Below are 144,179 nucleotides of genomic sequence, written 5' to 3' on the forward strand. Positions count from 1 at the left end.
ACTGGAAATTAGGCACAATTGTCCAGTCTGAGAGACAACCCTCAGTCATTGTCCTTTTCCCCTACCACTGAGCAATAATGAATCCGATCCATGGTCTTGTCCAGGAGCCCATGCAGTCAGACTTTCTGGAACTGCCTGTCATGAGGGACCTTGTTGAAGGCCATCTACTAAAGACCATCTACTCAATATCCACTGCCTTCCTCTCAGCTATGCACTTAGTAATATAAAAACAATGCTAAAGATTTGTAAGATACTACATTCTATGCATTAAGCTGTACTGAATCTCCTAATTCAGACCCCAGCGCTCCAAATGTTGATAGATCCTGTTCATCGGAACTTGCTTCAGCAATTTCCCTGCCATCAAAGTCAGGATCACTGGCCTGTAGTTTCCGGGCTCAATCTGCCTCTACTTTTAAACAATGGTATCACATTATCCATTCTCCAGTCCCCTGGGACCTCACTCATGGCCAAGGATGAAACAAAAATCTCTGCAAGGGCCCTCACAATTTATTTCCTAGCTTTCAACAAGTCTTGAGAATCCATCTGACCAGCTCTTGGAGATTTATCCACCATAAAGCACTTTATTGTCTCCAATAGCTCCTCTCCCTGCTGATCCAAAACAACACCATTAATTTTCACATTTCCTTCACTTCCATCATTTTCTCCATGCTAAGCGATGAAGAGAAACATCCATTATATGTATGTGTGATGTTGATGAAGGGCCTCAGCCCATAAGATCAATTGTTTTTTTCCATTAATTACTGTATTAAAAGCAACAAAAAAGTAACTTTTATTATCTGGGCGTACTCTCGCAGTCGAGTGACTCCTGCATCCCAAATGCAGATTTATCTCTAAGCATATATGCTCTTAATGCGGTCTAATGATTTTGAAATTGGTTCCCCAGAATTCAGAAACTTATTCTCCAGATTGTTCTTATCCATGTCTGTGACTTCCTTGAAATCAAACAATATATATTTACTATCCACAAAGTACTCACCCAGTCCCTCTTCTTCATTCCATATGATTATTCATCCCCAGCAGGATTACCTACTGGCAGAATCAGATGTACTGGAAGCATTAACAAAAAAAAAAAATCACCCAGAGTAAGCGGTTCACATTAAGGCAATTCTCACTGTCCTGGGGTAAGCTGAAATTCCTGATTACCACTATGGTATTATTTATCTGCCTCTGAGATTTGCCTACACATCTATTTGGAGGTGAAATGAGCATATTCACATCAAAGGGATATATTTCTTTTATAATTACAAAGGTCTGCCCATGTAGTTTTTTTTTGAATAGACTTGTATGTTATCGTCCCTCATTGCTGCAGTGATGATCTCTGGTCAATAACGTAACGCTCTTTTACCACCCCCGCCCCCACCAACACATCTGAAACTTCTGTACCCTACTACAAAATGCCAACTTTTTTCATATTACCTGACTTAAATTTGCCTTACCAGTCAGGCATCTTGTATTGCAATGGAGCCCAGTGAACTTTCTAAATGCCTTATTATGCATATGTCTGCTCTGGTTTTCCTCCATATTTGACTAAACTTCACGGCCAACATTCCACTCCCCTCCACCCCCGCAGTATTTCTACTGCGTCCATCAAACTGCAGGCTTGATTTAGACAGTGGAAGGGAGGAATGGGATGAATTTCAGCAATTATGTCACACATAGAGATGTGATCTGCATTTTGGACTTGCAGCCAAAGCTGTGGTATCAATGCTGAGATGTTTGCTTGAAGAAGGACACAGACATTGGTTCCCTTATTCTGCCCATGGATTTGTTTGATCCTGCAGAGATAGCACCACTGCTCAGTCATCCATGTGGTCTGTGCAAAATTTGAGTTCCTGATTTTTTTCTTTTTTCAAACAATCTTTCGAGGTCTCAAACTTTCAAACATATAGAATATTTTGTCCAGCTGTAGCACTCAGCTATAGGAAGAACGTCATTAAGCTTGAAAGATTGCAGAAAAGATTGACAAGGTTGTTACCAAGAACAAAGGGATTGCATTTTGTAAATAAAATGGCTGAATATGCTGGAACTTTTCCATCTAGAGCTTTGGAGAGGCTTTTCACAGGTACATTAATTCACTGGAGGATAGGCGAGATACATAGTCAGTGATTTTCCCAAATGTAGGGGAGTGTGAATATGGCAGACATTGATGGAGAAGGATTTAAAAGGGACATGAGAGGCGAACTTTTCACAGAGTGTAGTGGGTAGATGTATCAAGCTAATCAAGAAACTGTACTGGTGGCTAAAATTCCAATGGTTAGAAGTCTTTTGGACAGGTACATGGAAAGGAAACTTTTGAAGGGATATGGCTCAAAGGCAGCTAATTGGGACTAGCTCAGAAAGACATCTTGCTCAACATGGACAAATTGGTCTGAAGGGCCTGTTTCCATGCTATATATAGCTCTATGACTCCTCAGGAAGGCAACAACTATAATAATACACTGAAGATCATGAATTTTATTTTGTATATCTGCAGTTAATCAAAGCTATCTAACTTGAGGTATTGGAAGTATTCCCAGTTTAAAATGTTTCAGCATTGGCTTTTAATATTGGAATTTAAAGTTCACAGTTGTGTACATACATCTATGGATGCTTCTGGACCCATCTTCAGTGATGTTCCTGGAATCATCGGGGGTTTTGGGTCTTTCAACATCATACAACCTCCTCCAGGTGACCCAGCCGGGGCTGAACAGACCCCAGCTTGTGTCCAGATGGCTAGCTACTTATGATTCCATGGCTCCCCTCTTTTGAGCCACAGCCATCTAGAGGCCCTCTCTGCCGCATCGGTGGTACTGCGGATGGCTCTCCTCTTCCTCTCTCCCTCGATGCCTAAAATGCTAAACGCTCTAACTAAGGAACGGGCTACTATTCCCCTACAACCAACCTCCACTGGGAGATACCGCACTCTCCATCCAGCCTGCTGACAGTTGCTGACCAGTCCTGCGTACTTGGAGAGCTTCCTTTCAAAGGCCTCTTCCAAGCTATCTTCCCATGGGACTGTCAGCTCCAGCCGCACCACTTGCTTAGTCGACTCAGACAGAAGGACAATATCTGGTTGCAGGGTGGTGGCTGCGATATGGTTGGGGAACTTCAGCTGCCCTTCGAGGTCCACCAACAGCTGCCAGTCCCTTGCAGAGGGAACTTATTAGCAAAGCAAGAATTTGTCACTTTGAGATTCATTTTCTTTCAGGCATTGACAGGAAAATAAAGACATACAATAGAATTTATGAAACACTGTACGTGACGAAGACTGACAACCATCCAATATGCAAAGAGGACAACCATGCAAATAATAAATGCAAAAAAGATAAACGTGAAAAGAGAACATGAGTTGTAGAGTACCTGAAAATGAGTCTAAGTTGTGGGGTTCATCCAGCACTGAGGTGAGTGAAGTTATCTGCACTGGTTCAGCCGCCTGATGCTTGTAGGTAATAACTGTTCCTGAAGTGGGACTGAAGTCTCCGTACCTCCTGCCAGTGGTAGTTACGAGAAGATAGCATAACCTACATGATGAGGATCCTTGATGGTGGATGCTGCTTTGTTGTGAAACACCCCAGTTTCCTTGGCTGTGTAAGACTGGGGAAGATGACACTGGCCCTGCCAAACCCGTGAGATTGGGGTAGGCGTGCTTGATCCTACCCCAAACCTCGGTTTGTGTGTATGCTGTGTCATTTGCTACCCTGTTACAAATTAATGCCACGAAATAGCAGACTGTACATTGCATACGATTAAAGGAATTATATTTATGAATCTTGACTGAAGGGTTAGTAAAGAATAACAAAAAAAAAAGGCTCATTCCAATTAAACTGTCAAATGTGCACAGGTTGGAACTCATCTTGAACTTCTCTGTCACTCATGCACTGGGCCCTTGGTCCACATGAAAGGACACACCACCTTCCAAGCATCGCTCACAGTCCATCTCGAACAAACGGGTCTCCCACTGATCATATGCTAGACCGGTTCTCCCCAGCGTTTTCTCTCTTCATCTCCTCTCATACAAAAAAAAACCTCAAGCCCAAACTTACTGTCTCTCACCAAAAAAAAACTCCTGCTAGTTGTATGGCACACATTCCACATCATCCCTTATCTTGAAAAAATAACCCAAACAGGTTGAAGGCAGAACAGTAGCTCTTGCAGAACTGCTAAATGAAATACCTACAGCATAATAGTGAAAATGTGAACCATGGCGTTACACTTGTGGCAGTTCTTCTTGTAAATGGTGGCCAGGGCTTTGCCTCTGATCAATAGGCGTGTATCAATGACTTTCTGTACACCTTTCCATTTAAAGGCACTGATGTTTCTATATCAGGCCATGATATAACCAGTTAGGGTACTCTTCACTGCGCATCTATAGAAGTTTATCAAAGTTTTAGATGACATATGGATTTGACACAAACTTCGAAGAAATTAGAGGCAATGTCATGCTTTCTTTGTGGTCCTCCACACTGCCAAGTCTTGCCATTTAACAATTACAATTACAGCACGGAAACAGGTCATCTCAGCCTTCTAGTCCGTGCCGAACTTCTACTCTCACTTAGTCCCACTGACCTGCACTCAGTCCATAAACCTCATTCCCTTCCTGTCCATATATCTATCCAATTTAACTTTAAGCGGCAACATCGAACCTGCCTCAACCACTTCTGCTGGAAGCTCGTTCCACACAGCTACCACTCTCTGAGTAAAGAAGTTCCCCCTCATGTTACCTCTAAACTTTTGCCCTTTAACTCTCAACTCATGTCCTCTTGTTTGAATCTCCCCCACTCTCAACAGAAAAAGCCTATCCACGTCAACTCTATCAATCCCTGTCATAATTTTAAACACCTGTATCAAGACCCCCCTCAACCTTCTATGCTCCAAAGAATAAAGATCTTAGGAGATGAAACATAGGTAACATTTTAGTAAACATCCTCTGTACTCTCTCAATTTCATTGACATCTTTCCTATAATTCGGTGTCCAGAACTGTACACAATACTCCAAATTTAGCGTTACCAATGCCTTATACAATTTCAACATTCATCCCAACTTGTATACTCAATGCTCTGATTATTAAAAGCCAGCATACCAAAAGCTTTCTTCACCACCCTATCCACGTAAGATTCCTCCTTCAGGGAATTATGCACTATTATTCCTAGATCCCTCTGTTCTCCAGCATTCTTCAATGCCCTACCATTTACCATGTATGTCCTATTTTGATTAGTCCTACCAAAATGTAGCACCTCACATTTTTCAGCATTGAACTCCGTTTGTCATCTTTCAGCTCACTCTTCTAACTGGCCTAAATCTCTCTGCAAGCTTTGAAAACCTGCTTCAATATCCACAACGCCACCTATCTTAGTATCATCTGCATACTTACTAATCCAATTCACCACCCCATCATCCAGATCATTAATATATATGACAAACAACATTGGACCAGTACAGATCCCTGAGACACACCGCTACACACCGTCCTCCAATTTGACCCACAGTTATCCACCACTACCGTCTGGTGTCTCCCATCCAGCCACTGCTGAATCCATTTTACTACTTTGATATTAATGCCTAATGATTGAACCTTCCTTACTAACCTTCCATGTGGAACCTTGTCAAAGGCCTTACTGAAGTCCATATAGACGACATTCACTGCTTTACCCTCGTCAATTTTCCTAGTAACCTCATCAAAAAGATCAATAAGATTTGTCAAACATGACCTTCCACGCACAAATCCATGTTGACTGTTCCTAATCAGACCCTGTCTATCCAGATAATTATATATACTATCTCTAGGTATACTTTCCATCAATTTACCCACCACTGACATCAAACTGCCATTAATGCCAGTCTGAGGACAGATCCTCTGATATGGTAGCGCCGATAAATTTAATGTTACTGGCCCTTGCTACTTCAGATCACCTAATGAGCACTGGCTCATGGATCTCTGGCTTTTTGCTCCTGTAATTGATAATCAGCCCTTTGTTTTTTTTTTGATGTTGCGAACCACTGAAGTAAGACTCACTGGCCTATAATTTCCTGGGCTATTCCTACCCTCTTTCTTGAATAAGAGAATAACATCCGCAACCCTCCCATCCTCGGAGCCTCTCCCGTCCTCATTGATGATGCAAAGATCATTGCCAGAGGCTCATCAATCTCCTCCCTCACTTCCCACAGTAGCCTGGGGTACATTCCATCTGGCTCCGGTGATTTATCCAACTTGATGCTTTCCAAAAGCTCCAGCACATCCCCTTTCTTAATATCTACATTCTCAAGCTTTTCAGTCCACTGCAGGTTATCCCTATAATCGCCAAGATCCTTTTCTGTAGTGAATACTGAAGTAATGTATTCATTAAGTACCTCCACTATTTCTTCCAGTTCCGTACACACTTTTCCACTGTCCCACTTGATTGGTCCTATTCTCTCACGTCTTATCCTCTTATTCTTCACGTGTTTGTCGAATGCCTTGGGGTTTTCCTTAATCCTGTTCGCCAAGGCCTTCTCCAGGTCCTTTTCTGGGTCTCCTAATTTCATTCTTAAGCTCCTTCTTCCTAGCCTTATAATCCTCTAGATTCATAAAATTGTCTAGTTTCTTGAACCTTTTGGAAGCTCTTTTTATCTACTTGACTAGATTTACAAAAGCCTTTGTACACCATGAATCTTATACCCTACCGTTCTTTACATGTCTCATTGGAACGTACCTACTCAGAACCCCACACAAATATCCCCCGAACATTTTCCACTTTCTTCCGTACATTTCCCTGAGAACATGCGTTTCCAATTTATGCTTCCAATTTACGGCCTGTTAGCCTTGTATTTCCCTTTACTCCAATTTAAACGGTTTCCTAACTTGTCTGTTCCTATCCCTCTCCAATGCTATGGCAAAGTAGATAAAATTGTAATCACTATCTCCAAAATGCTCTCCCACTCAGAGACCTGACACCTGACCAGGTCCATTTCCCAACACCAGGTCAAGTACAGCCTCTCCTCTTGTAGGCTTATCTACATATTGTGTCAAGAAACCTTCCTGAACACACATAACAAACCCTACCCCATCTAAACCCCTCACTCTAGGGAGATGCCAATTAATATTTGGGAAATGAAAATCTCCCACCACAACAACGCTGTTATTGTTACACCTTTCCAGAATCTGCCTCCCTATCTGCTCCTCGATGTCCCTGTTACTATTGGGTGGTGTAGATATATAAAAAAACACCCAGTAGAGTTATTGACCCCTCCCTATTCCTAACTTCCACCCACAGAGACTCTGTAGACAACCCCTTCATGACTTCTTCCGATTATGCAGCTGTGACATGATCGCTGATCAACAGTGCCACGCCCCCACCTCTTTTGCCTCGCTCCCTTTCCTTTCTGAAACCTCTAAAGCCTGGCACTTGAAGTATCCATTCCTGCCCCTGCATCATCCGTCTCTCTAATGGGCACAACATCATAGCTCTAAGTGATGATCCATGCTCTAAGCTCATCCGCTTTATTCATGATACTCCTCGCATTAAAATAGACCCTGAAACAAGACTCTTTCATTTAAAGAGAACGATCAAGAGCAAATTAACTGCAAGAACATTGGGTTCTGAAATTAGAAATCCCACTGCAGCTGAAGGAAGTATAGAAGCTCCACAAGGAACAAGGTGGGGGTTCAACAAATAATCTAAATTGAAAGAAAAGGGGCCAATTGGACAACAAGCAGGACAGCGGGTTAATAACCTCAAGTTATACTGAATAATGAGAGGCCTAGACAGAGTTCATGTGGAGAGGATGTTTCCAGTATTAGGGGAATCTCCGACCAGAGGGCACTGATCAGAAATAAGGGCATTTCTCGAGAGCAAGGATGAGGAGGAATTTCTTTTGCCAATGAGTGGTGAATCTGCGGAATTCATTGCCGCATGTAATTGTGGAGGCTCAATTATTATTTATGGTTGAAGTGAGGGTGAATAGGTCCTTGATTATTCAAGATGTTGAAGGTAATAGAGAGAAGGCAGAGGGATGAGGTTGACTGGGATAATAAATCCACCATGATGGAATGGCAGAGGGGTCTCATTCAAGCAAGTGGCCTAATTCTGCATCTATGTCTTATGGTCTCACGGTATGGATTCCTCAACACTGTCAAGACATTGATAGTCCAAAAACAGAAGGATCCATGCCATTGAGAGCCAAAACACACTGAATAGCATGGAATGAATGGCAGTCATTACACACGGGAAGGTGAATTTTGAATAGTTCATCAGCAGAATTCTATCTTTGACATAAGCGTCCCTGGTTCCACTGCATCGCAAACTATCTTTTCTAAACCAACTGTAACTTAAGCCTATTGTCCTCACAATATGGTGTAACCTTTCATTTGTGTGAGGTTGCGGTATGATGGCAATGTGAATTCAAGCAAACTGGGCTCATGATAACCAACAATAGACTGAACTGGTCCGCAAGGCTGCATTATCATCACAACACTCTCCTTGATCCTTCTTGCATTAATACTCCACCTGGCTGCCAGCAGTTGTCCAAATGCATTAGAACTAATTACACAGGAAATAGAAAACTGTTCGGTCACATTGCCTCCACAAAGATGAGGAAGGAGTTGGGAAAACTAACTGCATTGGTGTTCTGTGGGCTTTGGTAGCCAACACCAGAACAAAAATCACTGTATCCATGCTGCACCATCCAGATGAAACTTGAATATACACATGTTAAGAGGACAAGCTCCAAGCTGTAACCAACTTCTTCAATGATGCATGTATCAGAACAAATAGGCCTTATACTTACAATCCATAAAACAGACACCTTCTGCTAATGTACATCCACTGCTTAACAACAGGCCCCTGACAATAAACTTCCATGAAAAATCATTGTAAAATGTGATCTTCACATTTCTTTGGAGGGGCATTGAAGAGAAAGACAGGCATTAACAATCATCACTTTCAGAATTAACAGTCATTGGCCATTGAAACAAATGGGAGAGAAAAAGCAAGACTTGAATCTTCACTGAAGCTCATGGCCCACAGGAGAGCAGCGGACCCTGTTTTTCCATACTTTTTATACTTTATTGTCGCCAAACAATTGATACTAGAATGTACAATCATCACAGTGATATTTGATTCTGCGCTTCCTGCTCCCTGAACTACAAATCGATAGTAAATATTAAAAATTTAAGGTATAAATCATAAATAGAAAATAGAACATGGAAAGTAAGGTAGTGCAAAAAATAAAATTGAGAGGTTGGTCCGGATATTTGGAGGGTACGGCCCAGATCCGGGTCAAGATCAGTTCAGCGGTCTTATCACAGTTGGAAAGAAGCTGTTCCCAAGTCTGGCCATACGAGTCTTTAAGCTCCTGAGCCATCTCCCGGAGGGAAGAGGGACGAAAAGTGTGTTGGCTGGGTGGATCCTGGCCTTGATTATCCTGCTAGCACAGCTCCGACAGCGTGTGGTGCTAACTGAGTCCAAGGACGGACGATGGGTTTGTGTGATGTGCTGCTCTGTGTTCTCGATCTTCTGCAGCTTCTTTCGTCTTGGACAGGACAAATTCCATACCAGGTTGTGATGCACCCTAGAAGAATGCTTTCCACGGTTCATCTATAAAAATTAGTGAGGGTTTTAGGAACAGGCCAAATTTCTTTAGCTTTCTCAGGAAGTAAAGTCACTGGTGGGCCTTCTTGGCAGTGGACTCTGCTTGGTTGGACCAAGTCAGGTCATTTGTGATATTGGCCCCGAGGAACTTAAATCTTTTGACCTGTTCCACTTGCGCACCACCGATGTAAAATGGGTCGTGCTGTCCACTCCTCCTTCTGAAGTCAACAACCAATTCCTTCATCTTGCCGACGTTGAGGGATAGGTTATTGTCTTCGCACCATGCCACCAGGTTCCTAATTTCCTCTCTGTACTCAAACTCATCATTACCAGAGATACGGCCTACAATTGTTGTGTCATCGGCAAACTTATATATTGTGTTCGTTGGAAACTTGGCTACACAATCGTGGGTGTACAGTGAGTACAGCGGGGGCTGAATACACAGCCTTCTGGGGCACCGGTGCTCAGAGTGATTGTAGAGGAGAGCTTGTCCGCTATTTTCACAGCCTGTGTCCTGTTTGTGAGGAAGTTGAAGTTCCAGCTGCAGGTCTGAGTGCTAAGGCCCAGGTCCCGGAGATTAGGAATCAGTTTATTTGGAATGATGGTATTAAAGACAGAGCTGTAGTCAATGAAAATGAGCCTAAAGAATGTGTCTTTATTCTCCAGGTGTTCTAAGGAGGAATGCAGGGCCAGAGAGATGGCATCTGCTGTTGACCTGTTGCTCCGGTAGGCGAATTGCAAAGTATCGAGGTTGACCGGTAGGCTGTGGTTGATGTGTGCCATGACCAATCACTCAAAGCACTTCATAGCAATTGATGTCAGAGCCACAGGTCGATAGACATTCAGGCATGCCACCCTGCTCTTCCTCGGCACTGAGATTATCGTTGCCTTCCTAAAAGACGAGGGGATCTTAGACTGAAGCAAGGAGCAGTTGAAGATGTCAGTGAACACTCCAGCTAGCTCGCTTGCACAGGCCCGGAGAACCCGTCCTGGGACACCATCGGGGCCTGTCGCCTTCCTTGGATTTATCTTCAGGAAGGCCCTTCTGACGTCCTCCTCGGTGACGATGAATCTCGATGCCACCATGTCCGGTTCATCCAGAAGGAGCGGTTTGAATCTTGCGCAGAATAATTTAAGTTTGTCAGGAAGAGAAGCGCCACGGTTATTGATATTCCCAGCTTTTTCTTTGCGCCCAGTGATCTCATTTAGACCCTGTCATAGTCTACCGGCATCCTTCTGGTTATCCCCGGACCAAAAAGCTGCAGCTCTAGCCTTCAAAAGGAACTTGTCCTCATAATTCATCTAAGGTTTCCTGTTATGGAATACCCAGATCGTCTTGCGAGACACACAGTCCTCTGTACATTTCCAAATAAATTCCTTGACAGCTGAAGCATACTCAGTGAGGTTAGCTGCCGAGTCCTTGAATACTAACCAGTCCACCGATTCAGAGCAGTCACGGAGGACCTCATCTGTTTTCTCCACCCACCGCGACACTACTTTAGACACCATGACCTCCCGCTTCAGTTTCTGTTTGTAAGCTGGGAGGAGTATGGCCTGAGGTCGTGGGGTGGAACGGTAGGCATCCTTGACTGCTGTGTAGCAGTGTTCAAGTATATTCGGGCCTCTAGTGGGGGAGGAGAGATTTTGGTATAACTTTGGCAGTGCTTTTCTGAGGTTGGCCTAGTTAAATTCCCTGGCTGTAATGAGTAAAGCCTCCGGATACCTGGTCTCAAGTTCACTGTTGTTGGCATACAGTATGTTCAGAGCACATTCCACGTCCGCCTTTGGGGGTGGGGGGGTGTGGTGATGGAATACAGACAGCTATCAGTATATACCGAGGTGACTTCCTGTGGCAGATAGTAGGGACGACTCTTCACCAACAGGTGTTCCAGGTCCAGGCTGCAGGAGCTTGTCAGTGCCAATGTGTCCGAGCACCACGCAGCGTTGATGAGTAGGCAGACTCCACCTCCCCTCGTCTTGCCCGAAGACGCCTTGCGGTCTATCCGATGGATCGAAAATCTCTCCAGTCGGATGGCACAGTCGGGGGTGGCAGGGGAGAGCCAGGTCTCGGTGAAACAGAATACACAGCAGTTCTGCATCTCCCTGCAGTAGGTGAGTATCCCTTTAAGATCATCCACCTTGTTCTCTATGGCTTGCACATTAGCTAGTAGGATGGTGGGCATAGGGACCCTAAAGCCCCTCAGATTCAATCTGTCCAGCTGCCCAGCTCTTTTCCCACGCTTCCTTGGTAAATAGTGCATCTTTCCAGGTTTCCATTGATGCAGTGTGTTGGCAGCTCTTTGAGGTTGCTGGACGTGTCCTGCGGCTATCGATCGGCGGGTCGTGTCGGCGGGCGCTCCAGATCGGGCCGAGTGACAGGGAGCTCCGCTGCCACTTCCAGCTGTTGGGGGCCCGGGCTGTCGATTGGGTCAGGCCCCGAAGCCGACATATAATCCTGGAGGGCTGGGCTCCTGGCTGAAACGAGTCCATGTGTTGAGTCATGGTTGCGGAGGCCTCTGCTCCAGCCGAGCCTCGGACTCGATTTCCGAGGTCGGTGGCGGAGGCCTCACTTCCGGCAGCTGTGGATGGCCTCCAACGGGGCTTTACGGTGGTTGCTCCGGGGAAGCGTCTGGGGAACCTTGAGGTCCCTGACGTCACTTCTGTGTGGTCGTCTGCTCCAGAGAGGTGCTGGTCGGAATGGGCCGTGTCTCCTAGCACTACGGCACAGTAGCAGGCCGCAGGTCTCCGGGAACGTGGTGGGCCTCGAACCAGGCCTCGCTGGTCAGGCCCAGGTGCGGTCTGGAGTTTAAGAAGCAATTCTAGTGTGGTAATCTCCAGCTGGGTCAGTAGTTTCACCAGGGTGCTGTTCATCTTGTTAGGTGTAGCAGAGTGGAGGTTTAGAAGGATTTCTCGGGTATAGGATAGTGTAGATGGCAGTTTGCTCGGAAGAGGACGCGGAGAGTCACCAGTTACCGGCGCCATCTTGATATTGCTGTGAGACTGTGAGACTGAATCTGCTGAGAGCTGGCACCTCATGCACTTAAGGCATCGCCAATGCTGCCTCAAGAATAGCACCCAACTTCACCTGCAGAGTAACGGAATCAATGATGGCATCCTCTTCCAGGCTAAATCCAGCCCCAAGCCTCTACTTTCAATAATCCGGCTTCAATGAATGGACCCTAATGATCGCCAAGCTGCTTGTGTACAAACACACACACACACACACACACACACACACACACACACACACACACACACACACTCTCTATTGCTACAAGAGATTAGCAGGAAAACAGGAGATAGTTCAAGGATATGTGACGAGAGTGCTGATCAAGAATGGTTTGGACCCAAATGCTGGAGTATCTAAAGCAAGGTTCGAGACACAGTATCAAACTGGATTGAGAACTGAGTGCAAAGCAATATCACTAGTAGGGCTTATGTTTGAGCACTGAAGCTCAGTAGAGATGCTGTTTAATTACTCAATTACTGGCACCCAAAACATGATCAGCAATTAGCGGGATGGTCCTGAACCCTTAAAGGGCTGCGGCAGCTATCCATATTCGGGAGAGTTAGAGCGACTGAAGCCTGCAAGCTGGCATGGTTGTGTACGGCTCATGACAGGATATTCTCAAAGAGTGCGGTGGGAAGAGCTGGGTCTGTGAGGGGGCTGCTGTGTGTGGGATAAGAGGAATGAATTGAAACAGGAGTGATAAGAGGTTTCATAATCATGAGGAGAGTCAAATATTAATTTCTCAACAACTGGGGAAAGGGGATGGGGAGGTTTGCAATATGTCAGGAGAAAATTATTTGCAGCATAAAATCCAAGTTAGAACGTCTAAGCTGGAGGGAGACAATTTTCTCTGCTGTAATGAACTATTTTAAGTAAACAATCTGTTAAAATCAACAATCTGCACCAGTTATTGTGATTCTGTTTTTGGGACAGATAATGTTGGTTTTGTTATGATGGGGTATTAGCACCAATGAAGCTCCTTTCAGTAGATGGAAAATGGGTGCAATTCCACTACTAGTTACGGAGCCTGGAACATTATCCAGGGTTGTGACATGTTTTGTTGATCCAAGTGGAGAAATCTGCTTTGATTTGGAGCTGATTCTTTTAAGTAAATTCTGCCTTTCTCTGTTTATCAGGCAAGAAAATTTAAAATTCTGCAGAACAGAAAGATTTCAGTCAAACTCGAAAAAAGAAAAAAACTGAATCTCAACTTTAATCTGTTCAGTAACTGAAGCTCATTGACAGGGGATGGAAATAGAAGTGACAGGTAACCAACACAGATCCAGAAAATGTGATTTAATATGGCTGTGCACCTCGGTCCCTTTCTTTGGTTCTAGAACCATTCAGCCACCTTGACACAGTCACTGCTTTGTTGGTGAACAAACCATGAAGAAAAGTCTTGCCTGTGATCGTTTGCAAGAGAGTCTGGAGGTGCTGGAAATCCTGAGCAAAACACGTACAATTGAGGAATTCAGCATGTGAGGCAGCATGTATAAAGGGGAATAAACAGTGGATATTTCGGGCTGAGGTCCTTCATCAGGTACTGGATGTTTACTCACCTGCTGCAAACAACACCCTTGGCTTAAAGATCATTGTCAACATACACCACATGGTCCTCTGCCACAAGAGCAGAAAAAGCACTTAGAACATAGACCAGTACAACACAGGCCCTACAGCACATCATGCCAATTTTAACTAATCAAATCTGTGTGTGCATGGACTTTATCTTTTTAATTTTTGTCTGTTCATGCTCCTGTTTAAATGTTGTTCAGATATTAATAATTGTAGCTGCTTCCACTACTTCCCCGGCAGTGCATTCCAGGCAACTATCATCAATGGAAAATGATCTAAAAAGATAAAGATCTTTTCAAACTAGCTTTATTTGTCACACGTACATCAAAACATTGAAACATGCAGTGTAATGTGTTGTTTGCATCAATAACATACTCCAAGCAAGTGCTGGAGATGAAAGTGTCACCGTGCTTCTGGTGTCAAAATCACATACAAAAACCTATTAACCCCAACCCATATGTCCTTTAAATGTGAGAAGAAAATGAACCACCAGAGGAAACCCACAGGGTATATGGAGAATGTACAGACTCCTTACATGCAGTGATGGAATTGAATCCCAGTTGCTAGTACTGTAATAAAATTAAAATCTCTTTTAAACTTTGCACATCTGAACTTAAAGCTATGCTCTCTTGTAGTTGACATTTCAACCATGGGAAAAACTCTGATTACCTGCCCCATCTATGTCTTTAATAATTTTATATTTCCATCAAATCACCCCTCTACCTCTGATGCTCCAGAGAAAATATCCCAAGTTGTCCAAGTTCTCTCTAATCCAGACAATATCTTGGTGAACCTTTTCTGTGTTCTCTTCAAAGCCTCCACATTCTTTTTATAATGTGGCAACCCAACTGTTTGCAATATTCTAAATGTGACCGAGCAAAAGTTTTATATAGCTTCAACATGACTTCCCTACTTTAATAATCAGCACCCCAAACGCAAGTATGCCATTTGACATTTTTTATTAACCATCTATTCTGCATCCGTTGCCACTTTCATGGAACTAGAGACTTGCAGACCAATATTCCTCAGACCATCAATTCTCCTGAGGATCCTGCCATTTGCTATATATTTTCCTCTCACTTGTGAAATGACAACAACTCACATTTTTCTAGGTAAACACTTGCCATTTATCTGACCACATTTGTAGTTGGTCTATAACCTGCTGAATACTTTGACAACCTCTTCACTATATGAAACTGCACCACCCTTTAAGCTATCTGCAAACTTACCTGTCAGATCTCCAGTCGGAAAAACACCCCCTCCACTACTACCTTTGTCTTTTCCAGTTAAGGCAATTGTGTGACCTCAATAGGAGGCTCACAGCAAACAAGTATACCATTAGAACTGCTCTCCCTAGCAGAACCCAGAACATGAGGCTGTCATGACGGCAAAGACCACATACTAGTCGTTCCATATACGGCTATACCAATTGGGGAAAGGATACACTTGAAGGGAAACGTTATCAATATCAAGCATCAAGTTTTCTCTTTAACCTCATAGGAAGGTGCATAATCCAGTACTTCCTGGTGCCAATCTGCATTTTGAAATAAGAGGATGGAATAAGAATAAGAATAACAAGAATAAGAATAATGGAGGGTTATGGGCTGAGTGCAGGTCAGCGGGACTAGGTGAGAGTAACAGTTCGGCATGGACTAGAAGGGCCGAGATGGCTTGATTCTGTGCTGTAATTGTTATATGTGGTTGTTATAATAAGGGAAATCAGATGAATAAAAGTTGAAAAATGGAGTCAGAATTCTGCGAAGCGACTTCTACAATCTGGTACTTCAATCTGAAGGCTCTCAGATACTTCTTCATACTTCCTTCTGTATAGTGACTCCACTATCAAACATCCGGCTATGATCACCCATTCAAAGACCTCATATCCTCAGGAAATCTTGCTTTCTTAGCTTCCACACTTGGAGTGTCTTCTACTTCCAACCCAAAGTCCTCAAGGAGAATTGATGCAACAGATTCATTGTTTCATTATATTCTTGCCACAGCTAACATATTTTTTCCCATCTTTACTCTATCCATTCACCTATGATCTGGTTCTTGCCCAATGATATCAAATACGCATTAGCACTTTGACCTTTCTTTTAATTGTAGGCTTATCTTTAACATAGAATTCCTGTACATTTCCAACCCATAGCTGGGTTTTCCTGAGGCCTGTCTGTTTACTACTACAGCAGAGGCCCACCCAGTTCTTTTCTACCTGTGCAATCATTCACTTGAACAAGCTCATTCTCACATTGTACAATTTCCCGTGCATTAGCAGAGGATCAATCGATTCGCCGAGGGAGAGAGCTTCACACAGGTTGGGGAGAAGAGTTTAAAAAGGAGCATTTTGTGGTGCTCAGTGCATTAGCAGTGGACCAATCAATTTGTGATTCATTAGCAGGAGCAAACAAAAGTAAAGCAGTGGATCAGTTTAGGAGCGGAAACTTGAGGCTTTGGCTCAAGAGGTTTTGGCAAGGAGGCACAGGGAAGTAGTAGGTAAGGTTTTTGTAGTGGTTAAATAAAAATCACTAAATTACAGCTAATTAACTAAAGTAGGGATGATGCAGGATCAGGTGATGTGCTGTAGCTGCATGTGCTGGAGCTGGTAGACCCCAGAGTTGTTCCCGGAGATTACATCTGCAGCAAGTGTTGGCTGCTCGAGGAACTCGTGCTCAAAGTTGTTGACCTGGAATTTCAGCTTCAAACATTGCAGCACATCTGGGATGGGGAGAGTTATCTGGATTCTGTGTTTTAGGGGGAAGTCACACCCATTAGATTAGCTGCCTCAAATTCGGTCTGTGGTCAGGAACAAGAGGGTGTGACTGCGAGTGAGGTGGGTAGTCGGATCCAAGAAACGGTGCTGGAGGAGCCTCAGCCCTTCAGCTTGTCCAACAGGTCTGAGATTCTTCCCCCTGTGTGGATGAGGGTGGGGGCTGTAGGAAGGATGAGCAACCTAACTGTGGCACCTGCCGAAAATCATAGCATCGAGTGTTCATTAAATAACACCGCCTTCGGTCACCATACCAACTTACGAGCTGCTCGGTGCTGTCTCCAACTCCAACTCAGTAGAAATCCAAAGTTACTTCCAGTGCCTTAAAGTCCAACAGTTAGTCTTTGTCTCTCGTTCTCTTTTACAAAGAACATGTCGGTGTTAAATAACTCTTTCTCTCTCTCTTTTCAAAAGTACAGTTCATAGGGGTAATTCAAGATCCCGTCACACTCCCTTCCCTCAGAGAGAAAAAAAAATGACGAGGACGATATTTTTGTCTAAATGTAAATTACAAAGTTTAAAACAATACAAGTAAAATCATCAAATGACAGTGAAAAAATGTGTACAATTTTCAACTTAATATCTGGATAACTAATCAGCTGTAATATTGTCAGTACCTTTCACATGTTTCCTTTTTAAGTCACATTCTTGCAATATCAGACTCCAATTTAACACGTTCTATTCTTATCCTTCATTTTAGTCGAAAAAATTTTCTGGTGTACATTAAAGTTTATTTTGAGAAATAAGCTACTGGATGTTTAATGTTATTCACTTCTTCCTGTAACAGTTCTGCCTCAGCAGTTTCATCACTAGCCTCTGTTGCTATAGAAAATGGCTTTGAAAAATCAGGTGCTTTCAACACAGGATGATAACACAGGATGGTTTTCAGATGTTCAAATGCCTCCCGACAAAGTTCATTCCATTCAAATCTTTCACTCTTCCCTAGGAGTTTTATTAGGAGGAGAGCGATGTCAGCAAAGTTCTTACCAAGCTTACAATAATACCCAACCATTCCTAAAACTTTCTCAAAGCTTCTTTGCTAGTCATACAGGAACTTCAGCAATAGCTTGAACCTTGGCCTGTACAGGAGCCAGTTGGCCTTGGCCCACCACAAAACCCAAATATGTAACTGTGGCATGGCCAAACTCACTTTTAGTGAGGTTCACAGTAAGACTGGCCTTAGAAAGTCTGTCAAACAGTTTTTGTACTGCTGCAATAAGCTCTTCCCACGTGTTATTCCAGACCACTAAGTCATTGATATAAACCCCTGTGCTTTCTTACCCTCCAATCACAGAACTGATCATTCTTTGAAATGTCCCTGGTGCATTCTTCACTCTGAAGTGTAAAACATTGTATTCATATAGTCTAGACGGTGTCACAAATGCTGATATCCCTTTAGCCCTCTCTGTTAAAGGAACAACCCAGTATCCTTTTACCAAGTCAAACTTTATAAGGTACTTAGCCTTCCCCACTCTACCAATACAGTCATCCATTCTCTTTCCTTGTTCTTTCCTGTTTCCAATTTCTTCTTCAACCATTTTGCTTTTCTCAAAGTTCTCCCTATGAAGATGCCGTTTCATAGGCTGGGCTGAATTTATAATGACGTGATGCACTGCACCTGCGCACCATTTCAAAATGCCAATTAGTCCTTTTACTTGTTTTTGCGGTTTTGTGTCCAACTGATGGACCTTATCAGTTATATTTTCCAAAACAGTGGAATCCTGACAATTTAGTGAGACTAGATTTACTGGGTAAACATGTTTTTGCACTCTATTATCAGATTCTGTTAATCCTTTTTGTTGCATAACAATTCTCCCAACTGCAATGCTAGCAATCAAGGGTCTTATTTTGACTCGACCATCTTGTAAACTTTCCTTTGCAAGGACACAGAGCTTACTAAATCTCTTCCAGAGTTTGAAAACATAATTAAGCATACTGACGCATCTTTCTAAATCAGACCATATTTCTCTGAGTAGGGTCAAAGTTCCTTTTGGCCTTTAACTGAATACACGTTCAAACAATCTAACCTTCAATGCCATCTGAATCAAATCCCCAACAATAAATAAGAAGAGGGGAACCCTCTCATCCCAATTTTTCTCTTTCCTCACACATTGTGCATTAATCATGGTCTTAAGAGTTGAGTTGAGCCGTTCCAAGGCTCCCTTGGACTCTGTGTGATATGTAGTTGACACTATCTGCTTAGCTTCCACTTCTCTAACTATTCCCAGAATGCTCTTGAAGTAAAGTTACAACCCTGGTCAAACTGAATTTCATTGAGCAGAACTACCAGTGTGAAAAACTTACTGAATGTTGTTACCACAGTCTTTACCTCGATGTTTTCAAAAGACACTGCTTCAGGGGACCAAGACACAGCAAACACAATTGTTAACACATACTGATAACCAACTTCAATCTTTTGCAATGGGCCTACACAATCCACTATGACCCTCGGGAAAAGTTCACTAAAAGCAGATATCGGTTTGAGTAGCGTTACCTGAACAAACTGATAAGATCTCCCCTCAACTTGACAGGTATGGAAAATCCTGTAGCATCCTTCCTTAAACTAGGCCAGTAAAATTCCTTCATTATCCTGTTCACTGTCTTTCTCACTCCATGATGTCCACCTACAGACATACTGGGAGCCATGTTTAAAATCTCAGCCATATAAACTTTCAGAACCACCACGTGACTTTCAAGCACATTGACTGGTCTCCACCTCCTCATCAACACCCCATCTCTAAGGTAGTATCCTACTGACTCAGTCTGAACCTCCTTTCCTGTGAGAGCCATCTCTTTTAAAGCCACCATTTCAGACTCTCGTTTCTGTTCCTCTATATATTCCTTCCTCAATAAGGACAAACCTTTGCAGGGTCAAAGGTCATGCAATCAGTTCAACCTTTTCCAGCACTTAATCCAAAAGTCCAGGAACAAAACTTTTCCCATTATTTTCAGCAACGCTGACCTCACTAATTTCCACCTCTTCACCAACTTTTAAAATACTGCCTAATACAAGTGACTGAGAATCCTCACATACCACTGGTACCAAGGTTCACCCCTTATTCACATAACCAAGATCATCTGACACACAGAAACTGCATTCCTTTACAACCTAGTCAGACACTTCAGACTTTAACTGAGCTTTAACATAAGGTTCAGAATCCTGTGAATTCACAGGTACTTCCACAACCTGAAAACATTCAATCAGAACAGCTGCCTCTTCTGGGCTGTCATCACTTGTCTCAGTTTTAAATTCAAGGTCACCCTGAAGCTCCCAGCTATTCTCTGGTGAACGCTTACCTGGAATAAACACAACCTCATGGGTTAAAACTTCTTCGTCTGCTTCCTTATCAAATCCCTGCAAGGTTGCAGCATCCTCTGCATCTGGGTATGCCCTTACATCAACAAGTTCACAACTTTTAAATTCATCACACAAAACAAGCCATTCCGAGCTCAAAAATTATCAGGGTCTGACACTAAACCTCTTTGCTGCAACCTCTATCTTTTCCAGCTTGAAATGCCTCTGCTTGTCTGCCACATGATCTTCACATTACCATTTCTCCCTCTCGAAATGCCTCTGTCTTTCTGCCTCTTCTCTCTGTTTTGCTGCCTTTCTAGCCCCTCTCTTGAGCTGTTTTAATTTTAATTCGTGCTCCATTCTTAGTTTTTCCTAACGAAGCTGAAGCTCATCCTCAATAGGATTACCTTCCATGAACAACTCCAACGCCTCCTCATCAAACATTCCCTTATCTATATAATGCTGGGATAATATCGTCTGCATCTGAGCTTTCATCATTGTACTGGTCACCTTTAGTATTAACTTGTAAGCAATTCCCAACAGCACAACCCTCGTAGCATCATCCAACACTTCCGGGGTTGGTTCCAACATAAACTCCTCAACACTAACGTCCATTTCTGCTGTATTTCCACACAAGCAGATCGAAAGAGATTTTCCCAATCAATTCAAACAAGCCTCCCAACCAATTTGTTAATATCGCGGATGCAGGCCCCAATTTTGTCACGAACCCCGTGATGGAAATAAAGAACCAGCAGAAATAGAAAACACTTTAGTGTCCAGTATTGCTATAAACTAGTAATATTTATTAGTAACTACGCAATAAAGTAATATAAATGTAGATAAATCAAACAGATTAGCAACAATTTTATATATAAAAAAGTAAGTATATCAGTAAGTGTGGAATCTATGTATGAAAAACATAGCTTCTTTAAGTCTAGGGGTAAAAAGATACAGTCTTATGATGATGAGTAAAGTTCAGTTTAGTTCAGTTTGTGATATTGAGTTGAGTAGTGATAGAGAGAGAGAGGGAGAGATTTGAGTCTTCAGGTGAGCTGACGCCATCGATCTTCTTGTTGTCCTTTGAACTCCTTTCAAAGTCACTGACTGTGACTGTAACAAAGGGGAACAGTTTTCTGTGGTGGAGCTATCCTCCAGGCGAGGGTGGACACATGGACAACTCCCCACCAGTCAACTCTTTTCCTCCTTTCCACTGCAAGAGCGACGGATCCATCCGCCTGATTGATCCTCCAAAACCCACTTTTCCCGTGGGCACAACAAGCTCATTCAGTGTCCAGAACATGTGTCTCAGGTCTATCATATGACTTCCTATTTTATCTTCCCGTGCTGAGCATCAACTCTCTTTAAAATAACTCCTCCTTCCTCTGTCTGCGAAGAAATGCACAAGCAGGCGAACTGTGCTTGAGAAGTGTCAACAACCTGCCGAAAATCATAACATCGAGTGTCCATTAAATAACACCACCTTCGGTCACCATGGCAGCTTACGAGCTGCTCGGTAGTATCTCTAACTCCAACTCAGTAGTAATCCAAAGTTACTTCCAGTGCTTTAAAGTGACAGTCCAACAGTTAGTCTTCGTCTCTCTCTCTCTCTCTTACAAACAACATGTTGGTGTTAAATGACTCTCTCTCTCTCTCTTTTCAGAAGCACAGTTCATAGGGGTAATTCAGGATCCCGTCACAATGGATAGTAGGGATATGGATGGCTATGGTCATGGTGCCGCTCCACGGGAATAGGAAGACTATATGGTTTTGCCATGGACTAAATGGGTTGTACCTGTGCTGTACTTCTTTATGACTCTAAGATCTTTGAAATAATAATATTGAATTGCTAAGATAAATCCAGAAACATCATTTTTTGTATTCTACGTGTGTCAGGCCCAGAAGCATGACTGATGCTGTGGTATCTATCACAGATCGGTTCTATCAGTAAGTGTATTGGTGAGTGTTCAATGTGGCAAAACTCGTTTTTGATATGTGTCATTTCCAGCCCCTCAAAGTACTTCAGAATGATTTGTGTCAATGTCATCGGCCGGTAGTCATTTATTTCTGAAGGTGTAGAGTTCTTTCGTACACGGGTGATGGTGGCTGATTTTAACTTCTAGTACAATAGCCTGGATGACTGAAGTATGGAAGATGTTTATGAAGTCGTCAGTGAGTAGGTGTGCACACTCCCTGAGTACTCGGTCAAGGATATTGGTTGGTCCTGTCGCTATAGGGGGATTGACTCTCTGCAGAGTCCTTCGCACCCTGGCCTCCTGGGTGCCAGGGTCCGGCATGCATCCTGGTATGAGAGGGAAAGCAACCAGAAGTCGTGATACAGGTTGGCACCAATGACGTAGGCAGGAAGAGGGATGAGGTCCTGAAGTGTGAGTTTGGGAACTAGGCCGAAGGCTGAAGAACAGGACCTCAAGGGCCGCGTTCTCAGGATTGCTGCCAGTCCTACGTGATAGTGACGTTAAAATTGGAGGAGATGGTAGTTGAATGTGCGGCTGAGGAGTTGGTGCAAGGGGCAGGGTTTTAGATTTCGGGATCATTGGGATCTCTTCTGGGGAAGGTGAGACCTGTACAGATTGGATGGGTTGCACATGAACTCGAGGGGGAGCAATATCCTTGCAGGTAGGTTTGTGAGCATGGTTCAGGAGGGTTTAAACTAATTTGCAAGGGGGATGCGACCCAGAGCAATAGAGCAGTGGAAGACATGAATGGAATAAAGCCAGATCTAACATATAAAGAGGTTTTGAGGAAAGAAAAGCAGAATAAATGGTGTAAAGGTAGTAATGTAGAAGGGTGAAAGTGCGTGCACTTCAATGCATTACAGAGAGTGGACATTACAGAGACTTGGCTGGCACCAGGGCGGGAATGGATTGCCAATATTCCTGGATTTCAGTGCTTTAAAAGGGATAAAGGGGAAGGGGGGGTGAAGGGAGGAGGGGTGGCATTAATGGTCAGGGATACTATTACAGCTACAAAAAGGGTGGGTAATATAGCAGGATTGTCCTTTGAGTCAGTATGGGTGGAAGTCAGGAAAGGGAAGGGAGCTGTTACTCTTTTGGGAGAATTCTATAGGCCCTCTGTTGGCCGCACAGATACTGAGGAGCAGATTGGGAGGTGCAAAAATAACAGGAAGGTGCAAAAATAACAGGGTTGTTAACATGACTTTAACTTCCCTAATATTGATTGGCACCTGACAAGTTCCAGTGGTTTAGACAGAGCATAGTTTGTTAAGTGTGTCCAGGACGTTGACAGCCCGGCTGGGGGAATGCTATACTAGATTTAGTATTAGGTAACAAAGCAGGTCAGGTCACAGATCTCTCAGTCGTGAGCATCTGGGGGACAGTGACCACCGCTCCCTTGCTTCTAGCATTATCATGGAAAAGGATAGAATCAGAGAGGACAGGAATTTTTTTTTAAATTGGGGAAGGGCAAATTATGAGGCAAATTATGAACTTGTGGGTATGAATTGGGATGATGTTTTTGCAGGGAAATGTACTATGGACATGTGGTCGATGTTTATGGATCTTTTGCAGGATGTTAGGCATAAATTTGTCCCAGTGAGGAAGATAGAGAATGATTGGGTGAAGGAACCATGGGTGACAAGTGAGGTGGAAAATCCAGTCAGGTGGAGGAAGGCAGCATACATGAGGTTTAGGAAGCAAGGATCATATGGGTCTATTAAGGAATATAGGGTCGCAAGAAAAGAGCTTAAGAGGGTCTGAGGAGCGCAAGAAGGGGGCATGAGAAGGCCTTGGCGAGTAGCGTAAAGGAAAACCCCAAGGCATTCTTCAATTAAGTGAAGAACAAAAGGATGACAGGAGTGAATGTATAACCGATTAGAGATAAAGGTGGGAAGATGTGCCTGGTGTCTGTGGAAGTGAGTGAGGTCCTCAATGAATACTTCTCTTCGGTATTGACCAATGAGAGGGAAATTGATAACGGTGAGGACAATATGAGTGAGGTTGATGTTCTGGAGCGTGTTGATATTAGGGAGAGGAGGTGTTGGAGTTGTTAAAGTACATTAGGACGGATAAGTCCCTGGGGCCTGACAGAATGTTCCCCAGGCTGCTCCATGGTGCGACAGAAAAGATTGCTGAGCCTCTGGCTAGGATGTCTGTGTCCTCGTTGTCCACAGGAATGGTACCGGAGGATTGGAGGGAGACGAATGTTATACCTTTGTTCAAAAATGTAGTAGGTATAGTCCGGGTAATTATAGAGCAGTAAGCCTTACCACTGTGGTGGGAAAGCTGCTGGAAAAGATTCTTCGATGTAGGATCTGTGGGCATTTAGAAAATCATGGTCTGCTCAGGGACAGTCAGCATGGTTTTGTGAAGGGCAGATCATGTCTAACAAGCCTGATGGAGTTCTTTGAGGAGGAGACCAGGTATATAGATGTGGGTAGTTCAGTGGATGTCATCTAAATTGATTTTAGTAAGGCATTTGACAAGGTTCCATACGGTAGGTTTATTCAGAAAGTAAGAAGGAATGCGATCCAGGGAAGTTTAGCCAGGTGGATTCATAATTGGCTTGTCTGCAGAAAGCAGAGGGTCGTGGTGGAGGGGGTACATTTGGATTGGAGGGTTGTGACTAATGGTGTCCCACAAGAATCGGTTCTGGGACCTCTGCTTCATGATTTTTTTTAACGACTGGATGTGGGGGTAGAAGGGTGGGTTGGCAAGTTTGCAGACGAGACAAAGGTTGGCGGTGTTGTGGATAGTGTAGAAGAATGTCAAAGATTGCATAGAGACAAGGATAGGCTGCAGAAGTGGGCAGAGAATTGGCAGTTGGAGTTCAACCTGGGAATTGTGAGGTGGCACACTTTGGAAGGACAAACTCCAAGGCAGAGTAGAAAGTCAATGGCAGGATAGTTGGTAGTGTTGGGGAACAGAGTGATCTGGGGTACCTGTCCACAGACCCCTGAAAGTTGCCTCACAGGTGGATGGGGTAGTTAAGAAAGATTATGGTGTGTTAGCTTTCATAAGTCGAGGGATAGAACTTAAGAGTCGTGAGGTAATGATGCAGCTCTATAAAACTCTGGTTAGGCTACACTTGGAGTACTGTGTCCATTTCTGGTCGCCTCACGATAGGAGGGATGAGGAAGCATTGGAAAGGGTACAGAGGAGATTTACCAGGATGCTGCCTGTGGAAGTATGCATTATGATGAGAGATTTAGGGAGCTAGGGCTTTACTCTTTTGAAAGAAGGAGGATGAGAGGAGACATGATAGAGGTATAGAAGATATTCAGAGGAATGGATCTTCGCCAGAGCACCACTGCTCAATAGAAGAGGACATGGTTTTAAGGTAAGGGATGGGAAGTTCAAGGGGGATATTAGAGGAAGGTTTTTCACTCAGGGAGTGGTTCGTGCGTGGAATGCACTGCCTGAGTTTGTGGTGGAGACAGATAAACTCGTGAAATTTAAGAGCTAGACAAGTATGTGGAGGAAATTAAGGTGGGGGTTATATGGGAGGCAGGGTTTAAGGGTCGGCACAACATTGTGTGGCGAAGGGCCCGTACTGTGCTATACTATTCTATGTTCTATGTTCTAAAGAGCACCTTTGGAAATCCCAGTGTGCTTCCTCGAGACATCAATTCAAATAAAATGCTTCACGCGAGTCTTGATTTTCAAATTAGATTCAGGCTTGGATTACGATATTTTTAATTTTCACAGGCAATTTCCAGTCAGAAAACATTAATATGTGATGAAGAGTAGCTTATCATGCACTCAACTCAGGAAAGATCAATGGCATATGAATTTGTTGAACAGTGGGAGGGATTTGGTGTGACCCAGAAAGCCCCAAGTTGGCCTATGCATGTCCATGCAAGGTTCTACGTTGGTAGAGCTGTGAGCTATCAGTTCTATTAGCTGTTTTCTGGAAGCCCCCCTTCATGGAATATGAGTGGTTATTGTCATTTAATGTCGTTCATATAGTATGCTGTCCAACCATCTTTCCTAAACCAACAGCTTTACATTGCCATGACTATACTTTCCAATAGTCACCTCCATGCCTTTCACTTCATTCTAACTCCCTCACTAAATTATCTTTCTCCTCATCTGTCTTCACACGCGGGTACTCTTTCCCTCTCCCCAACTTCTTATTCTAGCTTGTTCTTCCTTCCTTTCCAGTACTGATGAAGGGTCTCAGCCTCAAACATCGACTGTATATTGCCTCCATAGATACAGTATTGCCTAACTTGCAGAGTTCCTCCAGAATTTTACATGGGATTTCCAGCAGCTGCAGAAACTCTTGTATGTACACTCCAGCTGCCTCTTTGCTTACTTACCAAACCTGTTCATACATAATTGCAGATCTTTGTGTCTTTCTAGTATTCATCTATTTAGTGCAACAGACTTTAACATCGAAGCTTTATACAAACAATCATAAATGCATCAGAATAATAGCTTCCCTTATGTCTGTGTGTGTTGTGTCCTTTTATCCCACCGGTTACGTTGTCAAAGAACTTTGAACAATGACAAGCCAGGAAACTACAGGTCACTCAGGTTTATATCACTGGTAGGGAATACACTTGAGGGAATTCTGAGCGACAGGAACTGGAGAAGTTAGTGTGGCTTTATTTGTGGGAAGTCATGCATGATGAATATTCTAGAGTTTTTGAAGAAGTAAACAAAATAGTAGTTGAGGGTAGAGCTGGACCTTCGATTATATCCCACATGGTAGGCTGGTCTGGAAGGCCAGGAATCCAGACAAAGGCAGTTAGATGAATTCAAAACTGGCTGGGAGGTACGAAGCAGTTTGGTAGCTGAAGGTTGTTTTTCAGAAATTAAGCTGGTCTAAAGGGATGTCTTTGTATTCTGAGTCTCTGCCCACTGGTCCTAGCGTCCCTCACGATAGGAAACACTACCTGCACTCCAACTACTATGGGATTAATTCCATCATCCAAATCATTGACATATAACCTGAAAAGAAGCGGTCCCAACACCTACCCCTGTGGGACACTGCTAGCCGCTGGCAGAAAACCAGAAAAAGGCCTCCTTTATTTTGCCTTCTGTCAGTCACCCAATCTATCAATGCTAGTATTTTTCCAGTAGGACCATGTCCTATAATTTTGTTTAGCAGCTTCATCTACAGCATCATGTCAAAGACCTTCAGAAAACCCAAGTAAACAGCATTCACCGACTCTTTTTAGTCTATCTTGCCTGATATTTCCAAAAAGAACTCTGGCAGATATGTGGGGTAAGATTTTCCCTTCACTAAACCATGCTGAATTGGCCTGATTTTTCGTGTGCCTTCAAGTACCAAATTCTTGATCAATTAGGGAAATGGACCAAGGAGATTCAATACTGCTAAGTGTGAGGTGATGGATTTTGGAAAGTCAAACCAGCATAGGACTTATCTATCAATGGTAGGGCATTTCCATCAGCTACGAGTGAACGGTTGATGGTAAAACACAAACCGCACCACATCGGGTCTCCGGAAACAGTAGTTTATTTAATCTTCCAGAATTATATTCCTCTGAGATTTGAAATGGAGACGGGACATATAATGAATTCATTGATATCGTCTGCACTTCTCAGTTCGAGCTGCTGAACCGTTTCTGACATTTCCTTTCTTTTCAAAAAAGAAATAACAAACACTTATACCGTTAAATGTCAGGGAACTGCAGCGAATTATTCATTGTTTCCTTTTCAATGCTGAGAAGCTTTAGTAAATATGCCAAAGCAAGTTGAAGGAAATGTGTCTGTTACTGATAATCTCAAGAATATTTCCAGTGTTTACTGGCTGCATAGCGAAGTAGGAAACGGACTGAAAAGTCATGAATCACGGGCGGCATGCGGAAACTGCAGGAATGTCCGGAAATTGAATTATGTTATCCATGTCGAAAAGAGGCGACTGCATTTCGAAAGTCTGTACTAATTTTCATCCACAGCGCAGCACGTATTCCTCCGCATCATTCCCCAGGTGAATAGTGTCTGTTTTAATACCCCATTGCCATCTACCATAGCCCAACCCATCTCATTTTCGCCCTTCTCCGCAAAACCCCATTCGTTCAATGTACCACACATCTCACAGACATGCACCGAATCAGAGAAGAAGCACAACTCCAATGTCCCACACGCTCAGATCTCTATTAAAAGATAGAAACATGCATTTTACTTGACAACATGTTCAGTCATAAACTCTACTCGTTTCCACCCCACCGGCCCGACCAGAGTTGCATTATGAGTAGAATAAAACACGGGCTCTTTGTTCCACACTCATCCCTGTAAAGTTGTGGAGTGAGGAAGGATCACGGAGTTTTCAGCACAGAAATGGGTGTTTGGCTCATTGGTCTGTCAATGTTATGCTTCAAGTTTTGACTTTTAAATCACGGCAATATATGATCTTGCCCTATGAATGGATTATGTGGACCCAACTTTCAGTATCTACAGGTTGTACAGAGCAGCCGAGTGCAGAAACTCGAAGTGAGCTGATAGACGGTGCATAATTCGAAAGAAAACTTAGACTTTCGGCCTTCATCACATTGACAAGTTCAGGAGTTTTCAAAGGTAGGATGCATACAGAACCTAGTGCTTTCCTCTGCTGGGGACGGGATGGCAAGAGAACAACTTTACATTCCGAGATGTCGTTGATTTCAAGAAAATGGTTACAGTTATGGATCCTGCAACCGCTTGTGCTGTCGGGGGCTGTACAAATGAGCGCTGCATCAGTAGCTCCATCTTTCATGGTTACGGGCGAGTGCCTGGGTTTCGGCAAAGCTCTCTCCGGCCCACGCCGCAATGTTTTCCGGACATTTCCTCTTTCTGCCCCTTTTTCTTCCCCTGCACCCCTGAAGAATGGGCTTTGTGAGTCCACCTGATCTTGTTATGTGGCCATACCATCTCAGTTTATTCTTGTTTACTGTGGGCAGTAGGTCTTCGTAATCTCTCACGTGCTGCGTCATGGCTTTTCGTACTTCGTCTTTTGAGACATGGTCTGTCTGTATAGGGGATGCCAAGGAGACTTCTGAAGCATCTCATTGCTACTGCCTGGATCTTCTTTTGCAGTTCTGCTATCAAAGTTCATGATTCTCACGCATACAAGAAGGTAGAGAGCACAAGTGCATGAAATAGTTTCCGAGAGCGATGTTATTGTCTCTCAAGACTGGTTTTAGTTTAGCCAACATTGCTGTTGTTTGATCTGTTCTTGGAAGGACTTTCGGCTTTGATTCTTGTTGGGTGATGATGGCGCCAGGATACTTGGACTGTTTGACAATCTCTAGTTCTTGTCCATTCACTGTGATTTTTGTTGAGATTGGCTTCTCACTGTTTCTCACCAGCTTGGTGTTCTCTATGCTGATCTCCATGCCATATCTAGTAGATGTACTGTCCAGATGCTTCACAAAGCAGGCCAATTCACCCTTACTTCCTGCCAATCCATCAATATCATTGGTAAACCTGAGGTTGGTTATGTCCTGTCTTGCGATGCTGACTGTACCGATGTGGTCTTTCAGGGCATCTGTCAGTACTTGCTCCAGGAAAATGTTGAACAGCGTGGGTGAAAGAAGGTGGCCTTGTCGGACTTCAACTGGTGTGCGGAATCACTCTCCAACTGTGCCTTGGACAAATACCGCACTGCTACCTTTGGTGTAGAGCTGCTTGATGGTTTGGATCAGCTTCTGTCCATGTTCTATCACATCATTGTGGCCTAGAGTGCATTATGCTACACCCTATTGGATACCTTCTTCAAGTCTATGAATACAAAGCAGATATCCTGATGATGTTGTTTGTATTTCTCGCTCAGTACTCGGAGGTTGAATATCTGCTTGGTTGTACTACTTCCAATTCTGATTCCAGCCTGTTCTTCGGCGATTTTGCCTGTGGTTTCAGTTTGTTTAAGATGACTTTCAACATCACTTCACTTACATGGCCGATAAGACTTACAGTTCTATAATTCTGACACTGCTGTAAGTGGCCTTTCTTGGGAAGAGTGATGATGTGTGATTTTGTCCAGAGTGTTGGCCATTTCTCGGTCTGCCAGATTTTGTTGCAGATATTGGTGCAGAATTTTATCGCTGCCTCTCCTCCATGTTTTATCAGCTTGGCTGGGATGTTGTTTCTTCCTGCAGCTTTCCCATTCTTCAGCGATACTATGGCTGCTTCTACTTCTTCCTGCAGAATTGGAAGTCATCATCATTTGACAAGTCCTGGCTTGAGTATGCTGGGGTCTTATTGGACCTCATGGTTGTATAGGTCTGAACAATATTCACTCCATCTGATGAGAATGCATTCATCTTCTGTGAGACAGTTTCTTTTTTTGATTTGGAGTTGAGACTCGTGTCTGTCTTTGTTTCGTCAGGTCCTTCAAAATTTGAAATGCTCGCCTGTTGTTTTTGTTCAGCCTATCTTCTAACTCTGTACACTGTCTCTCAATACATTCTTCCTTGGCTTTAATCATGTTTTTTCCTGATCGTGCTTGTCTCTCTGCATACCACTGCTCCTGTTGTTGTGTTCTTAAATTTCTTTAGGTCTCTTCCAGTTGCACACACTTCCAGGATCTTCTCTATTACCTAGGGTTGGGTTTTCTGGCCGTGTTTTCCAAGTATCTCATTCGCTGTTTCTGTCCTCACTTCACTGAACATAGCTGTCAACATTTGAACATCTTCATCAAGTATCAGCTGTGGTGCAAATTTTCTGCCAGCTGTATCTTTGAAGGATTTGGCGATGGAGGGGTCTTTCTGTCTTTCCAAGTTGACTTTCATTCTGATGTTCTGTGTACCACTTGGAGGCAACGAGAGAGATTTAGGAGATGGATGAGGACCAGTGATGCCCGTCCTCCCGACTAGGTAGAGTGCAGCTGCCAGACATCAAAGGTACTACCTCTATCCAGAGCCCCCTGCACCAATAGAAAATGATAAGATTGGGGAAATAAATCTTACCATCTACAACACAGAAACGGCCACTAACGGTTCACCTGTTCCTTAACAACAATCATACTTCCCTGTGTGAGGCTGGATTTCCTCTCTTCCTATATAGGCATCTGTACAATTGTCTTTTAAACGGTGTAGTTGTGTCCATTTCTACTACCACCTCTAGCAGCTTGTTCCAGATAACTATCACCCTCTGTGTGAGAACCGTTTCCCTTCAGATCTCATTAAAATTTCCTCTCTCTCACCTTGAACCTGTGGTTTCTAATTCTATACTTGACTGCCTTTGGAAAAACCGCCCTTCCTTCCTCTCATAACTTCAGGGGCATGCCCATCCCTCCAGCGTTTCATTGGTAACAATAGCACTCAACCCAATCTCTGCTTGTAACTGGAGTCCTCAATTTCAGGTAACATCCCGCTGAATCTCTTCTGCTCTCTTGTACTGCCTGATCCTTCCTGCAGCGTGGTGACCAGAACCATACACTGAATGACTTAAACTCAATGAGCAATCGATTCTTTCCTGTCCTGCCACATCCCATCATAAATGGCCCACGAATAATCCAGTATGAACAATTTAGTCCAGATAATTCGACCTTGAGTAATTCTCTTAACTATAATGTTCTTCCCACACAAAACCGATTTCCCACTGCCTCAGTTTTTGCATCAAATCGTGGAATACCATGAACTAATCCAGGTCTACCTACAGATAGCCACGAAGTGTTTTTACAGTATCCAATGACGGAAAATCATTTTGTCTCAGTGTCCCACGAACGTCGAACATAGAATGTTACAGTACGGGAATATAATTCTTAACATTCCTCTCACGGCATATGGGTGTGCCCGTCTAAAAGCCTTTTCAAGGCTACTATCGTGTCTCCATCACTACCCCGGCAATACCTACCACACACTATCTTAAAAATAAATAGCCCTGTACGTTGCCTAAACCCACCCCTCGCTTTAAAGTCATTCTCTCTTGTATTCGACATTTGTGCCCGGGACAGTGATTCTGGCTGCCATGCCTCTTATGAGTTTATAAGCTATCGGTCGCCCCTTAGCCTACTATGCTCCAGAGAAAACACTGCACATTTATGCAACATCTCCTTATAACTCATGTCCTCTGATCCATGCAGAATCCTTATAACCCTCCTTTTTCATCCTCAACAGAGACTTCACATTATTTCTATAACGGAGCCACAGACCTACAGAAAATATTGTAACCAAAATTTTATACATCTGCATCTCGACTTCCTGACTCTTACACTCAAGACCCCTAACGACGAGGCAAGCATGCTTTACTACTCTATCGAAATGCGTTGCAACTGCGGTATGGACTTCGGCCCGAAGAATTCCTGTATCATTTCAGAATAATCCGACGGTAGTATGGTATATACATTTTCATCTTCGCCCTAAAAAGATGGTCGAAACTTTTGCAGAACTCTGTTGCTCTGTTGGAAAATCGAAACCCTCAATTTCTTCAATATTTGGCTTCCAGTGTCGTCGAGGTTCATCACCTCAATACAGACCCGTGTTCATGAAGTGTGACGTGAACTCTATCACTACTTCGTACATAGTTGTGCATTGTACTGTAAAAAGTACAAAGTTTGTTATAATATGTAATGCAACCAACAAAAAGATCGATAATAAATGTACTTTGAACTTTGATTGGAAATCGCAACTTGTATATGACTTCAGGGTAATTGTGATGTCACAGTGGTGATATATAATTAAAGCGAAGGATTTTGAGTCGAATTTCTTGCGTTCATGCAGCTTTTGTTTCAGATTTCATTACTTGTCCTCCGAACCTTGTTACAGAAATTGAACATAGCGATATTGTCAAGGAACTAGCCCGAACCTGATATCACGAGTTACTTTGATTCCCAGCATCTGCAGATTTTCGCTTGTTCTTGATCATGATTTGGTGTTGTAGGTTGAAAGCTCGCAGGGTTGCATATTGATGTTCAGCAACATTGCTGACAAGTCTTGCTGTCAAAATAATCTCAAAACAGATTTATCTACCAAAAGCAATTATTAAAGCAACACACACACTGAACGAACTCAGAAGGTCAGTCTATGGAAAAGAATAAAGAGTCGAAGTTTCGGGCCAAGGCCGTCCGTCAGCTCTGAAAAGAAAGGGGAACTTGCCAGAAGAAAAAAAGTTGGTGGGGGGCGGGGGAGTGGATATATACTAGGTGGAAAGTGATGGGTGAAACCAGGTGAGTGGGAAAGGTCAAGGGCTGGAGGAGAAAGAATCTGATACGAGAGGATAGTGGACCATAAGGGAAAAAATTAAGGAGGAGGGGAGCCAGGGGAAGTAATAGGCAGGTGAGAAGAAGTAAACGGTCAGAGTACGGAACAGTGGAATGGGGATGGTGGGGATTTGTTTACCGAAGCGAGAAATTGATATTCATGCCGTCAGGTTGGAGGTACCCAGTCGGAATACGAGCTGTTGCTCCTCGACCCTGAGGGTGGCCTTATCTGGTCACAAGAGGAGGCCATGTATTGATACGTCCGAAAGGGAACCAAACTATAATTCATCTTTTCCACACGCTGATCTTTTACTTCTCACCTGCCTATTACTTCGCCCTGGGTCCCCTCCTATTTCCCTTTCTCCTATAGTCCATTCTCATCTCCTATCAGCTCCTTCATTCTCCAGTCCTTGAGCTTTTTCATGCACCTGGCTTCACTTATCACCTTCCAGCCGGCCTCGTTCCCCTCCCACCTTTTAAATTTGGCATCTTCCCCCTTCTTTCTTAGTCCTGAAAAAGGTCTCGTCCCATAACGTCGACTATTTATTCTGTTCCTTCGATGCCGCAATACCTGCTGAGTATCTCCAGCGTTTTGTGTATGTTGCTATGGATTTCCAGCATCTGCAGACTTTCTCGTGTTTGTGTTTAATTTATATTTAATTTTATGCTCCTTGAGAATGCTTATACAATACCGCGTACCAATGATGCTGCTGCAAGTATTTTCCATTGAACCTGTGCACATATGTTTGTGTGTATTTGGCAATAAACTTGATTCTGTGCGTTCTACTAAAGGCGTGGCCGGTTAGGCTAGCATCAATTTACCAATTTACCATTCTTTTAGGCTTATGAAATATATTGCCTCTTTGTTATGAAGAGAAGAATTACCCACTGACACTTAGATTACGATCTGCAGTTGTGATTTTTAAGCCTCTAATTTAAGTGTTTTTCGCCCAGGTGCATTTTTTTTTCCATTAAGAATATTAGTTAGGGAAATCGGTGACGTCTGGTGGACGTTCGATTAATTCAAATAAACTTTAAACAGGCGGAACTATCAATGGATATTCCAACTCCAATTTTCAGTTATTTACATTGACGTATCAGCAGCCTGAAGCTAACCTCGCTGATTCTTGAGCTGTGACCTCCCGTAAAAGGTACATTCAGGAACGGAGCTGAATAATTCGAGAGGGAGAGCCACGAGACGCAAAGGGTGGACTGACCAGTGATCATTCATGTCTGTTTGTTTTCAACTGTAGCAATCGGAAGGAAACTTATTGAGGTTGCACAATTTTCTCCATGGAGAGCTAGTTGTTCAATCAAGGAACACGGCCAGGAAACAGGCAAATAAGAATTTGCCAACACTTTGCGGTGACAAACTGAAAGAACTGTTAATCCGAGAAACAAGTGTTGAATTAAAATTCAACAGAGGCGTCTTTGGAGTGTCCTGTACTGTGTTTTGCTCTTTCATTCCGAAGGGAAAAAAAAGAGTCGTGGCTATGGAGAAAATAAATACCTAGTGCTATTCCTATCAGCTGGATTTCACTGTGCCGTCGTTGGGGTTTTCGCGAAACATGTAAAACACCCGAATCTTTACTTTATAAGAACGGGATCATAATCAGGATAACAGTGTGAGGTTTCAAAATATATTGAGCAGAATGACTGGTCATTTGTGATTCCTGCGAATTCAAAAGTCAAATATGAATGTTGGAACAAAACGAGGAAGCACAGATGTACAAAGGGGAAGTTGAATTAAATATCAGGTGAATATACAATTGTACTATTTAACTTCCGAACTCGCATAATACAATCGATGTCCATCGTACAGATTCCGGAACCCAAAGGGTAATTGGATCACTATTCGGCAGAAACCCTGCTGTTAATCCGATGGAGCTGTTAGGATTTATCAATCGTCTGTCAATTTAACTGCCCACGTCGCTCCTACTTAGGTTCCCCGCCGACAAAGTTTAACAATTTTGAAACTTAGTAGCTCGAACTCAGAAATGACCCTGAGTTGAGCAATTTTAGATTCAATTTCGGTCTGAAGGTCACATTTCTACCTTTCAACTTTTGCCCCTTACTTTATCCTTCTTTTCTCTTGTGTCATTGATTTCTACCTACGTCCACCTCAGCTTTACTGTCCACCTGATGCCACCTTTCAGGGCCATTTAGGCGTCCGCCGCTCCGTCCTTCCGCTTCCCTTCCATTTTTTACACAGTATGTTTCCCCTCTTTTGCAGGGAAAAATGTAAGTAGGTAACGCAAGAGTATTCTTGGTCATTCAACAAAACCATGGATGGCCTTTTACCATGGCACCACTCTCTTTTCCTAAACTCATATTCCTGATTCCATTGAGATCTCAAATGTCTATCGGAATTCTGTCTTTAATATTCCCAACATAGCAGCCCTCTTCATGGCTCTTCAACCTCTTATATGCCTGCCATTATGCTGAAGGTATTTCTTCACATCTTATCCTGAATGGCACTTAATGTGGCTGCGAATACTGGTTTTTGCCGAAGAACCGTCATGCTTGATTGATTCTGAGTAGCTCCGCATGATTTTGTGTATTTGAAAGGTGTTAATTCACGTTGTCTATAATTTTGTGGTGTAAATGCCCAGTTTTCCTAATGTCTCCTCATCACAACTCGAACTCCACTGAGCACAGCCCCGTCCTAAGATTCAATCGTGATATGCAGGCACAGGAATGGAATCAGGAAATGTAGTAGAATATTATTACTTATTGGCAGCAGAATCCAACTCAAAATTGGTTGTGCTTCAGGTTAATTGAACCAGCGTCAGAACCAGATTTATCATCACTGAAAAACTGAGGTGAAATTTGTTGTTATGCAGCAGCAGTACAGTGCAAAGACATAAAAATCTGTAAATAATTCAAAAATAGAAATAACGAGGTAGAGTCAGAAGTCCATAGGTCATTCAAATATCAGCGAGATAATACTACTAGACCTCTATACAGTATTGCAGTCTTGTGGGAAAATGTTAATTCTTTGGATTTGAAAGGTCACTGACTGATAAATGGAATAGAAGAGTTGTGAGGTTTGCCTTATGACGAAAGGTTGAACAGGTGAGACTTGTATCCACTGGACTTCAGAAGGGTAGCCGGGGAACATTCGTAAAATGTAAGATTTTTTGGTTTCTTTAGTGCCTGGATGAGGACAGACTAGAATCGGTTGGATCTAAAAGGTAGCGATTGGGGATAAGGAAATGGTGGACTAAATAAATATTTTGCATCAGTCTTCAGTTTGGAATGCCCAAGCAGTATGCGGGAAATTTGTGGCGTCGGGGCAAAAATGCGTGCAGTTTCTATTACTGGAGAGAAAGTGTTTGGGAAGCTGAAAGGTCTGAAAGTAGATAAGTCATTTGGACCAGATGGAATACACCCCAGAGTTCTGAAAACAGGTAGCTGAAGAGATTATGGAGGCATTAGTAATGATCTTTCAAGAATCACTCGATTCTGGAATGGTTGAAATTTGCATATGTCACTCCACCCTTCCAGAACTGAGGAAGACAGCAGAAAATAAATTGCAGGTAAGTTAGTGGACTTCAGTGGTTGGAGAAATGTTGTAATTGATTGTTAAGGATGTACTTTGTGGTACTTGGAGGGACATAGTAAAATAGGGCACAATCAGTATGGTTTCATTAAGGGAAAATCATACCTGACAAATCTGTCTGAGGCAATAAAAAGAAGGATAGTCAAAGGAGAATTGGTGGATGTCGTGCACTTGGGTACTCAGAATGCCTTCAGCAATTTTCTGCACATGATGCTGCTTAATAAGATAAGAGCCCATGGATTTTCAGGAAAGTTATCAGCTAGAGATTTGGCTGATTGGCAGGAGGCAAAGCATGTGAATAAAGGGAGCCTTTTCTGGTTGTCCGCTAGTGACTAGTGGTGTTGTGCAAGGGTCAGTGCTGGGATCACTTCATTTTACATGGTATGTCAAAGATTTGGGGATAATGGCATTATGTTTTTATGGCTAAGTCTTCAGATGATACGAAGCTAGGTGGATACACACGTAGGGTTGAAGCTAAGAGGCTGCCGAGGGACTTTGATAGATTCAGAGAATGTGCAAAGAAGAGGCAAATAGAAGACAGTGTCAAGAAGTGTATAGTCATGCACTTTGGCAATAGATACAGAAGCATAGACTATTTTCTAATTGTGGAGAAAATTCAAAATATCTGAGGTGCAAAGGAGTCCTCATTCAGCTTTCTCTAAATGTAAATTTGCAGGTTGAGTCAGCGGTGGGCAATGCAAATATAATGTTAACATTTATTTTGAGAGGACTACAATATAAAAGAAAGGATATAATGATGAGGCTTTATAAGGGATAGGTGAGACCTCACTGGGAATGTTGTGAGCAGATTTAGGCCCTTTATTTCAGGAAAGGTGTGCTGCGTTTGGAAAGGATTCAGAGGAAGTTGAGAGAATGTTCCCAGAAATGAAAAGCTTATCATATGAGGAGTGATTGGTGGATATGGGATTTGCTAGAATTTAGAAGAATGAGAGAAGATTGCATTGAAACCTATCGAATGTTGAAAGGGTTAGATAAAGTGGTTGTGGAACGATGTTCACTCTGGTGAGAGAGTCTAGGACCAAAGGGCACAGACTCAGAATAAAGGGACGTCCATTTCGAACGGGTATGAGGAGGAGTTTCTTTCGCCAAATGATGGTGAATCTATGGAATTGATTGCCACAGGCGGCTGTGGACCCAAGTCTTTGGTTGTATTTCAGACGGTGGTTGATAGGTAATTGATTAGTGAAAGTATGAAAGGTTAAAGGGAGAAGGCCGGAGAATGGAGTTGAGAGGGAAATGCATCAGCCACGATGAAATGGCGGAGCAGACTAGGCCAAATGTCTCCATTCTGCTGCTATGTCTTATGGTCCTATGGTCTCAAACTAGTGATCATTATTTTAAAACCCAGTGCTGTCCTTTCCTGGCGGTGATGAACTTTTGTTCATCAATCTTTCTTATTGTTCGTCCAACTGACTGATTCTCTCTCTCTCTCTCTCTCTCTTCTTCACACAAACATACAGAAACGCACTCTGTCTCGCTCTCGCACTCTCTCTCGCTCTCTCTCGCCCTCTCTCGCGCCGTCTCTCATGCACTCTCTCCCTCTTTCGCACTCTCTCTCTCACACACACACTCTCACTCTCACTTTCTCTCTCTCTCTGTTTCTCTCTCTCACACACAGACACACACACACACTCTCTCACGCAAACACACTCTCTCACACACACACTCTCACTTACACACTCTCTCACACACACTGTCTCTCTCATCTCTCGTCTCTCTCACCCTCTCTCACCCTCTCCCACACACTCACTCACTCTCTCTCTCTCTCTCTCTCTCTCTCTCTCTCTCTCTCACACACACACACACACACACACACACACACACACACAAACACACAAACACACACACACACACACACACACACACACACACACACACACACACACACACACACACACACTACAGGTTTGGAGGCCAGGTACAGATTAACTGACTCAGGCATCAAATACCACAGTTGCAATACCAAGTTTTAGGAAACTTGTGGTGTAAGGATAATAAACTGAAAAGTCAACATGGATTCTCTCTCTACAAATATTGTGAGCTGTGGATTATTTGCCACACTTTATGCTTTTGAGTTCAGCTGCACCAGGTCTGTTCAGAACTCATCTGCAGTACAGTTTACTTCTGACCAACACATAGAACATAGAACATTGTAGCTCAGCTCAGCAAATATGAATTGACTACTGCTGAATTCAAAGTATACTCAAAATCTTTTGTATAACAGCAACACAAAATGTTGTCAAGCCAAGTGGCCTCTGCAAGAGGCACAAAGAAACCTTATGGTGGATAGTTGTTTATCATATCCGCATTTTTATTTCATTTAGGGGTATGTTATCCGCGGGATGACTGTGCAGAATTAGTGGATTGATATCAGCTTTTCAATTGTGTAGAATGTGAGGGGTCTGCTATTTCTGAAGTTGAGAGGAATAAGACTGATTGCAGTAAAGTTCTAAGATGTTGGAACTTGATACATCAGAATGGAATAAAATCACACTGGTGTGGGATTCGATAAGATGACCTGTGTGAAAATGTGAAACAGGTTTCTATTTCTTTCCATTCACACAATATCAAAGGTATTGTCCAATGCTAAGCGGATGAAGGAAAAGATGAAATTCAGGCTTGAATTCATGAAATTCAGAATTTTTATGAATTTATCAGAAGCTCTGAGATAAATTGGATAAATGGACTTAGAAAACAAAAAAAAAGCGAACTTCGTGAATGCTCAGATTCTGCATTGCTCTACCAAGAGCGATTACTAGATGGGGTATTGGGGTAACATTTAATATTTTATTTCCCAGCCAATAAATCAGGAGCTGAAGATTTCAGAATAAATTATGATGGTGTTCATGCTTTTCTGCTGGGATCCAATTAATATGAATTATTATCTTTCTAAAGACACGGATTATATTATTTTCCTGATTGTGGCCGGGAAGTTCAATAAGCAATACGGATGAAACAGGCTGGGTTTGGATTGCAGATTTTCTCTCCCGAAGGGCATGAGCGAACCAAATGACTTTATACATTAATGTGGTAGTGTCTTGCAGTGCGCTGAAGCTAACATTAAATCAAAATTCTGGGAGGATTTAGTGTATTTAGTTACCATTGAAAGCATTCTGTTTCCTCATACACCAAGCAATGTTGCGGCAGTCTGACAAGTACAATGTTCGATGTGCTGTGTGTTCAGAGATAGTCTTCTACACTTCACTGTTGAATCACAGTCACCTTCCTATCAGCTTGAATCAGTCTGGCCAGTCTCTCCTGACCTCAATTACCAGCAAGGCGCTTTCACCCACAGAACTGCCACTCACTGGAATTTTTTGTTTGTTTTCCCTCCATTCTCTGTAAACTGTAAATAACATTCTGCATGAAAATTCCAGGGATCCGTGGTACCTGAGGTACTTAAACCACCATGTTTGGCACCACTAATCATTCCACAGTCAAAGGCAATTACAGCACATTTCGTCATGATGGTTTGATGGTTTGTCTGCTTGTTTCATCCATTGAGTTGCTGCCACATAACTGGCTGCATAGATATTTGCATTAATGAGCAGGTGTATAGATGTAAGTATTTGGCTAGACAGGGATAGACTTACCAATTTGATGGAGGCTATCGAGGAAGATACCAGCAAAGTTGATTAAGGTAAGGCAGTAGGTAACGTCTACATGGATTTTAGTGAGGCTTTTGATGAGATCTTGAATGGGAGGTTGGCTAAGAAGGTTCATTCACTTGTCAAAGCAGGATGAAATTGTAAATTGGATTAGACATTGGCCTCGCGGAAGAAACCTGAGAATGGTCGTAGATGGTTGCCTGAGACTTGTGGTTTTTTTGCAGGGATTGGTGCTGGGTCTGCTATTCTTTATTTTCTACTGTATATAATGATGTGGATGATAATGTGGTGAACTGGATGAGCAAAAATTGTGGCAGACACCGCGATTCCGGGTGTAGTGGACAGCGAGGAAAGCTATCAAAGCTTGCAGTGGCATCTGGACCAAATGGATTAGTAAGATGAAAATGGCAGATGACATCAATGCAGATAAATGTGAGGCATTGCATTTTGGGAGCACCAAAACAACGTAGTACTTGCACGATGAGTTGTAGGACATTGTGGTGTTGGTAGAACAGAGCGTCTGGGAACACAGATCAATAAATCCTTGCAGGTGGTCACTGATAGATGGGGCCATCAATAGAGCTTTTGGCACATTGACTTCCATAAATCAAAGTACTGAGTATAGGAGTTGGGATGTTATGTTAAAGTTCTATAAGACAATGGTGACGAGTATTGTGTACAGGTCTGGTCACCTACCTAAAAGAAATATGTCAATAAGTTTGAAATAGTGCAGAAAAAATGACAAGGATATTGCTAGAACTTGAGGACCTCAGTTATGAGGAAAGGTTAAATAGGTTAGGACTTTATTCACTGGAGCACAGGAGCGGGAGGCGGGATTTGATGGAGGTATATCACATTGTGAGGGTATAGATAGGATAAATGCAATCACACTTTCTCAACTGCATATGGCTGAGACTAGAACTAATGAGTTGAGGGTGAAAGCTGAAATTTTAAGGGGAAAATGAAGGGGAATGCCTTCATTCAGAGTGTGGTGCCAGTGTAAACCTTTTCAATACTTAGGGGAAATTTTGATAGAACATGGATGACTATAGGGGTATGCAGGACTATGGAGTGTAGATCAATGGGATTAGGTAGGTTAATAGATCGGCACAGAATAGTTGGGCCAAATGGCCTGTTTCTCTGCTGTAGTGTTCGATAATTTTATATCTGGTCTGACAACTGCTCTGCAAATTACTCTAGAAAGAACATAGTAAGTCAGGCCATCACAAAAACCAAGGTCCCCTCCATGTCCATACTTCTCACTGCTTCAGTAAAGCAGCCTGCATAATCAAAGACCTCACCCACCCCGGAATTATCTTTTCTCCCCACTGCCGTGGGGCAGAAGATGCAACAGCTTGAAAGCACGTAACACCAGACTAAGGACAACTTCTATCCCACTGTTATCAGACTCTTAAACAGACCTGATGGAGTCTGGGACTTGTATTCTACCTTGTTATAATCATTCACTTCATCGTCTACAGGCGCTTTTTCGTCAACGTTCACACTTTACTCTACATTATCATTGATTTACCTGATTCTAGCTCAATTCACTATGCAGTGTCCTCATCCGTATATACCGTACTGGCCTTTCATTGTATCTGGGTACGTATGACAAGAATAAACCAATACCAATACGAATAATGATTTTATATTCCTCAATCGCCACTGTTAGAATGCAGCTCATGTTCGTGTCTGTTAGTCCAGTAACTTAACTACCATGAAATTAACACTGTCTATGCTATCAAAGCTCACTCATTATTTTTCACTCACAATTATCACCACCCTAATATCCCTAGGTCCTATCCCGGCACACTCTTCTGGGCAGCTGCTGCACCTCTTCTCCCTAAAATATTTTTTCAATCCCTCTTCCGTCTATAAAATGTGCCAGATCACCACAGAATCGTTCCTCACTGAGAATAAGAACGTCTATTTATTTGTCTCTACTTCTTCCTTCTCACCCATTCAGGGAAAAAAAGTCTTTCTAAGGTTGGAGAACCACAATGCGACAAAACGCATCCTCATTTCCCGCACTCGCAGTTTGTCTTTCGGTTCTCCGTTGTCTTCGCACATGAACAACCATCTTAACGTTGCTCAAGATGAATCATATTTTACTGTCTCAATCCTAATAGTACTAAACTTCTCAGCGCCATCTATCTTTCGAACAGTTTAAAAGCTTATTTTTCGAGTTAAATAATGGACGGCGGCAATTCGATGTGTTGGAACCGAGACGATACAATGAAGTGGGCCCATCACCGAGAGCAAGGAAGACTCGAGGTTCGGTCGATTTAAGCGCCGGGCCGGAACTGAAAGGTCGGGTACGGACCGACTCGAAGCGGCGGGGTTCAGGTCCCAGAATGGGCTGAAGCGACTGAACCCATTGTTTGGACGATTTATGCACCGGGACAGATTGAAAATGCCAGGGTGTTGCGGTTTGAGGCAAGGGTCGGGCCGGTTGAGTTCGCTGTTCCGCTCTGCGCTGACTGGCTCAGGCTGCTGCGTGGCCCGTATGCACAACAATAAATCAGTTTAAGGGTCTGTGGACAGGACTGTCTTTGTGAACTTCAGTTCAGAACGCAATTTGTTTGCGTTTATTGTTTTCATAGAGACATAGGAAACTTACAGCACAATACAGGCCCTTTAGCCCACAAAGTTCTGCTGAACATGTCCCTACCTTAGAAATTACCAGGCTTACCCTCTATTTCTCTAAGCTCCATGTACCTATCCAAAAGTCTCTTAAAAGACCCTATCATATCCGCCTTCACCACCGTTGCCGGCAGCTCATTCCACGCACTCAGAGCTCTCTGCGTAAAACACTAACCCCTGACATCTCCTCTGTAGCTACTCCACAGCACCTTAAACCTGTGCGCTCTTGTGACAACCAATTCAGCCCTAGGGGAAGTAAAACAAAGCCTCTGACTATCCACACGATCAATGATTTGAATGCTTTACTGATTTATCTCTCCCTCTCTCTCTCTGCACATTGGGTGTTTGATTGTTTACCTTTCTTTGTTTCGGGGCTGCCTTTTAAGAGACGAATCTTAAGTGTATATAATATATATAGAGTTTAAATAATGTAATTTGAACTTTTGCAATTTTTATTAAAACCAAAGGGACAATTAGGCTCAGGTCGGATGTCAGATAGGAGAAAATGTGAGACTTTACAGCAGGCAGAGCAGATGGATAAATGTAGATGGCTGGAATGCTAAGCTAAATGTGCTTCTATCTGAACTCGACAAGTCTAACTTGCAAGCCAGATAGATTGTTAGCGTTAATTGCACGGTTCTAAACCAGGAAGCACGACACAATCAGCAATTTACACAATTTGGCTCACAACACTACCTATTCACTTCAAATAACATAAAGTGAAATGTTATTTCACGTTATCTGTGCGGACATTTGCCGATGCTATTTCTTTGTTAATAAGGAATGAATAAATTAATAAAACTAATTAACTTTATTGCGAAAGTGGAGTCTTTGCAATCGTTTTGTAATAACCTTCATTCAAATTACTTTCAACGGTGTAAAATTTCGGGTTACTTCAGCAACAGGCCCAGTTCACGGCAAGACGATTTGATTGACTCTAAGTCTTAAGGATCAGAGCTTCACGATTGCATACATTGATTGAATCACCGCCTTGCTTTTTTTCCCACACAACATGCAGCTTTAATTTTTACTGTGGAAAGTTTTATTAATATCCAGTGGAGCAAAGTAAAATGCATGCGGAGACGTGTGAGATTTAAACCAGAATTTTCTGTAAAAAAAAAGTCAATCGGCATTGAACACTTTTATTGCATTCTCTTTGTTGACATTCTAGCAGGAATTTGCTACAAGTGAGGAAAATGATATCGTTCAGAACAGCGATAAGGATATAATCTGTTGAAGAGAGCATTTATTATTCCCCTTGACTTTAATTCCTCGGGAGAATTAACGGAGGTTATGCGTTGATGGTAAATGATATTGGGATATTTGGAATTAAGGTGCAGGAATTGAATTGATATAGAAACACATAGTCCGAATGTAATTGGCAATGACCGAATTATACCTGATGTGTCAACATTACAGTAACGTAACTTCATTACTTCAAATCATTTGCAATATTATTATTGATGGTATCAAAACCCAGCCTACACAGGGAGAAGCCAGATCAGAACAACAACCTGACTATAATCGCAGGAACTTACGTCATTCAGGTTCTGATATTGATTGTCCTGTGTTCTTTCAGGGATGTAAGGCTTTGATTCTGACTTGAATGGATGTAGATTTTACTCATGTTACTACACTGACGGGATGTGCTCTCCACTGAGTGTGATTTATTCGAACGGCCCAAAGTCATCTGCAGGACATGCGTTCTCCAGTTACTAAGTAATTGTGGAAATTCAAAGTGTAAACGAAGAACAGAGAAACATAGAACATAGAAATTTACGGCAGATTACAGACCCTTCGGCCCACAATGTTGAGCTGACCATGTAAACTACCCTAGACACTGCCGAGATTTTCCCGAGCGCATAGCCCTCTATTTTTCTAAGCTCCATGTACCTATCTAAGAGGCTCTTTAAAAGACCCTACTGTATCCACTTCTACCACGCCAAAAGCAATGCATTCCACATACCTACCACTCTCTGTGTGGAAAAACTTACTCCTGACATCCCCACGGTACCATTTCCAAGCACTTTAAAACTATGCCGCCTCGTGTTAGGCACCTTCTTACCGCTAGATTTTGTTTTCAATGTGTGCATTCATGTAATTTTGGAGTATCGGTAATGCTTTTATTTTGCCCATATTGAATATCACTGCCTATGCCCATCATGTGAATCCTGACTGTAACCAATATCCAGAGTGAAGCTCAAAGCTTTCGATTCCAGGACATCTGATAAGCATGGTAGGACTGTTTCCAGTGCTACTTTCAGTAACATCGTGATAACAGTTTTCGTAAGGATCACATTATGCATTGTACCGCATTGTGATATGTACAATATATACCATATCTGTTGCTATTCCTGTTGCCCTGAACTGCTAATGGCCTGCCAAGGCATCTGTAGATCTCGTCTGTTAATTCCATAATTTCTCTGCATAAATTTTACGTTGGAATTATTTTAAAATACAACTTATTCTATAATGACCAACTTCTTCATAATTCAGTGAAACGTTTAGTTCTCAACGTAGAAAATAAAAATGTTCTCAAGTGGAGAATGGAAATTGGAACTGAGATGTGTTACTCAAGATGATTATTAGAAATGATATGATTCTGCAATAACTCCTGCAGGAGTGCGCGAAATATTTTGGGAAGTGTCCGATAGAATACAGATGCCCTGACAGATTGTGGATAAGAAGAAATAAAAGGAACAATTAATATATTCGTTTCTAAAACACTACCCTGAAAGAGGGACTTAAATGGGACATCATGGTTACTTTACAGGAAAACTGAACATTCCAGAATGTTACCTTCGTGCATCAAACTCTATTTTGAAAAGTAATTATACGTGGAAAAATAAAACCAACTAACGGAGGAACACATTAAAACTCGACGTTCAGTAATTCCTAAGGATTACTTGCTCTATGTTTGTGAATATTAAGAAAGGCATCCGTTAGTCTTGCGAGACCATGAATCTGCGTCTGGAGAGTCTTCACTCTCCAGGGCGCAGGCCTGGGCAAGGTTGTATGGAAGACCAGCAGTTGCTCATGTTGCAAGTCTCCCCTCTCCACACCAACAATGTTGTCCAAGGGAAGGGCATTAGGACCCATACAGCTTGGCACCAGTGTCGTCGCAGAGCAATGTGTGATTAAGTGCCTTGCTCAAGGACACAACACGTTGCCTCGGCTGGGGCTCGAACTCACGACCTTCAGGTCGCCGGTTCAATGCCGTAACCACTTCGCCACGTGCCCACACTTGAATAATAAGAGAGGCAGCCTTCTGAACATGGGCTTTCTTTCAGAGTATGAAATTACAATGCAATACTGAAAGGGTCATCAAATTGTTTCACAGGGGAATCAGTTTCCAATCTGTTGCATGAAAATTTCCCTTTACCTTTTCTTATTATAAAGGACATATTTGCTGTCATTGACTTAGCACTGCTTTTGTAAAAGTCAATCCAATAACAATTGACAATGTGGAATCAAAAGGTTGGGAGAAAGTGAACCAAAGTTGTTATAGATTTGCCGGGGCAATGTTGCAACTGTTAAACATCCACTAGTTCACCTGTAATGACAGAACACCACCTGTGAATTAGAGATTGTGGTAAAGAGAGAATCAGACGGAATGGTCAAAAGCGTGCATTAACACATAATCATTAGGACCTTTCTCAGTTGCAGGCATTTCTGGGGTATGCACAATAGTCGAACCATTACATACATATGTAATAGCAATAATACAGGGATATGAATTATAAATGGGTTCATTTTTTGTACGTTTCCAATCAGCATCTGATCACTATCTCTCAGATATAAAGGAGCTGTTGTATTTACCACTTCATCTGAATGTCGTGTCACTTGATGTAATGTGAACCTGGAGTTGTACTGTCTTTTCATATCATTTCCATTCAATCATATTCAGGTTAATCTTAACCTAGAGTGAGCTTATCACCTTCCATACATGTTCTGAACAGAAGGGAACGAGTCTGCCAACATCAACCCTGACAATCCCCAGTGCATCTGAAAATACAGCATCAAGACGGATGTAAGATCAGTCTGCCTGGTATTGTCCCTGACCGTGTCCTGAGTTCTTGTGAGGTTCAACTGGTTGGCATACTTTCAAACTTTTTAAACATCTCCCTGCTCCAGGCTGTGGTTCCCTCCTGCTTTAAGAAGACACTATCATCCCAGTAACCCCCCTCTGCAAATAAACCTCCCCCCAAAAATGTATCAAGATATCGGACCTTAACAGCTGTTGCCCACACGGTCTGACATCTACCACCATGATGTTCTTCGAGTAGTTGGTCAAGGCACACAATGTCTCCGAATTTGTCTGTCAACCTTGACTCATTGTACTTTGTCTACTGCTGAAACAGGTCTACAGCAAGTTCCAACTCCCTCGACCTACACTCAGCCCTTGAGCATCTGTACAATACACACATCTACATCAGGCTATGTCTATTGAATACAGCTTGCTTTCAGTGCTATTATTCCAAAGAAATTCAACACAAATCTCTAGACCCTGGGAGTCAGAGCTTCCCTTTCAGTCTTCTGAGACTGGATCCTTGGCATCTTAACCAACAAACCACAGCTGTAAGGATAGGCGGCAAGATCGCTACCATGATTATTCTAAACACTGGTGGTCAACGAGGTTGTGTCCTCAGCCGCTTGCTGTATTCCTTATGACTGCGTAGCCAGATTATGTTCGAACTACATCTACAAGTTTGCAGATAATACCACCGAGGTGGGCCACATCTCAAATAACAATGAGTTGGAGCTCAGAAAACTGAATCAAATTCACAATTATCACTAACATATATCATGAAAGTTGTTGTTTTTTGGCAACAGAATTGTACAAGACATGCAAGAAACTAAAAGTTAGGATAAAAATGAGATGAATAAATAGTGCAAAAGAATCATAGTAAGGTAGTGTTTATAAGTTAATGGGCCATTCAGAAATCAGGTGGAGGAGTGGACAAAGCTGTTCCTCAAACGTTAAGTATGAACGTTATGGCTTGTGTCCCTTCACCCTGATGTTATTAATAAGAAGAAGTCATGTCTGGACGATGAGGGTTCATGGATGGAGTCTTCTGGAGATACAGTCTCTTGAAGATGTTTTCAATGGCAGGGAAGCTTTTGCCCGCGACAGAGCTGGCTGCATCTACAAACATCTGCAGCGTCTTTCGATCTTGTGCATTGGAGCCTTCATAGCAGCTGGTGATGCAACCAGTCCTAATGCTCTCCACAGTATATATGTAGAAATTTGCTGATGTCTTTGACAACATTCCAAATCTGCTGAAATTCATTAGAAGTAAGGCCGCTGGTGTGCTTTCTTCGTGATTGCATTAATATGTTAAGCACGGAATAGATCGTCGGTGATGTTGACGCCCGGGATCTTGAAGCTGTGCTTTGAGATGCTGACGCCCGGGAACATGAGGGAGATCGAGAGCTTAGTGGCATGGAATCATGAGAACAACATTTCCCTCAACAACAACAAAACAAACGAATTTTGCTTACTTCAGAAAGGCAGCCAGTGCACATGCTCCTCACTACATTAACTGTTGAGGATTGGAGGGCTGAGAATTTAGGTTCCTAAGGGAGAACATAGCCAATCGCCCATCCTGGCCCAACTACCTAAACATCAGACCAAGAAAGCTCAGCAACGCCTCTACATCCTCAGGATAATTCTAGAATTTAGCATATTCCCGTCCATCTTGCCAACTTTTATCGAAGCATCATAGAAAGCATACTGACTGGATGTAAAACGGCTTAGTATGGCGACGCCCTAGGTGTGACCTCAAGAAACTACAGAGAGTCCTGGACACAGCTCAGCACATCACGTGAATCACTTTCCCCTCTATGGACTCTGTCTATACATCTCACTGCCTCAGTAAAGCAACCAGCATAATCAAAGAGCCCATCCACCCCAGTCATGTTTTCACTTCCGTTCTTCCATTGGGCAGAAGATACCAGGTTCAAGAAGAACTTCTATATCATTGTTACCAGACGACTGAATGGTTCGCTGGTATAAAATGGTGGACTCTTGATTTCACAGTCTACCTCTTTGTGACTTTTAACCTTATTTAGTATTGGCACTACACTTTCTGTGCCCTGCAACACTTTATTGTGCACCCTGTTATGCTTTATCTTATTCCTGTTATGTTTTATCTTATATTTTCTCAACATACTGTTGCATTGAATTCATCTGTATGGACGGTATGCAAAACAAGGTTTCGACTATACCTCAGTACATGTGGCAATAGTAAACCATCTTACCATTTTACCAGTTTAGTACTCTGGATTATACTGTGCACCGCTTCACACGTTCCTATAGTAAGCAAGTGCTATCATTCACGTGACTAAATACAGAGATTGAATGTGTTTTGAAATTATCCTAACAGTTGTGTTGTCGTTCAGAAATCTGAATGTGGAGGGGAAGGAGCTGTTCTTGAAAAGGAGGTTGCAGGTCTTCAATCTCCTGTGTCTTCTACCCAGGTCAGGCAACATCTATAGAGAGGAATATGCACTGTATGTTTCTGCCCGAGAACTTTCATCAGGACTTGAAAGGAAGGGGGAAGAAACAGGAAAAAGAATATGGGGAGAGGGCAGTGGAATGAGTACAAGCTGGCAAGTGGTAGGTAAGACCAGATGAGGAGGCAGTTGGGAGAGAGGGGAAGGGGTGATGGTGAGAAGTTTGGAAGAGGTAAAAGACTGAAGATGAAGGCGATTGATAGAAGCGGACGTTGGGCCACGGAAGAGAGCGATGGAAGAGGGGAGGGGCTAGTGAGGCAAAGAGAAAGCATGAGAGGGGATCCAGAATGGGGAATCAAAAAAAGACATAAGGGGATGTGGGTGGGGGAGAAATTACCAAAAGTTAGAGAAATCGATGTTCCTGACATCAGAGTGATGGTTACCCAGAAGGAGGTGTTGTGTCTCCTCACCAAGTGTCCCCTCATTGTGGCAGTAGTGGAGGCCATGGGCAGACATGTTGGAATGAGAATTCAAATTGAAATGGTAAACACTGGAGAACAGTGCCTTTTCTGGCAGACAGAGTGATGGTGCGAAACAGTCCCATAACCTACGTCGAATCTCACTGATGTGAAAAGTCTGCAAGTTGAGTACCAGATATAGTAGAAGGCCCAGACCACCTTGTAGGTGAAGTGTCACCTCACCTGGTAGGGCTCTTTTAGAGCAGTGAATGCTGGCGAGGAGGCTGGAGTAGCAGTTGTCGGGAGTACCTCTTGCGGAGATAAGAACCAGAAAGATGATTAGCGGGGAGGGACGAGTGGACGAGGGAGTCAGATGGAGACTTCTTCTTTAGGTAACTTGCTATGGAAGACTTCATACTTTTATCTCCTCCATCTATCATCTCTTAGCTTCTTACTTCATCGCTTTCCACCTCCCCATCTACCATAACCCTCATCTGTTTTCTTGTATTACCTGCCAGGGTGTACTTCCATTTCCCTCACCTCCCTATTCTGGCTTCTTCCCCCGTCGGTCTGAAACTTCAATAGTTATTCGTCATCATAAATGATACCTGACCTGCTGAGTTCCTTCAGCATTCTGTGTGCGCTGTTTGGAAATTGTTTTGCTTTCTTATCAGCTCCTCAAATGAAAAGTGCTCCTACCCTTTCATAATCATGGCTTCCTCCTCTATTTAGTGCGATACAAATTTAAATATAAAAAGTTTACTTTTCTTGTCTGACTTCTTCCTTCGCCCTTAATTTAGGATGTCTCTTTCAGCCTCTCTCTCTCTCATGTGCATAAACAGAGTCCTGCACACATGCACGACCATACAGATACATGATCTGATAACGAATTCGGCAGACCATGCCCGGAATCTCTTTCCTTTCCTTACCTTTACTTTATTGTCGTCAAACAATTGATACCAGAGCGTACAATCATCAGAGTGATATCTGATTCTACGCTTCGCGCTCCCTGGGGAACAAATCTACAGTAAATAGTAAAAATTTAAAAAAAAAAAAAAAATATATATATATATATATATATATATATATATAAAATAATAATTAGAAAATAGAAAAGGGAAAGTAAGGTATTCAAAAAAAAAAAAAACAGGAGGCAGGTCCGGATATTTGGAGGGTACGGCCCAGATTCGGGTCAGGATCTGTTCAGCAGTCTCATCACAGTTGGAAAGAAGCTGTTCACAAATCTGGCCGTACGAGTCTTCAAGCTCTTGAGCCTTGTCCCGGAGGGAAGAGGGACGAAAAGTGTGTTGGCTGGGTGGGTCGTGTCCTTGATTATCCCGGCAGCACTGCTCCGACAGCGTGCGGTGTAAAGTGAGTCCAAGGATGGAAGATTGCTTCGTGTGATTTGTTGAGCTGTGTTCACGATCTTCTGCAGTTTCTTCCGGTCTTGGGCAGGACAACTTCCATAACAGGTTGTGATGCACCCTAGGAGAATGCTCTTTACAGTGCATATATAAAAAATAGTGAAGGTTTTAGTGGACAGGCCAAATTTCATTCGCTTTCTCAGGAAGTAAAAACGCTGGTGGGCCTTCTTGACAGTCGACTCTGCTTGGTTGGACCAAGTCAGATCATTTGTAATATTGACCCTGAGAAACTTAAAGCTTTTCACCTGTTCCACTTGTACACCACCGATGTAAATGGGGTCGTGCGGTACATGACTCCTTCCGAAGTCAACAAGCAATTCCTTCCTCTTGCTGACGTTGAGGGATAGGTTATTGTCTTCACACCATGCCACCAGGTTCTTAATTTCTCTCTGTACTCAAACACATCAGTACCAGAGATACGGCCTACAATTGTGGTGGCATCAGCAAAGTTATATATTGAGTTCGATGGAAACTTATCTACACCATCATAGGTGTACCGGTGGGACACCGGTGCTCAGAGTGATTATAGAGGAGAGCTCGTGCCCTATTTTTACAGCCTGGGTCCTGTCTGTGAGGAAGTTGAAGATCCAGCTGCAGATCTGAGTGCTAAGGCCTAGGTTCCGGAGCTTAGGAATCAGTTTATTTGGAATGATGGCATTAAAGGCAGAGCTGTAGTCAATGAAAATGAGCCTTACATATGTGTCCTTATTCTCCAGGTGTTCAGGAAGAATATAGGGCCAGAAAGATGGCACCCGCCGTTGTGTTGCTCCCGTCGGCAAATTGCAAAGCATCGAGGTTGACCGGTAGGCTGTGGTTGATGTGTGCCATAACCAATCGCTCGAAGCACTTCATAGCAATTGATGTGAGAGCCACAGGTCGATAGTCATTCTGGCATGCCACCTTGCTCTTCTTCGGCACTGGGATTATCATTGCCTTCTTAAAACACGAGGGGATCTTAGACTGCAGCAAGGAGCAGTGGAAAATGTCAGCGAACATTCCAGCTAGCTCGCTTGCACAGGCCCGGAGAACCCGTCCCGGGACACCATCTGGGCCCATCGCCTTCCTTGGATTTATCTTCAGGAAGGCCCTTCTGTCTTTCTCCTCGGTGACGATGAGTCTCGATGCCACCAGGTCCGGTTCATCCGGAGGGGGCGGGGCGCTCCTCTTCTGTTCGAATCTTGCGTAGAATATATTAACGTTCGTCAGGAAGAGAAGCGCCACAGTTGTTGACATTCCCAGCCTTTTCTTTGCGCCTAGTGATCTCATTTAGACCCTACCACAATCTACCGGCATCCCTCATGGTTAGCCTGGGCTTCCAACTTTGCTCGATATTGTCTCTTGGCGCCCTTAATGGCTTTCCGGAGTTCACGCCTGGATTCCGTGTAGCGACTGGTAGCCCCGGACCTAAAAGCCGGAGCTCTAGCCTTCAAAGGGGGCTTGACCTCATAATTCATCCAAGGTTTCCGGTTAGGGAATATCCGGATCGTCTTGAGAGACACACAGTCCTCTGTGCATTTGCAGATAAAGTCCGTGACAGCTGAGGCATACTTATCGAGGTTAGCTTCCGAGTCCTTGAATACTAACCATCAAAGCTGAATACTAACCATCAAAGCAGTCACGAAGCACCTCATCCGTTTCCTCCGTCCAACGCGGCACCACTTTTGACACCATGCCCTCCCGCTTCAGTTTCTGTTTGTTAGCCGGGAGGAGAAGTGCGACCTGATGGTCTGATTTTCCGAAGTGACGTCGTAGGACGGAACGGTAGGCATTCTTGATTGCTGTGTAGTAGTGGTCAAGTATAGTCAGGCCTCTAGTGGGGCAGGAGACATGTTGGTATAAATTTGGCAGCGCCTTTCTGAGGTTGGCCTGGTTACAGTCCCGGCTGTAATGAGCAAAGCCTCCGGATACCTCGTCTCAAGTTCACTGATGTTGACATACAGTCTTTTCAGAGCACACTCCACGCCCGCCTGGGGGGCGGGGATGTAGACCGCTGTCAGTATGAACGAGGTGAATTCCTTTGGCAGATAGTAGGGACGACATTTCACCAACCGGTGTTCCAGGTGCGGTCTGCAGGAGCTTGCCAGTGCCACTGTGTCCGAGCACCACGCAGTGTTGATCAGTGGGCAGACACCACTTCCCCTCGTCTTGCCCAAAGACGCAATGCGGTCCATCTGATGGATCGAAAATCTCTCCGGTCAGATGGCACAGTCTGATGTGCTAGGGGAGAGCCAGATCTCAGTGAAACAGAATACACAGCAGTTCTGCATCTCCCTGCAGTAGGTGAGTATGTCTTTAAGATCATCCATCTTGTTCTCAATGGCTTGCACATTACCTGGTCGGATGGTGGGTAAAAGGACCAGAAGCCCCTCAGCTTCAATCTGACCAGCAACCCAGCTCTTTTCCAATGCTTCTTCTGTAAATAGTGCATCTTCCCAGGTTTCCATTGATGCAGTGTGTTGTTGGCAGCTCTTTGAAATTGATGGACGCATCCCGCAGGGAGCGATCGGCGGGCCGCGTAGTTGGGCGCTCCGGTCGGGCCGAGTGACGGGGGAGGCTCCGCTGCTACTTCCAGCTGCCAGGAGCCCGGGGTGTCGATTGGGTCGGGCCCCACAGCCAACACTTAATCCCGGAAGGCCGGACTCCGGGCTCAAACAAGTCTGTCAGCTGAGTCGGTATCTGGCAACTCTGCGCGTGCTCTCCCGAGCAAGCTGCCCTCTACACTATTCTAAACCCGAGAAACCCCTTTAAACCTCCAAATGCAACATCTAGCAGGATCAACAACACCCTGGTGAAGCTACTGATCCAGCTGGAGATCACCGCGCCAGAATTGCTTGTTCAACTCCGGACCGCACCTGGACCCAGCTAGCGGGGCCTGGTCCGAGTCTTCGCTTTCCTTTGCAGTATTCGCCAGACAAACCTGACTGACGTGCTAAGAAATTCCTTCCATTGGAAATCAAACTGAAACGTCAACATTGAATCCTTCTCCACATATGCAAAAGCGTTTTTTACTGTTGTGTTCAGTCGCATTATATTCTTTCGAACCCAATTGTCGGAAAGTTTATTGTTGGTCAGAGGTTAATGCAGCAATCATGTATTAACAAATGCTGAAGTTCACAGGTTCTGGTAATTCTTTGGAAAGTAACAAATCAAACCGTGTCAGATCTCTCTGCTTCTGTACGAGGCGCAAAGAAGATGTATTGTGAATGATCCGAGCTACAGTTTTGTTTCATTTATGGGTATATTTACCATGGGGGAGTTCAATGTTTAATTGGTGGAATAATATCAGTGGCTAATTGTGTACAAAACTGCCAGGTCCGCTGTTTTTTTCTACAGGTTAGACGAATAAGATTGATTGCATTGAAGAGACAAATTGAATATTTTTTTTTACAAAAAGCAACTCTTGTGTGGGATCCTATAAAGTGTTCTAAGTAAAATTAGGAGCGAATTTTCTATTTCTTTCCCTGACAAGTTAAAACAAACATTGCCTAAATGTTACCAGTGAATTTTGGGTGGACTGAGGTCAAATGGTTTTAATTTGTTAGATGAGAGTGTTGGCCTTCATGAGATAATGCGGATAAATGGAAAGAGAATACACACAGGCAAAAATGCTAAAATCCTCGCCTTGCAATACCAGAAATGATCAGTAGATGGCAGTAACGGGTCCCTGAAATGAAATATCTTCCAGTCAATAAATCAGAACTGGAAATCCCAAATTAGAATTATTACAGCTTCAGCTTTTTTCTCTGCTTGGATCCAATGAATATGGATTAATATCTTATAAAGACAAGGAGTATAAATATTTCCTGGTCATGGTGCAAAAGTTGAATTTATGGCAGTGGCACCAATTAGGAAAGGAGAGCAGATATTCTTTCCAAAAGGACACAAGCAAACCAATTGTGTAGTTGTTCCGTAATTTTTGCTCGTGTCTTGTGATCTGCTAAAGCTAACTTTAAAATACGGACATTTATTTTTAATAAGATGATGATCTCAATTTTTCGGGTTGCCATGGTTGAATTCCAACTCATGTCGCTGGCTATTAATGCAGTGGCAAATATGTTTTGAAATTAACGATTTCCATGCTATCAAAGCTCTATTATTATTTGTTTTTTCATTCACCCAATTCCACAGCAACATGCTCAAACATTATCCCAACAACACGCATTGAATGAAGAAGGAACTCAGTATGCTATGTAGCATCTATTGAAGAGAAATAAACAGTATCTACACTTTTTCCTTTTTCTGATGAAGCTTCTTTCCTATTCTCGTTTCCATGCACTGTGCCCATACAATGTGTGGGATTGCCATGGACTTTCTTTGTCTCCAGAGGACAAGAACGTCTCATTTGATGTCAGTGCCACTTGTCTTTAACTCATTGGGGGTGGGGGCGGGGAGTGGAATCTAACGTTCCAGAATTACAACCCCATGAAACTCACCGTCATTTCCAGCAAGTATATTTTCCTCTCGGTTCCCTGTTGACTTTTTCTATTAAATTATACATGCTAATATTGCCCAACTGTATCACATCCTGCTGTTACCAGGAAACTGCCGAGCATCTTCTATTTTCATCTTGACAAATTGAGGCTGATCTTAAAAGTTCAAAATCATTTCGTAAATCGTGGATGAACTTGCAACCATCTAGTAAGGATAATCGCAGAGAAATGGGTGGACGTGAAGATTCACCGGAAGGTGAAGAAGTGCAGTACACCTGTTGGCAGAGGTGGTGGATAAATGAAGAGGAGCCAGAATATGAAGCCAAGGAATCTAATTAGTGAGGTCATCATCATAGCTTGTCGCACCAGACAGCCAGCCACTCTAGTGTTGTTTGGTTGATGTTGAGTAGGTCAGTGTCAGCTAAATCAGGTGAGAGTGGGCAGTTGCGCAGAACGTGTTCAATGTTCTGCACCCTTTCGCCACGCTCACAGGATTCACTGGTATTTAAACCCCACTTCACCATATTGTCTGCCGTCCTACTCCCGCTTAGCTCTGTTCAGTGTGCACCACTTCCGTCTGTCAAGCAGGGCCTCGTCTGGTAACATTTCTGTGCGGTCTTGCACTATATTGTTTGGTTTTGGTTCTGGCTTCTGTTTAATGCCAGAGGTCAATCCTGTATGTTTGGGGGGATGTTCTGTGCGGTAGTTCCTCCACGTTAGCAAAGCTTTTCCTCGATTCTAGGTGGTTGGAAACTGGCACATGATGATGCAGTGGGTGCGTGGATCTGTTTACCTTTTTCAATTTTTGTTGTAGTATATCTTCGGATCTCCGGGGGACCAATCCCTGCAAGTCTTTAAATGATGTTAGTGGGTGTGGGGTGCAGTGTGTCCGTAATTATTCAGCAGGCTTCGTTAAGCAACAGGTCTAATTTCTTTGCATGGGCTGATCTGCCAGACACAGGTGTACGGTATTCTGCAGGTGCATAGCAGATTGATCTCAGTGTGTGAGCATTAGCTCCCCATTTTGTGCCTGCTAGTTTTTTCAAGAGAGAATTGCGAGAGACAACTTTTCTTGGAGTTTTTGGATCTGGGTAGCAAAAGAGAGCGTCCAGCGTCACGCCCAGGTAAATTGTAGTCGGATGGTGTTCCAGCTCCTTCCCATACCAGAAGTAAGGTAGTTGAAGTCAACACTTTAATTGAAACTTTGACTTTAATTAAGATTTTGTTTTCTTTATTATCACACGATTGAAAATTGGGTAATCTGGCCACAGGGTATGGATTTCTTTTTTTCAGTTAAAACAAGAGGAGATGCCAAAGAGAAGGTGGTATTTCTGTTTTGTAAATCTTGGATTGATAAAATTTGGAAATACTGTGTGTGGGATGGAGTAGCTGGGGTCGCCGGATCAGCCAGGGGTACCGGGTATGTCAAGCGCAGATCTCAGTGATGAATCTGTATTTATTTTAAAGAAGGCAATTGTGTATTAGAACGTTGGTCATAGAACTTAGAAGAGTACCACAGGAACAGATAATCCAATCCTCAATGTTGTGTCGAGCCAGCTACAAAGCAAGTCAAAAACAACCGGACACTCATCCCTCCTACTTACACTATGTCCATATCCCTCCATCGTCCTTACATCCATGTGACGATCCAAATTTCCCTAAAAAGCCTCTAATGTATTTGCGTCCACCACCATACCAGGCGGCGCATTCCAGTCATCCCGGACTCCCTGAGTAACAACTTACCTCTCACATTCCCCTTGAACCTTGCCCCTCTCACCTTCAGTGCATGCCCTCGGGTGTTAGACACTTCAACCCTGTGGAACAGACTCTCTGTATACTCTATTTATGCCGATCATAACCCCCTCAGGTACTGAAGTTTCTGAGAAAACAGCCAAGTTTATCTGGCCTCTTGTGATAGCTCTAAAACAGGCACTATCCTGCAAACCTCTTCTGCACCTTCTCCAAAGCCTCAACATCCTTCCTATGATGAGTAACCAGAACTACACACAACACTTCAAATGTGGCCTAACCAGAGTTTCATGAAGTTGCAACATAATCTCATGACTTTTGAACTCAATGTGATGACTAATTAAAGCAAGCATTGTACATACCTTCTTAATTGCCTTATCAACTGTGGAGCAACTTTCGAAGAGATATGAACTTGGATCCTCAGCGACACTGTTGAGAGCCTTGCGTTTGCCCGACCTGGGTTAATCTACATCTGGCATTTCTTAGTCCATGTCTGCAACTAATCCATATCATACTGTATTCTTTGTCAGTCTTCTACACTGTCCACAACTCCACCAGTCTTGGTATCATCCACAAATTTACTAACCCACCCATCTACATTTTCATCTAAGTCATTTGTATATATTACAAACAACTGAGTTCCCAGCACGGATCCCTGCGGAAGTCCACCAATTACAGACCTCCAGCTCGAAAAGCCCCTTTTAACACTCCCCTCTCTCTTCTATGCGCAAGCCAGTGCTGAATCCAAACAGCCAATTCACTGCACAAACCATGCATCTAATCTTCTGGATTAGTCTCCTCTCCCATGAGGGACATTGTCAAACGCTGTACTAAAAACCATGTATACAACAACCACTGCCCTACCCTCAGCAATTTCTTTCATCATCTTGTCAAAAAAACTCAATCAAGATGATAAGGTACGACCTGCCACAAGCAAAGCTATGCTGGCTCTCCCTGGTTAGGTAATGGGTTAACCCAAACTGATATGTCCTATCTCTAAGAATTTTCTCCAGCAATTACCCTACAACTGACGTGGGACTCACCAATCTATAGTTCCAAGGACTTTCCCTGGTCCCATTCTTAAAAAAAGAGGTTCAGCATTAACCACTCTCTAGTTCTCTGGGACCTTGCCTGTGGCTAGAAAGGACATAAAGACACTGGTTAAGGGTCCAGTAATCTCGTCCCTTGACTCCTTCAAAAGCTTGGGGTAAATCCCATCAAGCCCTGAGGACTTATCCACCTTAATAGTTATTAGAAGGCTCAAACTGATAGTTACAAAATACACATGGACTAAGATGTTAACGGTCCTGTGCTATCACCAGTGGGATCATCAGCTGTTCTGCCACCTGTCTTCAGGAGTTTCAGCCCACTTATGATCAAGACTACTGGGGGGCCGGCAGTGCCAAAGCACCTCCTCCCACTGGTGAGCTTAAAAACTTGGCATCTGCCTCTATCAGAGCTGTTGGTCACTTCCATCCAACAGATAGTCTGCTCTTCAGGTGTCTATGCAACTACTGAAGGGTTTGCAAGATATGTATACACTGTCCGACTATCTGCCCCTCTGGACATACTCGGTCCACACCCATGCTGATCCTTTCTCTGCTGCCTCAGCTACAGCCATGCTGGTTGACTTGATCTCTGTTCTAGTGAAGCCAAGGTCAGGCAGCCACTTCTGGAGAGTGAACACAATAAACCCACGGCAGCCTATTTCGAATGGATAGCATGAGACCTTCCACCCTCCGTCTCTGCACTCTGATCTTAACTCTGCATACTTGGTTAACTTGCGCTCATGGGCTTCATCGATGTTGTCTTCCCAGGGGACTGTGAGTTCACCAATAACCGCTTCTCTACCTGGTGTCAGACCATACGATTATATCTGGACGCAATGTTGTGAAAGCTATTTGCTCCGGGAAACTGCCTTTCCCGTCCAGGTCAGCCTTCACACACCAATCATTGGATGAAGAAAGTATGCTTGATCGTGTGCCTATGCTGTACACCCTTGACTTGGAGCCTTCTTTCACAAATGATATGCGATGTTCTGTGCAGCGTGGGGCACGAGATAAGTTGTGCTGCAGTACTCTCTGCTCAACCGCTTCTGTTACAACTTTGAGAACGTTGTTATGTCTCCAAGTGTACATGCCACTGGAAAGATTGACTCTGCATGCACTCAAAATATGTTGAAGTGTTCCCTTCTCGCCACAAGCAGCACACCTGTCTATCTTATCTTCATACCAGGTGCTGAGGTTGGCAGGTGTTGGGAGCAGATCGTACGCTGCTCTGCATAAAAAAAGAAATGCTGAGCGGTTCCATCTGCCACAGAACATTCCAAGATAATTCTCTTTGTTCAACACTTTCCCACCGGGTCCAAGCCCCTCGTTTGGCCAGGCCAGCTGTTTTAGTTAACCTCTTCTCCTCTTCTACCGCTCGTATTTCTAGTGTTACAAGCTCACGGCGCCCCTTACCTGTAGAAGATGACCACCACTTGTGGGTTGTCCATCCAAGTCCCTGGCAGCCTAGCTGGATAGCCCCAACCGTCTCCTTGTGCTTCAATCTGGACTCTGCCTCATGAACTGCTACACGGGCTGACCACTTCCTGCCTGATCTCACATCTGGCTGGGTGCTCTTGATGACAGGGTCTCTTGAGTCTCGAAGCATCAACAATGATCTTACCTTGGCTACCTTGACCTCCTCAACAAGGGATTGCACTGGGATGGTAAGCTTTGTCTGGCTACTGTGGATTGCAACATTGGTGAGGCTGCTCGGTACTCCAAGCCACTTCTTCACATACTTGTTGATCTTCCGTTCCATTGCCTCAACGTGGGACATTGCCACTTCATAGACAGTTAGCGGCCACATTATCCGTGGCATCAGTCCGTACTGCAAGCACCACAACTTCAATTTGCCAGGCAAGCCACACTGGTCAACAGACATCAGACCCCTGCTGATCTGTCCTGCTGTCTCTTGAACCCTCTTGGTGTCTCTCAGCTCCTCTGTGTACCATCGCCCGAGGCTCTTAACTGGTTGGTCCTGAATGGATGGAATCTCCTCTTCATTAAGGGTGAAATGAAAGTCAACCAGCTTTCCTCTCCTAAGAACAAGGCTCCTTGACTTCTTGGTCTTGAACTTCATCCTTCCCCAATCCATTAGCTCCTCGAGTCTAGATAGTATATCTTCCACTGCCTCCGTGCTGGGACCCAAAAGGGAAAGATCATCCATGAACGCTCGTATTGGTGGTAACACCCCTCCGCCATCAAGTGCGACACCTGGTACCACTGATGCTGCAGCCCTCACAATGACCTCCATGGCTAACACAAAAAAGGATGGGTGAAATTGCACATCCCATTGGGATTCCAACATCCAAGCTCTGCCACCTGGTTGTAAACTGCTGAGTGGAAAACCTCATCCGGAAATCGTTGTAGTACTGCATAACAAAGTTCCTCACCTTAGCAGGAATCCATAGGAATTCCATCACAACCTCAATCAGGACATGGGGAACAGAAACATGCACATTTGCCAGATCAAGCCAAACTACAGCCAGATTTCTTCTCAACCTTTTTGACTCCTGGATGGTATGCCATATCATACTAGAATGTTCAAGGCATCCTGGGAAGCCTGGTATTCCTGCCTTCTGCACAGATGTATTTACTAATCCATTTTCAATCACAAATGAAGATATTCTTTCTGCCAGAATGCTAAACATTATCTTCCACTCTACATTCTGGAGTGAAATTGGTCGAAACTGATTCAAAGTAGAAGAATTCTCTTCCTTCGGGATGTATACTCCTTCAGCCTCACTCCATGACAAAGGAACAACACCTTGTCTCCACACCACCTTTAACAATCTCCACAAGTATTTCCTCAGCTGTTCACACTTCTTGAACACCTTATACGACACTCCATTAGGTCCTGGCACTGAGCCTGACCTTGCCTTTCTGATGAACTGTTCAACTTCTGTCAATTTGCGTTCTGACAGATTGAACTTCACTCCTGGCCTGGTAGGCTTGACACGCCCTGAAATATCAAGCAAAGCAGCCTCCTGCTGTTCGTTAGAGTAAGTGCTTGCTAGGTGATCCCCAAGTTCTTGTTGAGAGATGTTAAGCTGCCCGCTCTTACTTTGTTCAAACAGTTTCTTTGTGAACTCGTGAGGGTTCTCAAAGAACGACATTCTTGCCTTCTCTCTCTCTTCTTTCTCTTTTTACTTTGTGACTCTGCACGACGGAGTGATGCTAAGTTTATTCGAAAATGCTCCCGGAGATCAGCAAGCCCTGGCTTGTCACCCTCACTTGCTACCTTCCACCTCTGTCTCAACGACCTAAGCTCTCTCCTCAACCTACTAATCTCCTTCTGGCGCCTGCTTGGTTGCTCTGTGGGCTTTGTTTTCTTCAACTCAACCAAACCAAACCTGTATATTCCAACATCGTAAATCATATCGCCCATCACTTCCAACTTTCTCTTTGATGTTCCCCTGAGAGTGTTCTCCAACATCATACTGATATCCTCATCAAATACACGCCAATCCTTCTCATCTGCCATTGCTGGCCACTTGACCTTCCTCTTCTTCCCTATCTCCTCACCACCGCCATCATGCGAAGAATCTCCCTGGGTACTGTGGTCTGAAACTTGATCTGGGTTAGCTCTCGTCTGACCTGGAGTATGATGACTCTCTTCAGAGCGAATTTCTGTGGCTTGTGAATCAGTGGTTGAAAAGACCACATCATCTGTGCTTGGTGAAGAAATCTCATCTTCATCCACTGGGATGGAATAGCACTTCAATTTTGTTTGGTGGATTCGTTATCCTTTAATGCTGGAAAACGCTCTCCCACACCAAACACACTGGAAACTCAGAGCCTCTTATCCTAGCTCTTGGTCGCAGTCGTTCCCTGTAATTAACTGTATCCGTCCGATGTATCCTATCTCTAAGAATTTTCTGCAGCAATTACCTTACAACTGACGTGGGACTCCCCAATCTATAGTTCCAGGGACTTTCCTTGTTCCATTCTTAAAAAAAAGAGAAGTCCAGCATTAGCCACTCTTCAGTCCTCTGAGACCTTGCCTGCGGCTAGAGAGGACATAAAGACACTGATTAAGGGCCCAGTAATATCAAAAGTCAGTCACCTGGACAGACTGATTCCCAACGCGAAGTCCAGTACAGCCACTCCCCTGATTGGACCGTCCACATGTTGATCTAAGAAACCTTCCTGGATACATTTAACAAATTCAGCCCCATCTAAATCCCATACAATAAGAAGGTCCAAGTTTACACTAGGGACGTTGAAATTTCCCATGAAAACAACCCTATTATTTTTACACATTTCCTTAATCTGGTTGCATATCTCTTCCTCAATGTCCCAGTGCCTAATCGGGGATCTGCAGTACAATCCCATCAGTGTGATTGCACCCCTCCTATTCCCGAATCCCACCTAGATGGATTTAGTGTCTGACTCCTCGTAGTGCAGCTGTGATATTGTCCCTGATTAACAGTGAAACTCCACTCGCTCTTTTACCTCCTCCTCTATAATTTCCAAAACTTCAAAAACCTGATGCAATAAGCACACAATCCTGCTCCCCTCTCAGTCAAGTTTCAGTAATGGCTTCAACATGTAGTTCCGCCTTGTACAGGTCACCCCTTCCTCAGAAAAGATTCCAATGATCCAAGAACTGGAACTCCTGTCCTTTACACCATCACAGCAGCCACTCACTCATCCGTGCTACCATCCCATTTCGATGTCATTGTTGTCAATATGCACCAGGAGTTCTGGCTGTTCCCTCTTCTCTTTGACAATATTGTGCAGCCGCTCCAATGGATCATGGAGCCCAGCAATTGAGAGGAAACACACCATCCTAGTGCCTTGTTTTGTGGCTACAGAATATCTTTTCTGTCTCCCTAACTATCGAGTCCCCTATTATAACTGCATTGCCTGAATTTATCCTGCAGTGTTAAGCCTCAGAGCCGGCCACAGTGTCAGCAGTCTGTCAGCTGCTGCCGTGATCTGATGGTCACCCACTCCCTAGCAGTATACAAAGGAGCGTACTTTTTGCTCAGGAGAGTGGCCACAGGAGAACTCTGCACTGACTTCATAATCCACTACCTCTCCTGGTGGCCGCAAGTCTACTGTCGAAAGGCTATACACTGGGTATGACCACCTCTTCAAAAGTCTCGTCTGTTATATCTTCAGCCTCCAGAATGGTCCTGATTACATCCAACTTCAGCTCCAATTAGTGAGGTACCATCATAAATATGATTGACATTGACGTCAGTAAGGCCAGCAATAGGTCCAATTTAGAAATGTAATCTAAGATGTTAAGACCTATTTGATTCAGGGAATGATGTTAAAATGAGGGTTTCTGGTGACCTCAGATTGTTTTTCTGTGATTGTTAGAATATGCTGTTACGTAACCGGCAACAATGAATATCAGTCGAGACAGGTTATATAAAAACAACCAAATATTTATTGAACACGGATAAACAATAAAAAATACAAACGAACACCTTAACCGGAAGTTAACCGCTATGCTGCCATTTAACAAATCGGCACTGGTTCTTAAAGCGTTAAATACGCAAACAGTTTTTAAAGCGGTAAAGTCAGATATAGTTCTTAAAATGGTAAATTCGAAAGTCCAACAGACTTATACGTGCAATTGGGAGAGACTTGTCCAGAGAAGGATTTCTTCAAAGACGCGTTTTTCCTGTTGGCTCTGTCCAAAGGATTCACGATGCAGGAAATAAACAGTTTCAAACAACCGACCTTAAATTATAGAGAACAAAGCTTTGCATGAACTACGTAGCTCTTTTGGCAAGAGTTATATCGATGCAGGTCGCTACTCCTTCAACGAAGACTCAGTAAGGTCGATCCTTTGTTAAATTGCCGAAGGATACCGACTCCTCTCAATCCTTTCGGGTTCTGTACTCCGATAAAGTCTTCACTCTCCCGCACTACTGCTGGAAAAATGTACATCAACACTTCTAGCAAAAATTGGCAATCTAGCACTATTGTATCTTGCAACAGAACGTTACACTCCGTTTAAAAAAAAAGAAACTGCGTCATACAATAAACACGCAACAGAAACGGAGACACAGACGCACGTTCCAGCTGGGAAACTAAAAACTGAAAAACTAACAGCGTCATCTGGGGTCTTCTCTGAAATACCCGTGGTGCACATGTCATCACGTGACCTCACATCGGCGGGAAAACTACATCGAGTGACCTCCAAAAGACCATTACATCATTCTCACAAAAACAATCACAGATAATGTACGTAACAGTGTTAACCAGTGTTCCACAGGGACTGGTACTGGGAGCCTTTGTGTTTCAATATGGCATGACTGTGCATTAGGAGTTAGTGTTAAATTACAAAGTTCAAGTTTCAAAGTAAATTTATTATAAAAAAAAACATACATCGGCATATACAACTCTGAGATTCGTTTCCTTGTGGGCATTCTCAGTAAATCCAAGAAACAACAGAATCAATAAAAGATTGCACCCAACAGGATGAACAACCAACCAATGTTCAAAATGGACCAAACTATGCAAATACAAAGGGGAAAAATAAAGAAATAATAATGATAAGAGTCCTTGAAAGTGAATCATTGAGTTGTGGGAACAGTTCGGTGATGGGCTGAGTGAAGTCGAGTGAAGCTATATCAATTGGTTCAACAGTCTGATGGTTGAGGGATAATAACTGTTCGTGAACCTGTTGGCTGTGTCCCGAGGCTCCTGCACCTTCTTCCTAATTGCAGCAGGGAGACGAGAGCATTGTCTGGGAGGTGGGGGTCCCTGATGATGGATGCTGCCTTCTCGCGACAGCTCTCCGTGTAGATGTGCTGAATGGTGGGGAGCGTTTTACCCTTGATAGACTGGGTCGTATCCATTACCTTTCGTAAGGCTTACCGTCAAAGGACATTGCTGTTTCTGTACCAGGTCGTGATGAAACCATTCGATATATTTTCCACCACAGACCTACAGAAGTTTGTCAAAGTTTTAGATGACACGCCGAATTTTCTCAAGCTTCTGAAAAAAAGTGGAGGCACCGCAGAATGCTGAAGTGAGAATTTAAAATTATCGGTGAACATCTCAGCCAGTTGAGCATCACAGGTTTTTAACAGTCAGCCTTGTAACCAATCTGTGGTCTGTGTGAGTTCGTAAAGGATCATCCATGTTTTGATGGTCAAAGTGAACATGGAATGCACTGAGCCCATCCGGGAACTAAGCTTTTGTCAGTACCTCCAGTGGAACTTTGTCTTATTGTGCGTTTTCCCCCTAGCCGGCAGTCTGTGGTTTGGTATTGCCATGTGCTCTTGTTTGTTTTCATGCTCCATGTGCTCCTGTCCCAGCTCCTGCTCTACTCCGGCCCCTGTATTACTGAGTACTCCACCTCTCACCTGTTTCTCTTTACTATCTATTTTGCTGCCACTTCTGTCGCGTTGTGCTCCACCTATCATCTGCCTCTCTGTGTATTGCTCAGTGTATTTTAGTCCTGTGTTTTCACCTGATTGTTGCCAGACTGTGGCAGTGAATTTTCCTGAGCCTTTCCAGCATTCGTATCTGAGCTCTGTCGGTCGGAATATCGACTCTGCCTATTTCCCTGACTCTGGTTTTCGGATTTCTTTGGATATTTTGATCTCTGCCTGAACTTTGACGCCGACTTTGTTTGCACCTAGGGATTTGTTACTCAATTAACAGTACTGTGTGCACAGCACGGGGTCTGAGATTGAATCACTGCTCCAGCGTCCTGACAGCGTTGTTATCACAAATGTCGCCGTGTTTTCACTTTGTAAGAGGAAATGACATTAAGTACTTGTCACATTGGTCGAGCATCCTTCCGTGGTTCAAGTTTGGTCCGAAATTGTCACGTTTTGCCGTGAAATGGCTTTCAGGAGATTGTATGTGAACCTTTTGTATTTTGCTTGGTCGCTAGACCTGAATACCACCGATCCGGCCCTCAGCAGATTGCGGATCTCATCGTTTATACAGGGCTTCTGATTGGGCATAACTGTCTTCAAAAAATTTGAATGAAGTCCCCGACTATGATTTGTTTGCTTATAGTGGTTGTGTGTGTGTGTGTGTGTGTGTGTGTGTGTGTGTGTGTGTGTGTATGTTTATGTGTGTGTGTGTGTGTGTGTGTGTGTGTGTGTGTATGTTTATGTGTGTGTGTGTGTGTGTGTGTGTGTGTGTATGTTTATGTGTGTGTGTGTGTGTGTGTGTGTGTGTGTGTGTGTGTGTGTGTGTGTGTGTGTGTGTGTGTGTGTGTGTGTGTGTGTGTGTATGTTTATGTGTGTGTGTGTGTGTGTGTGTGTGTGTGTGTGTTTTTGTGTGTGTGTGTGTGTGTGTGTGTGTGTGTGTGTGTGTTGGGGGGTGTGTGTGTGTGTGTGTGTGTATGTTTATGTGTGTGTGTGTCTGTGTGTGTGTGTGTGTGTGTGTGTGTGTGTGTGTATGTGTGTGTGTGTGTGTGTGTGTGTGTTTGTGTGTGTGTGTGTGTGTGTGTGTGTGTGTGTGTGTGTGTGTGTATGTTTATGTGTGTGTGTGTGTGTGTGTGTGTGTGTGTGTGTGTGTTGGGGGTGTGGTTGTGGTTGTGGTGGTAACGGGGTTGTTGACATTGGTTAATGGTTAAATTGTCTCTTTATAGGAGGCATATAAAAGTAAAAACACACTTTTAAGGTAAAGGAAGTGAAAGGGTGAAAGGATTGCAAGGGATCCAGATTGATTTTATCTCTAAGGGAATGCCGATTGCCTAGAATTCAGTGTCCAAAGGGAGCGGTGAAACAGAGTCGTTGACAGTATTTAAAATGTATCTGGAGGAGCACAGGAGCGATCTCTGGGGCTTTGAGCCGAGTGCTGGAAAGTGAGATTAATACGGACATGTATTCACTGGTTAGCATGGCCCTGTAACATTGCTTCCCACATTGTCACCAAGCACGACCTTGAAAGAACGAACCATGGGTTTGTGCCTGATGGCGGCTCTGTTGAAAAACAAACATTACGTTTATGTTCCTTCATCTGCCTTCTACAACCGCGAAAACACCAATTTCCGCCGCGCATCCCCCTTTAGCTTATCTGACCCAGTCCAGAATATTTACCACATCACTCGTCCTATCCTTGAAACCCAGTCAGACAGTTTTAAAATTCTTGTCTCTCTTCTCAACTTTCTTTCCGATCTTATCCTTCCGATCTCTGTGAACTCTGACTTTGTCAATCTCCAAACCACGCTCAGTTCCCCGATCATCTCCCACTGATCATCCCATACTATGTCATGTTACAATTATCTTTTAAATGTCGAGGCCGTCCAATTCCTTCAGTGAACGTTGTGTTTTCTTAACATGGCCGCTATCTTTAAAAAAAAACTACCCCATTGCTCCAGCTTGTGTAAATATCTCCAAATGAGTTTCAGTATAAATTGATTCTGATTCTGAGTAGGACACCGAACGTAGAACATGGACACAGAACTGAGCAGTTCTTGGCCCAAATGTTGTGCCGATCAATATAAATCTACTGCACGATCGATCCCATAAACCTCCATTTACTTCAGTGGACAGTAGATTCCGCTTAATTAGGACACATCGGGACCAGTACAGTTTGGCCCAATTGGGTGGCTACCCCAATTAGGGGAAGTTTCATGGAAATATTTTAAAACATATAAAAAAAGACAAACTACGGTTTAAATAAGTAACAAATTGTTCAAATGAAATGCATAACAAATTAGAGCACTAATAATTCTACTACAGTACGATAAAATTTTAGTTCGTAGGAATTATAATCGTTGGAATTCATCCACACTCTATGCTGTCCTATTCTTTTGATTGACTGTGAACACATCAGCGCAGGCACGTTGTGTAGATAATGGACTGCCTTAATACAATGCAGTCGAAACATTCAAGATAATTGTCGAAACCTTCAAATTCTTCGTATTTTCTAATTGTTGAAGTAGTCAAATTGTTTCATTTTCACTCCCGGCCGTCTCCACGGCTGAATATTTGAAAACGCAGCGAGCAAAGCATTTCCGAATTGTTTTCCTGCTTACTTCTCACCAGTTGACAGCGACAAAAAAAAACATTGCTTAATGGATACAAGCACACACAACAGACGCTAATAAAAAAAACTGTTCTGTCTAAGCACAATGTTCGCCACACAAGTGTACGCGACTGACCCTAGTTAGAAACTTTGAGAACAATCTCGTGTCTCAGTGAACTTGGATAGTGTGCTAATTAAATGATGGGAATCCCAGCTGATGTATTCGAATAGCTTTTGTTCCTTCAGAATTGTCCCAAATAAGCTGCTGCCCCGATTAAGCAATGGCCCATTTAACCATAATCCACCGTATGTGCCTATCTGAGAGTCTCTAAATGTTCCTCTTGACCACCATCACAGGCAGAGCTTTCCAGGCACCCATCACTCTCAAAGAAAACATAAAAACAATCTCTGGCATCTCTCCGAATCTTTACTCTACTCCTCTAGCACTGGCCATTGCCTCACTGAGAAATTGGGCTCTCTATGCTTCTCGTAACCGGAAACGCCTCTCTTCCACATTCGCTCCAAAGAGGAAAGCCCTATATCGCACATGCATGCTCTCCAATCCAGGCTGGATTCTGTTAAATTTCCTCTGCACCCTGTCTAAAGCTTCCATATCCTTCCTATACTGAAGTAAGCAGAACTAAACTTGCTTTATTATAGAAAAGACGTGGAAGCATTAAATGTGGTGTAACCAGAGTTTAATAGAGATCCAACATTACTTCACAGCTCCTGAAAAATAATCCTCAGTGCAACGTCCATCTGCCATTTTTCCACCCAGCCCTGCATTCTGCCTGTATCTTGTTGCTGCCTACAACCTTTTGCACTAATCACAATACCGCCAATGTTTGTGTCATCTGCAAACTTACTGACGCACCCTGCCACCTCCTCACCCATCTCCTTTGCAAACAAACTAACTCACCGTTCCACCTCCTCACCCATCTCCTTTGCAAACGTACTAATTCACCCTTCCACTTCCTCATCTATATTAAAAAAAACACAAAAAGTAGGTGTCACAGAACAATCCCTGCGGAACACCACTCGTCACCAACCTCCAGGAAGAATACCCTCTATGTTCCACCACGCTCTGACTTCTACCGGAAAACCAAATCTATTCCGTGCAGCTAAGCGTCCATGGATTCCACGTCTCACGTCTGTCTGGAAAAAGCCTGCCTCGAGGAATCTTGTCAAATACATTTCTAAAATCCATATACAACACATGCACTTCTCTACCTTCATCGTTTTAGTCATAACCTTCAAACATGCTCGTGAGGCGCGATTTCACCCTCATAAAGCCAGCAAGGTTTCGTAACAAAAATTCCACCGCATCCTGTTGTGACCGAACGAATAAACCATTGCACGAACGTTTTAAACTTCACTTCATTCGCTCATGTTATGATTTTGTGACAGAAATTATTTTAACCCTGACTTTCATACGACAATATTTGATAATAGTTTCAATGAAAAAACAATCATTTTGATGAATGTATCCCAATATCAAATAGTATATTACGAAACGCATTGAAACAACAATTACAAGTGCCACACGTTCACTTTAATTCAAATATGGTTAAAATTTATTGAAATGTTCTGCATATATATTTAAAACATCTGTTTGGAAAGTTACTGATTACATTGAATCGACAGCGATAAGCAAACAACTTGATTAAAATTATTAACGTACGATTAAGGTCGAATATTTAATTAATTTGTAATAGTCATAATTAAAATTAATTACACTGGTTTAATAATTTCCGTTTTTTTGTAACACGGTAAAATCTCCAGAAGATTATTTGATTGATCCTCTGCCTCAACAGACGTTGCTTGTCTGAGTTGAATCTTTACCTTATTTCCTTTACTCATCATGCGGATTTAATTAGCATTGTGGTTCGGTTTTATCAATAGTCAGTGTAGCATTGAAATAGACACAGTATTTTTTTAAAAAAAGTATTAGTAGGCATATGAGTTTTAGACCGGAATTATCAATGGTTAAAAAAGCAGTCAATTAGCATTATACTGAAATCTCTTGGTTGACATTCTGACAATAATTTGTCAGAGTATTACAATAATTATTATTATAATAGGTACTCCTGTAGGAATAAGTAAAGCTGGTTCTACTTTGGAGCACAGCATGTTCATTTGGTTGCAACGCACACAAAATGCTGGCAGAACTCAGCAGGCCAGGCAACAGCTATGGACAAAAATAAACAGTCCATATTTCGGGCAAAGACCATTTATTACGACTGGAAAGGAAGGGGAAAAGTTAGAATAAGAGGCTGAGAAGAGGGGAAGAAGAAGTACAAAATGGCTGGTGATAGGAGACACGGGGACGGGGAAGGTTTCTAGTAAAGAACTGGGAAGTTGATTGGTGAAAGAGATAAAGGGCTGAGGAAGGGGAAATCAGATAGGAGAGGACAGAATGCCTTGGGAGAAAGGGAAGGTGGATGAGCACTAAAGGGGACTGATTCACAGGTAATTGTTTGCTTCATTTGAGGTCTTGAATATACTTATGTGATTGGGCACCATCCCATGTATTAGCGCCAGAAAAGTGTTGTAATTTATTCGGAACTGCAGACACGCAGCGTATGGAATAGCTACTCTCGTGGCAAAGAATCAATAAGCATAAACAGAAGTAGTAATCAGTATATTCCTTTGTAGAATTGCTGTCTGAGAGAATCTCTTAAATGGAACAATGCAATTACTTCCAAAATCCAGTAGATCTTCTTCAAGTTTTGTTATTCGCGCAATTTCTTTCTAATATTTTCACGTGGTTTGCTAGTTATAATCACGCACCCTCCAACATGATTTTTATTTTATAAAGGAAGGTAACTGACTAAACTGCTGGACACACAGAATTATAGTTTGCTTAATTCAGTAGCCTTTTCTTAGTGCAGAACCTTGAGCATAAACATTATTTTGAAATGCAGACAATGGAGAAGATACGAAGAGTCAGTTCGAAACAACTCCTAAGTTTTCCTTTGTCAGTGAATATGGATAGTAGGAGAGGGCACCGCTTGTAAGGTCAGACTAAACTGATAGATTTGTTGAAGTATGAAATTGGAATACCAGATTGCAAGGTGCATTTAATTCTTTCACATTTGTGGTAGATTGCAATCTTTCACTGCTGAACAATTATTTCACCACAGTTTGTTTTACATTATTCAGAGGAATACACTTTGCATTTCATTGCTTTGCAACTTTTCTGTGAAATTCCAACCGAAACCAGTCATTGACATAGCAGAAATCAGAATCAAACTGATAGGATAAAGAGAAACAAAATTATAAATTCACACACACAGCATCAATGCTATTATAAATGCAGCGGTCTGATGTTATCATCTACACAAGAGATTCTGCAGATACTGAAAATTCAGAGCAACATGCAAAATGCTGGAGGAGCTCAGCAGGTCAGGCAGCATCTATGGAGCAGAATAACGATCGACTTTACGGCCCGAGACCTTCATCAGGACGGACACCATTAGTTGGATGTCTTCATTTGACTTCGGGTCCATGCAAACAAAAGCTGAATCTGCCTCTGCGTCAGCATTCTCTACTTTACCTGTAATGAGAGAACACGAACAGAGAATCCAGTGAACATCCGAGAGAGGCAAACTGTCAAACCGACCGAATGGATCGAAAGAGTACAGTAACAAAATAAAATGTTTTAATATTTTCCTTGCAAATTCGTGGATTTATTATCAGCTGGAGGCTGCATTTTTACAGGAAAAAAGATTGGTCGATGGGCTCGTTGCGTCTCTATGTTTGCAATCAACATCTGATCCGTCACTTGTCAAATGTGAAGGAGTTGGTGTATTTTACCGTTTGCTACTTAATCTGACACCTAGTGCCGCGTGGTGTAATGTCTGTGACTGTTCATATTTTCTTTAACCCGCCTCAACGAACTAACACTCTAAAATGCACTGTTTACAGCTTTACATATTATTTTCGTGAACAAGAACCACTATCTGCGTTAAACACAAAGAATGAATTTTCTCTTGGCATGTTTTGAACTGTTGTGTAGTTGGTCAGCACCGCTGGACGTAAAAGGAGGAATATTGCAAAACAAGGCAGCAAGTAATCAAGGTGTGTTATGGAGCACTCGGCTTCATTACACAATAGATAGATGTCGAAAAGTATAAGGTGCGCCCGAAGGCAGTCTTTGAATAATGCCCACATTTTTAGTCTGCACAATGAAGGACAACCTTTTTTGCACTGAAAATATGGCAAACGTTTAGTAGTTTTTTCATTGGAATGGGGAGCTTGCCTCACGAGCAAGAATTGAATTGAAAGGATTGCAATTACACATAATGGAGTTCAGAATCATGTACGCTGATGTTTTGAAGCAAGTAAAATCGTATTGTGCATGATAAAGATGAATATTGTCTAAGTTTCCACGAATGAGTGACCTACAACAAAGAGAAACACACACAAAATGAAGTAGGAACTCAGCAGGTTAGACAACACCTATGGGCAGGAATAAATAACTGCCGTCCTGAACATCGACTCTACATTCCTCTCCATAAATAATGCCTGACCTGCTGAGTTTGAGCATTTACTGTGTGTTACACTGGATACCATCATAAGCAGAATCTTGTGTTTATAATCTGCAGCTAAGAGATACATTTTCTGAATAAAGAGCTATCGTGGACTGAAAAAAAGTTTCGAGGACTTGTTACAGAGTACAGATCATAGTGTATTTTGGAGATCCCGTATTTGCACCAAGCAGACTTGAAAGCCCAAATGAATCGATAATGAGATCACCTAAGATCTCAATGAATGACAGTTCGGGGGTTTGATTGGTCCACTCATTTTTCTATATTGTACCTTCCTGTTTTTTATTGTCACTAACTTATCTGGTTGTATTCCGTTTCTGAGCCTTCTGGTGAATGTTTCAATATACAATTCTCACAGAGCAAGGGCGGCTGTGGCAAAACGACGCTTTACACTACCAGCGACCAGCGTTCAATTTCTGCCGCCATCCTGTAAGAAAATTTTTCGTTCTCCACCTTGACCGCGTGGGTTTCCCTTGTGTCTCAGGCTTCCACCCACACTCTGTTTGGTCGATTTATAGATAGATAGATAGATATACATACTTTATTGATCCCGAGGGAAATTGGGTTTCGTTACAGCTGCACCAGCCAAGAATAGAGCATAAGTATAGCAATACAAAAACCACAAACAATCAAACAAGAATATGCAAACTATGCCAGACGGAAATAAGTCATTGTAAATTGTTCCGTGATTAGAACAGGCGGAGCAGCGCATTTAAGTTGCATGAACGATGTCCTGAGTTTTAGGCAATAACCCCCCTTCAAAAATAATAGGACTAAATACCAAACATGCCAGCATTACGGTGAACGGGAAAACGCGTTCCCGTTCCCTTGAGTACAATTGAAAAGAATGTTGGGTCGGTGATAAGACGCACAGAAACATCATTACTGGCTGCTACGCTGAACGGAATCTGCATTGCAATGCAGAAGTAGAGGTTTTAAATAATGACAACAATGAAGCATAATGGCACAGTATCTCACTATGGAAACGTACAAATGAAAATTATTCAGTTATAAGTCACGAAATGTTGGACGCACTGAGCAGGCTACGCACAGCGGCGCATAACGGGAAGAAGCTAACGTTTTGAGTCCAAAACCACTCGTCCGTACAGGGTGGAGACGAATCGTTAATGCGACAGCTAAAAGCCGATTATGCCACTTTCTCATAGGCGTTGCCAACAGCGGGGCCGTGGATTGTGCCCAGCAGGCTGGGCTGTACTAATGGAGAGAGAAAATTTGAAGGAAATCACAGATGGATTACTGATAGAAATGGTCATTTCTGGTGAAAAATGAAAGTGTGAACTACACGAAGCTGGAGAACTTGACTTTTCAGGCGCGAGAGAAGATGGTGGAGTGCAACGAGTACAATAAGTGTACTTTTTCTGACGGTGTGAAATACTGTGGTCATTACGATCAGACAATAGAACAGAAAATGAAGGAAGGAAAGGTATGAAAACAAAGATTGAGTTTAGAGCACAGAGCCGGGCCCTTCAGCCCACTACGCTCCGAGAGACCTACCTGTGCTCATCCAGCATTAGTCGCATTCGTGCACAGCATTCGATACCTTTTCTAGTCAAGTAATTATCCAGATGACTCTTATATTTTGTTGTTTAATGTGCGTCCACTTTCTCAGGAAGTGTTTTCATTTCCACGTTAGCTTGCGCATCATGTTCCATTCAACGGAACATTACAAAAATTGTAACTATCCACCCTAACTATACTCATCATAATTCATGTGATTATGCTTCTCTCAAGCCTGCCCTCGTCCTCCTTCGCTCCAGAAGAACAAACCAAGCTTGTCATTTTTTTTCTGATAGCTGAAGTTTTTCGATTCTGTCAAGCTGAATGCCGTCTACATTCTGTCCAGCACCATCACGTGGATGTTATAGAATGGCGATCAGAACTGCACAAATACTCCAATTGCGATCCAGCCACTAGTTAATAAAGTCTGAACATGAAGTTCGAGCTATTTTAATATATTATTGGTCCAGTAAAGAAAGCTTCTACATTCCTTCCATACTGCACTATCCTCTTGTGGTGGCACCTACAGGGAACAATTGACTTATACACCAGGTTCTCTCTGCTCATCAAAATTTCGTAGTCTCCTATCACGTACAGTGTATGCTCTAATCTTAGAGTATTTCACTTTTCAAGAGACATCACTTTATTTGTGACAGGACTAACTCGCTTCTGGCAATGTTCTGATCAGCTCTCCCACTTATCCTGCTGGATCCATTGATAAAGTTTTTCACCATTTATGACACCAGCGATTTTCGTGTCATCAGCAAACTTACTAATAAGACCTTCTACATTCAAATTCAAGACATTAGTAAATATCACAGTCAGCAATGATCCCAGCAGCGAACATTGCGATGCACCACTGTATACACACATCTAATCGGAAAAGCATCACCCATCACTAAGTTTTACCTACTGTGTTCAAACCAATGTTTGATCCAATTTTCCCGTTTGCTTTGGATCCTATGCGCTTTAACTGTCATGATTTACCTGTCGTTCATGCTTAGCCTCGAGAAAGTGAGCTACTTGCTTGAACTGTTTTAATGCTTGTGGTGAAGCAAAATGTACACTGCTGTTGAGTAGTGAGTTGAATTACAGGATGTAACCCATCGAAACTGAAGGGAAGGGACTATAGGGCATTTCCAAGTCAGGATGTGGTGTGCATTGAAGAAGAAAAAATACCCGTGTATTTGAAGCCCCTGGCTATCGCAACATCTTGTTTTTGGGAAATACTGTCAGAGTGGCTCAGGTGAATAAAAACAGTCTATTGTGTGCATGTTAAACCGTACAGCAACCATGTACCAGAAGCGAATGAAATAAGGGTTTATGGCTGTAAAAGCAGCGACCGGTGCTGGGGCCTCAGCTGCTCTTAATCTATTTCAATGATATTACTGTTGGAAATACTGTAATATGTCTATTTTCTGGGAATGCAAGCTAGGCAGCATCATGATCTGTGAGAAGGATTCCGGGAAAATTTGGAGGGATGTGGACAAGAAAATTAATTGCTAATACTTAGCTGATTGAAGGTAAGGTGGAAAACATGAGGATATCAACTTAGGAGAAATAAATAGAACTATAGCGTATTCTATGAATAGTCAGAGACTGAAAAGTGTTGGGGTTCATAGTGGTCTGCGTGTTCTTTTACGTAATGCGTAGAATATCAAGAGCAGGTTGTTACAGTTTCTTTTAAATATTGTCTGGAACTAGTGTCGTAGAAATTTCACTTTCACTTGCCACATAGATCTTCCCGCAATAATACGTGGACAGCTTCATTTGATGAGGAGTTGTGATTAGATTTGTGCAATATACATTCATAAACAACCATCTGTCCTTATCATGGGAAGGAGTTAAAATTCATGAAGTTGCTGAAGGGTATTTAAGAACTACCCTGAGAATCTAATACGATGATGTTCTTGTGCCTACATAATGATTTTCATCATTTCCTTTGCTGCAATTTATGACTCCAACCATTGCCAACCGACAACACAACGCCAAGGTAGCGCAGAGGTAGAGCGACGTTATTACAGGTCGGAGCGTCTGGAGTTCGGAGTTCAATGCCGGTGCCATTCTTCAAGAAGTCTGTAAGTCCTCCCGGCGGAATGCATTGGTTTTCCCGGATGCTCCGCTTTCCTCACACAGTCAAGAGACCGACCGGGTAGGTTAATTAGTCATTGTAAATTGTCTTGTGATTAGGATAGGGTTAATTGGGGTTGTGCAGCTGCTGGGGCGGCGTGCCTCGAACAGACGGAATGGCCTACTCCGCGTTGTATCGCTAAATAAATGAATCGTATTTCACTGTACAATGGGATCTAATTGACAAATGATTGACACAACTTCCTGTAGACGACATTCAAGTTTTCCGTAAAAGCGGCTATGGTCTGAACTCCCTACAGCGTGGAATGAACAGTCCTTGTAGATATTCGTTTATAGCATTTTGCGTTGTTGTGAGATCAGGGCCGAGCATCATCAACACCATGCGAGATAAAAATAAACTGGCCATAAATGTGGATTCACTCTCCACACCGAGAGACATATCTATGTTCCTGTTCCATCGAAGACGTATCTACGTATCTATCTATCTATCTATCTATCTGTCTATCTATCTATCTATCTATCTATCTATCTATCTATCTATCTATCTATCTATCTATCTATCAGTCTGTCTGTCTAGTTATTTATTTATTTACTTACTTATTTTGAGATATACGCAGAATAGGCCCTTCCGGCCATTCGGGCCGCACCGCCAGCAACCCCCGATATAACTCTGGCCTAATCGCCGGACAATTCAGAATGACCAACAAACCTACTACCCGGTACGTCTTTAGACTGTGGAAGGAAACCGGAGTACCAGGAGGAATCCCACGTACTCCACGGGAGAATGTACAGCTTCTTACTGAGAACGTTTCTCACCCAGTTATTCACTTCGGTCGTGTCGGAGACTCATCACTAAATCAGCACTCTATCATTTGCGAGTTATTAGTATGCTAATTCTTATCTATTGATCATATTGCACCTGACCTTAAATAAGTCTGTTTACAAGTGTGGTCGATTGGTGTATGATCTTAGAACGTAATTAGAAACGCCAAGAATAGCTCCGTTTATAGTGTCATTCATCAATTAATATTTATACACGTTCTTCCAGCTTTACCCTATTGAGATCCTATTGATGAGGTATTTTAACACTATAGTTCAGTTTGTCTCCGCACGTTCAACAGAAATCCGATTATATAACACTAATTTTAATTGACGCTCACATATGTTATTGTATCGGATCGTCGGAGAGGTCTGATTACTAATACAGTATTACAGTAATGATCGTTTCAATTTGCTCATTGCCGACCTTCTGTTGTATTTTTATCTCTTGACTAGGATGTAAAGAACGGAATGGATGTGAGAATTTTGGCAAATTGTGCTTACTTTTCCGGGTGCTGAAGTTTGCTTTCACAGTAGATTGTGAAGGTGGGTGCGTGACGACACAGGAGTATGTTGCGTCCTTCTTCCAATCGGCTGAAGTCAAGTAAAGGAGGCTTCTGGTGTTGAAGGTCATGTCCTGTTGAAGTGCAGTGGGGAAGCTGGTAGCGTTCGAGTAGAATGCGGCTCCGTCCTTCTGCCACAAAACGGTTATGTCATCGGGGTAGAATCCCGTTACCATGCATGTGAGCGTAGCGATGCTCGCAGTTTGAATCACCTCTGGGGGGGGGGGGGGGGAAGAGACGTACCCTTGGTTCCAGTGCTTTGGCTGCAAGAGAAGGTCAACCCGTGTTAATCTCCAAAAACTGTCTTTCCGAAATGTGGTTGAAACGAAACGGTGCAAATCCACAGCAAGAATTGTAGTATCTGCGATGAAGGAAACAGTGCCCCTTTTTGCATTTGATAAGTTTCTTAACTATGCGCTGGTCAAGTTGTTTAAGAATCCGTGCTGAGCGGTCTAATTGTTAGTGAGCCGCTAAGGGTAATGGTGATGATAATTTTCTGTTTGGAAGTGTATCACGAGGGGCGTACCACGGTCCCAAGAGCTTTCTTGTTTGTGATATAACGTTTTGTATGTGCATATAGAAAATATTATTTCTGAGTAATGCATAAGACTAGACTTGGTGGTGTTTTGAATCGCGATGATGGGCGTCAAAAGCTGCGGCAATACTGATCATATACAATGTTAGATTTTGCGGCAGCAAATGGACAAATGCAGTCGATGCAGTTTGGGAACTGAAGAAAGGGGTATGCCATTAATACAGAATAGATCATAGATCATTATGAAGGATCATTTATCAACAGAGAGATACTGGCGTTTAAGTCCATAGATCCCCACAAGTGGCAGAGCCGGTAGTTGGTGTGTTGACAAACGAACACAGCATACTTGCTTTCACAGGTCAGGATTAGCAGATGAAATTTAGGACGGTCTGTTTCAACTTTATTAAACACTGGTGCCCTCGAGTTTGCACTCTAGTCGCCTCGTTGTAAGGTGAATGGCATTGTGCTGGAACGAGTGCACAAGAGATTCAACTGTGTGTTAGCTGGATTGGAGAACGTCAGTTATGGGGAGTAATTAGAATCGCTGGGCTTGTTTTGTTCTGAAGTGAATGAGACTGAGTAGTGACCCGATAAAACCACGCAGAATTATCAGTGACACTGGTAGGCTAAGTAGACAAAAACATTCGTATGTGTAGACTATGAAATCCATAGACAGTACGTACTTAAGTTAAGTGGAAGGAGCTTTAGAGAGTACCTTAAGTCACTGCATTTGGCAAACATTTAGTCGATCACTGAAATAGGAAAGACACTGAAGTATTTTTTTTTCTGTTGCTGAAAATTGGATTGAGGTAGATGTGAAATAGCTTTGAACATTGGAGTCAGAGGGCCACCTGTATTTTTGTGCAGTATTTTATGACTACAACTTTTTGGAGCGGTAGTACAAGGATACAACTATAAGAATGCCTGCTGCAAGTCTCCACAAGCATTGATTTCGGTCTTGACCTGCTCTACTGGAGTTTATACGGTTGTCGTGTGGCTGTGCGCGTTCTGTTTAAGGTTCTCAATTTCCATATCGAACAACATGCCAGTGCTAGCCACGTCGACTACCATAATTTACTCTTAATGTAGAGTAGAATCTTCGAAGAGTTGTTGAATCTAGGAAACAATAAACTAGATCAAAGTGGAATTCGCTGAATGAGTGCTGAAGCGGGCTTAGCTTCTGTCGACCGAAGGGTCTGCTCCAATGCTGTCGGGTCCTATGACTTCAACATTTCAGTCGACGAATTCTTGCGTGGAACGCTATCGGTGCACCACTTGTCAGAAAACCTATCTTCCCTTGAATAAGATAATGCATTATGACTCCAACAGAGGGCAACCCGTTCACCATCATGCCTGTTTTCCTCTGAATACTGTTGCCTGGCATCCAGCAGTTTCTGTTCCTCTTTCTGCATCTACACTGCTTTGCATTTCGATTGTTGTTATTGCACCCACCTTTTGCGTTTCGTGTCCTTTTTGATAAGGGAGCAGCTGATTGATTGTCCTGCACCGAGCAGGAGTATTCTACCCCGCTCTCCCACTCGGCCACGCTGCTGGTCAAACGGCCGACTGTCAAGTATTGACTCCCGATCTTCGCTGCTTATTCTGTTTGAACATCAACAGCCCTTTCCTTCCCAACCGCTGTCCAAGAGATGGAAACCTCAGCTGGAGTTGTAGCGATCACTTCACACACCAATGTGGCAGTTTTGTTCATCCACATTTATTGAACGGTAGGATCTCTCAGAAATAATGCGAATTCTAGAAGAAGTACAGTCATTGAAAGGACTCGTGACGAATCGAAAGTTTAGCAGGGATTTCCATTTATTAATAACCTGCTACACGTTAAAAGCTCAAGGTGGAAATTGTTCATTTTAAATCATGGTTAAGTCGTCTTTTCGTGAACCGTTGAGTTAGATCATGACCACACACTACTCTTCTATACTGAAAAGAAAGGAAATGGTTGAAAATGAATAACATATCGTCATTCATAGACAAGTGTGGCGAAGGATAGAGGGAGAGATACAGCCGGACATCCCGGGAAAGTACGACAGTGATAAAACACTGGCGTGGGGAAGGGGCAGTGGCTTGTGGCAAAACAGTGAATGGGATGCAGCAAGACAGAGAGATTGGCTGAGGGAGGACAGAACACAGGAAGCTAGAAGATGGAAGTGAATGTTAAATAGAAATAAGTGCTAAATAAATATGCAGTGTTCGATCTATTTATGCAAGAATGAAAGACCAGTTTACCACGAGGTTTAACTGTCTGATAAGTCGAGTGGTTGCCTCGACTACTTTCTTCTTCTCATTTATTTATTTTCCAAAACTTTCATTATTGCATGCTGATACCAGCTACAGATATAACACACCAGTAAAAATTAATGAGCTGTTAAATTTGCAAGTTAAAGATGATCACGGAAGATTTTTTTTTACCGCTGCTTTCCTGTGCTTATCTTTTAAGATGTCCGGATTCCTTAGAATCATTTCAAATATACAAATTCTATTCGATGCGTTAACATGATCGGAAATCAATATTCACTGAAGCGCCATGACGTCTTCTGACTGCACTTCGCAATATTCCTTGTAATTCTTACCTCTGATATTTAATGTTTGCTGCCTAAACATTCCGACTCACACTCCTATCTGTCCCTTACCCGAATTGGAACTGGCACGCATCTTAATCTTTAGTAGCATGGTTATTTTAAAATCTTGTCTGTAGATGATTACAGCCCACCAAATGAAATACTGAGGACGAAAGTGGAAATACCGAACCTATGGACTGGGAACTGCTTCTTACCTGACTCAGCTCGTATTTCTTTGCGGATGTTGCTGCTGGTTGCAGAGTGGGATACTTGGCACGAGTACACAGCACCACTGGCCCATTCGTTCACAGGCACTTTGAGCACACTTGCTGAGGTAAACGTTTCACTTGAGCTTTCAGTGGAAGAAGTGGTGGTAAAGCCGGACTGTACGGGTTTTTCTGCCAGGTCACTGCGATGCTTTCAGGTAGGTATTCGCTCATGAGACAAATCAATTCCACAAAACCCTGTGCTTTTTGTTCGGCAGTTGCAGAATAGACAAGATTGATGTTTGGCGGGGGCGGTTGTTTTGCTAAAATTAAGAAAAACAGAAGTCTTTGAAATGATTGGATAAATTGTACGTTGTTCTTCTGACAACCTGTAAGGCATAAGACAACTACAATATTCCTTGCATCATAAGAATCTCTACATGTCAAGAGCTACGTTAGCGCTTCCACGACATTTCGGCTGAAGGGATGACTGAAGCTGAGATATTTCCTTCAGTATAATGGTATCACAGCTTATGGTGATTTGTTTTTATACCTTGAATGGTACTTTAAACTTCGCCTGATTAATCTTCGTCGTATCAAAGCTGTCGTTGGCCGTACGAATTTATTAGAGGAGAGAGATTGAAAATCTAGCTGTCAGAATAACATCTCTCACCCAATGTCAGCAAGACCAAGGAGTTGATTATTGACTACAGGAGGAGAAAACCGCGGGTCCTTCTTCAGGTCCTCATCTAGAGGTCAGAGGTCGGGAGAGTTAGCATCTTCAAATTCCTCTGCGTTATCATTTCAGAGGATCTATCCAGAGTCCAGCTGGTAAGTGCCCTTAGAAAGAAAGCTCTACTCTCTTAAAAGTTTGAAAAGATCCGGCATGTCATCGAAAACTTTGACACACTTACGCAGATGTTCGGTGGAGAGTATACTGACTGATTGCATTACGGTCTGGTATGGAAATATCAATGGCCTTCAACGGATAGCCTACAAAAAAGTGGTCGTGGATACAGCACAGTTCATGACGAATATAACCTTCCCCGCCATTAAGCGCATCTATACGCAGCGCAGTTGCTGGAATGTGCATTTATCTTCAAGGACCCTCAAGTTCCAGGCCACGCTCTCTTCTCGCTGCCGCCATCAGGAAAGAGGTACAGAAGCCTAGGTACCCAAACTAATTGGTTCGAAAACAAATGTTACCCCTTCAACATCAGGTTCTTTAACCAGAAGGACTACCTTCACTCAACTTCATTCCCCCTGACATTGAAATGTTCTCACAACCTGTGGGCTCAGTTTAAAAAAAAATCATCTCATGGTGAGGATATTTATTGTTTAGTTATATTATTTGTTTTTTTTTTTCTGTTTGATTTGCACAGTTTGTCTTTTGCCCTTTCGTTGTCCGCCTTAATGTGTGCGTGTTTTCATTGATTCGATTGTGTTTCATGGTATCTTCTGTGAATGCCCGCAAGAAAATTAATTTCTGCTTTGTGTATGATGACGTATATGTACTTTGCAATTTGACGATGATGATATTTAATAGTCGCAGAAAAAACATGAGTAAGGTAGGCTTGCTAAATGGTAATCGTATCTGAAACGTCACCAGTCTGTCCATGTTACAAAATATATTATTTTACAGACTCCACAATTTTCGACTAGGTATACCTGAACGGGACAAAAGTTATTTTTCGACTTCAGCAAGTTTCCATTTTTCTCAAACTGCAAGTTGCTGTAGATGATTGTTGAAGTGCACTGAATGTGGGAATCAACAATGGCAGGTTGACAGTGTATCTACTGAGATAGAACTGGCAATAGATAACATTGATCATAATGCCACTTTAATTCTCCGAGTCCACCCTGCCAATTAAGGATCTATTTTTACACTACGAGAGAGAATTTGCAGTGCCCGGTTCGATCGTTGATTGATGTTGTGCATTTGGATTTTCACAAGGCCTTTGATGAGGCAGCTAGACATGCTACGAGCCCATGGAATTACAGGAAGATTCTAGCATGGATAAAGCAGTGGCTGTTTGGCGGGAAATAAAGCAAGCCTTTTCTGTCTGGCTGAAGGTGACTAGTGGTGTTCCACTGGGATCTGATCGATTCTTTTTACGTTATATGTCAATGATTTGAATGATGTAATTGATAATATTGTTGAAACGTTTGCAGATGATACGAAGATAGGTGGAGGGACAGCTAGTTTTGAGGAAATACAGGGGCCCCTAGACAGATTAGGACAATCGGCAGGCAAAGAAATGACAGTTGAAATACAGTGTCAAGAAGTGCATGGTCAAACACCTTGGTGGAAGAAATGAAAGAGTTAACTATTTTCTAAATGGGGAGGAAATGCAAAAAAAAAAACTGTGCCGCAAAGTGGCTTGGCAGTGCCTGTGCAGGATTCCCTGAAGGGTAATTTGCAGGTTGAATCTATGGTGAGGAAGGAAAATCGATGTTAGCATCCATTTCAAGATGACTAGCATATAAAAGCAAGAAGGGAATGCTGAAGCTTTATAAAACACTGGTGAGGCCTCAGATGGGGTATTGTGAGCAGTTTTTGGCCCCTTATCTTCGAAAGGAGGCGTTGAAACTGGAGAAGGTTCATAGGAGGTTCACGAAAATGATTCCAGGATTGATTGGCTTGTCATATGAGGAGTGTTTAATGGCTCTGGGCCTGTATTCGCTGGAATTCAGAAGAATGAGGCGTGACCTTATTGAAATCTATTGATAGTGTGGACCTGGGGAGCATGTTTCCTATAGTGGGAGAGTCTAAGACCAGTGGAAACAACCTCAGAATAGACAGGCGCTCTTTTAGAACGGATATCAGGAGGAATTTATTTAGCCAAAGAGTGGTGAATCTGTCGAATTCTTTGGCATGAAGTTGTGGAGACCAGGTCTTTATGTATATTTAAAGCTGAAGTTGATAGATTCTTGATTGGTGAGGACACAAAGAGGTACGGGGAGAAGACATGAGATTGGGTAGGAGGGGAAAATTGGATCAGTCGTGATGAAATGGAGGAGCAGACGCGATAGGTCAAATGGCCTAATTCTGTTCCTGTCTCTTATGGTCTTATGGCCTTATGAAATGAAACTGAAGCAAACTCGTGAAATGAGTAGTTTGCGTCAAATCCATTTAGTCAGGAAGGTGCTGGACTGCCCGTAATTGTCGCTACGTTTCCGGCGCATGCCCACGTTCACTAAACCATAGCAAACATCTTTGGAATATGGCTGACATTGTAACAGGACAATGCTAACTGCTCACTAGAATCACAGGGATATGTGTTTGGGTCCCGAATATTTATAATTAGTCTCGGAGATATGGACTAAGGGAACATAGATATTTAGAAAGAGTTATGGAGAAGTGCAAGACACATAAAAACTTTGCCGTTAGCGCAACACTATCACAGCTCGAAGTGTCAGTGTACAAAGTTCAATTCTGATGCCGTCTCTAAGGAACTTGCTTGTTCTCCCCATGACCTTGTGGGTTTCCCAGGTACTGTCATTTAATTCTATCGTCCAAAGTCAGAATGGTTAGTAAATCGTCCTATGATTAGGCTAGGGTTACATAAGTGAGTTGCAATAATTCTACATTAATCCATTTTAGTTTATTCGCCCCCACAACCACATCAATTACATCAAATTCTATCATTGTTCTAAGCACTGTAGACAATACTAATTTGCCAGTTAGCTAACCAACAGCATGTCTTTCGGATGTGGGAGTGCATTGGAACATAAATATGGGATTTCCCCTTTAGGATATAGATTAGGGAAAGATTTAATTTCTTTCACAGGGTATTGCAAATGTTGAAATTATTCGAATGCAGAATGAGAAAATTGGCATAATTCTTAAAGCAGAGATCGTTTCGGACATACAAAGAAATAGAGCTTATAATAAGACTGACGACCATGAAGTGAAAGAGTAGTCCAATAAATTTTATTGGACTGAAGAAGAGGTGCTCGTATCACACAGCTTCCCTTCGATTGCAAGTAGCATAATAAAATAGAAAGGGTGTTGATGGTGTTTCCAAGTATTTAATACATTCACCTTCTGGTACTCTTCTCACATGTCGATTCCTTCTCAGTTTCTCAATTAAGTGCATGGAATGGGCTGTGCTTGACGTCTGAGAAGTTCCTTTCCCAAAAAGATCAAAATGCAAGGGGAGGTCTACATTAATTTGGGAGAAAATTAGCCGGGCAGGCGGAGTAATACACCACAGTGCTATATACGAACAAAGACGATGTTGTTTACTTGCCTATTTAACAAAGACAAACACAAGTGGAATTGTACTGGGTTCCCACAAAACTCCATAAACAACGAGATTCAGAGGACTTTTAAACACTACTAAGCTCGGACAAAGGAGCTTGACAGCATTCTTAAAACTAAGAAAGATGAAGCAAACAAATAGCAATAAGGTCAAGTAAACTGGACGAATGATGGATATTTTTGCAAATTGCTTCCCTGACATTTGTGGGTCCCATAATAGTGTCAGAGGTTTGCTTTCATTTGAGTTTGCTTTGGGAAGGAACTACTTGTAGACGCTCTCATTCAATTGACTGATGAAAATTAAAACCCGTTTCGCAGCAATGTTTGCATTGCAACCTATATTTTAGCATACTGCTTCATTGAACACAGTTTTATATTTTGTACCACAAAACAGTCTGATTAACACTGTAAACCTTTATAATCTGCATCTGGAATGGCATTCATTAAGATCTGGAGTGTAACATTTAATTAAGTATAGCGCCGTGGCAATTGACTAAAGCATTTAGCGAGATGGTACAGACTTAATATTATTGTGCCCCGCTTTCAAAGACGATATTGATTATGTTGACATTCATTCAGTATCTTTTCCGGCCTTGCGCACAGAACTTTAGCCTAGCTCTGCCCTCCCTGAACACTCTCACCATTGACACCAAATTATAACTAAAGTTATGTAAGTCCAACGATTCTGACAACATAAAATTTGTTTCAACCTGGTCTTCTAAATGTATGGATTTGTTAAAGAATGGTATGTGTTTCTAAATAGAAGACATTTCTTTCTTCTGTTGCAGCTAAATCACAAGTTGTTTTTGCAATGAGTATATGTTCTAACAACCCCCTCAAAGTATCAGGTTATTAAGCTATCAATCCCTTCTGAACTAAAAGGTATTTCATCTTCAAAGTTCTATACTGTGACCATTGGAGAGTAAATCCACGCTCAAATATGCCAAGATATGAGGATATGGCACTTACATCAATACAGCAGGTAATACTTTAAAGTAACCGTCGGACGGGGGTGGGGCGTAGCAGGTCGAGGGTAATTTATGCGCTTCAATTTGTAAAAAATACTCCAGTGTTCGTTTTTTAAAACGAGCGAAGGTATTATCTTGGGAGGAGAAAGACGTATACTTAAATTCTTCTGGGGTGTCTCAGTGAAATGCTTATACTCCAAAAAAAAATCATACTGCCCTTTTCAGATTGCATCATTTAAACGAGAATATAATTATACTTCACCTCGGGGAAAAGTACGTGCTTGCTCAAAATGTAATAAAAGATATCACTTACCAGGTTTCACAGTCAGCTTTGTACCAGTTCCGTTATGGTATTTGCACACATTGATTAAGTTGCTATTCAGCTCAATTCAGAAAGTAATCATTAAAACCGAAAGATAGGCGGAGGCTTTCCACAATAATACAGGAACGAAGGGCTGACCAATATATTCCATTTCCTTCAGTTTCACCCGCCCTTGTATTTATTCAGTGCGCTGTAAGCGCATATGATAATAAAACTGGCATTTCGCTGTTTGAGTACCAGGGACTGTAGGTAGAATTCAACATAAAGGAGAAGTGAAATCGTTTGAAAAACTATGTTGAGTAACATCCATGCACGTAAAGGCATATTTTGTAATCCTTTTTACAAATAGATGAGCTAAAAAAATAAAACTGTTTCGGAGGCTTAGACTACTGTGGCACTGTTGTTGCACATCAGTTCATATCAGCACAATATCCTCATTGTTGTAAATAGCGTATAAATCCGTCAGATAATCCCATACGTCCATGATACGATGGTAGGGGACATGAATTAAATGGTTGCACTGGCTTGTTTAAATCCCGTCGATAATAGTTCTCAGCCAGGTAGATAATATCAAGGCTTAGCTATTAACATGATTATCACATATGTACTGCAAGTGCACAAACATATAGAGCAACGCTATATTTTGTGTACCAGTCTCTGGCAGAGATAAAGAATCTTTGTCAGAAAGCAGTTTGAGTCCCTAAAGGAATATTTTACATTAATTTCGCATTAATAACTGCCGATGCGATTTGTGCATAAAGAGGCCTGAAGATTCATCACTGTGGTTTATCCGTTTGCACAGTGGTTGATTCAATAGCAATAAGGTCTCCATTTACATAACTCTGGGAGAATACTGACGCTGCACCTCCAGCTGTGTCCACTTGGACATAAGCGGCATTGTGACTGTCGCCAACTTAGTACTAATGTACGCTCGCTCTATAGCGGAATCAACTGCTGCTCAGTAATTTTCTTTTCCATAAGAACGAAGCAGTCAGAGATTCTCGCGTGAAAGATTTTCAAACTTTTTGAATTGGCATGTGCTCAGCTTCGTTACTGTGGTCTGCAGCAGTACAGAAATACGTGGCCGTGTCTTCAACAATTAGGTTGCTGATCTGCAAGGAAAAGGACTTTGTTGTGTTGTTGACTGATTCCGCATATCGTCCTCCAATAGACAGCCTATCCCAACCCGATTGACTCGGTCTTTGGATGAACCATGATGTGCTACGCAGGTCACAGTTACCATCTTTTAAAACACAGTTGATCGTCAGAGTTTCGCCTGGTTGTTTTATTGCTTCTCTTGGTGTCTGTTCTACCGATACACTGAAGGCATCTGAAGGAAGGAAAACATATTTCGTCATCGCATATCTGAAGCAGCACAGCATTTAACATAAAATGAAATTTGTGGAAGCAACGGCAATATAGTAAACATTATTCTCTTTAAAACTGAACTGCACTTACTTGGCAGCCAGGTTAAAAATATCGAAACACATAAAATATTCATTGTTCCTTCACGACCTGAAAACCTGCTAAACAGAGAAGGTTCCAGACATCAGCGCAGGTTGTCTGTGCAAAGTTATGGAGGAGCAAAGACTTTATAAGCCTCGAGAGGTTGGCCTCATTTGCATGATGCAGAATGACTGCACATTCACTACCATTATAGCTTGGAAAATTATATGCATTATATCCCATAATTACATCGGTAAAATATATGACGCATTAACGTGAATGTATGGATACAAATTTAGAGAAAGATCTTCATTGCTTCCTCCCATCGTACTGAACATATTTCTCTTTGCTCTGTTATATGGAGAGAGCTTCGCAAAAACATGTTAAAAGTCTGAAGGTCATTATGACACAGAAAATGCTCTGAAACCAATTCAGTTCATCACCACGAATAACTAAAGATTATTCCTAATGATGCAGACAAACTGAATACATTCCTGTCTCCCTATCTTGCTTCCTCTATTCACCACTGGTTGTCAACATGAATCTGATCCCAGACGTAGTAACAAACTCTGAACCGAAGTTTATTTTCAATTGTGGTTTCGAGACTTAGCATGCAATGTGCGTGGATAGTAACGAAGTAACACACAAGATACTGGAGGAACTCGACTAGACAGAAAGCATTCAGTTGAAAAAAACACAAATCTGTCTAATTTAGGGTAGTAATCCGGTCATTTCTGATCAGAAGACAGAAAGGAGATGGACTTAGGGACGAAGATCCTATCAGATTGTTCATTGTGAAGGGATTTGTCAAATTCGAACAACGTGGCAAACTACGAACCATATTCCATAATGATGTCAAAGGGAGAAGAAGATGGGCAATGAATATGATAAATGATCAACTTCTGAGGGTAGCCGATACGCATAAAATAGATAATTTTAATGGAATCTATAACTTATAAGGACGAGTGGGTGGTGGCAGACGTGGCAAATTTAGTCAAGAAGATAAAGAAAGCATGCTTAAGGTTTAGGGAGATAAAATCGAACGGTGATACTGAAAAAAATATAAATAAGCAAGAAAAGTCTCAATAAGAAAATTAGGAGAGTGAGAGAGTGAGTGTGTGTGTGTGTAAGAGAGAGAGAGAGAAGGAGAGAGAGAGAGAGACCATATTTTGGCAAGTAGGATACCCACTTCGATAAACAAAGATAACTCGGCAGAGGACAGAACCATTCACGGGTAAAGTAGGAAGCATGCTTTTAGAGAGCGATTATGAGCGTGCAGTCCTAAGGTGTACTTTGCATATGTTTTTACCAAGGGGAGAGAATTAGAGGGTAGTGAGACCAGAGTGGAGCGTGCTAATTTGGCAGGACATTTTGAGATTAGGAATATCTTTAAAATCATTCGTCTTGAAGTGTTTGCAGGGCCTACTGAAGTATTCTAGGGAAAGGCGAGAACGGTGAAGGCTGATGCCATGACCAACATATTTGTACAAGTTCAGTCTGAAGTTCGTTTATTGTCATTTGAGTGTACATATAGACAACCAAACGAAATAAACGTTCCTCCGGATGACGGTGCAGCCACACAACATATATCACACACATATAAAACACCAAAATATACTATAAATAAGTTAATAAATTATAATTCAAAATGTATGTAGTAATGCGGAGTGCAGATAAATAGTAAACAGTGCAGTAAGCAGTCCGCTGGCCTAGAGACGATATACAGGCGTTGGCAGGGTATTCATTATTCTCACTCCCTGAGGGAAGAAAGAAGCTGTTGCGGGGTGGAGGGGGGTGGTGGTGGAGGGAGGATGGTGTTCCTTTATTTGGAATGGAAATGGCGTTAATCTGGAAATAATAGATTGGTGGATCTTATTGTCAGTGGTAGGGAAACTGATGTGGCGGATTCTTAGAAATAGAATGTATGAGCATTTTGGGAAAGCATATCTTAATTAAGGATCATCAGTATACTTTGTGCGAGGCAGGTCATCTCTTAGTATCAGTATTGAAAGTTTCAAGAAGGTGATGGAGATGATTGATAAAGGTAGAGAGTTAGAATATGTCTTCGTGGGTTTTAGGGAGATATGCGAGAAAGCCACTCATGGGAGATCCGTACAGAAGATTAAGAAGCATGCTATCCATGGTGACTTGGCCATTTGGATTCATGATTGTGTTGCCTACTGAAGACAGAGTGTAGTACTTGATTGATGGTTCTGCTTGCAGGTACATCACTAATGTTGTTCCGTTCCAGAACCTCCAATGATAGTGATCATATATATAGTGGCGAGCATTTGATCCATGCTGACAAAGAAAACAAGCCCGTTAAGCTCGTTTAATTCAACAGCCGAGTTTACTGGGACAAGCACCGGGCGCTATGACCCGGGGAGAAACCCACTCAGTCACATGCAGACGGGGAGGTGATTATTACATTCCCTGGTTACAGTCACTGTGACTCACAAACACACATGCAAATAACTGTACGACACAAGCTAGTGCCAGACGGTCCCAGTTCGGCACGACTGGCTTCGGCCACTCAGGCAACCGCACTCGGTATACCACATCGGAGATGCAGTCGAACAGCTCTCCCGGCCCCTTCTAATGGATTGCAAACTTGGGGGATAGTCTCTTCTTCCGGCTGCGGTAGTAGACCCATACCGGGGCCTCCACCTGGTACTGCTGTATTGGCGCCCTAGACTGACTCCGGCTCGTTCTGGGACGTTCAAGCATCTTTGTAGTGAACGAACAGCTCCACGTCCTGCCTGTCCACTGGCCAATAGAAGCGTTCGCGCAACTTGCCCAACGTCTTTGTGACCCCGAAACGGCCTGCCCCACCAGCCCGTGCACGGACCGTAACACCGTGGCTACCGCCAGAACAGCAGCCCATCCCGCTACTCCGGCGTGCCCACTGAGAGAATAGGGCTTTAATCTCTGGATCTAGGGCGGAGACCTCTGCCCATTCCGGCCATTGTCCCACGCTCAACAATCCGTGGGACAATGGCAGGAATGGGCAGAGGTCTCCAGCAGAGGATCGCTCACCTGCTCGCTGTGGAGGGCCGCGGTGAGACCGTGGTGCTTTGTTCTGACCCCGCCGGGTCCGCTTTCTGAAGCTGTCCTGCCAGAGGACCACGGCTTCGGCGCCGATGTAGAGCATTGCCCCCAGTACAACCACGCGCGCCCCCCAGCGTGCCAGCAGGTCCAGGCCAATGAGGCAGGACTCCCGGATGTCAACCATACGCACCTCGTATTTTACTGTGTTTTCCCCACTGCGATGCGCAGCCACCTCTTCCCTCTCAGCACTGCACAGTTGCCAGTAACCGTAGCCGCTGGACCGGCGGGGTTGTTGGCCCAGGCAGGGTGGATGGGCCGTATTGCGAGGAAAGCCGGATAGGTAATGGTGAGGATTGACATCGTGTCCACCAACGCAAGACCTCTGATGCCCTCTACCGCGCAGGCCACGCAAAAGCCTTGTTCTTCACCCAAACGTCCCACCCGGAGAGGCGACAACCGCAGAATTCTGCTGGAGGTGTGGAGCGGCGCCGGCTGGCTGCGCTGGGCTATGGCGTGGCGCTGCTGCGGAGCAATCTCAGGCCATATGGCTTGCCTCGCCATACCGATAGCAGAGACCACTCCGCGGCACGCCATGGGGCCTGCGCGGTGCTGGTCGGAACTGTGTCACGGGGTCCTCTTTTTGTCAGTTTCCTCCTCCACCTCGGTGACATAAGCCCAACCTCGTGGCGTGCCGGGTGACACTAGAATGCCTTGGGGGACTGAAGTTTCTTCGCCCTTTTGCCTCTGCCAGTGATGATGGTGATGTCAGGGGAACATGCTGCCGAAGACGCTCTGGCTTGAGCGCTTTACCAAAGGCGTGGAGGGCAAGCTCTTCCTGGGCAGGAACTGGGGTCTCGGCCTGAAACGTCGACTGTTCCTCTTCCTAGAGATGCTGCCTGGCCTGTTGCGTTCACCAGCAACTTTGATGTGTGTTGCTGAATTTCCAGCATCTGCAGAATTCATGTCGTATACATATAGTCACTTAGCTTATCCACTACAGCCCATTTCAAAGCCAGGAACTCCAAATTGTGTGTGGGGTAGTTTCGCTCAGAGGGTGACTGACCCTAGCTGACGAAAGCGACAGGTGTCAATCCTGTGTCCTGGTCCCGCAAGCAGAACTCCCCGAAGCCCTGTCTACTGCCATCCGTATGCAGTACATGCGGCAATCGGGGGTTTGCAAAAGCCAGCACAGCCTTTTTCCTCAGCTGTTCCTTTAGCAACTGAAAGGCTTCTTCACATTTCAGATCCCATCTCGCTCCAAAAAGCTCCGAGTGGCTAAAATAATCTTTGCCAATTTCTCTTTTAGTCCTCCTCCCTTTCTTCCCCCAGAGAGTGTAACAGCACGGAAGTTGATTTAAGTGGTCACTCGCTTTAGAATTGTCCTTCACGAACCTCCGATATTTCTCACAGAATCCAAGGACCGAGGTCAGGACGCTCACAGACTGGGGCCTTGGCCTTGTGATCACTGCTTCTATCTTAGACGGATCATTAACTACTCCATCCCTGAGACGATGTGCCCCACATAGTTGATAGACGTCCCGTACTTGTCCAGGGAAAGTTTTACCCTGCATCTTTCAGGCAGCCCTGCACCTTTCAGTAGTCCAGTCTCATATTCGTTCAAGGTGGACCGGAATACTGTGAGATCATCCAGGTAGAGCAACACCTTAAGCAAGTTCATATCCCCCTCGGCTTTCTCCATGACATGCTGGAAAGTCGCCGGGGGCTCTTGATATGCCCTGGGCTATCCTTTCAAACTGGAAGAATCCCAGTAGCCGTCTTCTCTTTGTCAGCCTCACTCATGGGTGTCTGGTAATATCCACTCCTGACGTTCAGCCCACTGAACCACTTCGCACCACTCAGACAGGCCAACGCATCCACCATTCTCAGCACAGTATACTGGTCGGCGACTGTACGCCCGTTAAGAGCCCGACAGTCCACACACATCTGTACCCTCCCATTCTTCTTCTTGGTCACCATCATTAGCGACGCATAAGGGCTTCTGGACTCAGTGATGATCCCAGCTTCCTTCAGCTTCCGGAGATGCTGCCGAACGTCTAAACGTCTGCAAGCGCCAGTCGCCGCGACCTGTCTCTGAACGGGGTGTTCTCTGTCTACCGAATGGTGTGGTGAGTGCTCTTGGAACAACCCACATCAAACGCATCAGTGGGAAAGACATATTCCATCTTCAAAATCTTCTAATTAAACTTCCCTTCCAGCTTCCAGGTACCGGGGAGTACCCGAAGTTGAATGACTCGGCAGTCAAATTTCCCTTTTTTGGAGAGAGTTTCTTCCCGACTTGTCTCACAGAGACACTAGATTTTACCGTCACTGGAAAGAGATGTGCCATTGGCATATGCCGGCTAAGGCTGCCCTCCCTCTCCGAGGTGGTCCTGACAATTACTGTCAATCTGTTCACTTGTGCAACTGGGGGCTTCTACAGCTTGAGTGTCATCAATACCCCCGCAGGTAAGGATGACTTCTCTTCGTGGTCTTCCGGAGCATCCACCAAGAGGTCCTTGACATCAGGCATTCCGGGAAATTTGGAGTTTCCCGTCACTTTAGCTACTTCCTCAGGCCGTAACACGACTGGTTTGGACTGGGTTTACCACACAGTCCCCCGTTTATGCTCATCATCCAGCCCAGTGCGGTCACACACTTCCTGAGAAGCAGCTCGGAACATGAGGTAAATAGACAATGTTCTCTGAAAACGCTCTCCAACTTTCTCCTTGCAGGCTCCCATTAGCCTTTTCACAATACGGGTATTCGTCCCCAAAAGAACTGAAGCTTTGCGCTGTTCGACCGGATCCGGACAAACTAACACAAATGTACCAAGGACCTCAGCTGCTCCCACGTCTGTCTCCGAAAACTCCAGATTCAAGCACAAGTGACCATCATACGGGTAGTCATCCGTACTAAGACGCCAGACCTCTAGCGCATTGAACTGCGTCAATGGTAAATGCGTCAAATACCGGTTGTAAAACAAATGGTACAGCAGAGTAACCTGAGAGCCTGTGTCAAATATGGCTCCAGCATAAATACCCTCGATCCGTAGCGATACACTGGAGCTTGGCCCCACTAAGCCTTCAGGAATAAGATTTTTTTGCTTTAGGGTGTTCGTTGATATATTGATTGGAACGTATTCCCCCCGAGAAGCCAGGCCGTTCCCTCACTGGGTTCTAAGTTTCCTTTCGTCTTTCTCCACTTAGGTAGCTGGGGGCTCACTCTCCGAAGATTTCCCGGCGTTCACACTCCCACCTGAAGTATTTCTCTTCCCCACAGTTATCGCAGAGAATAACGGTCGCTCCCCTTCCCGCGGGACCCCATTCACCAGCAGCCCACTGCTTCGTCCGTCCCCTCGGGGGTTCGACTCCCAGTCGGCTTTGTCATGCGGAATGGTCGCACCTGCAGATAACAACATGGATATCTCAGTTTTAATCTCAGGAACGAGTTCACTTATCACCCCCAAGGGAGGGCTATCAGGGATCAGTAGCACCGAGGCTACTACCGCAGACTGTACTCTGCTGACGGAGATCTGACACGCCTCCGTCGTATTATCTTCCTCTCTTAATTCTTTGATCAGCTCGACAAACGAGTGAGTGGGGCGCCTCTTCCGAGACATTGGGAGACCCCAAGGGATCATGTCATGTGTCTCTGCGCCTTTCAAGTACAGAGCGATCTTGGGGGTCCATGTCCCAGCTCTCTCAGAGTGGCAGCACAATTTGATAGTGTGGTAAAGAAAGCGAATCTCATGTTTGCCTTTATTAGCCAGAGATGTGTTTTCAAGCTTCAGGAAGTAAAGTTGCAGTTTGATATGTGCAGAAGTGGCTTATAAGGATTCTGTCAGAATTAGAGGTCATGTAGTATAAGGAGAGCTTGGGGAAACTAGGGTTGTTTATACTTCAGTGGCCTACGAAGGGGAGACCTGAGAGCACGTTAGAAAATTACGGGAAGCATATAAATTGCAGGAAGCCGAAATATTTTCAACAGGATTGAAATGTGTAATACTAGAGGGCATGCATTGATGGTGAGAGGGAAATTTGAAAAGAGAGGTGCGGACCGTGTATTTACATCGAGACTGATGTGGTTTGGACTCGTCACTCGCATCCTCAGTCTTCATTTCATTATGAAATGTTATTTCTTGTTAATGGCAATCGAATGAATAAATTGGATAGACAAGGGAACCAAGATCAGAGACCATGTTTCTCAGATAGAGCCACGCCTGTTCAGTGACACCATTTGACGTGGCCGAGTATTCCTACAAAATACTTCATTATCTCTTGAAATTAATGTGCTACCCATGTCAGGACAACAACCAAGGCGCAGAAATAAATTGAAAGCAAATTGAAATGGATATTCATAATTTTGTCAGTCTAACAAGAGAACATATGATGGTATTGCCGTGACTTTATGCATGTGCATTCATACTGACAGCTTAGGGTGATTCTTGATTCCTGGTACCATGTTACCATTGTCGGGATGTAAGGAGCTTGATGCTTAAAATCAGCTGATGGAGTTTTGAAATACAATTCCTCTCTTCGTTGCTCCATTCTGTTGTGAAAGAATAGCCCAACAAAACAATGTAACGTACTGAACGACCAGTAAGTGACCGTTGCGTCCTTATCTTAAGTCGCCATCCGTTATTGCCCATCTGTTGTTCATTGAAAACCGCAGCATCTGGGGTCACGTTTGCCCCGTGCTGCTTTTAGAAGGAGGCATTCGCTTAATTTCAAGAAGTAAAACTATGAGATGAGACACTGAGTACAATTATTGACAGATAGAATAGATGGGTGGAGGCTTCAGTAGTTTTGTACAGCTGTTTCAGTGAGCGGAGCTGCCACCTGCCCTGCGCTGAAAATCAAAGCCACAAGCATATTCATTGGTGATGTTGGACGAAAGTGAACATCTGATTCCATTGAGTCTTTAACCTATGACTTTCCAATACACGTGTTTTGTACAGTGGCCTCAGAAACTCGCTAGCCTCAGAAACTCGCTTGCCTCAGAAACTCTTCAGATATGATTTTATAACCGATCACCAGTACAATTAATATATACAGATGCCCAATATTGCGTGTGCGCTTCAAGCACACGCTGATCAAAACATTAAAACTCTGTTTCTCTAAATGATTTTTGAATTAATAATGGGAAACACCAAGACAGTAGATGATATTTTAAAATATATTTTCTGTCCTATTTCGTCAGAGGTTACATTCCAGAACGAGTCAGGACGAAACTTGGAAAGAAGGAGGGAATTCAGTTCTATTACAATCGGCAGGTTAGTAGTACTGAGCCAATTGATGGAGCACAGAATGGCAAGTCTCCGTGTTTGATAGATTTATGCAAGAGTCTGAAAAGTGGTGGCTGCTATGATGGCTTTTGACTTTCCAAACAACATTAGATTGTCGCCTGTGATTTTAGTGGATGGACCTGAAGTTCAATAATGGATTGCAATTCAATGTATCACATATGTGGAAGGAGGTCTTCGCATTTGTTCAGCCTTTCTGATTTCTATAAGGCAAAACGACTATAAATGTTGCCCTAAGCTAATCAACCTCTCTGCTGTATTCTCAAGTCTTTGAAATGAGTCCCTGGTCCTACGGTAATTGATGGGTCAGTGGAGAAACAGATAAGCAGATTCAAGTTCCTGGGTGTCGTCATCTCGGAGGAACTAACTTGGGCCGAATACCAATGTTTCCTCTCATTTGTAATGTCCACTATTCTGAAAATTCTTGTGCTGTGCTATTGTTGGCCCAGTGACCACAAGTGCGCACTGAATAATTTCTTCAGTGAAAACAATATAAATAATCCAGTTCTAAAATGTGTTCTAAAATCTGTAGACAAATCATCACGTACTCCACCTTATTGACACCATTGATTCAGAAACCGGAAAAGGAAACGTCCGTGAAATATACTTAAAATGCCAACAAGATAAAGGGTAACAACCTTTTCTGTGCCGCTTAAATTCCTTTGTACACTCATAGCAAAAGATGCGTGTGCGCGCACATACGCATACCTTACGGGAAACATTGGCCAACACATTGATGGAATCATGAATTAGGAGTTTCATAAGATTTGCGATATCACCAAATGAACTAGCAAAATTTTTCAGATGTACGGTGGAGAGTATTCAGACTGGTTGTTTCACCGCCTTGTGCAGAGGTTCCAAAATGTAGTATCAAAAGAGGTTGCAAAGGTTTGAAGGAAGACTTAGTCATCTGCTTCACCGACGTACCCATACCACCATCATGAACATTGCAACAGGCTGTGTCTCAAGAACGAGGCATCCATTATTAAGCACTCTCACCAGCCGAGATGTCCCCTCTTGTTATTGCCACCGAGGAGAAAGTATAAGAGCCTGAACACCCACCCTCAGCTATCATATTTCTGAATGGTCCTTGAACCTATAAATACGACCTTGCGATTCCAATTCTATGTGCTTATTTATTGCAACTTATGTTAATGCTATATCTTGCACTGTACATTTGTTGTGACGAAACACATTCAACGACATACTGTATGTCAGTGATTATAAAACTGATTTACATTCTGATTCCAATTTCAAACAGAGTGGATTTGAAACTCATCGAACAGAGCCTTAAGTTACATGCCAGTGTGCAGAAAATATGTTGTCTGTTGCTGTCTTAGACAGACACGATAGTTTTACAAGACACAGTTGTAATTTATCGGAGTGATCTGAAGATGTGCTCCTGAAGTTTGGAAGAATTCAACGAAGGAGTAGTGAGAAGTCAGGGCATATATGTACTGAGTAAGATAAAATGAAGACCTCCGATTTATAGATCAAACGTTGTAGAAAGTTAGAAAACTGATAACCAGATTCTGGTTATTGCCAAATGCTGAATCTTGCAAAAAAAATGTTAAGAAAGAAAATCAAAGGAGTTATTAAGGATACAACTGGATAACACAAAAATGACAAAAATAATGAAACCTCTTGTGCAGTTGTGAACGGCATCCAGAACCAGTGCTTAGCCTTCTGACCGAGGAAAGCTTTCATGTCCTACACTTTCTTCCACAATCTCGCTACCTGTCACAACTTTCAGGCAACTATGCACTCAAAATGCATTACTTCGCACGTGTCTGAGATATATTCAACCTATTCATTTTTGAGATATGATCAGTTTCCCAGGAAATCTGGAGAACGAACTTGGGTAAATGTCTTCATTTTCCATTATATGCTAATTTTCCTGTTAACCACAAGTTTACAAATCATTGGCACCGATATTCTCATCCAAGTTACATTGGACAACAAAGATATTGCTTCGTGAATACCTTTAAGCGTATCTCATGGATGTTGCGCTGCTGATGCTGCAAACCACCAGGAAATATCCCCATCGCGTACCACAAGCTCGGCAGGACTTGTTTTGGAAAAGCGATAAAAGCATCACGCACACATTACTCTATGCATTGCATTTACTTGCATATCGGTTTGCGATCACGTTGATACGCATGCTCTATGCGCGTAGCATATTGTACGTACTCATTATGATAAAGTAATTGTACTTTCAGGAGTATTTGTGATAGCAAGATGTCTAGCCAATGTTGCAACAGCCGTGATATTTTCTGTTGTATTTGTGGTAAGTTTACGCTTAAATATCCAAGACGGAGCAGGACTCCGCTTGTTACTAAGACATATAAGCTATACTTTGGGTGCAAAGTTCGTGATCAAGACAGAGCCTTGGCTCCTCACATTTGTTGCGCAACACTCGCTGTACTTTTTAGAGCTTGGCTCAGAGGCGCTCGAAAGTCAATAGCGTTCGTTGTCTCGATGATATGGCGAGAGCAGAAAGTTCATGTGACAGACTACTACTTCTGTCTAACCAGTGTGTCTCTGCTAAAAATAAGAAATCCATTGAATACCTCATTCTCCCTTCAGCCATGTGCCGAATGACAAATGTCTTCCAGTACCGAAGCCAGCAGAGATACGGTCCAGAGAAAGCTAACGAAGCTGTCACGATGCACCCGCCAGGTATGCAAAAAGACACAGATACTGACACAGATTTTGAAACTTTTCTGTTGAGTGAGACGCATCTGATAACTCAATCTGAGTTAAATGACCTGGTCAGACACTTGGGTTTGTCAATTGATTTAGTGGGTTGAAGGCATGAAAAGATAGTGGAAGGTTATTCAGATTGGAGGTCTTTGACTCGTGTGCCATGGGAATTGGTTATGGCTTCCCTGATGTTTCTGATATATTTTAAAAACACAGGACATTTTTTCCATTAAGCGTGTTGCTACCTCAGAATTTTATTGTTGGTTCTGATAGACAAATTGAAGATGAATACAAACATAATTGCGTCATGCAGAAATTGGAGAAAGAAGAAGTTAACTTTTATTGTATATAATTCCCATGGCACACGAGTCAAAGACCTCCAATCTGAATAACCTTCCACTATCTTTTCATGCCTTCAACCCACTAAATCAATTGTACATCCATTTGTCCAGATCATACTGGATCCCATATGATGCAACCAAACTTCCGGAGCAGTCTGACTGTCCGAACCTTTACAAAACATTGCTAAATTCCGTGTTTTATCTCAATTTTATTTAAATTTTATGTCAATAATATTGGACACGTCCTCAAAAAAACTCAGTCAAATTAGTGAGCCACAACTTTTTGCGTACAAAGCCATGTTGTACTGTTTCATGCAGCTTCTGCCCTCCTCCTTTTCAGTCTTGATAAAGGGTCTCTGTCTGAAATTTCGACTGCAACACACAAAAATTACTGGAGGAACTCAGCAAGTCAGGCAGCAGCTAGGGAAATTAATGAACAGTTGACATCTCAGGCTGAGATCATTCACCAGGACTGGAAAGGAAGAGGGAAGTTACTGAATATGAAGCTGGAGGGAGGGGAGGAGGACAATAAAAGGTGAAGGCAGCTGGGTGGGGATGGGGGATTGAGCTGAGAAGATGGGAGATGATACATGCAAAAGGGAAAGAGCTGGAGAAGAAGAATGTTTTATGGGAGAGAAGAATGAATTACGGGAGAAATGGAAGGAGGATGGTCACAATGGAAGGTAATAAGTTATTGAGAAAAAGACGGAAGAGGCCAGAGTCGGGAATTGAAAAAGAAGGAAGAGTGAAAGAAAGGATTACCAGAAATTCCAAACATCGAAGTTTATGCCATTCAGTTAAAGGCTACCAAGAGGGAGTACGTGTTGCTCTTACAACATGAGAATGGCCCCATCATGATTGAAGAGCAGACAATAGACCAAGATGTTGGAACAGAAATGGGGATCAGAATTGAAATGATTGGCCACCCAGAAACTCCTCTTTCAGCGATGCAGCTGAAGCGGTCACAAAGCAGCCCCTCAATATATTGTACATCAGATCTCAGCAATGTAGAAGAGACCACGCCCGGAGTATCGGACACATTAAACACCGATTTGCAAGTGAGGTGTTGCCTCAACTGGCCCTGAATGGAGATGATGGAGGAGGTCAATGGGCAGGTGTTCACTTCTGCCATTGGCAGCGTAAGTACCAGAGTGGAAATTGGGGGGAGGAATGAATGCACAAGGAAATCACAGAGGGAGTGATCCCTGTGGAAAGTGGGATAGGGTCGGGGAAAGTCCAGTTGTGTTTAGTGGTAGCGTCCCATTGAAGATGGCTAAAGTTGCAGAGAATGATGTGCTGAATACGAAAACTCAGGGGTGTCAGATAGGAAAAGAGGAATTACTGTCAAGGTGGCGGTAAGATAGGGTGAAAGCGGACATCTTGGAACTGAAGTACTTGTGGGTGAGAGCAGCATCAATGGTGGAGGAATTGTCTACTGTTCGCTTCCCGCCGTAGATGCCACCTGAACTGCTGAGTTCCTTCAGTAACTTGTGTTGCATTTTCTTCTTAACTTCCCTTTTCACCTTTCTTGAAAGCTCCATAAGCAGGGACGCAAAGCTTCCAGAGATGTCATTTTTTTTACTGTTAAGTATTATCTGAGATATTATACTTATTGTTTCCAATGTGTCTGCTCATCTGCGCTTTTTACTATTTTCTGTAAAGGAACATAACCCATTTTTATAGAACTAATCATAATTTAATTCTGAAATACAAAACGTACAAAACAAATAAGTAGAATTGATATCAAGTTACAAAATAAATACTCTAAATGTTTTCAGAGCCTCAATTTCGGTCCTCTCCGTATAATTTCAAGCAGCTAAATATTGACAGGTGTGCAGCCATTTTGATTCTGATTATTTTCGTTGCAAAAATAAATCCTAGGGTCTGCCCCGAGGCCATATATAGCATAAAGCTTCCAAATTGTAAAGGAACTAAAACAAGGAACTGGCATTTTCGCAGGAAGTTTTTATGGCATCCATTTCAGAAAACCTCAACAATCTATTCAGAACAAGATGTGTTATCTTGCCCTTGACAGAGAATAACATGATTCTGACAGTTATTCTATATTCCATTATGTGTTTATTTAAAGTTAGTGAACTTATAGATCTTTGGTACAATTGAGAGCATAGGAACACAGCCTAAATTTTGGCTGTTCCAACCCTTCCGAAAGCCCTTCGGTCAGAACCGGTTCTCGTGATAATTTATCTGACTTTCATGTCAGGTAAACTTGGAGGGAAGTTAGAATATACCTTTACCAAACAAACCAGATCTAAAATGTCTTCCTGGCAAATGGGTGTGATAGACTTTGATAACAAATTGACTAATCTTTTAAGAGTGGATGAGTCCTTTTCATGGATAAGACTCGCCAATTACAGTCACAGATGATTAACAAATAGAGTTTGAAATAAGGCATTCATTATAACCTCCAGAGAGCTAGTGTCATTTTAGTGCCCTAGATATTAATATGACAGGACAGGTGGCTGCATGGCTCCGGTGCTCAGTTACCACTCGGCCGGCTGCACACTATTTTCCTACAATATATCAGCATATTATCTAAGCTGAACATTTTTGCAAACTTTATTTCAAATCACAGGGACCTATGTGCATTACATACCAACAATCCTCGCTTTCTACTTACAGACTGAGCATTGCGTAAGTAAATTAATTATTGTACTAAATCTCTTCAGTATGTTTACTAACTGGGGAACTAGGTATGACTAAATTCTAGATACTAAGTCTCTGCACGTGCAAAACATTAATATGTAAATCAGTGGCAAACCCACAACATGCACAGATTTCCATATCTGCAATGAAACCGAAATACGAGCAGGAAACTGCAAGAGGTGCAAGACAGTGATAACAAGGGTAAAATCGTCATTAACTTCCTTGTGAGTAAGAATGGGAAAATAAACAAATGATTTCAACACCATTTTTTGAGATTAGGCTGTAGTTCTGCAGATGTAATGACACAATTCAGTAACATAGTGGACAGATTTTAGAGGTGCGGAATGCAAGAATGCATTAATCTGTCAGGATTTATTCCTGTAAAGTAGAGATAAATAGACTTTCTTAATTTATACATCGAATTTAAATTATGCAGGTTTGCCCGTGATGCGTTGTTCAGTCGTGAATACTCATTATAGAGCCGTCCTCTTCGTCAGAGAGCAGTTTCCACCCGACGCGCCATCAAAGGGATATATGCAGGGAGGTGTCATAAAACGGCCAGTAAAATCATAAAAGATCCTTCCCACCCTTTTCAGGGAGTGTCTGTCCCTCTCCCATTAGGGAGGATGAAATGTAGCATTTACACGAGGATCACCAGACCCAAAAACAGTTAGTTTCCAGAAGTAGTAAGGTCGATCAACACCTGCACCCACAAGCCAACCCTCCACTCCCCCAACAACAACTACGTTAAAATTTCCTGTCAGTCATCTTACACTCATTCAATCCTGTGCTTGGCGTCACTTTATGGATAAGATAAAATCATGTATATGATCTATCTTCCATACTTATATTTAATATGTTATCACTATTATATTTTCTCAGCTCAAGTCGGTAAAGCCTGAGTTACGGGCATAACCAAGCATGCTCATTATTATTTCCAGCATCTGCAGAATTCCTGTTGTTTACGCTCATTATTATTATTATTACAATTTCACCTTGTTGCGTTTTTTACTGCATTGGATTCCGAATAACAATTATTTCATTCTCCTATACATTTGTGTACAGGAAGCAATATTGAACCTCGAATCCTGAATTTTGATCAAAGTCTTAATGTGTGGTGATTAGGCCTCAGCTTAGAAATCAAACTAGAACAGATATGAAAGGATATTAATTCCTTCGGTGATACGGAGTGCTAAATGAGAACATAAGCATACGTTGTGGAAATGTGGTTCTCTTCAAGACTGCTCAGTCATTCCTGAGATACTGGGTGATCTGCACTTGACTTTGCATTTTGTTGCTTGATCACCAGCATCTTTCATAGCCAGGGGTGGAACCAGCAGATGCCTGAACTTTTCTCTAGGGATAATGGAGATTAAACAAATATTTCATGGATGTATTCGATGGTATTTGGTCATTTGATTGAAAAAAATGAAGAATCATATTTGAAATTCTGAAGAGCTGAAGATCAGCAGGCAATAATGTTAAATATTTGACAATAAACCAATGGGAGTATTGTATTTACTCCGCGAGTTCTTATATTCTGGCAAGTGACAAGAAATTCAACAACTATTTTCAATTACTATACAGTTTGAAGTTAAATGTTCGCCAGTACAGACGAGGGGATAGGGTGCTGGTAGAAACGGCACTATAGATTTCCAATAGGACAGATTGGCCATACAGTATGTTGACTCATTACGAATTTCTATGAATGCAATAAATCACAACATGTAAAAATAGAGTCAATAGTGATGTGCATGAACGATATCTGTGCTTTGCTTGCACTTGGTTCAAGAGTTATTAATTTTTATTCGAAAGGAAAACAGCACCTGCAAGTATGTGGACGCTGAACAATCTGGTACTTATAACCACCCCGCCACAAAATTCATCCAGAGAAATTATGATTTTTTTTTATTTATAAATCATTTGGCTAAGGTTTAGAACACAGTTTTGATGTGTCTGGAAACCATAAAACCTGGCAACTCTCAAGCTGGACACATAATCAGGTGTCATTTCACAACTCTTATTGATTACACCTGTTATTTTAATAATGATTAAGAGTGAGCCTTGCAGTTTATAATTCGTTGAATTGCAGTTGTTCTGCTTTTCAGACACGGGACTTTCTTTAGGCATTTGTTTCAAATTGCCATTAAGAGGCACGTGTACCAGACGAGCCTGGCTGGAGGCGCAGCTACTTCAGGTCAGAGAGACATAGAATCATACAACATAGATGACGCCCTTTTGTCTACCACATCCAATCTGACTCTTTGTCCATACAAATTAATCCTATTAACCCATATTAGGTCTATGTGCTGATACGCATTACCTTCTCAGTAATCTACAAGCCCAATTGAGCCATTTTTGGGGCTTAGATGTATGCAATAACATTTGCTGTATCCAGTCCTTTCAGACTTTTCTTGATATGGTGTGGACTGAATCCAGTAAGCTGTAGAGTGTCTTTCCTGAAGATGGAGATACCAGGAGGAAGTGGAGATTAATCAATTGTTCAGCACTTAGGGTTAAACATGCTCACCGATGTCACAATCGTTTACAGTTATATTATGTCCCACCATCATTGAAGATATGGATATTCTTAGAGCCTCTTCTACTGAAAATAATTTAAAATTCGTTCCTTTGTCTTTCTTATTCAACAGCAAGATGCATGAGAAAACAAAAAAAAGGTTGTAAGAAATTACTTTATTCGAATTATATAAAGCATAATCTCTTTCTCTCCCGACTACCACCACATTCAAATCTGACAGCATTTTGTTGTAGAATCTTGCATTTTGTGTTACAGATCTTGGCATTTATCAAAGACGGGTCACATTTTATTCTTTTCTTACACTTCACTTCATGATATTTTCTAACAAAAAGCAAAATACTACTTTGCAAAAACTAAACTACAGTAAGTACAAACTTAATATCAACTGGAATATTATAATTAAAGTTCTATATGGGTAATAAATCATACTGTATAGTTGGGACCTGATGCTACAATCGGCTAACATCTCTCTTCAGGCAGGAAGCTAAAAGAAACTGCACTACAAGCAGTACTAGTGTCACAGTTATCGAACGATTTGAAAGGATTCTAAGTTAAGGGTGTATCTGGACAATGATCTCCCAATTCCAAAACCTATTCCTAAAATCGGCACCACACAATATTTCATTTGCTTTGACAGCGTGCGAGTTTATTCCATAGTGTGCTTAGTCAGTCGAGGTTAAACCCATTGAAGCGAGGAAAAATGTTCTGTGGAGGTACGACTTTCGAGAGCCTTTCCCGCGCATTTACATTGCATTCTCCCTGGAGCATGGTCCATGTTGTTGATCGGGTTACATCCAGCATCCTAATTTCACCTAAAATAAGCAAAGCATTTGTTTACTATTTGTCTTAAATAACTGTCATTCGATTTCTCCCTGTTTAAATACAAGGTGTTCTGCCCATTGTACTGACAAACATTACCATCTCCATTTGAAACAGCCTCCCCATTGTAATCGAAATTATTTTGAATGTACACCCGTACTTGCCTTCCCCTGGGAAATCCTTCTATAGTGCACGCCTCTTCCTCCGGTTGCAAAGTACACTCTTGTAATTGATGACCTTTGGAAAAGGGCCTCTCATTCAGGTTGTACAGGGCTTGGAGTAGTGCAGTCAGCCACCCCTGTACGGTGGAATAGGAATAGGAATAGGATACGAAGGTGTATCAAAGGAGAACGTGAAGGAGGAGGGGCACCAGTGGGAGGTGAGAGGCTTAAGAAGCCAGAGAGTTGAATTGAAGAAGAGGGAAAGGAGAGCAGAAGTATCGGAATTTGGAGAAATCGATGTTCATGCCATCGGATTGGAAGCTACCTAGATGGAATATGAGCTGTTGCTCCTTCAATTTGAGAGTGTCCTCATCAATGAAGAAGAGGTGGCCATGGACTAACAAGTCAGAACGGGAATGTGGATAAAAAATGAATATAGATGGTCACTGGGAAATTCTGGATTGCAAATGAAGCAGAGAGACTCAAAAGTGAGGGCTCCCCAGTTCAAAGGCAAAGAACTCTGACCACGCAATAATATAGAAACATAGAAACATAGAAAATAGGTGCAGGAGTAGGCTATTCGGCCCTTCGAGCCTGCACCGCCATTTATTATGATCATGGCTGATCATCCAACTCAGAACCCCTCCCCAGCCTTCCCTCCATACCCCCTGACCCCTGTAGCCACAAGGGCCATATCTAACTCCCTCTTAAACATAGCCAATGAACTGGCCTCAACAGTTTGCTGTGGCAGAGAATACCAAAGATTCACCACTCTCTGTGTGAAGAAGTTTTTCCTAATCTCGGTCCTAAAAGGCTTCCCCTCTATCCTCAAACTGTGACCCCTCGCTCTGGACCTCCCCAACATCGGGAACAATCTTCCCGCATCTAGCCTGTCCAATCCCTTTAGGATCTTATACGTTTCAATCAGATCCCCCCTCAATCTTCTAAATTCCAATGAGTACAAACCCAGTTCATCCAGTCTTTCTTCATATGAAAGACCTGCCATCCCAGGAATCAATCTGGTGAACCTTCTTTGTACTCCCTCTATGGCAAAGATGTCTTTCCTCAGATTAGGGGACCAAAACTGCACACAATACTCCAGGTGTGGTCTCACCAAGGCCTTGTACAGCTGCAGTAGTACCTCCCTGCTCCTGTACTCGAATCCTCTCGCTATAAATGCCAGCATACCGTTCGCCTTTTTCACCGCCTGCTGTACCTGCATGCCCACTTTCAATGACTGGTGTATAATGACACCCAGGTCTCGTTGCACCTCCCCTTTTCCTAATCGGCCACCATTCAGATAATAATCTGTTTTCCTATTTTTGCCACCAAAGTGGATAACTTCACATTTATCCACATTAAATTGCATCTGCCATGAGTTTGCCCACTCACCCAACCTATCCAAGTCACCCTGCATCCTCTTAGCATCCTCCTCACTGCTAACACTGCCACCCAGCTTCGTGTCATCCGCAAACTTGGAGATGCTGCATTTAATTCCCTCATCCAAGTCATTAATATATATTGTAAACAACTGGGGTCCCAGCACTGAGCCTTGCGGTACCCCACTAGTTACTGCCTGCCATTCTGAAAAGGTCCCGTTTATTCCCACACTTTGCTTCCTGTCTGCTAACCAATTCTCCACCCACACCAATACCTTACCCCCAATACCGTGTGCTTTAAGTTTGCCCACTAATCTCCTGTGTGGGACCTTGTCAAAAGCCTTTTGAAAATCCAAATATACCACATCCACTGGTTCTCCCCTATCCACTCTACTAGTTACATCCTCAAAAAATTCTATGAGATTCGTCAGACATGATTTTCCTTTCACAAATCCATGCTGACTTTGTCCGATCATTTCACCGCTTTCCAAATGTGCTGTTATCACATCCTTGATAACTGACTCCAGCAGTTTCCCCACCACCGACGTTAGGCTAACCAGTCTATAATTCCCTGGTTTCTCTCTCCCTCCTTTTTTTAAAAAGTGGGGTTACATTAGCCACCCTCCAATCCTCAGGAACTAGTCCAGAATCTAATGAGTTTTGAAAAATTATCACTAATGCATCCACTATTTCTTGGGCTACTTCCTTAAGCACTCTAGGATGCAGACCATCTGGCCCTGGGGATTTATCTGCCTTCAATCCCTTCAATTTACCTAACACCACTTCCCTACTAACATGTATTTCACTCAGTTCCTCTATCTCACTGGACCCTCTGTCCCTTACTATTTCTGGAAGATTATTTATGTCCTCCTTAGTGAAGACAGAACTAAAGTAATTATTCAATTGGTCTGCCATGTCCTTGCTCCCCATGATCAATTCACCTGTTTCTGTCTGCAGGGGACCTACATTTGTCTTTACCAGTCTTTTCCTTTTTACATATCTATAAAAGCTTTTACAGTCCGTTTTTATGCTCTCTGCCAGTTTTCTCTCATAATCTTTTTTCCCCTTCCTAATTAAGCCCTTTGTCCTCCTCTGCTGAACTCTGAATTTCTCCCAGTCCTCAGGTGAGCCACTTTCTCTGGCTAATTTGTATGCTACTTCTTTGGAATTGATACTATCCCTAATTTCTCTTGTCAGCCACGGGTGCACTACCTTCCTTGATTTATTCTTTTGCCAAACTGGGATGAACAATTGTTGTAGTTCATCCATGCAACCTTTAAATGCTTGCCATTGCATATCCACCGTCAATTCTTTAAGTGTCATTTGCCAGTCTATCTTAGCTAATTCACGACTCATACCTTCAGAGTTACCCCTCTTTAAGTTCAGAACCTTTGTTTCTGAATTAACTATGTCACTCTCCATCTTAATGAAGAATTCCACCATATTATGGTCACTCTTACCCAAGGGGCCTCTCACGACAAGATCGCTAATTAACCCTTCCTCATTGCTCAAAACCCAGTCCAGAATAGCCTGCTCTCTAGTTGGTTCCTCGACATGTTGGTTCAAAAAACCATCCCGCATACATTCCAAGAAATCCTCTTCCTCAGCACCTTTACCAATTTGGTTCACCCAGTCTACATGTAGATTTAAGTCACCCATTATAACTGCAGTTCCTTTATTGCACACATTTCTAATTTCCTGTTTAATACCATCTCCGACCTCACTACTACTATTAGGTGGCCTGTACACAACTCCCACCAGCGTCTTCTACCCCTTAGTGTTACGCAGCTCTACCCATATTGATTCCACATCTTCCCGGCTTATGTCCTTCCTTTCTATTGCATTAATCTCTTTTTTAACCAGCAACGCCACCCCACCTCCCATTCCTTCATGTCTATCCCTCCTGAATATTGAATAATCACCACTTCAACAGTTTCTAGCCGTCCTCCTCTTCTTTGTCACCCTCTTCTGGTTTTCTGCCTATCCAGAATGTTTTCATTATTGATGAGACATCATTCGGCTCAGATTCAGCACTCCATTCTCCTCTTCGAACCTCAAACCTTCTGAACACACTGTCATCCTCTCTCTCCCCAGCAATCCAAACCTTACCAACAAACCCGCAAATAAAGGGGTACTGTTGTGGTGTGGCGGACTTAGATCAACCTTGATAAGGCCTGGTGACAACTCTCAGCACCTCCTCTTACTTGCCCCTTGAAAAGGACCTCACTCAGGACCATCAGGACATTATCTCCAATACTATCATCAACCTCATCAACTCTGAAGATTTCCAATACACTGTCAACAAACTCATTGTTTATTTACCCCGCACTTCACGTTACTACTACCTACCTAAGATGCACAAAGCTGACTCTCCGGGTAGGCCTATTGTTTGTGCCTGCTCCTGCCCGACTAAGGTACATCACCAGGGAAGTGAGGAATTGTAGCATTGTACGTTGCAGTGGACATGGCTCACTCCAGAGAAGCTGATTGTAGTGGATTAGCCCGAGGACTTTTCGAAACACCGATGGACCAAATTGCTCAGTCAGAAAGGGCAGGAGCTGGAGCACTGTGTTTCATGAAGAAACTACCTGTGGTGCTCGGGTGTATCTGGAACATCTTGTTCACCTGACCTGGAACATCTATGATTACGTGCTGTACATTCTACGTACTGAGAGAGTTATCCTTAGTGAGCCTGGCTGCAGCTGGCATGCTGACAACAGCAAGCACTCGAGGTATTGAGTGCCACGATGAAGGAAGAAGAAACTGCGTACCACAACATCATGGAAATCATTGTAGGGTACTTCATTTAGGCTTATTTGGAAAAATCTCTGGCAAATTATCATCACCATATTACCTGGAGTACAAGAGGTCTTAACACACTTGGCCACTGTCATACTACGATTAGGAATGCCTACCATTTGATCTCTACTCCACATTTTGTGAATTCTGATCATCTTGCTGTTCTCCTCCAATGTGCATACAAGCAGAGGTGAAAGTGCAAGGCTTCAGAGGTACGGCCAACAATGAGCTGATCCCGGAGGTAGAAGAACAGCTACGGGACTGCTTTGAGTCAGTATTCAAGCAGTCTTCAGAGCATCTGAACGAAAATGCCATGATTTTCCCAGGCTTCTACAGATAGTCATAGACGAGGTTGTCTGGGGTCGCACATAAAAGGCTATTTGGAGTCAGGTGTTCCAATCAATGAAATGAAATTTGAGGTGTGGGTTATAGAGGTGTTCTACCCTATAAAAGAATGACACACAGATTCAGGTTACTGACTGAGCCTGCTGTCTCAAGAAAGAGGCACCAAGCCTCAATCAGAACAACTTTCAGAGGACATTTGAAGAAGAATTGTGAAGATGTTTGAAAGTGGGAAAGGCTACTAAAGCCTTTCTAAAGACATGAGTGTTCATAATTCCACAGAAAGAGATATTGTAGGAAACTAAGTGCTGTTGCTACTTTCCCTGCCAGTACGCATCCTGCAAAGATCACAACAAGAGCACATCGTGCAGTGTTGAGGGAGGTGAAAAAGAACCCAATGATAACAGTACAAGACCTGCCGAAATCTCTAGAACTTGTCAAAGTCTCTATACATATGTCTACTATAAGAAAACACTGAACAAGAAAGGTGTTCTTGGAAGGACACCACGACTGGAAGAGTTGCTGTCCAAAAAAAAAACACATTGCTGTATGTCTGATGTTTGAAAACGCCCACCTGGATCTTCTACAACACTTCTGAGACAATGCCCTTTTGGACAGCTGAGGCAAAAGTTGATCCTTTTGGCAGAAATTCATATTGCTGTGTTTGGAGGAAACAGGGCACTGCACACCAACACCAAAACCTCACCCCAACTGTGAGCAATAATTTTGGGCTGTTTTGCTTTCTCGGGGCCTGGATAGCTTGCAATCGTTGAGGGAGCAATGAATTCAAATTTGTATCAAGAATGCCAGGGTAGCAGGTCTTTACCTGCAGCTTGATAAGGTCTTCACAATGAGGGATAGATGTGGATAGGAACAGGATGTCCATAGTGAAAATAAGGCAATTATGAAACTGAAAGTTGTTGAAGTGATGGAGCACATGTGAAGTGTCACGGATGTAGGAAGGTAGAGTTGTTGTTAGGGATAGGAATGAACTAAGCGGGGCAAAATAGAGACGAGGTATGCAGATATGAGTTCGTGGGTTCTTTATGTTCTGAGGCTTTGCCCTCTGATCAGACTTATCCACTAGAGGAAACAGCTTCCCCACCTCCGCTCTATCTAGGTCATTCAATACTCAATATGCTTCAATGAGATCCCCCTCATTATTTTGAACTCCAGCGAATTCAGACCCAGGGCCATCAAATGCATCTGCTAAGAAAACCATTTAATTTCGGGATCATTCTCGTGAACCACTTCCGGATCATCTCAAACGTCAGCATATTCTTTCTTAGATAACGTGACAAAATTGCTCAGAATACTCCAGTGGAGGTTGATATGTTCTTGATTCAGTAAGAGAATCAATGATTACCGGGAGAAGGCAGGAGAAAGGGCTGGAGAGGGATAATTCGCTCTGTGTGGAAAATAGTCCACGCCTTCATTCCTCTGACCAAAGTGCATTACCATGCACTTCCCTGCACTATATTCCATCTGCCACTTATTTGGCCATTCTTCTATTCCATCTAAGTCTTTCCGTGGACTTGCTACTTCATCAACACTTCCAGCATTGGCTTCCTACCGTCAACGGGCCTTCTAAAGATCCATGTAGACAACATCTACTGGCTCTTCTTGGTCTGTCCTGTATTTATTTCTCTAAAACATTGCAACAGATTTGTCAGGCAAGACTTCATCTCAGGAGTCCATTTTATTTTATCATGTGCCTCCAAGTACCCCAAAACTTCATCCTTAGTAATGCACTACAGCACTGTAGTTAGTGTACCTGGCCTGTAATGTTCTGCCTTTTGTCTCTTTCCTTTTGAAAGAGTGGAGTGGCCTTTGCAATTTTCCAATCCTCTGAAACCATTGCATAATCAAGCGATTCTTTGTAGATCACCATTAATACCTCTAAAATCATAGAGTGCTGAAAATGAAGAGTGAAACAGAGTCATTGACAGCATTTGAAATGAATCGTGGGAGCACAGGGATCAGGTTTGTGGCTTTGTGCCGAGTACTGGAAGGTTGGGTTAATACTGATGGTTGCTCACTGGTCAGAGTGGGCATGCTGAGTTGAATACCCTATTTCTATATCGTATGATTCTATGACATTAATTCCCACATTGTTAACAAGCACGATTTTCTGTGTCGGCGCATCTGTCGAAAGGATGACCTATGTTTATTTTTCCTTTTGGTGGCATTATTGAAACAAACAACGCGTATGTTCCTTCAGGTATCTTCAACAACCAAGATCTTCTAACTCCCGACCAAGCCGGGTTCAGGCCAGGCCGCTCTTGCTGCGGTCAAGTACTGAGCTTAACCCAGTATATTGAGGATGGCTTTGAAATGCGACAAATTACAGGAGCAGTATTCATTGACTTAATAGCAGCATACGACACTGTAAATCACAGAGGCCTTCTGCTGAAACTATCTAAAATAATGAAAATACAGTCAATGTAATAAGAAACCTCCTAGAAAATCACAGGTTTTATTTAGAAGTGAATGGAATTAAGAGTAGGTGGCGTCCACAAAAGAATGGACTACCACGGGGATCAGTCCAGATACCTCTAGTATTTAATGTTTACAAAAACGACCAACCAACCTTTCCTAACACACGCAGGTTTATGTATGCAGACGACCTATGCATAGCAACACAAGATAAATCCTTCCAAGCAGTTGAAATACGACTTAACAACAGTCCTTGAAGCAATGAAGCAGTATTATGCAAAATGGTCTCTGAACCCAAATCCATCAAAAACTCAAGTATGTGCATTCCACCTGAGGAATCGAGAAGCAGCTCAGAAACTCAAGATCTTCTGGTGTGGGAAGGAGCTCGAACACCATTTGATTTCCAATTTACCTGGGCATAACACTGGATAGGACGCTCTCATTTCCCACCCATATCCAAAAACTCCGAGGGAATGTTGGCTCTCGCAATTCTGTCTTGAAAAAAATAGCAGGCACGAAATGGGGAGCTAATGCTCACACACTTAGATCAACTGTCCTAGCACTCTGCTATGCACCTGTAGAATACTGTGCAACCGTATGGGGCAGATCACCCCATGCGAAGAAAATAGACCCGTTGCTTAATGAAGCCTGCCGAATAATCACGGACACATTGCGCCCCAAACCCAATAATATCATATACAGACTTGTTGGCATTGCGCCCCCCACCCCGAAGTGATCTGAGGACACACTACAACAAAAATTGAAAAAGGTAAACAGAACTCAGATCCACGGCACCCACTACATCATCATGTGCCATTTTCCAACCGCCTAAAATCGAGGAAAAGCTTTGCTACAGTGGAGGAACTACCGCACGGAACATTCCCCTAACATACAGGATTAACCTCTGGCAACAAACAGAAGCCAGAACCCTACCAAAAAATACAGTGCAAGACCCCACAAAATGTTGCCGGATGGGGAACTGCTTGACAGACGGAATTGGTGCACTCTCAATAGAGCGAAAGCGGGAGTTTGTAGGACAGGAGACAATATGGTGAAGTGGGGTTTAAAGGCCAGTGAATCCTATGAGCGTGGTGAAAGGGTGCAGAACATTGAACACATTCTGCGCAACTGCCCACTCTCACCTGATTTAGTTGGCACTGACCTACTCAACATCAACCAAACAACACTGGAGTGGCTGGTTGTCCGGTGTGACAAGCTATGATGATGACTTCATCCCTCCCCCTTCAGGGTTCACATATCTCCTCGTGTTTCTCTCTCCCTTCCCCCACCTTTTGAATCTGCTCCTCAGCATTTTTTCCAGTCCTGCTGAAGGGTTTGAGGTCAAAATGTCGACCGTACTCTTTTCTATAGATGCTGCCTGCCCTGCTGGGGTCACTCCAGCATTTTGTTGTGTGTTGCAATGATAAGCATATAATCTATTGCTGAGATCATTCATTATTCTCGTGATTTAGGGCAAATTCTCGCATGATGGTCCACAGTGTTAGATTTCAGCTTCTCCTGGGTTTCTACTAGGATAAAAGGTTTCGATCCTAACATAAAAGAATTGGATAATTACTCCTGTTACCGTAGTGATCTCATGGTCCGGTCCATGACATCCACATTCCGGTTCATGGTGCAGCCCATTGATCAGTATTCCAGGTTTTCTGGTTTTCCCTTGTCGTATTGTGTGCCTTAATTGAGGCAGATGATTCTGATTTTGGGCTGGCTACATAAATAGCTCCTGGGTTCAGCTTTATTTGCTGGACTGTTCACTTCCCTTCCTTCTGTAGACCTCGCATGCTACCTTCGCCTGAAGCCTCGACTGCTACCTCGCTTGTGTCCACGCCTCCATTAGGTAGGCCCGGCCGCTTGCCGCTACATTGAGTTGGCAACTGTCTCAGTGCCCATGCTTTCGCTAGGTAGGTCTGGCGGTTTGCCGCTACCTTGAGTTGGGAACTGTCTCTGTGTCCACGCCTTCACTAGGTAGGTCCGGCCTTTTGCCGCTACTTTGAGTGGAGATCTGTCTCTCAGTGTTCTGTGTATGTGGCCTGGTCCTACGTCCTGATCCCTAGGAGGGGTCCTGACTCTGCATAGAGCCCCGGCCCCAAGTCCTGTTCCCAAAGACGGCTCCCGGCTCTTTGTTCCATGTTCCTGTTTCTCACGACCAAGACTCTGCATTCCTGTTCTCTCACGTCCAAGGCTTTGCGTTCCTGTTGTCTCATGACCAATGCTCTGCATTCCTGTTGTCTCACGAGCAAGGCTCTGCGTTCCTGTTTTCCCTCCACCAAGGCTCTGCATTCCTGTCTCCCTCGACCAAGGCTCTGCTTTTCGTTGGGTGTTCTTATTTTAACAGACGATGTGCTGCACAGGGTCTCCTTCACAGGTATTTGATCAGGCTGAAGGTCAGCACATTTCCATGAGAAATGAGGAAACTTTCCACATAAAATTGGACTACTAAAGTAAATAAATAACCAAGGAGTGCATACATTTACAGTGACATTGTTCTTCCAGTGTGAGCAGACAGGCAGCTTTCGGGTTATGGTAATGCATTTTTCTGCACACCGCGAGTGCAATATCATCAGGCCATTCCATAAGTACCGACTGTGATGAAAGGTCAACAGAGAAGATTGGAGACTTTGTTTACAGCCGAGAAACATTATAGACACTTTCTTCTACCGTTCTCAATGATAGCAAGATTATAGACTCAACAGTCTGTGCGGGACCATGAGAAAATTTGCAGATACTGGAAATTCAAGCAACACACACAATATGTTGGTGGAATGCAGCATCTAAAGAAGAAATGCAGTCGATGTTTCGGGTCGAGACCCTTCATCAGGACTAACGGAGAAAAGAAAAGATAGAAAGAGATTTGAAAGGGGGGGGAGGGGAGACCTGAAATGATAGGAGAAGACCGGAGGGGGAGGAATGAAGCCAAGAGCTGGGAAGTTGATTGGCAAAAGAGATAAGGCGGGAGAAGGCGGAGTATCATAGGACCGAGGGCCTTGGAAGAAAGAAGGGGGGAGGGGAGCACCAGAGGAAGATGGAGAATCTATGCGGGATCATATTACTGTGCATACTGTAGAGATTGCGGTGAGGTAAGGATGGAAGACCACAAGCCGGAAAGGATGACTGCGGCAGTGTGTTGTCAGATGAGAGAAGGAAGACCACTGGGGACCAAATTAGCCATTGCGGACAGATCGGTGAGAATGACTGTGATAGTGTTTCATCAGAAGAACACAGCGTCCCTTTACAGAGTAAAGAGTGCCGGAGACAGACGAGATAGAGATAATAAAAGGATGTAAAATACACCCAACAGCTAAAGACAATTGCTTTACTAACTTCATCGGCTGTCATTTTCAAGTTGCGATTTGCTTTTCACACCTGGCGATTGTAAGGAACTCAGAAGTATGTAATTTACCAAATGGTCAATATCGTTAACTGACAAGCCAATCTGTAACATAGTAGCATTTTTCTGTTAAGACACTGTGGGGACAGGGGTCATGCTGTTCTATTTGTGTATAAGTTATCTAAATAATTTGAGTCGTAAGACTGCATGTGTTCTGCCTAGGCCCAGTGATGTTCGTTATTTTATTATCAGTGGTGACAGTTACTTGGAGGTTCTAGTGAGGCGGCTAATTCTACAGAAAAATTAAGTCAACCCCGGTAGCCGAACAGTCTTAAATCCTAGGCTGCTTGTATTTAAGCAGATGGCTGAGTCTACTGGTGAAATGCACATTTTCCTCCAGTGTGAAATACTCAAGTCAAGCCAACACTTTAGCCGCCAACATACGTAGACTGCAGCATTAAAAAAAAAATCCATGGTCAGGATATTGTCTCACATTAAGTTGCCGTTGTCCGGGTTGTGCCCTGCATGAAGCACAGGGAAACTCGGTGAGTATGTGGTTAAATTCCGAAACATGTGCGTCTCAATTGTGTGTGCGTGAATGGTAGCATGAAAATCCCCTTTTTCCGGACCTCTAAAGGACTCGGTGCATGTTTGTACCAGAAGCCATTAGGTATGTTCCTAAGTGTATTATGTGGGTGGAGTGGACAAAGTGAGCCTACAGGCGCCGGTAGGGAAAGGGAAATTTGGGACTATCGGGTGGCCTGTGATTGCTTAATGTCGATGTGAAATGCTAAAGACGTTAGATGAATCATGTTAAAAAGTAAAGCGAGAAAAATTTAAAGAAGAGAAAGGCAGAGAAAAAACAGACCAAAGATAATAGTGTTTACCTCAGTGTTTCAAAAGAAATATTTAGAACCAGAATCTGAGAATGAACTAGATGTTGTATCCATTTTCTGGTTGGCTGCCAGTGACTAGTGGTGTTCTGCAGGGGTCAATGTGGGGACCACTTCTTTTTATGCTGTGCAGTATATAAATGATTTAGATGGTGGAATAAATGGCTTTTTGTTGCCAAGTTTGCAGATGATATGAAGGTTGGTGGAGGAGCAGGTAGTGTTGAGGAAACAGGTAGGATGCAGACGGATTTTTACAAATTAGGAGAATGGGCAAGAAAGTGGCAAATGAAATACAATGCTGGAAAATCCATGCTCATGTACATTGGTAGTAGAAATAAATATGCGGACTGTTTTCTAAACAGGGAGAAAATCCAGGAATCTTAAGTATTGTGAACAGTTTTTGTCCGCTCAGCTTAGAAAAGATGAGCTGCTATTGGAGAGGGTCCTGACGAAGTTCACAAGGATGATTCCAGGAATGAAGGAGTTAGCTTACAAGGAACATTTGATGGCTCTGGGTCTGTACTTGCTGGAATTCAGAATGATGAGGGGGAATCTCATTGAAACCTTTCAAATGTTGAAAGGCCCAGGTAGAGTAGATGCAGAAACGGTGTTTCCCATAGACAGAGTCCAGGACAAGAGGGCACAGCCTCAGGATAGAGGGGCACCCTTTCAAAACAGAAATGTGGGGAAATTTCTTTAGCCAAAGGGTGGTGAACCTGTAGAACTTTTTGCCACGTGCAGCTATGGAGGCCGGGTTGTTGGGTGTATTTAAGGCAGAGATTGATAGGCTCTTGATTGGACATGGCATCAAAGGTTACGGGGAGAAGGCCAGGAACTGGAGTTGAGGATGCAGTCAAAAAAAAAAGGATCAACCGTCATTGCATGGCGGAGCAGACTCGATGGGCCAAATGGCCCAAGTCTGCTCCTATGTTTTAAGGTCTAATCCATCTAAAGTATGGCTCATGTGACACACCAGACACTTCAAATAATACCATTCTCAATATATGGGGTTTGCAGTTCTTTGATTCAACAGGTATGAAAATAGGATGGTGGACACAGCAGGAGTATACATGGGGATGTCCGTCAAGTGTATGTGTTTACTTACGAAGAGCCTGCCTACTGGTATTGAAGATGCCCCCTGGCCAAGGCAACTTTGGTAACAGTTCCCACCTCCACCACCACCAGCACCATAGAAAATGCAGTTCAATTTAAATAAAAACACAAGAGGTACTATAGATGCTGGAAACCCAAAGGAACACACAGAAAATGCTGTAAAAACTCAGCAGGTCAGGCAGCATTTATGCAAATGAATAAACAGTTGACTTTTTCAGCCGAAACCCTCTTCAGGACTGTAAACGAAGAGGGAAGACACCAGAATAATAAAAAAGTGGGGAGGGAGAGGGAAAGGTGGACTAGCTGTAAGATGGTATGTGAAGCAAGGTGGATGGGAAAAGTAAAGCAGTGGAGAAGAAATCTGATAGGAGAGGAAAGGGAACCAAGGGAGAAATGGGAGGAGGAAGAGCACGGGGGGGAGGAGAAGAGGTATGAAGCCTCTTAGAAGGAATCGAAGAATAGGGGGTGGGAAAAGTACAATAAGGAGAAATTGATATAAAGGCAATCAGGTTGGAGGCCACCTAGATGAAATATGAGCTGCTGCCCCTCCACTCAGAGAGTGGTGTTCTCATGGAAAAAGAAGAGACATGTCCGTACGGAAATGGGGATAATTATCAAAATGATTGTCCACTGGTAAATTCTGCTTTTGGCTGAATGAGCGGTGGTGCTCGAAAAATGGTCCATCAATTTTCATTAGCCCTGATCAGTGTAAGCCACAACAAATTCGTAGTTGAAATGTTGCCTGACCTGGAAGGACTGTTTGGGGCCATGAATGGAGATAAGGGAGGAGGCAAATGGGTAGTTGTAGCGTTCCTGTATTTACATTAAATATCTGTTCCCGAACTGTACTTAAGATTTTGTATGATTTTAATTCTGACCATTGTGAAATGCCATCTGATGAAAGCCTGCCTGTAATTTTTCTGTGATGATTATTTTCCTCCCGATATGATACAATGAAATCTTCTAGTCTATATCTGGTGTGTGTACATCATATAATATCTTAAACAGCACAGCTACCTTCACTCCTGTTTGCTCAAGCAGATGAAACCTCTTTGCCTTAACAAAAGCCTGCATCTTTGCAGCCGGTGCGCTAAATTTCAGTATGCCTTTGGAGTAGTTCATGACAATGGGTAATTATGGAATCTACATTTGTTTCCCATTTCCAAACCTCCAATTAAACATGGTCGATGAACTATGAACTTCTTGCTGCTTTCCAACCACTTAATGCAATTGATGTTATCAACTATGCGGCTCATACTAAGTAACTAAAGGGAATGAAAGAGATAACTTCTTCGCTAAGGCAACAGCAGAACTTTAAGCCCATGTCTCATTCTAGTGTGATCAGGTTGCCAATAGTTTACAAATTCTTATCATGAACTAATACAATTATGGGTGGAGGTGTGGAGGTGTCAGGCACTCTTTCCCTCCAGGCTGCCATGGCCCTGAACCTTGGTATTAGGCTACAACACTCTACGGCATATCACCCACAGTCCAATGGCCTATGCAAGTGGTTTCACGACTCCTTAAAGGCTGCTCGGAGGGCTTCCCTGACTGATGAGTGTCAGCATGATTGTCTCCTGTGGGTCCTGCTGGGGCTCAGAACAGTTCCAATAGAGAACCTCCAGTCATTGGTGGTTGAGTTAGTATTTGGGCAGCCATTCCAAGTGCCAAGTGATTTCATTCCTAATGCCATGACTATCCTGTTGGCATCTCAACAGCATTCTACCCAGCTGAATAAATTCAATTCCTTTTCACATATTCCTATCTCCCATCACGGCGTACAGCACTCTTGGGTTCCTGTTGACCTACGTTCCACCTTGTTTGCTTTTGTCTGGCATAATGCACGCCAACAACCCCTTACGACCCTGCTCTGCATTTTGAAACAGGGAGAATAGATAAGGCGAGTAAACATGAACGTATTTTGGTAGATTGTCTTAAACTGGCCCAACAAAATTTGTGGATTCTGCTACCATGCCCCTGTTGTCACTACATGATGATGAGCATGTCAATACACCTCTGCACAAGCCAGAGGCAGCTTCTGTTACTCCACCCATGGAACACAGGACTCAAGCCGGGCAGCTTGTCCGAGCACCAGACTGACACACAATGCTGGTTTCAGTGAATTCTGCAGGGGTGGGGCGGGGGGGGGGGGAAGGGGAGGGCACCCATGTAGGGTAACGTAATTGCGGAAGTATACATAATTCAGAATGACTTGCATTGATTTGGGGTTTCACTTTAAGATATCATGTAATTACATTAAGTTTTTGCTGCACTGTGTTCTGTGCTTGGAGTACAATAAAAGAGTTGCTACGGCTTTTCTTAAACATAAAGTAACTCCATGTTTTTATTTGTGAAAACCTACAATACACTTATTATTATGCTTGGTTATTTCCATGGTTAAAAGCTTTTACAACTCAGAGAAATTATGGCATAACTGTTGATAATTTTTGTTATGAGAATTTATTCCTTGGTTTTGTATCCCCAAGAAAATCTTAAGTGACAACTGTCCTCACTTTATATGTAAACTTATTTGAGATGCTGAAAGCCTTGTAGTGTAAGAATAATTTCACCAGCCCCTACCACCCTTAGAAATTACGGGGCAGCTAAAAGACTGAATAGGTCATGAAATGCAGGTTTACTAAATTGTCTGATGAGACTCAGCTAAAGCAGTCAGTTGTGCTTCCAGTAGCCTTTATGTCAATGTGCTACAGTTCAAATTACGTAACAGGCTTATCTCCACATGAAATAGTTTTGGGAGGTACCATGTGCTTGCCAGTCATCCATATTTTTTTTATTTAAACAGATGGGCATCCATACTATGAGTGAACTGTGATATAACACTAACACAAACTCTTAAATGTTCACATCAACAGGTAATTAGGGTAATTACCTGTGCTGTGACATTTGCTTACAACTGCAGGATTGACCACTATCTAATCTGATCTGTCATTACAGTCATTCTGGATCCAAGTCAATTATAACAGCAGAAATGGTGGCGTTAGAGATCAATGTTGAAGAACGGAATGTCCACACAAAGACTGATTTTCTCTCAGCGACAAGGAAATGGACAGTTCACCTCAATGAGGCAGTGCTAGCCATCAACCATCCATTTACGTTAATCCTGTTCTTTCCACACTGCCATCTACTGTCTCATGTCTCACTTACCTGCACACTACGGACCAATTATAGTTAGTAAATAACCCGACAATCCCCGCATTTTTGGGATGTGGTGGCAGGTCTGGGGATCTGGAACACCTGGATAAAACCTATGGAATAACAGAAAGAACATGGAAAGCTAATACAGACCACATGGGATTGAACCTGGGTCACTGGAGGAGACAGCAGCTCCATCAGCTGTACTGCAGTGCCACGCCTGTCAGGACCCATCAGGTAACCTGATGACTTTTTTTCAAATTACCCAAAATGGCAGTAGTCCACCACAGTGTATGTCAGCTGAATAGTAAATTTGCTGATAACACAAAACTTGGTGGACTTGTAGACAGTGAAGAAGGTTTTATTATGAGGTACTCGGATCAGCTGGAAAGAGAAGTGAAGCAGTAACAGATAAAATTTAATCCAGACAATGGTTGAAGAATGCATTTTAGAAGGACAAATGCTGGTAACAAAATGTACAGTAAATAATGAATCTTATGAGTATTGGCTTTCAGAGCGACTGAAAGATGCAAGTGCACTATTTCCTGAAAATAGTGACACAAGTGAACAGGATACTTAAGAAGACATTTGGCATTTATGCCTTCAAAGGTCAGGACTAAAGAATTAGGACATTACATGCATTATGGTTTGGCTGCACAGAGTATTATGTAGAGTTCTGACTGAAACCTGGCATGTGGTCATATTTGTGAGTGTACAGAGGCGATACATCAGAATGTTGCCTGGAAAGAAGGGCTTCAGTTACAGTGAGAACTTGTATAGGCTGGGTTTGTACACACTGGAAAATAAGAGTCTGAGAGGTGACCGTGGAGAGCTTTGTAAGATTATGATAGACATATTACAGGGAAGATTCTAGTATGGATTAAGCAGTGACTGACTGGCAGAAGACAAATAATGGGAACCAAGGGGGACTTTTTTAGTTGGCTGCCGGTGACTAATGGGGTTCCACGGAGGTCTGTGTAGAGACCAATTCTTTTTATGTTACATGTTAATGATCTCGAAGATGGAATGGATGGCTTTGTTGCTAATTTGGAGCTGATACAAAGATAGTTGGAGGGACAGGCAGTTTTGAGGAAGGAGAGCGGCTCCAAAGGACCTAGACAGATTAGGAGAATGGGCAAAGAAGTGGAAGATGGAATACAGTATTGGGAAGTGCATGGTCATGCATTTTGGAAGAAGAAATGAAAGTGTTGATAGTTTTTCTAAATGGAGAGAAAAAAAAGAAATAATTGTGGTGCAAAGGGATTTGGGGGTATTTGTGTAGGATTCCCTAAAGGTTAATTTGAAGTTTGAGTCTGTGGTGAGCAATGTTAGCATTCATGTCAAGAGAACTAGAATATAAGAGCAAAGGTGCAATGCTGAGACCTTCTAAAGCACTGTTAGGCATCACTTGGATTATTGTGCACAGATTTGGGCTCCTTTATTTTAGGAAGGATATGCCGAAACTGGAAAAGGTTCAAAAGAGGTTCACGAAAATTATCCCAGCTTTGAATAACTTGTTATGTGAAGAGTATTTGATGGCTCAGGTCCCGTATTCACTGGAATTCAGAAGAAGGAGGGCGGACCTCATTGAAAACTATTAAATGTTGAAAGGACTTTATATAGTGGATGCTTTCTATGATGGGAGTGTCTAAGACCATAGGACTTAGCCACAGAGTACAGGGATGTCTTATTAGAACAGAAAAAGGAAGAACTTCTTTAGCCAGAGAGTGATGAATCTGTGGAATTCATTGCCACAGGCAGCTGTGAAGGTCAAGTCTGTATAGATCTTTAAGGCAGAGGTTGATAGATTCTTGATTGGACAGGGCATGGAGGGATACCGGCAGAAAGCAGGAGACTGGGACAGAGGAAAAATGGATCAGCCATGTTGAAATGGTCCAATAGACTTGACGGGCCAAATGATCTAACTCTGCTCCTACTACTTATAGTCTTATGGTCTTATATATAGACCAGATAGTTGGTGAGTTTTCCCCAGTGTAGATGAATATAAAATGAGAGGGCATCAGCCTGAGACGTGAACCTTAAAGGAGATATGAGGAGCACATTTTTCCACATAGTTATCTAGAAGACACCTCTAGTGGCAGTGATAGAAGCAGCTAAAATTACAGCTTTTAAAACTCATGTACTTCAGTGGCTTAACTAACTACAAAGGTAACCAGCATACCTCTGGAGAAATAATATGTATTTCATGCACCTAATGGTCGAAGTTCAATGGAAACTCCCAGATCTAAAGAACAGAAAGTGGCAAAAAAAACACAATCCAGCAACTAGCTGAGTATCACATGTGTATTTCTCAGAGTTGTCAAGAGCATCTACAGCCCAAAGACCCAATGGCCCCTCCTAACCGAGTGCCAAGAATGGATAACTCATCAAGACGAGGATAAAGAAGGCTGAACTGAGTCTGTCTATTTGATGCTTTAACTCCATCCCATGACACTCTAACCAGTCCATTTTCACTACCACCCCAATCCAAGCAGTGGAAGCAAGGTATCTGGAGTAAATAATATCCCTGTTACTGAAACATGGCAGAGAGGAACCTCTGGCATGAATTCACAGACTGCTCAATTGCATCTGGGAAGAGAATGATATGCAAGAGGCTGTCAAAATGCCCAAAGTTAATCATCTTGACAAATTTAAAAAAAAATCTGAATACTGTAATTATAGAAGGGCCTTTGTACTTTCCACCACATGGAAATTCCTCTGTTTTCATTGATGTCTGTAAAGAAACTAAATTTCAGTCTGTATATTGCATACAATTTTCTGTCATTAAATGCACACCCTGTTCAACCTCCTTCTTGTGCCTGAAGTGTAGCTCCTAAGTTACAGGTTACATGGGGCCCATCAACATCTGCAATATGCTAATCACCCAAGGTAAATGCAGGGATCAACAACAATCACCATACTGAACCTTACCCAATATTACTCGAGTCTTCAGTCCTGCCAACAGAGAGGGATATTGGAAAATCATTTCAATTCTCAGAAATTCAACTCCATTCTAATTCAGCCACATGATCACACACTCTATGATTCCAAACACAGAGCCCATTCCAATAGAGAACAGACTATAGGGTCAAACAAGGCTATATCATCACTCCAGACTAATTAAACATCCTCACTCCCAGCAAGCTACTCACTAAAGACCAGCACATATAGGAATAAATGGGAGACTGTTGAACCTTGGTCCCCTCTACGCCAGATCCCGAGTACATTAAACAACAGTTCCTGAGCAGCAAAAATTGCATGACTCATGTATATGAGGAAAGCTTGAAGCTCATTCAATTCGGAAGACAAGAGATTGAGTCCTCCATCATATTGTTCTCTCTGACTAAAGGAATTCCTCCTCTTCTCTGTTCTAAGGAGATGTCCTATTCTGAAGATGTGTCCACTGATCCTAGGCTCTCCCAATACTGTATTGGAAACATCTTTTCCACATTCACTTCATGCAGCTCCCTGACAACAAGGAAATACAAATCAAGTTGTTTAATTATATACATGTTTGCCATCAAATGAGACATATTTCTCCAGAGCAGGGTTTCCAGAGAGTAGTACACATAACACACATATAACACACTATAATTTATGATGTGACAAAATACCAAGATATCAGAAGATTGAGGCCGATAAGAAAGGCAATGGGGAAACATTCAAAATGCTAGTAAGAGAGAGACGGGAGAGATTAACGAAAAGAGACACAGTTCCGAGTATTGTTTAGACCGGTTGCTTTGAACCCAAACTGTTTGAAGTTTGATGGACAGGTGATACCCCAGCAGGGGGATAAAAGGAACAGGTTCGCTAAGGCAGCACACACCACGACACCATGAGATAACGAGACCCTGGAAAAATGGTGTGCCCCCCACAAGCTGGTGGGAGTTTTGGAGGTCTGGCGTGGGACCAACCATAGACGCATAGGGTGAGAAGGTATGATCGGCGGGAACCTGGTGTGTGTGTCCGCCCTCGCCTGGGTGCTGGGTTCACCGCAGAAGAATGATTGTATCCGGAACGGAGGGGTCACAGTTGGTGACCTCAGAAGACATTACAAAGGGCTCGCCCGAAAGCTAACTGCAAGGAATATCAAAGGTCTGTTGAATCCAATTTGAATATCAGCATTTGCTCTCTCTCTCTCTCTCCCCAACGGCACAATGTTGATTACTGTGAACTGAACTGAACTGAACTGAACTCTGTGTCACTTGAGACTGATCATTTTACCCCTAGACTGCGATAGAGCGTGATTGATTCCTATCATCCTAGTTCTGTGTACATGTGTGTTTTATCATTGCTAACCTGTTGCATTTATATCCTTACGATTAGAGTACTGTGTTACTTATTTCTTTAATAAAACCTTCTTAGTTCCAGTAATCCAGACTCCAACTAAGTGATCCATTTCTGCTGGTTTGGCAACCCAGTTACGGGGTACGTAACATAAGTGGGGTTCTTGGCCGCGATTTTGAATGCTAAATTTGGGACGGGGTAAATTGATTGGGTTAAAATTCCCAAAAGAAAGAAAAGGCAAACAGCAGAAATGGAGACCGAGGAATTTCTAGAGGCGCCGACTTTGGAGGCATTAGAGGATGCCAGGAAAGTAGAATTGGCAGCTGTGGCCAAATGGTTGAATCTTTTTAAGGGGAAGTCGACAATGAGGGGAGAGGAGATGCACAGAGCTATCATAGAGCACTATGTGTCTAAAGGTGTGTTTCCCCAAGGGGAGCTGGAGGTGGTATCTATGGGAAAACCTGGTGGAGACGCAGTACAGGTGCAGATGGAAAAATTGAGACTCGAGCACGAGTTCCGGGTAAGACAGCTAGAACACGAAGAGAGAGAGAAACAGTTAGAACGGCAAGAGAGAGAGAAGCAGTTAGAAGGGCAGGAGAGAGAGAGAGAGAGGCAGTTGGAGTGAGAAGAGAGGCAGTTGGAGAAACAGAGGGAAAGGGAATTTGAGCTGGAGAGGTTAAAGATGATGGCAGCGCAGGGGCCCATGCCGAACCAAGGTGGAGGGTTCAGGGCGACCCAGGAGGTTAGGCTGGTTCCCCCATTTGACGAGACCGATGTTGATCGGTACTTTCTCCATTTTGAAAAAGTTTGCAAGTCAGGACTGGCCGAGGGATAAGTGGGCTGTTTTGCTTCAGAATGTACTTAAAGGAAAAGCCCAACAAGCTTACTCGGCTTTGTCCGCAGAAGATGCCCAGAGGTATGAGGTGGTGAAAGAGGCCATCCTCAGGATTTATGAGTTGGTCCCGGAGGCATCCGGGGAAGCACGTATTTAGAGTTTGCCCGTGAGCTGAAGACATATTGTGGGCATTGGTGCGCCTCGAAAGGGGTCATTGGGGATTATGACAGACTGCTACAGTTAATCCTGATTGAGCAGTTTAAAGGTTGTGTCCCTGAAGGTATGAAACCCTACCTAGATGAGAATGAGGCAGACACTTTAGCTGCAACTGCTAAGTTAGCGGATGAGTACGCGTTGACACATAAAATGAAGTTTGCCTGGCGTAAAGGCTACCAGAAGGGTACTCAGGACGGTGGGGCAAGTCCGCCAGAAAAGTCAGAAAGTAAGCCAGGGACTGGTGAGAAGGATAAGGTAGACCGGGAGCAGTTTGGTAGGAAGTCTCCTGGGGTTGTATGCTATAATTGTGGCAAAGTCGGACACTTTGCGTCCAGGTGCTTTGCCCCAAAGAAGGAGACGGGGAAAGGGAAAACAGCGGTTCCGACTGGCTGTATTGAGCTGGTAAGCAAACCGCTAGGAGAGAAGAGGTCTGACAAAGTTCAGAAAGGGCCCGAGAGGTTTATCTCGGCCGGATTGGTGTCGGTGAAGGAGGGGTTAAACCCAGTTCCAGTACGGATCTGGAGAGAGACGGGAGCATGTCAGTCATTGATATTAAAGAGTGTGTTAGACTTTAGTTCAGAGACCCAGACTGGGGAGGTCAGTGTGATCAAAGGCATTGGAAAAGGGACTGAAGCAGTACCTTTGCACCAGATACACCTACAAAGCGACTTGGTCTCCAGACCGGTCACAATCGGGGTGAGGCCCGAAATACCGATGAAGGACATGGAGGTCTTACTCGGTAATTACCTCGCCGGTGGAAATGTGTTCTCAGCAGTAAAACTAACAAGCCAGCCTGCCAGCATTGAGACCCCGCCCATGGACTCACAGGTTTATCCCATTTGCGCAGTGACTTGGTGTGTGTCCAGAAAGGCTGCCAAAGTAAATTTAGCTGAGACGTTTCTACCAGCCTTGTACCCGGGGGAGGTAGAAAGTGAAAAGAAGGAGCGTAGTGGAACAGGAGGAAGTGAGGGAGTTGAGGCAGACTTAGCATTAGCCAGGAAGGAATTTGTACAGGCACAGGAGTGAGATGAGGAGCTGATGGTTTCGGCAGAGACAGCTCTCTCTGAAGTAGAATTAAAAAGGGAGCCAGTGGGCTATTGTGTGGAGCAGGGAGTACTAAGGAAGAAATGGAGACCAAGTACCGTACCCGCAGATGAGGAATGGGGGGTGGTGCCAAAAATTTATGGGGATGAGATTCTTAACCTGGCCCTCAAGATACCCCTTGGTGGACTTTTTGGGGGGAGGAGCACATTGTGGCAGTGGAGGAGTTGTTTAAACGGCTGTCTGAAGCCAATCTGACAGTGAACCTCGCAAAAAGTGAGTTTGGCCACGCGAAGGTCACTTATCTGGGATTTGTGGTAAGACAGGGGCAGCTGGCACCGATGCAAGTTAAGGTGTGAGCTATCTCTGATGTTCCAACCCCGACAGACAAGAAAGCCCTGAGAAGGTTCTTGGAGATGGGGGGGGTACTAGAGGAAGTTTTGCAAAAACTTTGCAGATATTACCCACCCTCTTACTAAGCTCTTGCCAAAGAATGCTAAGTTGGTATGGGATGACCCTTATTATCTTGGTCCGGGACGAAAACCACTGAGAAGTTACACTGATCACAACTTATTAGTGTTTTTGGCCACTATGAAGTTTGCTAAGTTGGAGCCTGGTTTTAGAGGGTTATTAAAATAACACATATAAAAGGAATGGAAAAAGTGATTGCTGACTGTCTGTCAAGGTGCTGGCAACTTAAAATTCTCTGTATTAGCCAAATATCTGATGAACATGTATATTTGTGTGTATCTAATAATGTATTCATGCCTATAATTTTTACCCCGGTAAAAATCCTTTGAAGGATAGGGGTATGTGACAAAATACCAAGTTATCAGAAGATTGAGGCCAATAAGAAAGGCAATGGGGAAACATTCAAAATGCTAATAAGAGAGAGACGAGAAGATTAACGAAAAGAGACACAGTTCCGAGTATTGTTTAGACCAGTTGCTTTGAACCCGAACTGTTTGAAGTTTGATGGACAGGCGATACCCCAGCAGGGGGATAAAAGGAACAGGTTCGCTAAGGCAGCACAGACCACGAAACCACAAGATAACGAGACCCTGGAAAAGCGGTGTGTCCCCACAAGTTGGTGAGAGTTTTGGGGGTCTGGTCGCGGGACCAGCCATAGATGCACAGGGTGAGAAGGTACAATCGGCGGGAACCTGGTGTGTGTATCCACCCTTGCCTGGGTGCCGGGTTCACCGCAGAAGAACGATTGTATCCGGAACAGAGGAGTCACAGTTGGTGACCTCAGAAGACATTACAAAGGGCTCGCCCGAAAGCTAACTGCGAGGAATATCAAAGGTCTGTTGAATCCGATTTGAATATCAACATTCGCTCTCTCTCTCTCCCCAATGGCACAACAGTGATTACTGCGAACTGAACTAAACTGAACTGAACTCTGTGTCACTTGAGACTGATCATTTTACCCCTAGACTGCGATAGAGTTTGATTGATTCGTATTATCCTATTTCTGTGTACATGTGTGTTTTATCATTGCTAACCTGTTGCATTTATATCCTTACGTTTAGAGTACTGTGTTACTTATTTCTTTAATAAAACCTTCTTAGTTGCAGTAATCCAGACTCCAACTAAGTGGTCCATTTCTGCTGGTTTGGCAACCCAGTTACGGGGTACGTAACAATGAAAGTAAGAATAAAATCTAGATGAATTATGCATATATAAAGAAAGTAAAGTACATAAATTAAATATTTTCTGGTAATGAATTGATTAACCGGTAACACTTCAAATGCAATGCAACAGGGAATTCAGAAGCTTAATGGCCTGAGTGAAGAAACTGGTAATTCTTGTTTTTATGCATTGGAGTCTCCTGCCTGACAGTAGAAAGTCAAAGAGGACGCTGGATGTATGGGTGGGTTCTTTATCATGTAAGGTAATATCACAAGATCACAAGACAAAGGAGCAGAAGTAGGCCATTCGGCCCATCGAGTTTGCTCCGCAGCTCCCCCATGAGCTAAACTATTCACCCATCTAGTTCCAATTTCCGGCTTTTTCCCCATATCCCTTGATACCCTGACTAATTAGATACCTGTCAATCTCCTCCTTAAACACCCTCAATGATCGGGCCTCCACAGCCATATGTGGCAACGAATTCCACAAATCCACGACCCTCTGGCTAAAAAAAATTCTGCTCATCTCTGTTTTAACTGGGTACCCTCTAATTCTAAGACTATGGCCTCTTGTCCTGGACTCACCCACCAAGGAAAACAACCTTTCCACATCTACTCTGTCCAACCCTTTCAACATTCGAATCATTTCTATGAGATCCCCTTTCATTCTTCTATACTCTAATGAATACACTCCAAGAGCCGACAGACGCTCCTCACATGTTAGCCCCTGCATTCCAGGAATCATCCTCGTAAATCTTCTCTGAACTCTCTCCAACATCAGTATATCCTTTATAAGATAGGGGGCCCAAAACTGCACACAGTATTCCAAATGAGGTCTCACTAATGCCCCATAGAGCCTCATCAACACCTCCTTACTCTTATACACTATTCCTCTTGAAATGAATGCCAACATAGCATTCGCTTTCCTTACCGCCAATCCAACTTGGTGGTTAATCTTTAGGGTATCCTGCACGAGGACGCCCAAGTCCCTTTGCACTTCCGATTTTTGAATTTTCTCCCCATCTAAATAATAATCAGCCCGATTATTTCTTCTTCCGAAATGTACAACCGTACATTTGTCAACGTTGTATCTCATCTGCCATTTCTTTGCTCACTCTCCTAAACTGAAAAAGTCTCTCTGCAACCTTTCCGTTTCTTCAACATTTCCTGCTCCTCCACCTATCTTGGTGTCATCTGCAAACTTGGCCACAAAACCATTTAATCCATAATCCAAATCATCGATATACATTGTAAAAAGAAGCAGCCCCAACACCGACCCCTGCGGAACACCACTAGTAACCGGCAACCAATCAGAATAGGATCCCTTTATTCCCACCCTTTGCTTTCTGCCTATCAGCTAATGCTCCACCCATTTCAATATCTTTCCTATAATTCCATGGGCTCTCATCTTAATAAGCAGCCTCATATGCGGCACCTTATCGAAGGTCTTTTGAAAATCCAAATACACAACATCCACAGCCTCTCCCTTGTCAATCTTATTCGAGATTACCTCAAAAAATTCCAATAAGTTGGTAAGGCAGGATCTTCCCTTCATGAAACCATGCTGGCTTCGGCCTATCTTGTCATGCACCTCGAGGTATTTCATAACCTTGTCCTTGAGGATTGACTCCAATATCTTTCCAACCACCGATGTCAGACTGATAGGTCTGCTATTTTTCTTTTTGCTGCCTCCTTCCTTTCTTAAATAGCGGAACTATATTTGTGACCTTCCAGTCCTCCAGAACCATGCCAGAGTCTATTGATTCCTGGAAGATCATTTCCAATGCTTCCACAATCTCCAAAGCCACCTCCTTCAGCACCCTTGGGTGCACCTCATCCGGGCCGGGAGACTTATCTATTCTTAGTCCACTTAGCTTCCCAAGCACTTTCTCTCTAGTTATCTTGACTGTACTTAATTCCATTCCCTGATACCTCTGGCTATCAGGTATATTGCTCATGTCTTCCACAGTGAAGACTGATGCAAAATACTCATTCAGTTCCTCCGCCATCTCTTTGTTATCCATTATAATTACTCCAACATCATTTTCAATCAGTCCCGTATCTACCCTTGTCACTCTTTTACTCTTCATATATTTAAAAAAACTCTTAGTATTCTTTTTTATGTTAATCGCCAAATTCCTTTCATAATTCATCTTTTCTTTCCTAATGACTTTCTTAGTTTCTTTCTGTAAGTTTTTAAAGGTCTTCCAGTCCTCATTTTTCCCACTAATTTTTGCTTCCTTGTACGCCGTTTCTTTTGCTTTTATTTTTGCCTTAACCTCTCTTGTTAGCCACATTTGTGCCATTTTTCTATTCATGATTTTCTTTTTTCTTGGAATATGTTTTTCCTGCATTTTCCTTATTTCTTGTAGGAATTTCATCCAGTTCTGCTCTGCCGTCCCTCCATTTAGTTTACTTTTCCAACTGACTTGGGCCAGTTCCTCTCTCATACCATTGTAATTTCCCCTGTTCCACTGAAATATCGATACACCTGATACCAGCTTCTGCTTTTCAAATTTGAAACTGAACTCAATCATATTATGATCACTACTTCGAAGAGGTTCCTTTACCTCCAGCTCCCTAATCGCCTCAGGTTTGTTACACAGCACCCAATCCAAAACAGCCGGTCCCCTGGTGGGCTTCTGGACAAGCTGCTCCTAAAAGCCATCCTGTAGGCATTCTACAATATAATTGGGATAAACGTACACAATTCACAACCATTGACATTGAGTTGTGGTTTGACTTTAAGAGGCTTGTCTGACGCAATGACGATATTACGTAAAAGTCTGTTAGCGCTCCGGAGTTCAATAAAATGTGTTATGGGTTTCATTAAACATAAATCACCTCACCTCACTTTATTTGTGGAAAACCTTCATTGGTGACCCCCTTGATGATTCAGGAGTTATTGTATCCGTTGGACAACACAGACACTGAAATTGCCAGAGTTTCGGGAGCAAAATGCCATCGCTTGGTTTGTACAAGTGGATACCCAGTTTGCCCTTCGAGAAATCTCTGCAGCCAATACCAAATATTTCTATGTGGTAGCATCGCTTGGCAGTTCCATGGCTGCTAGAGTGAGTCTGCTTGAACAAGATAAACACCAACTGCTGAAATATCATCCGGAGGTGGAGTGAAGTCACGATGCTGGTGACTTCTTTGCTTGCATCTTCGGAAACAGCTCAGTTTCTTTCTTTGATGTCTCTTTCTTTTCCATTTAAGGTTGTCTGAAGACGCTGACCTGTAGTTATACTCTGAATTCGGTACTTTGCGGCATTGGGACCTGCTCTCAGGCCTCATGGCCAGCCACTTTTTGATATCCCAAGGATGTGGCTTGGAAGGCAAGCGCGCCTTCTGGGCTCCGGATTTTCGTGGCTCTGGAGACATGCTGATTCTAGGCTGGTGCCCCTGACTAAAGTATTGCGGAAGAACATGGAACATTGGGAGCAGCGGGTTAAATGCCAGGGGTTGTGTGTCTGGAGAGCTGCGCCCTTCTGGTGCCAACTCTCTGGGCACAGAGCTCGGAAAAAATGATGCAACAGACTTTTAACATCGTAAATCGGAGAGATGTTTGTTATACTTCTCCTCTCGCTGTGAAATGAGGCATCTTTTTTCCCTTATTAGGGAGAGAGAGACTGTGGTATGTCAAATTACCAGGTGAATGAGTAGTTTTTGGGGTACTGCAAGTCTGTGTCTTTATTGATGCTTGCTGCACATTTAAGAGTTCAGTGGAGGGCGCTGATGCTTTTTGCTAGTGGGGGGGTGGGGCTATCATTGCCTTGCTGCTTGTGCATGGGAGGGGTGAACTGGGGGAGTTGGGGTTCTAACATTTTAACAGTCATTCATTCTTTGGGGCACTTCTCTGTTTTCGTGGATGTTTGCAAAGAAAAAGAATTTCAGGATATATATTGTATACATTTCTCTGACATTAAATACACCTTTTGAAACCTTTTGAATCACTTTTTACAGACTTTTGAAGTATCACCATCTGAGCATGCCAAACCTTTGCTCTCCTTATCTGGTCTCAGTGATGGTAAGTCTGTGAAGCTAATGGACTACATCTTGTCCCTCTTGGGAAATCACCATCCTTGTTTTGATTTTAAAAACACTTCATGCGCAAATATCTGATCCAGATTGTGTAGCCCTCACTAATGCACCTCGGATAGGCTATAGGGAACTTGCTAAAATGGTTGGTAGTTTACACTCAGCTAGGCAGCGGGGCATCATTCCTCATCTTTTCTCTTCCTTAATAAGCCCAGTCAGTAAGGCCCCCAACATGAGGACACCTGCGCTGCGAAATAGACAACGCTGGACCTATGCTTTCACCATACTTGCTTTAGTAGTAATGCTAAGAGGTGCTGACTGCTTTGCAGTTTCGCAAATGCCCGCATATCAGGACATCAGAGGTCTGTGAACACTGTGGCTTCCAACTGCCAGCAATTACTACTCTCCAACTATTCTAAATTCAGGGCTAAAGTTAGTCAGAAGATAACATATTGAAAGCACCGAAAGGGTAATCAGAAGCTTTATTTCCAAGGCAAAACATGTCGTCCATTTATGATATAGTGAAACTGAGGCCTGCATAATCAGCCAGAATTGGGGAAAGTCAAGTAAATATGTCATGCACAGGGCTGCCAGTGGCTGCATTGTGTCAGTGACATCTCGTTGAACAGCTTTTCAACTTTATTCCACTTTGAGATATTGATACACATATTACTCCAATGTATTCTCACTCGACACTTATCGGAATTGCTTTTATAAGTCAGTATTTGCGATCACTGCCGACAGATACTAACAAGTTCTCAAATGAAGGTCTGACTTCATCGCTTCCCTTCAGCATTTCTACTGTCTGTGCTGCCCCCGAGTGTTTGGTCTGTGGAATGACAGGCTGCATTGCTGGGACTTACGCCATCCATTTGTGGGACAAGTTGCTCAGGACCTTGGGCGATATATGTGTTTTTATTTTCATGACTTTTTTTTCTTGCTATTTTGAATAGGCTGTGTAGGTTTTGCAACTTGGTCCCAGAGGAACACTGTCTTGTTCAGCTGTATCCATGTATGTTTGGATGATAATTAAATTTGATTGAATTTGACTTGATTTGATGTGATGTGAAGGGATATTTTCATTTTGTAAACAGGTTTTGCTCAGTGGTTTCAGATTTACATTCAATAACTTAGTTATGATGGCACTAAATGGCAAATTCTTTGCTTGCATCTTCGGAAACAGCTCTATTTTCATCTTTAATATCTCTATTTTTCCCTTTCAGGGTTCTGTTGAAGACCCTGATTTGGAGTTACATGCTGACTTTGGTTCTTTGCGGGAATGGGACCTGCTGTTGGGGTTTCATGACCGGCCATTATCCAACATTCCAAGGATGCGGACTAAGTGCGTAGCTCACCTTTGGAGGCCTGGGATCTCATGGCTCTGGAGACCGGTGGATCGCAGGTCGGGGTCCTCACAGGAGATCGGTGTGTCGTGCGAGTCGGAAGATCTACAGCTGTGGGCCCAAAGACCATAAACCAGCAAATTGTTATGTCTCGCCTCTCACTGTGAAACAGAGAGAGAGGGAGAGCCTGTGGTATGCCGAATACCAGGTGAACGAGTAGTCTTTGGGATACTGCAAGTCTGAGTCTTTGCTGTTGCTTTGCTGCATGCTCGAGTGCTTGGTGGTGGGTGCCGATTTTTTTTTTGCTGGTGGAAGGAGGGGGGATTGTTGCTTTGCTGCTGTTTACGTGCAGAAGGAAGGGGAACCGTGGGGACTTCGGGGTTCTAACATTTAACTGCCAGTGATTCTTTGGGGGCACTCCTCTGTTGTTTTGGATGGTTGTGACGAAAAGACATTTCAGGATGTATATTGTATACATTTTTCTGATATTAAATGTACCTTTGAAACCTTTGAAAACCAGTTTTCAGAAAAGATGCAAAATGCAATTGGTGAAAATGATTACCAACCTTAATTTTGTGGTTTATAGTCTTAGAGCTTTGCACAGGTACACTGGAAGGAATAGAAATCTGGTTACTATCAGCCACGATTGCTTTGTACTGTGGAAGAGCCAAGAGAGATGAGGCTTACAGCATAGAACAGACATCACATTTCAGCATAGGATTGGCCATTGGACTGTGGTTCACTTTCCAATGAGACTGTATTGCTCTTGCAGTCAAATGATCTCCTGCAAAGTTAGTTTCTAACAATGAGTGGGTACCAAATTGGCTGAAGTTTTTGTGAACCTGAAGGATCAATTCTGCTCTGCTGTGCAGTCAGATACCTATTATCAAATCATCCCAACTCCTCTCACTGGGTCACTGAAGCTATAATGACAAAGAAAGACCCTGTTGCTCCAGAAAATAAAGGATAGTTACATCACACTCCAGCTCAACTGGGAATGGTACTGCGTGACACAGTCTTGATCTGAATCCCACAAAAGTTACAAGTGAAGCTGTACAGCCCTTCCTTGAGTCCCTTTCTTCCCTGTCTCACAGCCTCAGTTTGGTTTGAAACTGCTTCCTCCACCATTCCAGACAGTGTTTTCCATTTCTCAAAAGGCTAAGCAGAATCTCTAGTGACCTCTTTATTGGATTTTAGTCAATTATTTGATGAGAGGGCAGAGAAGCATGATCACATTTGTTAATGTGATACACAACACCATATACATTCTGTGGGGAAAAATAATCAGGAAGATCTATTACATAGTCATAGAATGATACTGCACAGAAGGAGGTTACTCAGCTTGTTGGGTGCATACCAGCTCCCCTGAAAAGAAATCCTGCCAATCGCACACCTCACAGTCCTACAGATGGTTTCCTTTCAGAAAACTTCTCTGTGCTGTGTTCATCATTTTCCTTCTGAGCGCTTCCTTCACTGACACCTACAACAGATCTGACATAACAGCTTCTGATACCTAAAGTGGACATGACGTAGTAGCTTCCAAATCTGAAATTAAGTACCTACTTAATGTGGTTTCCCTGGGGTCCCTAAACAGACATCATCCACAAAGTTTGTATTTCCCCCTTTGCCCTGATCATTAAACAGGTCCCTGGCCCGATCCCAAGGAGCTGAGTTGTTAGAAATTCTATGATTATTACTCAATCACAGAATGGTACAGCACAGAAGGGGGCTATTCAAACTGTCTTGTCCATACTGCTCTCTGGATATAATTAGGTTCTAACTGTGTTCTTACTTATAAAAATTGTGTATAATTTATGTTGAATTTGTTTTTCTTGTGAATACTGGTGCTTTCTGTCTTTGCTGCTGCAAGTTTGTTTTCCATTGCCTGTGCATACATCTAGTACTTTTGCACATGAAAAACAAGACCATGCCTTGTACATTCAAATCAAAATCATTAATATAATTACAGATAACAAAGGACCGCTGTAGCACCTCTACAGACAGATCTCTAGTTTGAGAAACAATCCTTGACCATCACATTACTAACACTGAGACAATTATGAATCTAATCCACAGTCCCCCCTTGCTCCCATGTGATCTACCCTTCCACACTAGCCTGCCATGAGGGAAGTTATCAAAGGCCTTGATAAAGTTCATGTCGACATCCATGAACCTACCCTTTTGGAGCAGGAGATACAGAAGTCTGAAGATCCAAACCACCAGATTGAAGGACAGCAACTTCACATCAACAATTTGGTACACACACATACAAAACCATGGTGACCGTCCTGAATTAGAGCCTGTCTTTCCAAATGTTGTAGACCCTGTCTCTCAAAAACCCTTCCATCTATTCACCTGCCATCAATGTCTGACTGAAATGGTACCATATTAGCCACTCCGCACTCTTCCAGAATCTCACCTGTGGCCAGATGTGAAGCAAAAATCTCTGCAATGGCATCCACAATTTGTTCTCTAGGTTCTCACAAGGTCTGAAATGCATGTGATAAGGCCCTGAGGAAATAGTCCACCTTAATGCACTTTGAGACTTCAATACCTCCTCCCTACTAATTCATAAATAGTCCAAGACAACACCACTCAGTTCCCTATTTCCTCAGCTTCCATCTGAAGAGAAAACACTCATTAAAAACCTTATATTTTCCCATTGGATTTATGCACAGATCTTCAATTGACCTATTATCTCCATAGCCACCCTTTTACTCTTTATATATCTATATACGCTTCAGGGATTTTGCCTCCCTTTGTCTACCAGATTATTTTTATATCCTGTTTTTGCCTTCCTGACTTATCCCTTAACTGTGCACTTTGTATAGTCATGAAGAGATTTACAACTTACAAGTTGCTTATCTACAGTGTATGCCTCCCATTTCATAGCCACAGTCTCAATACCTCCAATTAGCCAGGGTTTCTGAAACTGGCCAACTGAGCCATTCAACCTAGTAGCACCATGCAGTCCCGGAATTCTTGACATCAAATTTTTAAATGTCTCCTGCTTGGCAGGTGGTATTTTTCCTGCACACATGCACACCCAATCACCCACTGCAGGACCCCATCCAATTGATCCAAAATTTGCTCAGCCTCAGTTCAGCTCCTTCACCATAGGCCATAAGACAAAGGAGCAGAATTAGGCCATCTGTTCCATCGAGTCTGCTCTGCCATTCAATCATGGCTAATCCTTTGTTTCTATCTCCCCCTCAACCCCAGTTCCCAGCCTTTTCCCCGTAACCTTTGATGCCATGTCCAATCAAGAACCTATCAATCTCTGCCTTAAATGCACCCAGTGACCTGACCTCCACAGCTGCATGTGGCAACAAATTCCACAAATTTACCACCCTTTGGCTAAAGAAATTCCTCTGCATTTCTGTTTTGAAAGGGCGCCCCTCTATCCTGAGGCTGTGCCCTCTTGTCCTAGACTCTCCCACCATGGGAAACATCCTTTCCACATCTACTCTGTTTAGGCCTTTCAACACTCGAAAGATTTCAATGAGTTCCCCCTCATCCTTCTGAATTCCAGCGAATACAGACCTAGAGCCATCAAACATTCCTCGTATGATATGGTAGCCCGTTCATTCCTGGAATCATCCTACTAAAGCTCCTCTGGACCCTCTCCAATGCCAGTACATCTTTACTAAGATGAGTGGCCCAAAATTATTCACAATACTGAAGGTGAAGCCTCACCAGTGGCTTCTAAAGCCTCAGCATCACATGTGAACCAGTACTATCCTTCTCCATGACTATCTTAACCTGAAGAAATTATGGTCACTTGAACTAGCATGCTTACTTGCCTGACCTCATTCCCAAGGATGAGGACTAGTTTTGCATCCTCTATTAGTTCCCAGTATACGTTGCTAAGGAAAGCTTGCTTGAACACTTTTCAGAAATTCTGCTCCATCCACGTTTTTTGACACAAGTTCAGCCCAATCAATGAAAGAAATTAAAATCGCCCACTTTTAATAGGTATGCCTTAGTCTCATGAGACCATGAATTTGCGCCTTGTAAGGCTTCCAGGTCGCAGGCCTGGGCAAGGTTGTCTGGAAGACCAGCAATTGCCCATGCTGTAAGTATCCCCTCTCCACGCCACTGATGTTGTCCAAGGGAAGCACATTAGGACCCATACAGCTTGGCACCAGTGTCGTCGCAGAGCAATGTGTGGTTAAGAGCCTTGCTCAAGGACACACACGCTGCTTCAGCCAAGGCTCAAACTAGCGACCTTCAAATCACTAGATTAGACCTTAACTACTTGTACTAATCACCCACTAGTACTACTATATTCAGAAATAGCTGTAATTTGTACAATTCTCGCTAACTAATGAAGGAACTACAATATAGTTCCATCTGCCACTCAAGTTTCTACTATGCCTGTGATATCACAGTTCTCAGAGCCAATCAGTGCCCAGAGATATCCTTCTTACCTGTCAAGCTCTTGTTTTAAAATAAAAGAATTTTAAACTAATAGTCACTCGTCTCCCTTTAATGTGCCCTTTTCTAACCTGATACCTAAATTTGAACTCATTGGCTGCATACTAATTTCTTATTAGCCAGTTACACAAAATACTGGTGGAGCTCAGCAAGTCAGGCAGCTTCTATAGAAGGTAATAAAGAATTGATGTTTCAGGCTGAGACCCATCATCAGGACTCGAAAATAGGTGGGTAAAAGCCAGAAAGAGAAGATGGGGGATGGGAGGAGTACAAGCTGGTTGGTGATAGGTGAGACCAAGTGAGGGAGAAGGTGGATTGGTGGGAGAGGGAGGATAAAATAAGAAGCTGGGAGGTGATAGGTTGAAGAGATAATGTGATGCAGAAGGAGGAATCTTATCGGAGATGGGAATGGATTATGGAAGAAAGGAAAGGGGCGGCAGGACCCTGCAGGAGGTGATTGGCAGTTCAGAGAAGAGAAGGGTTCAGAGAGTGATTCAAAATGTGGAATGGAAAATAAGAGAAGGGGAGAGTGAACCAGTTACCAGAAGTTAAAGAATCTCAAGGTCATGCCATCATGTTGAAGGCTATCAAGCTGGAAAATGAGTTTTTTTTCTCCTCAAACCTTGGTTTGGCCTCATTATGGCAGTAGATGAAGACATGGATAGAAGTGGGAAGATTGCCCAATCCTTCCCACCCTCTCCTTTCCCTTACCCCTGCAAGGCTTCACTACTTTATATACATCTTCTGTTTGATAGAGGACTGAGAACTATTGCTCCAACACCTTCCCATAAGTTACCTTCCTCTCCTGCAACCTCATTTCCCACTAGCTGCTCCAACCTCACCCCAAGTTGTTGCTGAATACCTCATCCATCTCTTCGCTCCCTTGCTATTGCACTCAGGCCTGGCCTCATGTCTTTACCCTTTGTGAACTTCAGTTCACTCCAAACCCTTTTGCTGCATCTGAATTTGCATCAAGTCACACTCACCAAATTGTTTACTCCTGTGAAAATACCATTTCACTCCTTTATAAATACAGTCGCTCACTACTGCACACCTTAACAGACTTTTACCTGATCCCTCAACACCAGCTCCATAGCCAAGAAAGCCCAGCAGCATCTCTAATTTCTGCGAAGGCTGAGAGAAGTCCATCTCCCACCACCCCATCCTCAACACATTCTACAGAGGATGTATCAAGAGCATCCTGAGCAGCTGCATCACTGCCTGGTTCGAGAATTGCATGGTTTCGGATCACAAGACCCTGCAGTGAAGAGTGAGGTCAGCTGAGAAGACCATCGGGGTCTCTCTTCCCGCTATTACAGACATTTACACCACATGCTGCACCCACAAACTAACAGTATTGTGAAGGACCCCACACACCCCTCACACAAACTCTTCTCCCTCCTGCCATCTGGAAAAAGTTACCAAAGCATTCGGGCTCTCACGACCAGACTTTGCAACAGTTTCTTCCCCTAAGCCATCAGACTCCTCAATACTAAGAGTCTAGACTGACATCTACATAATTGGTTATTATATTGTAATTTGTCCTCTACTGTGCCTATTGTCTTGTTTACTAATTATTGTACTGCTCTGCACCGTTTTGTGCACTTTATGTAGTCTTGTGCAGTTTGCATGTTTGTTTTACATACTCTTTTGGCATATTGCTGTCTCACATAGTCTAGTGTAGTTTTGTGTTGTTTCATGTTGCACCAGGGCCCTGGAGGAATGTTATTTAGTTTTTACTGTGTACTGTACCAGCAGTTTATGGTCAAAATGACAATAAACTTGACTTAACTTTCAAATTGGAGTCACAGAAATGAGGCCTGGAAGTTTCACTAAGAAAAACAGACACTAATTTATTTGAGAAGCACAATAAGGAAACATTTACCAGTTAAGCCATGTGGGTAGAGACAGATGTGAGTTAAGAAATGGGATGAACCTTACTCTGTATGGCCTGGGTCTTCTTTGGGGTAACTGGATTCTCACCTTGGTTCATCGCCGCAAAAGTTCACCCTGTAATCACAGAGGGTTTCATGCCTACGCAGCAACATTGAATGATCTGAGTTCATACACTGAGCACTCAGACTGGCGAGTCACGTCCATGGTGATGGAAAAATAGTTGGGGAAATCAGCAGCTCTTGTAGTGAACAATTGCAGGAAGATCCCATACAACCCTAGAATAGAAGGGCAATTTTACATAAGGGCAGAGCCATTATTGGACTGGAACAAATCCTTATGCCAATATAGATAACTGAATGTTGATCTGATCACAAGAAGAGAGGCACTTCCTCACCCCAAATACAATGGTCCAGCAGTCTGGAGGAGTTGGATGACCCTTATCTGTAATACTCCTATGACACACTTGTGAAAGCTCACTGGACCCTCGAACTTGTTCCATTGAAAGCCAAAGTCAGGAGTAAACAGGGTTCCCTGATTCCATGTAGCTCTTCCTCAATGTCTAGTGCCATTAGCACACCCAGTGCATGGAGATTAAATTTCAGACAAACAAGGAGTTGCCAAGCACGTGATGGTACGCAGAGATTTGTGTCCTTCCTTTGTTTACAGAGAGTTGGACATTAGATTCCCTCCTTTGAGGAGTGACCTGTGTCATATAAGTGTGCTCCTATCTGAAAGAGCTGCTGATTTGCCCCATTCTATTGCCCAGCCCCAGAGGTTCTGCATATTTATTTCCTTTAGTCAGAGTGCCATTTGCTTCCTGTAAATTACAATAGAATCAGCATCCTCCACTTTTTCATGCCTGGTATCCCACTTGGCCTAATCACACCTGGCCTAATCATTGACGTTTACCACAGCTAATGATATGATGTCTTGAACTCAGATTGCAGAACACAAAAGGTGTAATATTTTCTGCTCAAATGTTGCTGAATAATACTGATATTTCACTGTATGTTTTGATGCACGTGATAAATACATGAATTTGAATCTGAACAAAATCTGTGGTTTACCATCTGGGTCCCACAATCCTTATGTATTAACATATGGTGATGCCTATGCATCTTTAACAACATCAGAATTATGCATGTCTGTCTAGCTCGCAGTCAGCATGAAACAAATACAAAACCTTCCTGTAAAGCAGACACATTGCCATTTGGAGATACGTTTATATATTTAACAGCTATAGGTTGGGCAACCAGGTCATAGGAGGCCATCAACATAGGTCTTGTTTAAGTTTAATATTCCTCAACATATTCTCATTTGACCCCTCCAGACCCCATTTCACTCCCTCCAGTCATGCTCCAAATACACCATGACTGCAACATGACCCCCAACCCCTCGGCCACCATCCCATCCACAGAGACAGCAGGCAACTGCAGGAAACATAAAGTTGTGGTGGTAGGGGATTTTAATTTTCCATATATTGATTGGGACTCCCATACTGTTAGGGGTCTAACTGGTTTAGAGTTTGAAAAATGTGTTCCGGAAAGTTTTCTAAATCAATATATAGAGGGACCAACTAGAGGGGATGCAATATTGGATCTCCTGTTAGGAAACGAGTTAGGACAAGTGACAGAAGTCTGTGTAGGGGAGCACTTTGGTTCCAGTGATCATAACACCATGACTTTCAACTTGATCATGGACAAGGATAGATCTGGTCCTAGGGTTGAGGTTCTTAACTGGAAGAAGGCCAAATTTGAAGAAATGAGAAAGGATCTAAAAAGCATGGATTAGGAAAGGTTGTTCTCTGGCAAGGATGTGATCGGTAGGTGGGAAGCCTTCAAAGGAGAAATTTTGAGAGTGCATCATTTGTATGTTCCTGTCAGGATTAAAGGCAAAGTGAATAGGAATAAGGAACCTTGGTTCTCAAGGGATATTACAACTCTGATAAAGAAGAAGAGGGAGTTGTATGATATGTATAGGAAGCATGGAGTAAATAAGGTGCTTGAGGAGTATAAGAAGTGCAAGAACATACTTAAGAAAGAAATCAGGAGGGCTGAAAGAAGACATGAGGTTGCCTTGGCAGTCAAAGTGAAGGATAATCCAAAGAGCTTTTACAGGTATATTTTGGGCAAAAGATTGTAAGGGATAAAATTCGTCCTTGTGAAGATCAGAGTGGTCGGCTATGTGCGGAACCAAAGGAAATGGGGGAGACCTTAAATAGGTTTTTTGCACCTGTATTTACTAAGGAAATTGGCATGAAGTCTATGGAATTAAGGGAAACAAGTAGTGAGATCATGGAAACTGTACAGATTGAAAAGGAGGAGGTTCTTGCAGTCCTGAGGAAAATTAAAGTGGATAAATCCCCGGGACCTGACAGAGTGTTCCCTTGGAACTTGAAGGATACCAGTGTTGAAATTGCAGGGGCCCTGGCAGAAATATTTAAAATGTCGCTGTCTACAGGTGAGGTGCCGGAGGATTGGAGAGTGATTCATGATATTCCGTTGTTTAAAAAAGGATCGAAAAGTAATCCGGGAAATTATAGGCCAGCAAGTTTAACGTCGGTAGTAGGTAAGTTATTGGAGGGAGTACTAAGAGACAGAATCTACAAGCATTTGGATAGACAGGGACTTATTAGGGAGAGTCAACATGGCTTTGTGCGCGGTAGGTCATGTTTGACCAATCTATTGGAGTTTTTCGAGGAGGTTACCAGGAAAGTGGATGAAGGGAAGGCAGTGGATATTGTCTACATGGACTTCAGTAAGGCCTTTGACAAGGTCCCGCATGGGAGGTTAGTTAGGAAAATTCACTCGCTAGGTATACATGGAGAGGTGGTAAATTGGATTAGGCATTGGCTCAATGGAAGAAG

At 43.0% G+C, this 144,179-nt stretch overlaps 1 pseudogene; it reads right to left on the reverse strand.

The window, feature by feature from the left end:
* Positions 1-16,715: 16,715 nt before the first annotated feature.
* LOC134352497 (Ig heavy chain C region-like) lies at positions 16,716-91,780 on the reverse strand (annotated as a pseudogene).
* Between the last annotated feature and the right edge of the window lie 52,399 nt (positions 91,781-144,179).

This window comes from Mobula hypostoma, chromosome 10, assembly GCF_963921235.1.
Source record: "Mobula hypostoma chromosome 10, sMobHyp1.1, whole genome shotgun sequence".
NCBI lineage: Eukaryota > Metazoa > Chordata > Chondrichthyes > Myliobatiformes > Myliobatidae > Mobula > Mobula hypostoma.